At 35.8% G+C, this 119,042-nt stretch overlaps 4 protein-coding genes, 3 long non-coding RNA genes and 1 other non-coding gene across 8 annotated transcripts; 5 read left to right on the top strand and 3 right to left on the bottom strand.

Moving 5' to 3' along the window:
* Window positions 1-4,492: 4,492 nt before the first annotated feature.
* LOC146734379 (uncharacterized) lies at window positions 4,493-5,299 on the top strand. The gene is made up of 2 exons (XR_014931476.1): window positions 4,493-4,641; window positions 5,126-5,299. It is a non-coding gene; the product is annotated as an uncharacterized LOC146734379 (long non-coding RNA).
* A 6,062-nt stretch (window positions 5,300-11,361) lies between these two features.
* LOC146734378 (uncharacterized) lies at window positions 11,362-12,356 on the bottom strand. The gene is made up of 2 exons (XR_014931475.1): window positions 12,030-12,356; window positions 11,362-11,540 (listed from the first exon to the last, which is right to left on the bottom strand). It is a non-coding gene; the product is annotated as an uncharacterized LOC146734378 (long non-coding RNA).
* A 5,790-nt stretch (window positions 12,357-18,146) lies between these two features.
* Window positions 18,147-56,741, bottom strand: LOC102808532 (serrate RNA effector molecule homolog A-like). The gene is made up of 21 exons (XM_085507800.1): window positions 56,618-56,741; window positions 56,227-56,408; window positions 52,101-52,235; window positions 47,041-47,175; window positions 44,225-44,404; window positions 42,467-42,636; window positions 40,553-40,697; window positions 40,248-40,301; window positions 35,505-35,577; window positions 35,020-35,212; window positions 34,274-34,426; window positions 31,139-31,338; window positions 29,938-30,078; window positions 28,984-29,178; window positions 28,245-28,418; window positions 27,971-28,124; window positions 24,061-24,169; window positions 22,994-23,147; window positions 21,974-22,169; window positions 20,710-20,809; window positions 18,147-19,612 (listed from the first exon to the last, which is right to left on the bottom strand). The coding sequence occupies exons 2-21, from the start codon at window positions 56,349-56,351 to the stop codon at window positions 19,525-19,527; spliced, it is 2,874 nt and encodes a 957-aa protein (XP_085363926.1). The 5' UTR covers window positions 56,352-56,408; window positions 56,618-56,741; the 3' UTR covers window positions 18,147-19,524.
* Window positions 56,742-56,971: 230 nt separating this feature from the next.
* Window positions 56,972-75,074, top strand: LOC144353451 (uncharacterized). Its single transcript, XM_085507799.1, has 8 exons — window positions 56,972-57,145; window positions 58,000-58,132; window positions 58,490-58,562; window positions 59,786-59,879; window positions 60,524-60,642; window positions 64,355-64,539; window positions 69,748-69,824; window positions 72,454-75,074. The coding sequence occupies exons 1-8, from the start codon at window positions 56,987-56,989 to the stop codon at window positions 72,682-72,684; spliced, it is 1,071 nt and encodes a 356-aa protein (XP_085363925.1). The 5' UTR covers window positions 56,972-56,986; the 3' UTR covers window positions 72,685-75,074.
* On the top strand, window positions 71,200-71,324 carry LOC144356539 (U6atac minor spliceosomal RNA). The gene has a single exon (XR_013421453.2). It is a non-coding gene; the product is annotated as a U6atac minor spliceosomal RNA (small nuclear RNA).
* Window positions 75,039-86,001, bottom strand: LOC100375329 (putative peptidyl-tRNA hydrolase PTRHD1). Its single transcript, XM_085507798.1, has 3 exons — window positions 85,746-86,001; window positions 83,065-83,166; window positions 75,039-75,227 (listed from the first exon to the last, which is right to left on the bottom strand). The coding sequence occupies exons 1-3, from the start codon at window positions 85,833-85,835 to the stop codon at window positions 75,057-75,059; spliced, it is 363 nt and encodes a 120-aa protein (XP_085363924.1). The 5' UTR covers window positions 85,836-86,001; the 3' UTR covers window positions 75,039-75,056.
* Window positions 85,838-92,273, top strand: LOC102808182 (centromere protein O-like). The gene is made up of 6 exons (XM_085507797.1): window positions 85,838-86,147; window positions 87,021-87,181; window positions 87,291-87,423; window positions 88,322-88,587; window positions 90,368-90,536; window positions 91,115-92,273. The coding sequence occupies exons 1-6, from the start codon at window positions 86,126-86,128 to the stop codon at window positions 91,213-91,215; spliced, it is 852 nt and encodes a 283-aa protein (XP_085363923.1). The 5' UTR covers window positions 85,838-86,125; the 3' UTR covers window positions 91,216-92,273.
* A 6,463-nt stretch (window positions 92,274-98,736) lies between these two features.
* LOC146734377 (uncharacterized) lies at window positions 98,737-107,139 on the top strand. Its single transcript, XR_014931474.1, has 2 exons — window positions 98,737-98,863; window positions 106,499-107,139. It is a non-coding gene; the product is annotated as an uncharacterized LOC146734377 (long non-coding RNA).
* Window positions 107,140-119,042: the final 11,903 nt, after the last annotated feature.

Raw genomic sequence — 119,042 nt, 5'->3', positions numbered from 1 at the left:
TTAAATGAACAATAGTGGTACTTTTAATTGATTTGATTGACAAAGTGAGTATGTGGCAGTTCTGTGAGTTTGTGACGATACTGAGAGTATGTGACGTTACTGCAAGTATGTGATGGCACTGCGAGTGTGCGATGGCACTGCGAGTGCGTGATGGAACTGCAACTGCGTGACGGCACTGCCAGTACGTGACGGCACTGCCAGTACGTGACGGCACTGCCAGTACGTGACGGCACTGCCAGTACGTGACGGCACTGCCAGTACGCGACTGTACTGCGAGTACGCGATGGTACTGCGAGTTCGTGTGACGGCACTGCGAGTTCGTGTGACGGCACTGCGAGTTCGTGTGACGGCACTGCGAGTTCGTGTGACGGCACTGCGAGTTCGTGACGGCACTGCGAGTTCGTGTGACGATGCTGCGAGTATGTGACGGTACTGTGAGTTTGTGTGACTGTACTGTGAGTTTGTGTGACAGTACTGCGAGTATGTGATGGCACTGCGAGTACGTGACGGTACTGCGAGTACGTGACGGCACTGAGAGTACGTGACGGCACTGCGAGTACGTGACGGCACTGCGAGTACGTGACGGCACTGCGAGTACGTGACGGCACTGCGAGTTCGTGTGACGGCACTGCGATTATGTGACAGTACTGCGAGTATGTGACTGTACTGCGAGTATGTGACGGTACTGCGAGTATGTGACGGCACTGCGAGTATGTGACGGCACTGCGAGTATGTGACGGCACTGCGAGTATGTGACGGCACTGCGAGTATGTGACGGCACTGCGAGTATGTGACGGCACTGCGAGTATGTGACGGTACTGCGAGTTTGTGACGGTACTGTGAGTTTGTGACTGTACTGTGAGTTTGTGTGATGGTACTGTGAGTATGTGACCGTCCTGACAGTATGTGATGGCACTGCGATTATGTGACCGTACTGTGAGTTCGTGTGACGGTACTGTGAGTTCGTGTGACGGTACTGCGAGTTCGTGTGACGGCACTGCGAGTTCGTGTGACGGCACTGCAATTATGTGACGGCACTGCGATTATGTGACGGCACTGCGATTATGTGACAGTACTGCGAGTACGTGACTACTGCGATTATGTGACTGTACTGAGAGTATGTGACGGTACTGCGAGTATGTAACGGCACTGCTAGTATGTGACGGCACTGCGAGTACGTGACGGCACTGCGAGTACGTGACCGTACTGCGAGTATGTGACGGCACTGCAAGTACGTAACCGTACTGAGAGTATGTGACGGCACTGCGAGTATGTGACGGCACTGCGAGTATGTGATCGTACTGTGAGTTTGTGACTACTGTGAGTTTGTGACTGTACTGTGAGTTTGTGTGACGGCACTGCGATTATGTGACGGTAATGTGAGTTCGTGTGACGGTACTGTGAGTTCGTGTGACCGTACTGTGAGTTCGTGTGACCGTACTGTGAGTTGGTGTGACGGTACTGTGAGTTCGTGTAACGGTACTGTGAGTTCGTGTGACAGTACTGTGAGTTCGTGTGACAGTACTGTGAGTTCGTGTGACCGTACTGTGAGTTCGTGTGACGGCACTGTGAGTTCGTGTGACGGCACTGTGAGTTCGTGTGACGGCACTGTGAGTTCGTGTGACGGCACTGTGAGTATGTGACGGTACTACGAGTATGTGTGACCGTACTGTGAGTTCGTGTGACGGCACTGTGAGTTCGTGTGACGGCACTGTGAGTTCGTGTGACGGCACTGTGAGTTCGTGTGACGGCACTGTGAGTATGTGACGGTACTACGAGTACGTGTGATATGTCATTGACTCACTTCACCCTAAACATGTGCACATCATACGACAGTTAGACATTATATGTTTAACGTTAACGATTAATTTAGGAGTGTTGATTGTATTGATAAAGAAGTCAAGAAAAGTATATATCATTCAGCTTAAGTTCCCGTATGAAATAAAACTCACTGTTCTGTCAGCTCTCTTACGATGCCTAAGCACTGGAATCAAGGACTATTCGGATGTTTCAGCGACTGTGGATTGTGCATTATAACGTACTTCCTACCCTGTGTTACCGCTGGTCGTAATGCCGAGGCCGTGGGTAGATCGTGTTGCTGTCATTGCATCTTCACGTTTATTCCAATCGTGAATTGGCTATGCATGGCCAGCGTGAGGGGAGATATTCGTGACATGCACGACATCGTTGGCGGAGCCTGTTCTGATGTTTGCGTTCATTGTTTTTGCACGTGTTGTGCTTTGATACAAGAAGCTCAGGAACTGAAGATACCACCCCCAGCAGCGCAAGTAATAGTAATCAGGCAATGAGTATAATCACGCAACAGCAATGTATGAGCGATCTAATCAAGAACAATCATCCACGCAAATTCAAATTTATTTGAATATCGCAATGCTTTTTGTAGGCCGCAACCCAGAGGGAGCGTGACCGTATACTTTTTTCTACTTACGGTATAAGTGTAGCACACCGATACCCACTAAACTAGTTTGGCAATGAAACTGACGCAAATACTAGCTAGAATAAATGCTGAAAACAAGTATACAGCAAAATAGACATCGATAACAAAGACACATTTCCCGGTACTTCGATTCATCTTATCAATGAACAACACCTGGGACATGTGCTGTACAACGATATAAGTAAACATGTAGACGGTAAATGTTTTTTTGGCCAGAAATCTGCTTATTCTGGACACTAATTGCAGTCTACATCGAACTCAGATGCCAAAAACAATACTTTCAGTTCGATTACTAGAAGTTGTTGTTGCCATCTTTGGGACTGGAGGTCAGGAGATTATCTAGCTATCAGTGACGTTCTTCCGTTGGTATGAAATACTATTTGATCTAACTCTTTATCATCGAGGGGACAATCTCTGACCAATTGTACGACATAAAGTTTTATAATCAACACTCATGCCAATTTGACTTTCTTGTGACCTTCATATATTTAGAGAAAATATCAAATTTTGAAGTTAAGATAATAGTCACCGACCCTAGCTTGGGTTCGTACTCGCAAGTCCAAGCTCGAAGGCCAAAAGGCCAACGTCTCGTCTTTTGATCTGCCATAAATTAGATGTCAGTGGTTTGTTTTGAAATGTTATGTTCAAAATGTCATCAATATTCATCAGTTGATTACGTCATGTTACGTTCAAAATGTAGTCATCAATATTCATCAGTTGATTACGTCATGTTACGTTCAAAATGTAGTCATCAATATTCATCAGTTGATTACGTCATGTAACGTCGTCCACTTGCGATGTATTTAATATGTAAATGATGTGTGAACAATGTAAACACGTATATACATTGTACAGATAGAACCAGTTCAACCGGATTGACCAATACATTCTCAATGTGTGGTTGACACATTGAATGAAGCAGCTATAGTAAATCGGATAATGCCCTGCATCGTTCACATATTGAAATTTACTCGGACCTACATCCCCAGTGTCGTTAAATATCTGAAAGATTGCACTTGTGTAGTATCGTATACATCTATAACACCATATCATGAGAAACCATTCCGAACCATTTCTCGTGGTTACAGCGATAGTTCGGTTACCATCTACAGAATAAGCAAACACTAATTACACCTTTTCAAGTTTGAATAGCTGTTAAGTAAAGTTCGAGTTACAAAATTTGAAAGTTGAACAAAACAAAAAATATAAGTTACATAAATGACCACGCCCATATTTTTTTGAAAACCACGCCCACTTTTGTGAAACCACGCCCAAATTGTAACTCGATGTTCAATTAACAGTTAACAGAACTTCAAGTTCCGGGTAACATACCTTTTGGTTTTTGTTGAACGTCCGCATTCAGTAACTCAAACTTTAAATAATAGTTAACCAAACTTCGAGTTACGGGCAACATATATTTTTTGTTTTGTTAACTTTCAAATTTTGTAACTCGAACTTTAATTTACAGTTAACATAACTTCAAGTTATGGCAACGTAGATTTTTTTTATTGTTCAAACATCCATCTTTCATTTTTGACCACGCAACAAGCTTGCTTGTTTGGACTTTTGGGTCATTTCTGTAACTCGGTGTGTTCGCAACTCGATATTCGTAACTTGATGACCGTAACTCGAACAATTCAGCATCTCTCCAAAAATGATTAAATATTCGTGGTATAATTTAAGTCTAACCGGACCGGAAGTGAGAATTTGTTACTAATATCCAAACATATTTTAGTGCAGAGTAGTAACAATATTTTAATTCATTAGATATGCAACAGATATTTGTAATCTGCTGATCATGAGAATCAGTAAATTACCAGAGGTACATTACTTGGGCAATCTGATTAAAATCTGATGTAGTGTACGGGTTTTAATTATTTTGCCTATAAACTTATTTTAATTTTATTTGTTATTACTTTTGTTAATAATGCCTTTTTATTTTATTATTTTACTTTGATTGTGATTTTGTGATTTTTTTTAATTCCGCCCTACCTACATCTGACCCGATGCCTATGTAACGAGATTTCAACGAGGCCCACTATCGACGATTTTAGTCAACGAATCACAGACCTTCTTCTATAGCGCACATGATGACGTTACCGGGCGGAGTCGGGTGGCAAACACACTCAAATAAAATGGCGGATTATACCGACGTTAGCGACCGAGAATAACACGGTTTTTCGGTAAGTTTATCATTGTCAAATGCAACGAAAGTCATTTTTATGTTAATATTGTGGCTCGAATGGTTCGACTTTAGATCGTTATTTTGCATATTTATTCTGGGAGTGACGATTTTGTTTCCACCGTTTCGACCGAACACGAGTGTCTTTTTCCAGTCGCCTGCCCTGGAGACGGGTGATGTTTTGTTGACGATCGGGCCAACATCGTCTACGGTATTGAAGCCGATATTCATCAAATTGTATCAACATTTTGTACATTATACAATAACTCGTTATTAAGTTAATTGAGCTGATATGGCTGGAATAAAATATTTTTTATTGGAACACATCGCAATTGATCAGGAAATAATTTTTTGCTCCAATTTTTTGCGTCGATGCCGTGGGGCGGTGACCGTTATACAATTTAAAATCAGTTTGCATTGTTTACTATAGCTGTTTACAGTGTTCTAATCATTATGATTTACTTATTTTTTTGCTTCCATTCTAGATAATTATGCTCAGTGATGTAAAATTGAAGCGATGACTGACTGAACGAACCTTGGCTGGCGAAGATGTATCTGGAAGTGCACACATTTGTTGGAAGTGAAAAAAGTATTCAATGTAATGACAAAAATTGTAAAATGCTGTGGAATTTCTTTTGCAAATAAAAATATACTAGCAATTTTCTATTAATGGTTTATTCAAGTGGGCACAAAGAATGTACAGAAAGATTGCCCGTAGAGGTTGCTACACTGAAAAGTAAGCAACCGACAGCCTGTATAAAAGGGGGGCTGTGATTGGCTGTTACTTACGCGAGATTTGAACGGGACTTATATAGGCGTCGGATCAGATGTAGGTAGGGCGGAATTAAAAAAAATCAAAATCAAAGTAAAATAATAAAATAAAAGGGCATTAATAACAAAAGTAATAAAAATAAAATTAAAATAAGTTTATAGCCAAAATAATTAAAGCCCGTACATCAGATTTTAATCAGATTGATTACTTGGGGTTTGTAACTACGGTGACATGATACCAAGATCCCGTCACAATCTCGCTCTCGCTTAAGCGTTCCAACTCAGAAAAATGCGAATGCGCATGCCCGAGGTAACTAGGATACTGGGATGTCCAGGTGAATCAAAATAGCTGCCCACGATATGACGGATTACGAAAACTATATTTTCTGTACATTTTCGATGTATTACATTTTCACTACGATAGTGACAAGAAAAGTTTTATTTTTTCATTACAAACCTTGAACATTGATATGTGTCATGTCAGAAGGTCGTAGCCTCAGTCTCGCTATCTACGAGATGAGACTTGAATGGGATCTTGATATGATGTCACCATACAGTACTATGCGAGTTGCAAACCCCAAGTAATGTACTTCTGAAATTACTTATACTCGCTAATATCTGATACTAGATAATGAAATAATCCAATGTTATTTTCCTTATGTAGTATGAATCGTCCATCAGTATTTTTTCTTGCCAAAAAAGTAATTGACAAATACTTTTTTACACCAAAAATGTTGGTGTTATGTTTTCTCGCTGTCCCTAACGCACTTTGTTCTAAATAAAAGGGTTTACTGTGATATTATTTGAAGAAATTTAATATTAACAATATTAGTGTAATGACCTCAGATAAATTTAAGCCAGTATTTTTCGTGCAACATTTTATTAGTCCCGTTCTCGTACTGCGTCATCAAAAACAGATGCAGATGTTTTTTTATATTGCGAACTATTAGCTCAATTATTATTTTTCAAGAAAATTCAATTTAAAAATACAACGTATAATGATACAACACACATCAATACAACATTTAATTTTTTAGACTATGCAGTACGCGCGTACATGTTTGGGAAGTGCGTATGCTCGGGTCTCGGCTTCAAAATATCCGCGTAGATGGATTTGTCCTTTTTGCTCTGGTGTTTCGGTTTTCACAGGATTTAACCCGTTTTAGTTCGAATAAAGGTAATATAAGTCGATCGATAGTTTCTACCGATATCAGGCCCGTAGTTTGGGGAGGTTCGGGGGGTTCGGTCGAACCCCCTAAATTTTGGAAGTGAATAGATTTATTATCGTAGATTAGAACATAATAAACAAACAGTATTAATTAAAATAATTATCATCGTTTAAATCACTTGACTCATTGAGGTAACTATCAGATTCAGCAGCTGATGTTAAATATTAAAACAACATTGAAACAATAATGTAATGGTAGTCACTCTCTGAATGATGTGGTGGTCCTGAATAGGGCCGTTTGTCTTGTGCGAGTGTTCGCTCAGTAAGTAAAGTGTCACGGTGGGGATCGAACGGGATTTACACAACACGACACTGTACTTTCCTAGTTTGGTTCATTAGTTTTGTATTCTTAAATGATGGCATATATACTGTTTTGTTCCAAGTGTATCAGCCAAATGTAGTCAACTTATTTTATTAGTACGTGTAGCCTGTGTTATTGGACAATAGTATATAGCTACGGATTCAACAGATCATTAAAAAAATGCCGAAGATTTATCATCACGAGTTGTATAGGTCGAAGAGCTCCTTGCAGCCAACAATTTACCCCACAGTGTTGCTTCAGCACTGAAACTATGCGACGAATCATATTTTTCAAACATATTTTTTACACGTTTTTTGTTTTGATGTCTTAGAGCATTTACTATATTTTAGTGGGTTCATAAAAAGGAGATGTATAGTCATTGAAGTCTATTGAGACCGCTGCTAAACTGCCACTATATGTATATTATTTTACCGCCCTCTAAAAACAGATTTACAGTGAACCAAATATATTTACATACTGTAAGAAACTTGGTTGTATGCCATTGGTTAGTGCATTTAATTTGTTTGATGCAATCATTGTGCCAGCTATTTCTTATGTTAGCGATATGGGGTACAAAAATTCGGAAATCGAGAGGGTACAGACAACATTTTGCAGATATCTACTTAGCGTGAATATTGTACTAACAATGTAGCGATATTGGATGAATGTGGAAGGCTGCCATTATGCTGTGGTTATTTTAAGCGTTGTATCTCATATTGGTTAAAATTAGTTGAAGTAAAAATTAGCTAGAACCCCAAAACATGTTATATCATGCTTAAACGATTAGACAAAACAGGCAGACTTACTTGGGAAACCCACATAAAAATCGCCTGTTCAAATATGGTTTCGGCATTGTCTGGTTTGAAAAACAAGTTGGAGATACTGCAAATTTTTTAGAGATGTTTACTCAAAGAATAAAAACAATTTGTCAGCAAGAATGGCATGCCTCAATTTCACAATCATCTAACTGTGCACTTTCGGCAAAATCAAAGTAGTATTGGCAAGCAATTATAGACTAAAATATATACTGACGAGTTTTCGCTGTTTTGGCCATAAACAATGTTGAATTAGGTAGACACACAAAAATATAGTTAGATCAATAATTTTTTAGTTTTTGCAGTAATATGCTCGAATTTAGCATGGTAGAAAATGAAATTCACTTAGTTTTTATATGTCCATTTTAAATGATCTAAGGGTTGATCTTTTGTCAAATAATGCAATGTGCAATTTTGCAAATACATGTACTGATAGTATGGGCTTACTTCGTCGCTACACAAACTGCCACACCATTTATCAACTAGTTCTGTATCTTTTAAAAGTTTTCGAGCGACGAGATGAATATGAATCCAGCTTAACTTAGTACCATATGTTTACATGAATGTTGTATTGTTTTTAAAACGTGCTATGCACATTTCTACTCATTACATTTTCTACGATGGGCTGAGGCCATGTACAGAAATAAAATTACATAATACAAAATTGACTAATACTAAAATGAATAATTGTAGACAGATTTCGACATGAAATCGTGTCACTTTTATGTGCGCTAACATCTGCGAAGAGCGAAAAAACTCGTGAGTAGCATTCCACTTTAAAATGCTCAGACAATAATGCTAAGATACGTATAGTCTTGTCTTTTTTGTGTTCAACATTTTGCCGTAGTGGATCTAGGGTGTGGATGCGTTTGTCTGTGGGTGGGGAATGGCTCAGGACCCCTTCTCTAAAATCATATGGTAAAATAGTTCAATGATGTTATTTGAAATAACTTACCAACGTAACACAAAGTAAACCAATTGAATTTAAAACCGAGAATATAAAAATGTTTGTAACAGAGCTCAAAGACACTTTTATAAAATTCACACGTTTCACGTCAAATATATTATTTTTTGTTTTCGAACACCCTATTTAAAAGTGCTGGCTACGGGCCTGTGATATCATGCTTGAGTTTTGTGAAGCGGATCGAAATATAATTTGAAAAATCGTGTTATTTTCGGGAAATTTTGATGTCATGGTGTCAACGCTTTCCTACCTTGTGTTATTATATGAGTGGTAGGGGAATGTACCGGCGACTGACTAACTATGCCGATCCCACTTTAGTTCATTTTTTTATTATCCAAGAAACGTTCCGAGCGCCTGTGTTCCCAAACTGCCAGAAGTGCCAGAAAGCGTTTCAAGTTTGTATATTTTCATCCCATGTACGTCAATCCATGTAGGGGAACATATCGTAGTCAATAGACAGCAATGTTGGTAGAGGTAATTGCAATGGACATATCGTAGTCAATAGACAGCGATGTTGGTAGAGGTAGTTGCAATGGACATATCGTAGTCAATAGACAGCAATGTTGGTAGAGGTAGTTGCAATGGACATAATCTGTCACATTGGCTGTGATTGGGGGATCAGATAATTCATACAGCACGATTGAAGCAGGTGATTGAACAGTAGTGTAATCAGATGTTGGGGCGGACATATTATGTAGCGGTTGCAGTCCAATAATGACTTGTGGCTGCCAGCCAAGGTTCATTTGTTTGGTCGTCACCTCACCATTATACATTGGGAGGACTCCCACTATAAACCTGTATTCGCTGTCAACAAAATCAGACACAAAGATGCGTGCTCTGGTGGTTGTTAACAAGGTCAATGGCATGCCTCTTGGCAAGGTTGAGATGTTTAAGCATAGGTCTATGGTTTAAGCACAGTCCCTCAACAACAGGAACTGTGGTTTAAGGTAGCGAGAAGGGAAATTTTCACTTTTTTCTTGATTTTTCAAAAATTTATAAAACGGTTACTTTAGACCTTGATACATCACCCCAGGTTTACAAAAGATCGAAATTGCTAAATAACGTTGCTCAAATTAGTGTTTTAAAAGACTAGCAGAAAAGACTACAACTGGCGTTTCGTGGATATTTGCATAATGTTTATCTTTGAAAGGGTTTAAATGATAACATCTTATCTGTATACTCTGTTGTTGACGATTCTGATATAACGGGTGATAAGCTTCCAGTTGCAAACAATGCGTGTTTATCTAACGTCCATTGTCAGCATTATTGTCAGTCGAGACTTCGTCGGAGAAACATGGTCATACAGTACTCATTTCGCCCAACCTTCCGCTTTTACATCGACCGCTTATCGCTTAATTTCCGACCACGCGGTCTTGAAACCGACCGCATTTTAATCGCGTTTTATTTTTCGCTGGCTCGCTCATTGAAAACATTGACCGCTCGCCCAAACACTGATCACTGGCACATGGGTGGTCGAAATGGTGGTTTTGATAGTAAAGTGTGAACATACAACTAGTAGTAACTATTATTACATTCTGAACGACACTTCAAATCTTAGACTAATAGTTGTAATACACTTGTATCGTGAAAGCAACTGAACTGGGACCTCTTGTTACATGTTTGGGTGCTTGTTCTCGTTGTAATATTTTTTTTAATTTTAATGAGACAGTTACGTGAAAAAAGCCTAGGTAACTCCTTTTGACAGAGCAGAGAAACGAGGAAATGTTAGTGATTAATTCCAAAAATAACGATACCGAATCCACATCGGTCCACGTCTGGTAAAATTTGACATTCAATTTTTAAAATTAAGTCACGATCATTGAATGAGTTCGGTCTATACCGTATACGTACCGTAAAAGTGTTTCCACAAAAAATATTTTCGACTAAAAACGGCCATATGCCCTGAAAAATCGAACAGAGCTTGACATGTATGAATAATTTACTGGGCTTAAAAGAAAAACGTGTCAAATTTAGTTATAGCCATAACTATTTGGTGGCCAGTCGATGAACAATTCGAAACTTATGATTCACACGGAAGTCCTTCAAGGCTGAAAATCATCGACCCTACTCTAGTTTACTTTATTTCACAACTTGCAGAGAAAACTGATTCGCGTGAACTCTAATGTACCTTAGCCTAGTATTTTCTTTTTCAACTAAGGTCAAATTCCATCAGTTTGTCAAAATATATGTTTTTCAGCAAATAATATTGAAGCCTGTCACAGCACAAAAAACTATGTGAATCGACGCCGGAGATTGGATGGTACAACAACCCTTCAATTAGTGTCAAATGTGCTTTGTTACAACATCATTGATTGGCTGAGAGTCAATCTGATTAAAATCTGATGTAGTGTACGGGCTTTAATTATTTTGGCTATAAACTTATTTTAATTTTATTTTTTATTATATTTGTTATTAATGCCCTTTTATTTTATTATTTTACTTTGATTTTGATTTTGTGATTTTTTTTAATTCCGCCCTACCTACATCTGATCCGACGCCTATGTAAGTCCCGTTCAAATCTCGCGTAAGTAACAGCCAATCACAGACCCCCTTTTATACAGGCTGTCGGTTGCTTATTTTTCAGTGTATACAGGCAATCTTTCTGTACATTATATTTTGCCCACTTGAATGAACCATTAATAGAAAATTGCTAGTATATTTTTATTTGCAAAAGAAATTCCACAGCATTTTACAATTGTTGTCATTACATTGAATATTTTTTTCACTTCCAACAAATGTGTACACTTCCAGATACATCTTCGCCAGCCAAGGTTCGTTCATTCAGTCATCGCTTCAATTTTACATCACTGAGCATAATTATCTAGAATGGAAGCAAAAAAATAAGTAAATCGTAATGATTAGAACACTGTAAACAGCTATAGAAAACAATGCAAACTGATTTTAAATTGTATAACGGCCCACGGCATCGACGCAGACAAGTGGAGCAAAATAATATTTCCTGATCAATTGCGATGTGTTCCAAATAAAAAAATATTTTATTCCAGTCCAAATCAGCTCAATTACTTTAATAAAGAGTTATTGTATAATGTACAAAACATTGATACAATTTGATGAATATTTACAGCTACGGCTTCAATACCGTGGACGATTTTGGCCCGATCGTCAACAAAACATCACCCGTCTCCAGGGCAGGCGACTGGAAAAAGACACCGGTGTTCGGTCGAACCGGTGGAAACAAAATCTTCACTCCCAGAATAACTATGCAAAATAACGATCTAAAGTCGAACCATTCGAGCCACAATATTAACATAAAAATGACTTTCGTTGCATTTTACAATGATAAACTTACCGAAAAGCCGTGTCATTCTCGGTCGCTAACGTCGGTATAATCCACCATTTTATTTGAGTCTGTTTGCTACCTGACTCTGCCCGGTGACGTCATCATGTGCGCTATAGAAGGAGGTCTGTGATTCGTTGACTAAAATCGTCGATAGTGGGTCTCGTTGAAATCTCGTTACATAGGCATCGGCTCAGATGTAGGTAGGGCGGAATTTTAAAAAAAATCAAAGTAAAATAATAAAATAAAAGGGCATTAATAACAAAAGTAATGAAAAATAAAATTAAAATAACTTCATAGCTAAAATAATTAAAGCCCGTACACTACATCAGATTTTAATCAGATTGGCTGAGAGTCACCTGATCGGAGCACGACCTGGGTCACAGAACCATATTTGTCCGTATTATCAACAGGACTTTGCAAGATACCCACATTTTCAATTTATTTTAGCGCGGAAGTTGCGAACAAATGTAAAAAAAATCGTGAATTTCATGGATTCGAATAAAATAAAGCAAGCGATTGATAAGGATGATTACTAATATTTTCCCCGATGCTCTTCGAATTTTTATTTTTTTTTATTTCAAGGTAAGAAATGGCTAGTTGAAGTTGCATCGTCTTCAATGCGGTTGTTTCACCGCGAACAACTCTAGCTCTGTTTTGGGCATGGTTTAGTTTTGCGATGTAAAATAAATATATATATTAAAATAATAATACTTGTTTAATTATTTGGGGTTTCAGCCCACAAATTACGGACATGATCTCCATGAATTACGGTCAATGTTTGTCTTCTCTCGGCTGATTGTCACGGTGTTGATCGACGCCCTTCCTAAACTCAGTATGGAGAAACCAACGGGGATCGACATTCCAAACAAACAATCGAAATTATCAACGAAAGACGAGATTTTTCTAGATATTTACAAACATACTGTCATGACAAACATATGTAAAATTAACAAATACACAAAGAGGTGTAATATTAGGTTTTATTTTAGGCTTAGAAATATTTTCTTTCACTCAGCCCATGCATGTAACTGCCATTTAGCTTTACGGTCCTTCAGCATCGGGGGAAAACAACAATAATTATACAAAACACATTGCGAAGACTTAACAATCAGGAAAGAACCATGTCGTACTTGTGTTGAAATACATTTTGTATTTCACATCAGAATATTGTTTAAAATAAAATATTCAGTCCAAGCCAAATCGAGGTCAAAGGGTCAGGTTGCGTGCATATAATTATAGATAGTTAAAACAAAAAGTATTTGAACTTTTGTCAGCTGTTCAACATCTATAAAAACCAGAAAGACAATTATAAGACAATGTGAACCTCGGAAATTACTCTGTTAGTCCGAATTTTAAATGCGCGCGAGCGAGCAGGTGGGCGGTGATATTTCGGGGTTTGCGCGGTCAAAAATAAAGCGGAAATTGTCCGGTCGAATTCAACAAGCGGTCGCAAAAGCGAGAGAAAAAGGTGATTGGGAAGCGGGTGGGAGGTTGTGCGAAAGGAGTACTTTAACTTTGCACAATTTTCTTTTAAATCGTTTTATTTTCCAAGTCAATATTCTATTTTACTAATACATTTTTTTCTAACGCAATGGCGAAGAAAAGAAAGAAAGCGTTGACAGAGGAGGCAAAGAAAAATCTGCCACTCAGTGTCGCACTCTGACACAGCAATTTTTTTTCAAACATCGGCCATTTTGTTTCACCATGAAAACCGTTTTATCAGATGTCTTATCAGACAGACACTTGAAGGATTAGCTTGTTTGTAAACTGTCAGCGTGTACAGTGGGACAGTAATGTTTGTCAGAGGATTATCCCTCGTTGTTCGTTTGCATAACAATGGAAAACCCGAACGTTCCTGGAGTACGGACTCAAATGCCAGCAGTTTTCTTCATTTTTCACGCTCGAGCTTGAAATTATTCATTATCTGACACTCTTTATGAGTTCTATGATATCAGTGGTTAATATGTTTGGCCTTTTTTAGTGTATATTTATAATAATGCAGCAAATCTACAGTGTTTTATTAACCAAAACTGTTTTTCGCGTTTTTCTCGAGTTGAAGTTTTGATCGAGTACGACTCATTGGGACCGCCGCCAAATCAAGTGCGTTCGGACTAGGACATTCAAACTCGCAGTTATCGTTCAAAAGATAATGATGGTGCGAAATATGTCTGGGTTTTTAAAGAAAATGCTTTGTCACAGAATAATAGTCTGTTAAAGGTGCTAAGTATGAAATAATTTGGGGACAAAAAAACAAACCTGCATAGAAATCGGAATAATAGGTCTTTTGATTATCGGAGACGCATTTCAATGGACTTGATTACGGACAATGTAGGACGTAAACTTCACCAGGAAATTCCGCAGTGTGCTCTCGCAATCGCGGACTCGGTCATTTTTACAAGGTTCGCCATTTTTGATGTCACGTGATAATTATGTAAACAATGACTGTCCAGTTTGTGCGAACTTGCACCTCTATACTTAGTCTTTTGATATATATAACCTAAATTACTGTTCTGGACGAGACCACAGACAGAGAATGTTTTATTTAAAAACGTCACAAAACCCTTCTCACCTTTCTCATTAGCTAATTTACTCAGCTACACCAATATCTGGTAGAATCAGAGCAGTCCAACTCACTTCTAGAATGGTATTGCGTGATGACAGAACCCACTTTTTCAAAGTGACTGATTGGAGGATGAAACACTGACATTATTGAATAGATGTTTCATTTGCAGCTGTCTTTGTCCACTCTCAAAGCATACCAACCAAATGGCCACAGTATTGGCACTCCTCATTGAGGTTAACCACACAGATAAATATTACATAAAATACAAATACACAATGTATGTAGAAACATGCCTGGCGGTCCTCTTGGCTTTGTCAATACTTAAACCAAAGAAAATTAACAATTTTACTTTGCTGTACTAGTTCACAATATTTGTCGTTGAATGGACACAGCAAATAAAATTAATCAAATTCAATGTGCTGGTATGCTCAGAGAAAATAAACTGATTGCACAAAGTGGTTCTTCCCATGCATTGCTAGGCAACCATAGCACATCCCCCACTAAAAATGAATATATCTACATGTATATCCAAAGTCATAGTAATTGTCTAAGATGACAACTGTAAACATTCTTTATCAAAATGAATGAGCAGTTTACAACCTTCTGGTTATTTTCAGATAGACAGATTTATGAAAAACTCTGCTGGCATCCATGGCGTTGTCAGACTGGGCTACATTTACATTGGGTAATTGGCTTCCCACTCAAACACTTGTATGAATCCATACACGTTGTGCCAAACTAGAAGTATTTACACATAATTAAGTTGGAGGTTTTTGGTTTGATTCAAAATAGCATGCATACAACAAAGTTCTGCTACAGCAGGATTTATGGCAGTGTTCAAGTGGACAGCTGATAACCGAAAGTAAATACCACCCACTCTGACAACGCCGTGGATCCAGCGCTACATACAGACAGACTCAATCAAAATTTGGGTTGTAAGTAGTGTTTATTTTATTTACTCTGCAAAATACAATCTTAAAAGTGAAAGGTAATTATTTTTCACCTCTCACAAAATTCAAATTCCTGTTTCTTTTAATGCATGGCCAAGAATTGAGAAACAAAGTACAATGAATGAATGAATGAAACTGAAGGTCTTACAGTGAAACCTGTCTAAAATGAACACCCTAATAACTGAGAAAATAGTGTTGTTTACAGGTGTTCAGTTTAGACAGCTATCTGGTTCAAAGAGTTTTAAACAACTGTCATTAAAAAGAATAAATATCCTGCCATTCACAAGAACTTCAAAAAAATGTCTAAAATGCTCAATCTTTTTTCTGCTTTGACAACACTTTTTATTTTGTCTGCAATGTTGCAAAACTAATACTAATTGAGGCAATGTTCACTAGTTGAAATAAACATTACATACATTATGGTAGAAGACCTGTAGTAACAACATATTCAGTAAAATGGTTAAATTCATTCTGGACAAGTTGATATGATCTACATCTGATGCATTATACTTTAATACTCTATATGAATGTAATGAACACAGTGATGTATAAAGAATGAGCTACATGGAATGTTTTATATACAAAATGTTTACAAATATGAATGCCACATCAACGTCCATTACAGCCATAATCATCCTACTGTGAGCACACCTTGCCCTAATTTAGATTTATTTTGCAATAAAACAGTTGTCTTGCTTATAACAAGTCATTGTCAATGACACGTCCCCGTTCCGTTCATATTTGAGTGACATATACATTCAAAGCAGATCATGACCGAAATGCACCTGCATATGTACAACACATTGTGCTAAATCTGAACAAAATCCATCCATGCATGACTGAGATCCGGTTCTGGAATTGTGAAAATATGTGATTTTGATGCATTTTCGGCCTTAAAATGGCCATCATTCCGCTATTGTTAAGCAGATCATGAAACAAATGCACATATCTATTTGTGACATGATGTACCGTGTGTGTGTGAAGTTTGAACTTGATCAATCCAGACATGTCTTGGATACGGATCCAGAACTGAATTCTTTAACAAAATGGCCGCCAGCCGGCCATTTCGAACTTGATCCGAAAAAAAAAAGACGTGCATCAAGGTCCTATTATGTTTAATGTATGTACCAAATTTGAACAAAATCCATCCATGCATAACTGAGATACGGGTCCGGAATGGTGAAAATGTGCGATTTCAATGCATTTTCGGCCTTAAAGCGGCCCCCATTTGGCTATCGTTAATGAGATCATGAAACAAATGCACATACATATTTGTGACATGATGTACCTTGTGTGTGTGAAGTTTGAACTTGATCAATCCAGACATGTCTCGGATACGGATCCAGAACTGAATTCTTTAAAACAAAATGGCCGCCAGTCGGCTATTTCGAACTTGATCCGAAAAAAAAATGACGTGCATCAAGGTCCTATTATGTTTAATGTATGTACCAAATTTGAATGAAATCCGTCCATGCATAACTGAGATCCGGGTCCGGAATGGTGAAAATGTGCGATTTCAATGCATTTTCGGCCTTAAAGCGGCTGCCATTTGGCTATCGTTAATGAAATCATGAAACAAATGCACATACATATTTGTGACATGATGTACCTTGTGTGTGTGAAGTTTGAACTCGATCAATCCAAGCATGTCTCAGATACGGATCCAGAACTGAATTCTTTAAAACAAAATGGCCGCCAGTCGGCCATTTCGAACCCGATCCAAAAAAAAAAATGACGTGCATCAAGGTCCTATTATGTTTAATGTATGTACCAAATTTGAACAAAATCCGTCCATGCATAACTGAGATCCGGGTCCGGAATGGTGAAAATGTGCGATTTTGATGCATTTTCGGCCTTAAAATGGCCGCTATTCGGCTATCGTTAATGAGATCATGAAACAAATGCACATACATATTTGTGACATGATGTACCTTGTGTGTGTGAAGTTTGAACTTGATCAATCCAGACATGTCTCGGATACGGATCCAGAACTGAATTCTTTAAAACAAAATGGCCGCCAGTCGGCTATTTCGAACTTGATCCGAAAAAAAAAATGACGTGCATCAAGGTCCTATTATGTTTAATGTATGTACCAAATTTGAATGAAATCCGTCCATGCATAACTGAGATCCGGGTCCGGAATGGTGAAAATGTGTGATTTTGATGCATTTTCGGCCTTAAAATGGCCGCTATTCGGCTATCGTTAATCGGATCATGAAAAAAATGCATGTGCATATGTCCCATATAATGTGTGATGTATGAGTGAAGTTTGAACTTAATCAGTCCATGCATGTTCGAGATACAGGTGATCACGGACGCACGGACGCACAGACGGACGCACACAGGGCAAAACATAAGTCCCCGTTTTCGGACTGCGTCCGAACGGGGACTAAAAATACTAAGGTGTTAAAAGTTAACAATAATTGGAGTAAATTTTCTATTTCCCCTGGGTGAAATCTTGTGGGATCAAATCCACTTGCGAGTGATCGCCTCAAATAAAGTTGCACAGAATTGGCTTCCAAAACGGTACCTAAAAATCCTGACCCAAACAAAAGTTTGTAGTCATTTGAATACTATCTGTCTAAACTTTAGGGCCAAATAGACAAACTCTCATCAGCTACATGATTTTTATTTGGTGAATTTTGACAAAAGGTGACATTCAAACATTTATTATAACTTGTACTCAAATCCTCTGTGCGAATTTTCTGTTTCTTGACAGTGAGTAAGTTTCCACTTGTATAACTACCTCATGTCGGCAGGAAACCAAACCTTGAGTTGACTGACATGGAATTATATTTTCATTGATTTCTCAAATAATTATACATATAAACCATGAAACAACAGCATTTTTACTGGATTTTTACTATACTGACTAGCTCTAGACCAGAACTAAAGTACTCCACAGGTAGGGTAAAGCAGCTAAAAATGGCAAGTAATATAAACAGTGCCTAAGGCATGTTGAACTCTGGTTGGAATAGCGAAGGATGAATACTGGTTGGAGAGGCGAGGGTTGAAGACTGGTTGGAGAGACGAAAGGTGAAAACTGGTTGGAGAGGCGAGGGTTGAACTCTGGTTGGAATAGCGAAAGATGAATACTGGTTGGAGAGGTGAGGGTTGAACTCTGGTTGGAATAGCGAAGGATGAATACTGGTTGGAGAGGCGAAAGGTGAAAACTGTTTGGAGAAGCGAAGGATGAATACTGGTTGGAGAGGCGAGGGTTGAACTCTGGTTGGAATAGCGAAGAATGAAGACTGGTTGGAGAGGCGAAGGATGAATACTGGTTGGAGAGGTGAAAGGTGAAAACTGGTTGGAGAAGCGAAGGATGAAGACTGGTTGGAGAGGCGAAGGATGAAGACTGGTTGGAGAGGCGAGGGTTGAACTCTGGTTGGAATAGCGAAGGATGAATACTGGTTGGAATAGCGAAGGATGAATACTGGTTGGAATAGCGAAGGATGAATACTGGTTGGAGAGGCGAAGGATGAAGACTGGTTGGAGAGGCGAAGGATGAAGACTGGTTGGAGAGGCGAGGGTTGAACTCTGGTTGGAATAGCGAAGGATGAATACTGGTTGGAGAGGCGAAGGATGAAGACTGGTTGGAGAGGCGAGGGTTGAACTCTGGTTGGAATAGCGAAGGATGAATACTGGTTGGAGAGGCGAAGGATGAAGACTGGTTGGAGAGGCGAGGGTTGAACTCTGGTTGGAATAGCGAAGGATGAATACTGGTTGGAGAGGCGAAGGATGAAGACTGGTTGGAGAGATGAAGGGTGAAGACTGGTTGGAGAGGCGAAGGGTGAAGACTGGTCGGAGAGGCGAAGGGTGAAGACTGGTCGGAGAGGCGAAGGATGAAGACTGGTTGGAGCAAACACTGACCAATTGTACAATATACAAGAGACAGAAAATAAGAGAAAACTGCCTTAACGATAGATGATATACACATAACTGAAGAGTAACTGTTAATTTATATGATGAACTGTTCAGTGTCTTCTTGTTTTTAGAAGAAGTCCATATCATCAGGTGCATCCAGGTCTCTATACTGAATCAGTTCTCTTGGATCGCCTCTTGAACCCCTGAATGAACCCCTGAAATCATAGAAGGCAAATGTTAGTTTGAAATAATTTCCCTATATCACTCCTATCGATATAGGGAAGCAATGTTGATCACTCACCAGTGCAGGCATCTACTTACATTTGTATGACAGACAAATTACGAAAAAAAAACATTTTTTGCATAAAATAATCATGTCAAGTACACGGAGGACTTTCGATATGTCAGAGTAATACAGTGGTGTAATTACAAACTACATGTACAGTCATAATACAGAGGTGTAATTACAAACTAATTGTACAGTCGTAATACAGTGGTGTAATTACAAACTACATGTACAGTCGTAATACAGTGGTGTAATTACAAACTACATGTACAGTCGTAATACAGTGGTGTAATTACAAACTACATGTACAGTCGTAATACAGAGGTGTAATTACAAACTACATATACAGTCGTAATACAGTGGTGTAATTACAAACTACATGTACAGTCGTAATACAGTGGTGTAATTACAAACTACATGTACAGTCGTAATACAGTGGTGTAATTACAAACTACATGTACAGTCGTAATACAAAGGTGTAATTACAAACTACATGTACAGTCGTAATACAAAGGTGTAATTACAAACTACATGTACAGTCGTAATACAGAGGTGTAATTACAAACTACATGTACAGTCGTAATACAGTGGTGTAATTACAAACTACATGTACAGTCGTAATACAGTGGTGTAATTACAAACTACATAAACAGTCGTAATACAGAGGTGTAATTACAAACTACATGTACAGTCGTAATACAGTGGTGTAATTACAAACTACATGTACAGTCGTAATACAGTGGTGTAATTACAAACTACATGTACAGTCGTAATACAGTGGTGTAATTACAAACTACATGTACAGTCGTAATACAGAGGTGTAATTACAAACTACATGTACAGTCGTAATACAGTGGTGTAATTACAAACTAAATGTACAGTCGTAATACAGTGGTGTAATTACAAACTACATGTACAGTTGAATCAATTTCAGATAATTTTTTTGTAATTTCCTCTAATTTCATCTCAAAGGCTGAGTTTTATTAATTCATGTATAAAAATGGGCAAATCACAAATTAAACTTACCTGTTTCTTGGTTTGGGAGGGTAAGTTTGAGCACCCCTAGGATACTGATCAAAACCACCTCTGTTGGAATAACCACCTGAAACACCGTATTGACCTTGATCTAGAGACAATAGATACTATGTATTTAAAATGCCACCTTCACAAAAATAGCTCCTATAAATTATTTCTATATTTTTTCAAAAACAATATCAAAACCTGAAGCAGATTGTTAATTTTGACTAAAAATGATGGCATTCAATCAGTTGTCACAATGATGATTTCTGAAAAAGAAATGGTTGTTTTAATGAAAAATAATATAATATTATTCCCTTCCATTTAGGCTTGATTACTACAGAATAAATTTTAAATCTGGGGTAGTCAATTGTGGCTCTGGTCATTGATCACAAGAACTAACATGCACTCTATTGAATTTAACATAATGTCATCTTTACCATTCACTTAGAGTAAAAATGTACTGATGAAAGAGATGAATAGCACTTAGAAATTTGTTTAAATCATTATTTTTGTAATGCTAGTGGTAAACCCACCGAGGTTGAAACAACTTCCTGATGTGAAGATCTGATTTATCATTGTTAATGACAAAGTTCTTGTTACTGTTGGGGGAAAATGTTATTTATGCCTAATATAAAGTAATTTGGCCAAAAAACAAGATGGCTGCAAGTCTGTTGTCTTTTATCTGATCACAAATTAAATTGTCATATACAGTCACTGGTCATGTGACTAGGTAAAATGTTTTTGAATGAATTTGTAATGTATGGTCAGTAATTGAATTAAATCACTAAACCACACTATGTGCACATGTCCCACATACAGTACTGGGGACATGCAAAAAATGTATGGATTCGGGCTCGCGGGTTCTGAAATATGATTTTGGATGGAAAAAAAATATTAAAAATAGAAATCTTATTTTAATCAGATTGGTTCACCAGCATTATATGATTCACTGTAAATAAGATCCACTATGAGTCCACTTTTGTCACCATTCATTTAAACCCATATAATGTTTCCAGAATTTTTCAAAATTTAGATCAAGACTGGAAAATAATGTCCATCTGGATCAAAATAATCTCTCCAAATATTTTATAAATACATAAACAAAAAACAAAATGTTGATTCTTAAAAAATAATAGTGATAATAGGGTTAATGATATGTAAAATGTGGCCAGTAATGATTACATGGATTCTCATTGATATGGCTGTGTGAACACTGAACACATCAACCACTGAACAAGTTGAAAATATTTAGACAATTAAAGAAACTCACTTGCGCCATACATGACAGGCGGCCTTGGTTGACCAAATCCCATCATGCCTTGCTGCGGTGGTCCCTGGAACCCTGGTGCAGGCCCCATGTTGAATCCCTCACGACCAGGGCCTCCAGGTTGCTGGGGATTAACCTTGGCTGGCTCTGGCAGTTGTGGACGTTTAGGGTCAGCTAGATAATTGTTAAAGAACACCACCTTAAAGAAAGAAAGATGAAGTTCATAAAGGCAAATGGCCTACAATTACATTAACACAAGACTTACGGTAAGTGGTTGTGATATAAATTAAACAGTTTCATTTGGAAGTGACACAGTGCTGAGAGATACACCACTATTCTGTCACTACCAAATAAGCGCTAAAAATAATATGTTGTAAAAGTTGTTCTGTCGTGCACCATATCAGCATTACTTGTATTGGAGAGTGTGAATCACTACAGCTTTACATAACTAATTCAAAGACTATGCAGGTTTAGTCAAGGTGCATTGTCTGGAGGTGAGAGTTCTTACTCAACTATGGAAAAAGATGGCCAATCAATGATGAGGTATAATAGACCTTTAGTATTTCTGTAAATTAACTGCCGTTCAGTGTTGTGCATGCATGAGAAATGCAACTCCTTGACGAATTTTCAAATTTATTGTTTATTGTCCTAAACACTCACTTGACAGACATCTGTAAAGCCACTCTATATCGTGGTATTTCTCATACTTAATGTTGAATTAGTGAACAAGTTTAAATACTTCTGAGATGAACTAAAGAGAATCATACAGATCATTCTCTAAGACAAACAGAAAACGAGACAAAAATTTTTCAAGTTAGCGTGGGGGAAATAACATTGCTAAGTATTATTGTCAGGGAAAGCTATTGTTTAAGCTAGTCTGTGATTGGTTGCTGGCAATGTTTGGTGGATTTTGACCAGTTTGTGATGTAGGCTTGACTTAGAGAATTGACCCATAGCAAGATTATAAGAGGATTACTACACACAAACACAATACATTTCAAATAATAAGCAATTCAAGCAAACCTCTTTCTTGACATCATCTAGCTTATCGCCATGCTTGTTAAAAATATGTTTCCTGACAAACTCAGGTCCTTTAAACTTCTTGCCACTCAGAGGGCAAAGCCACTTATCTTTTGCAATCTCCTGTGAGTTGGCCTGCACAAACTTTTCTTGTTCAGTAAGGTAAAGGTCAAGGAATGTCAAAGCAGTGAAATGAAGTGTATAATATTTTTTTTCTCACTTATGTTTGTGCAACATTTGCCATGAAGCTCAGATAAAATATGGCCAATTGGTGGCCATTTTGTTTCATAATCTACTGAGCTCAGATCAAATATGGCCAATTGGTGGCCATTTTGTTTCATAATTTACTGAGCTCAGATCAAATATGGCCAATTGGTGGCCATTTTGTTTCATAATTTACTGAGCTCAGATCAAATATGGCCAATTGGTGGCCATTTTGTTTCATAATTTACTGAACTCAGATCAAATATGGCCAATTGGTGGCCATTTTGTTTCATAATTTACTGAGCTCAGATCAAATATGGCCAATTGGTGGCCATTTTGTTTCATAATTTACTGAGCTCAGATCAAATATGGCCAATTGGTGGCCATTTTGTTTCATAATTTACTGAACTCAGATCAAATATGGCCAATTGGTGGCCATTTTGTTTCATAATTTACTGAACTCAGATCAAATATGACCAATTGGTGGCCATTTTGTTTCATAATTTACTGAGCTCAGATCAAATATGACCAATTGGTGGCCATTTTGTTTCATAATTTACTGAGCTCAGATCAAATATGACCAATTGGTGGCCATTTTGTTTCATAATTTACTGAACTCAGATCAAATATGACCAATTGGTGGCCATTTTGTTTCATAATCTACTGAACTCAGATCAAATATGGCCAATTGGTGGCCATTTTGTTTCATAATTTACTGAGCTCAGATCAAATATGACCAATTGGTGGCCATTTTGTTTCATAATCTACTGAACTCAGATCAAATATGGCCAATTGGTGGCCATTTTGTTTCATAATTTACTGAACTCAGATCAAATATGGCCGACTGCCATGCTTAAAAAGGATATACTTCAGGATCTTTCATTCCAAGATTGGCCAATTCTTCCCCAACTATCCTGTCCGGTGTTACTAATAAAGGGTTGATCTTCTGCTGAAAGTTATTTTCCCATTCAGTAACTAAAGAGTAGAGAGATAGACATGTAAGAAATACATATAATATATGTGTTGACAATAAGCTGTTATCAGCATAAAAAATGTTATAATCTTCATTTTCTTGATTTCTTATCAAATGCTTAGACTACAACATCGGTAAATTCTTTTGTGTTGCGTTCGACATGAGTGAATGCTGAACTGCATTAACATATTTAAATGAACTATTGTAAATTGAAAATGTTGGCCCATCCAGAATTCTGATTAGAGATTTGACCTACCAGATCAAAAAACACAGCATCAGGTCAACTAGTGTATGGAAAAAACATGGATACCATGTTGCATCAAGCATTTGCTTGCAACCAAAAACATTTAATTACAATGAAATTAAGTTGAAATTTACTTGCATTTCATAACAATTCAGAATTAATTTTATATACACTATTACATGTATAACAAGTCATTGTCAATGACACGTCCCCGTTCCGTTCATATTTGAGTGACATATACATTCAAAGCAGATCATGACCGAAATGCACCTGCATATGTACAACACATTGTGCTAAATCTGAACAAAATCCATCCATGCATGACTGAGATCCGGTTCTGGAATTGTGAAAATATGTGATTTTGATGCATTTTCGGCCTTAAAATGGCCATCATTCCGCTATTGTTAAGCAGATCATGAAACAAATGCACATATCTATTTGTGACATGATGTACCATGTGTGTGTGAAGTTTGAACTTGATCAATCCAGACATGTCTTGGATACGGATCCAGAACTGAATTCTTTAACAAAATGACCGCCAGTCGGCCATTTCGAATTTGATCCGAAAAAAAAAAAAGACGTGCATCAAGGTCCTATTATGTTTAATGTATGTACCAAATTTGAACAAAATCCATCCATGCATAACTGAGATACGGGTCCGGAATGGTGAAAATGTGCGATTTCAATGCATTTTCGGCCTTAAAGCGGCCCCCATTTGGCTATCGTTAATGAGATCATGAAACAAATGCACATACATATTTGTGACATGATGTACCTTGTGTGTGTGAAGTTTGAACTTGATCAATCCAGACATGTCTCGGATACGGATCCAGAACTGAATTCTTTAAAACAAAATGGCCGCCAGTCGGCTATTTCGAACTTGATCCGGAAAAAAAATGACGTGCATCAAGGTCCTATTATGTTTAATGTATGTACCAAATTTGAATGAAATCCGTCCATGCATAACTGAGATCCGGGTCCGGAATGGTGAAAATGTGCGATTTCAAAGCATTTTCGGCCTTAAAGCGACCGCCATTTGGCTATCGTTAATGAGATCATGAAACAAATGCACATACATATTTGTGACATGATGTACCTTGTGTGTGTGAAGTTTGAACTCGATCAATCCAAGCATGTCTCAGATACGGATCCAGAACTGAATTCTTTAAAACAAAATGGCCGCCAGTCGGCCATTTCGAACCCGATCCAAAAAAAAAAATGACGTGCATCAAGGTCCTATTATGTTTAATGTATGTACCAAATTTGAACAAAATCCGTCCATGCATAACTGAGATCCGGGTCCGGAATGGTGAAAATGTGCGATTTTGATGCATTTTCGGCCTTAAAATGGCCGCTATTCGGCTATCGTTAATCAGATCATGAAAAAAATGCATGTGCATATGTCCCATATAAGGTGTGATGTATGAGTGAAGTTTGAACTTAATCGGTCCATGCATGTTCAAGATACAGGTGATCACGGACGCACGGACGCACACAGGGCAAAACATAAGTCCCCGTTTTCGGACTGCGTCCGAACGGGGACTAATAACTAATGAGTAAAAAACAAAATGCAACACTTTAGAAAACAAGGAAAGTTATTCACTAGTGAAACACAGCATGACTGGATTGTGCTACCTACACTGTGACCTACTAAGCAATGCATTTGTGTTTTATACTTTTCGTTACCAACAAAATTAAAAATAAATACATGTTACATTAATTATACTTAGTATTTTGTTTTTGTTGATTGAATATTTTTTCAACATTTCGCGAAGCCTATTTTAGAACCAAATTAAGGCCTTTCACTCTTCCCCGACGCCAAAATTAGAGTGAAACCTAAACTAGAGATTTTACAGTACTTTATTGCCATTTTATACACAATATGTGACACTTATTTTGATACACTACAGTGTTGAATCTCAAAAACGTACAAGTACACTAGCTTAATTAATAACAGCAGATTTTAGCATGTTGTTGCCAATGCATTAATATAATGATATGAAACTTCACAGAAAGTGAATATTCATTCATTTAAACAGACTAGTATATTATTTTTATTACAGACTACCTCTTTCATTCAAAGAAAAAGAAAAAGGGTCAAAATATATGCATATACCGTATTTATCCGGGTATAAGCCCAGGGTTCTGAACATGGAAAATTGCCAAAAAGAAGGGGTGGGCGTTTGCCAGGAGATCCCCAGCAAAAAAACAAAAATTCGCGAAAATTGACAACACGCAGTTCGATCGAACTGCGGCAGGGAACAGAACGACAAATGAAAACATGCAACGGAAATAAATGAACAATATGCAACACTAGAAGTAGAACAAAAATAATGTATTGCTTATAATGTGACAAATTAACCAGAAATAATAAAAATCGACAGGGAGGAATCATTTGAATTAGGACATTCCCGCCGACAAACACGCGTGAACTCAAAATGAATTAAAATGTCAGGGGTTAAACTGCGTAAAATGATTTCCGGTCTCAACAAATTACGAATCACCCGTAATACAAGATCAATAATAATTTTATAAATTTACACAGCAAAAATTATAAAAATTCATAGCTGTTTGAAAAAAACTTCTCAGATCTTTATTTGTACGTTCATTGTCATCTTCATCAAACTCAAAACCCTCAAAGTCCAAGTCGGCGTAACTGTAGCCGCCAAACAAAATCCCTACAACTTATTCTTGAAGTTCGTCGATATCGTCCCACACAATTTGGACTTAGCACTTTTAATCCACGGATTTCACAGTCTGTCAGCTTGGCACTTTCCATTCCTGTCTAATCATAATAAGAGACAGGAAAAATGGGGTCGCTCTGCTGCGATGGCACACGATGCTTTTGTTTACAGTCTGGCAATCATCTTTGACCTTTATGCATCTGCTTTACTGATTGGCTAAGAATGACATCACTACTATTATTTCATCATAAAGGTCAAATCGTGACATTGCTTTTTTATCAGACTTGACGCTTATTAATCACTGTGAAAGTTATCATTCAGCAAGTTCTGGCGGTTGGAATGTCTCACTATATGGATATCGCGGTGGACTTGAAGTTTTTTTTTTATCCAACGACAGAAGAATAGTTTTCATGACGGTGATGAAAGATGGTAAAAAAGTTGGCAGTTTTCGACGTGACATTGCAAAATTGCTGACCCCAGTTATGGATTCGCAAGCTGCTACAAAATATTTTATAAAGCCAAAATAACGTGATTTCCAAAGCTGTCACAGCTATTTTGCGTTCACCCCTTGTTTTAACAATTTTTATAAGTATAACGACAGACTTCAAGAAAGTTAACTGTTAATACAACCACAGTCAACGAATAGAAAATAGTTTTTTTTTGTGTGTGACCTCAACTTCTTTATTGTGTCAAAAGCGGGGGGTGGGCGTTTGCCCAGGCATGGGCTCTTACCCAGATAAGTACGGTAAATACTATTATGGTTCAAAACTGACAGCTGCATACTGTAATGCAAGATTTATTCAAATTGAACTGGGAAGTAGTTGACTTTAGTGCAAATGAATGATTTGATAAGGTGCATATTTTATGGTACTTACGATCACTCTGTGTTATTTTACCAAGTGGAGGTGGTCCCCTAGCGTGCATAATACCACATCTATTCGGCATCTCGTCTTCATTGGCGTACTCGGTCGTGGTGTAGTAATCCAAGGAATAGACAATACGTAAATACATAATCAATCTGTCTAGCACCTGCAATATAATTTACATTAATTATATCTAGCATCAAAAACAATAAAATTTGCCATTTATCTCTCATTATAAGCAGAAAGTAAAATAGACTGACTGGTCCATTCTAAAGCTCGACTGTACCTTAATTAATTTTTCATCTCTTTCAAGTTGTACATCTGTGGATGTTTCCTTTTGATCGTTGTTAGGATCTGAATTTGTCCCTAGCAACTCGTCTTCTTCTGCACTGGCTTCATCAACAAGATAATCAGTGATATTTTCCAGAATAGGATTCTTTGATAGAATGAATGACTGCTGCTGGTAAAGAGAATTAGTTTAATACTTGAGAATTGACTGCTGTATGGGTGAAGTTTAAACTTGATTGGTCCAGGCAGTTTGGATATATACCAGAATATCTTACATTCTTTAAAACAACATGGCTGCCAGTCGGCCATTTTGAGTCCAATCCAAATAATGAAATGATGTGCATCCCAGTCCCACTATGTTCAACGTATGCAAATTTGGTTCTGCTCCAGGAATGTGAAAATGTGTGATTTTTATACATTTTTGGTTTCAAAATGGATGCCACTGCGACATCTTGTGGATGAAACAAAATGATCATGAAACAAATGTATGTGCATATGTCTGATGTACATGTGAAGTTTGAACTGAAGTCCAAAGCATGTGTGAGATACCACTGATAAAAACTTACTTGCATAGTAACACATTTTTGTGAACTGAAATTAAACTAGCTTGACAACTATCACAACATAACATAACACTACGCCACAACAATAAAATTAACACAAAACAACAACCTAGCAACATAACACAAGACAAAACAATACAACATCAAAACATAATACAAGATGAATTACACTACCTCCTTTTCTGGATCCGTCTTTTCACCAATGGCTGTTTGCCATAAGTGATGCCGGCTGTCAAGCATTTGTACCAGTTTAGCTGCCATTTTAATGTCACTTTTTACAATAGTTTTATGGGCTGTAATGCCACTGACAGGTCTTATCCGCCTTGTCAGATCTCTATTAACAACTGGAGCCAGTTCACAATCTCTTAGCTAAGGATGAAAAGCAATTATGTAAAACATCATTATGTATACTGCAGACAAGTATTGTAACTGTGTGGGCACAGGAAAGGGGTGAATATTCTAATTTACACTCAGGGTTCAATCACCTGCAGACAAGTATTGTAACTGTGTGGGCACAGGAAAGGGGTGAATATTCTAATTTACACTCAGGGTTCAATCACCTGCAGACAAGTATTGTAACTGTGTGGGCACAGGAAAGGGTGAATATTCTAATTTACACTCAGGGTTCAATCACCTGCAGACAAGTATTGTAACTGTGTGGGCACAGGAAAGGGGTGAATATTCTAATTTACACTCAGGGTTCAATCACCTGCAGACAAGTATTGTAACTGTGTGGGCACAGGAAAAGGGTGAATATTCTAATTTACACTCAGGGTTCAATCACCTGAAATACTTTATATCAGTTTTGTCAGCACTATTGCATTACTGGACATTTTTTTTAAACATATAATCATCAATTTGGATCGAACCTCCTCAAGAGTTCACACAATTTTTCAATTATTAACCGACTTATTTCAAATAAAATTGATATTTTTTTTCTTCACAAATTTTCGTACAACACATGAAATTTTTTTGTCATACGTTTTTTACAATTGCTTTGATAATTTTGGACCAAACTGACATTATTTCAATACCAAATTGGGATAAATATTTGGATAAAATATGAAAACCATTATTTTAGGAATGGCTAATTGGTGCTCAAAGGTTACAGAAGTTAGATATACATACTCTGATGTTATTTAAATTCCAGCATATTTCTTTGATGTTGACACTGCGATCAAACGTGATCCACCCTCGCCGGTAAAAACATCTGTCTGGTTGGGGATCAGCTAGAGCAACTCGTAAGAACCCTTGGTAACGTTTACACAGCTAAAAAAAAAAGAACAGTCAGTGAAAATGATATAGTTGCAAAACAGTGAAAGATGTAGGCAGATAATAATTAAATTAGTGTTTAAAATATGGTGTTACTGTTATAATCATTCTCAATCACACACAAATTTGGAATTCATAAACAAAACAAAAGATTATGCATGCTGTTCATATCAAAATTAGTTGAAGCAGATATGGGCAGAAGACTAGTAAAAAATAAAATGGCCATCAGTCTGCCACAATGGTTGTAATTATCAGTTGAGCCAATAACAAGCTTAAATCAAATTGGTAGACACGACTACAAAATAGTTGATCACATGCTCAAATTTTGTGATTTTTTTGCCATCATTTTTTCAAAATCATCATTTTATTGAAATCGAAAAATGACTGAAGACAATTGACCCATATGTAAAAATAACTTATGAAATGGGCAGAAAATTTGTAAAAGAACAAAATGACATGTATCAGTAACCCATTATGAGTGATGTCAATACCAAGTTTGGATGAAATAGGTCAAGGTATGTCTAAGGAATCATTGATGACATGTGATTTTTGGGATAAAAATAGCTGCCAGTCAGTCAAATGTCAATGAAAAAACAAATCAATATACACATGTGTCCATTATGACTTGTCTTTATATTAACTTTGAACAAAATCTGTCAACGCATGTCTTGAGATGGACAGAACATAGGTCCCTGTTTTGAACTTTGTTTGAAGTTTACCAGAAATGGAACAATTCATTAACAAAATTTGTGTACAGGATTTCTAGTATGTTAGCAGAGCATTATATTTTCAATTAGTTATATCACTTTGGAAAAAAACCTCTGTAAACTGAACTTTGTCATCCAGGTTTTACTGTCTTAACAAAAATATCAAATCTAAACCTTAGTCATTCCACCACAGCACGCTAAGCTTATAAAAATACTGACAAAAACCTTCAGGATTCTAACAATGCTGTTTTGTCTAGTCTGTATAGGTCATACAGATAGCATCAAACTTTGGTATACACACAAAAGCATCGTCTTCATATACAAGAAAAAACATTTGAAAGATTGCTTACAGCATTGATCTCTGCTTTAGTAATTAGAGGAGCCAGATTCCTCATGAAAAGGGAGTATGTTTTGTGTAGTGGTCGTGGGGAAGGCTCCTCTGGTTCTGACTTGTACGTCTTTGTAATTGTGTCTTTCTCCTTTTCCTCTTTGTTGTCATTTTCTTTTTCTTTCTCCTTCTCAGTACTATCATCTAATACGCTTTCTTTCTCTAAGAACATGACAAAACAAGTCATTGTCAATGACACGTCCCCGTTCCATTCATATTTAAGTGACATATACATTCAAAGCAGATCATGACCGAAATGCACCTGCATATGTACAACACATTGTACTAAATCTGAACCAAATCCATTCATGCATGACTGAGATCTGGTTCCGGAATTGTGAAAATACGTGATTTTGATGCATTTTCGGCCTTAAAATGGCCATCATTCAGCTATTGTTAAGCAGATCATGAAACAAATGCACATATCTATTTGTGACATGATGTACCATGTGTGTGTGAAGTTTGAACTTGATCAATCCAGACATGTCTTGGATACGGATCCAGAACTGAATTTATTTAAACAAAATGGCCGCCAGTCGGCCATTTCGAACTTGATCCGAAAAAAAAAATGACGTGCATCAAGGTCCTATTATGTTTAATGTATGTACCAAATTTGAACAAAATTCGTCCATGCATAACTGAGATCCAGGTTCGGAATGGTGAAAATGTGTGATTTCAATGCATTTTCGACCTTAAAGAGGCCGCCATTTGGCTATCGTTAATGAAATCATGAAACAAATGCACATACATATTTGTGACATGATGTACCTTGTGTGTGTGAAGTTTGAACTTGATCAATCCAGACATGTCTCGAATACGGATCCAGAACTGAATTCTTTAAAACAAGTCATTGTCAATGACACGTCCCCGTTCCGTTCATATTTGAGTGACATATACATTCAAAGCAGATCATGACCGAAATGCACCTGCATATGTACAACACATTGTACTAAATCTGAACAAAATCCATGCATGCATGACTGAGATCCGGTTCTGGAATTGTGAAAATACGTGATTTTAATGCATTTTCGGCCTTAAAATGGCCATCATTCAGCTATTGCTAAGCGGATCATGAAACAAATGCACATATCTATTTGTGACATGATGCACCATGTGTGTGTGAAGTTTGAACTTGATCAATCCAGACATGTCTTGGATACGGATCCAGAACTGAATTCTTTAAGAAAATGGCCGCCAGTCGGCCATTTCGAACTTGATCCGAAAAAAAAAAAGACGTGCATCAAGGTCCTATTATGTTTAATGTAAGTACCGAATTTGAACAAAATCCGTCCATGCATAACTGAGATCCGGGTTCGGAATGGTGAAAATGTGCGATTTCAATGCATTTTCGGCCTTAAAGCGGCCGCCATTTGGCTATCGTTAATGGGATCATGAAACAAATGCACATACATATTTGTGACATGATGTACCTTGTGTGTGTGAAGTTTGAACTTGATCAATCCAGACATGTCTCGGATACGGATCCAGAACTGAATTCTTTAAAACAAAATGGCCGCCAGACGGCCATTTCGAACTTGATCTGAAAAAAAAAATGACGTGCATCAAGGTCCTATTATGTTTAATGTATGTACCAAATTTGAATGAAATCCGTCCATGCATAACTGAGATACGGGTCCGGAATGGTGAAAATGTGCGATTTCAATGCATTTTCGGCCTTAAAGCGGCCGCCATTTGGCTATCGTTAATGGGATCATGAAACAAATGCACATACATATTTGTGACATGATGTACCTTGTGTGTGTGAAGTTTGAACTTGATCAATCCAGACATGTCTCGGATACGGATCCAGAACTGAATTCTTTAAAACAAAATGGCCGCCAGTTGGCCATTTCGAACTTGATCCGAAAAAAAAAATGACGTGCATCAAGGTCCTATTATGTTTAATGTATGTACCAAATTTGAACGAAATCCGTCCATGCATAACTGAGATCCGGGTCCGGAATGGTGAAAATGTGCCATTTTGATGCATTTTCGGCCTTAAAATGGCCGCTATTCGGCTATCGTTAATCAGATCATGAAAAAAATGCATGTGCATATGTCCCATATAATGTGTGATGTATGAGTGAAGTTTGAACATAATCGGTCCATGCATGTTCGAGATACAGGTGATCACGGACGCACGGACGGACACACACAGGGCAAAACATAAGTCCCCGTTTTCGGACTCCGTCCGAACGGGGACTAACAAAATGGCCGCCAGTCGTCCATTTTGAACTTGATCCGGAAAAAAAATAATGTGCATCAAGGTCCTATTATGTTTAATGTATGTACCAAATTTGACTGAAATCCGTCCATGCATAACTGAGACCCGGGTCCGGAATGGTGAAAATGTGTGATTTTGATGCATTTTCGGCCTTAAAATGGCCGCTATTCGGCTATCGTTAATCGGATCATGAAAAAAATGCACGTGCATATGTCCCACATAATGTGTGATGTCTGAGTGAAGTTTGAACTTAATCAGTCCATGCATGTTCGAGATACAGGTGATCACGGACGCATGCACGGATGCACAGAGGGCAAAACATAAGTCCCCGTTTTCAGACTACGTCCGAACGGGGACTAAAAAGTCATTGACACAGTAAACAAAACTGAATTGAACAAATGCATGTCAATATGAGCAAGTGTTTGCCAAAGTGCAGTGAAGATATATGTCAGAGACAAGGCATTCAGTAAAACAAAATGACCAAACACAAGTTATTGCCAATGACAAGTCCCTGTCCAGTTTTAGTGACGATTAGTGCCAATGATTATTTAAGCTCAAAGTGATACATGATACAAAGTGAAGGCAGTTTATTTGTGCAATTCCTTTCTTTATTTTGAATAAGAATCTGAAACAAATGCATGTGGCAAAAGTGTTACATGATGTACATGTAAAGTTTGAACATCAGTCCAGCCATGTTGGCAATATGGCTTCAAAAACAACATTCGTTAAAACAATTTAAAGGAGAGTACAGGAGGAAGACGGAGAAAGGATGGAGTAGTGGAAAAAAAAGAGAAAAGCACAAGAGAGAAATTATGCTGTTAAGGACAACAGTATTCTATTCCAGAATGTCATTTCAACTCACATCTCACTTACCTTCTTGTTTGTCTTTGTCTTCTGGTTTTTCGGCTTTTTCTTTGTCTTCCTTTATAGTCTTGGTCTCAGTGCTATCATTTTCAATTTCAACTTTATTTTCCTTCTCATTCTCTGCAGCAGATTCAGTAGCACTGGTAGCAGGTGGTTCCACACCTATGGAAGGTAATGAACAGATTCACTACATAGAAAATCTCACTAATTCATACTAACCAGAAAGTTAATGTGCTTGGATGTGTTGCAAAATTAAATATTCGTTTGAAAGTCAATCTTAGTTTTAATGACTACCTATTTGTGTCTGTACATAGGGATCTGCCCGATGTCGGTAGCTAGCAGTCGGCACTAAGAATTTACGACCAGAACAAAAAGTTGCTGACTGGCACTATTCTATTGTTTATAATACACAGAGGGTGTCGGCCACTTTATCATCGTGCTATTGTCCTTGTCGGTTTTTAACACAGTGGGAACAATAACGCAGAACTTGAATGAAATGGAAATTTTCAAAATCAACGTACATGTGTGACATTCTCACAAATGTGTTTTTATTTTCATCACACACTGATTGACATTCTGTTAGAATATTATATACTAAATAGCAACACATTATAATATAGATGTTCCACCACAATTCAAATTGAAAAATTTTCTAATAACACTAAGAATGCAATTTAGAATGCACAAAAGTTCAAGCTTTTTCTAGCAAAGGACTGATGATATGTAATGCGAATGACTAACATTGTGACACATACCAGGTGGAGCAGGTTCTGGTTCAGTGTCATCACTATCACTAGCACTCCCACTATCATTCTCATCAAAGTTGTATTCATGTCGTCGTTTGCGGGATTTCTCTTCTCGCTTTGGTTTCTCCTCCTTATCCTCGTTTTCTTCCTTGGGGAGGTCTTCAGCTGTCTTAACATTATTGGTTTGTTCTGTAATCTGTCCCTGAAGAGTAAAATAATAACACACGATGTTACAGTAACCATAACACGTACACAGTAAACATTTTTATATGCCTTCATTTTGCAGCTCAGTATAGTGTGTACTGACAGTTGCCATTTGTAGGAACTGTACGCAGAGAACACTAGCAGTGCTTGTTAGCTAGGTTCTGATAATGTAACTGTGCAACTGTTTTGGAGAGTATAAAATTCATTCAAACATCTGAGAGGCATGTAATAACTGATCACTGGGTAATTTTGCTCCATCCAAGGGGAACATTTGATTTCTTTGTACTTACCGATTCACCATCTATTGATTTCTTTTTATCCCCATCTTTATCATTTTCTTTCTCTTTAGCATCTTCATTTTCACTGTGAGCAAGTACATGAGAATTAATATATGACATTATACTTACTTTTACACATCCTTGGAATAAGAGGACAGAGCTTGAATTCCATACCAACATTTAAGGCTGTTGCCAAGATGCTTAATGTATTTACTTTGGTTTCTTTATAACAAAGGTGTGTCATTGTTCAAACTAAGTTACTATTTATCGGGGTAAGAGCCCAGGGTCCTGAACATGGAAAATTGCCAAATAATTGGGGTGGGTCTATGCCTGGACATCCCCTGCCCCCAAAAAATGAAAATTCATGAAAATTGATGCAGATCAAACTGTTGGGAATAGAATGAACAGATATAAATGAACAATATGCAACATTAGAAGAAAAAAAATAATGAAAATCGACAGTGAGGAACCATTTGAATTAGGATTTCCCCGCCGACAAACATGCCCAATACGTGTGAACTCAAAATGAACTAAAAAGTAAGGGATTTAACTGCGTAAATTTCTTTCTGGTTTTGACAAATACTGGATCAGTCATACAAGATCAATAATTTACAAATTTACACAATAAAAATTACGAAAGTTCATAGTTGTTTGAACAAATTTCTCAGATCTCTATTTGTACGTTCATTGCCATCTTCGTCAAAGTCAAAACCCTCAAAGTCCATGTCGGCATCACTGTCGCCGTCATCGTCTAACAAAATTCCTACAGCTTTGACTTGAAGTTTGTTGTTATCGTCCCACACAATTGGGACTTAGCACTTTTAATTCATGTCTAATCAGAATAAAGAGAAAAAAAAAAAGGGGCCACGGCAAACGACTGCTGCAATGGCACACAATGCTTTTATTACAGTCTGTCAATCATCTTTGACCTTTAGGCATCTGCTTAACTGATTGGCTAAGAATGACATCACCACTAATGTTTCATCATAAAGATCAAGTCAACATTGCTTTCTTATCAGACTAGACGCTCATCAATCATGATGAAAGTTATCATTCAGCAAATTCCGGCAGTTGGAATGTCTCGCGATATAGATATCGTGGTGGGCTTGAAATACCGGTAGAAAGAATATTTATTTCTCCAAAGACAGAAAAATAGCAATCACTGTGATTACTTTAAGATTTGCTTGAATCGTTTCTAAGAAAGCACAATCCAAACGTCCTGTCCTTTTCGGAGCCACGACATATTTCAAACTACTGTTTCTGCTTTAATATACATTGTTGTAGGGCATGGGATAAATAATATTCTAGGATAGTATCAAGAAACACTAAGTACAATACTATGTGTGAAAAGAAGACAAGATTATAACTGGTAATTCAGTTGCTGATTTAACCAACATCAAATGTCACTTTCATCTAACTCATATACATATATACCATTATATATCAGCATTACCATATTTGCTTTATTAGTAGCACATATGCTTATGTAAATTACAGAGGTGTTTTTATGTTCAAAATAAGTCATATTTTAATGATTCAGTATATAATCTATATAATTTTTGGTTCAAATGTGCTTCTATTAGAACAAATATGGTATTAATAGAGTAAGCGCTTAATGACAGAGTTATGACTATGCAAGTTTTTTGATTTATGTATGCTTCTAATAAGGTAAATTATGGTATTAGTAGAACAAATATATGATGTATTGAAATGTTTTGAAATCTGTTTTTTCGGAACAATAAGGTCATTACAATTATGAAAATGTGTTTTTGAAGAAGAGTGTTTAAGATATTGTATACATTCTGTACAAACAAACAAGAACGATGTACATTGTCATATTTGCCATATAAAATTATGAATGAATGAATGACATGTTTTAATGATGCCAGATTACTCGTCAACTTTAAAACATAATCAGCCATTGTGAATCAGAACTGATGTGTGTGTGAAATAAGAACTTGATCAGTTCAAGCATGTATGGATGAAGTTTGAATGAAATCTGTTCATGTGTAATCTGGATATGGTTCCAGAATAACTGATGCATGTTTAGTACCACAATTTGGCCATCTTAAAAACAAATTGATTGATTGATTGTGGCATTTCCAAAATACAGGTGTAGAGACAGATGCATAGGAATGAATATTAGCATTAATTTTATAGTAGATTTTTATGCATTTTCAAAATTAAAATTTGTATAGATGTTGGAAGTTTGAATGTGATCTGCTCGAGAATGTCAAAAATATAAATTAAAACGTATGCTCAATCCATTGAGGTCAATCTATATCTTTTTGTTTCCAGACTGCAACTAAATACGGATTAAAACGCATGCTCAATCCATTGAGGTCAATCTATATCTTTTTGTTTCCAGACTGCAACTAAATACGGATTAAAACGCATGCTCAATCCATTGAGGTCAATCTATATCTTTTAGTTTCCAGACTGCAACTAAATACGGATTAAAACGTATGCTCAATCCATTGAGGTCAATCTATATCTTTTTGTTTCCAGACTGCAACTAAATACGGATTAAAACGTATGCTCAATCCATTAAGGTCAATCTATATCTTTTTGTTTCCAGACTGCAACTAAATACGGATTAAAACGTATGCTCAATCCATTAAGGTCAATCTATATCTTTTTGTTTCCAGACTGCAACTAAATACGGATTAAAACGTATGCTCAATCCATTGAGGTCAATCTATATCTTTTTGTTTCCAGACTGCAACTAAATACGGATTAAAACGTATGCTCAATCCATTAAGGTCAATCTATATCTTTTTGTTTCCAGACTGCAACTAAATACGGATTAAAACGTATGCTCAATCCATTAAGGTCAATCTATATCTTTTTGTTTCCAGACTGCAACTAAATACGGATTAAAACGCATGCTCAATCCATTGAGGTCAATCTATATCTTTTTGTTTCCAGACTGCAACTAAATACGGATTAAAACGCATGCTCAATCCATTGAGGTCAATCTATATCTTTTTGTTTCCAGACTGCAACTAAATACGGATTAAAACGCATGCTCAATCCATTGAGGTCAATCTATATCTTTTAGTTTCCAGACTGCAACTAAATACGGATTAAAACGTATGCTCAATCCATTGAGGTCAATCTATATCTTTTTGTTTCCAGACTGCAACTAAATACGGATTAAAACGTATGCTCAATCCATTAAGGTCAATCTATATCTTTTTGTTTCCAGACTGCAACTAAATACGGATTAAAACGTATGCTCAATCCATTAAGGTCAATCTATATCTTTTTGTTTCCAGACTGCAACTAAATACGGATTAAAACGTATGCTCAATCCATTAAGGTCAATCTATATCTTTTTGTTTCCAGACTGCAACTAAATACGGATTAAAACGTATGCTCAATCCATTGAGGTCAATCTATATCTTTTTGTTTCCAGACTGCAACTAAATACGGATTAAAACATATGCTCAATCCATTGAGGTCAATCTATATCTTTTAGTTTCCAGACTGCAACTAAATACGGATTAAAACATATGCTCAATCCATTGAGGTCAATCTTTACATTTTCAAGACTGCGACTAAATGGCAACTAAATATACAGTAATTTAAATACATGATTTTACAAATATCAAGAAGCATAAATGTTCGCCAGCATTTTTCTATAAAAACAAATAGGCAACTCCTATTGCCTGATAATGTAAACATTTGTGTAGAATACAAACACAACATGTATATGTATTTTAATGGAACTAAAAAGTGATCACTGATTGCAGTTATCACCTTCCAAGCACGACTGATACTATCGCAGATTAAAAGATTATTACAAATGTAGTTTGATAAGAAAAACATCACCCAATCAAATGGTTTTCTTATCAGTTAAATGCTAGACGCTACAGAAATCATCTTGCAGAAAAATTAGGTTAAGAAAAGAATTGTCTAACACACTTTGATACAGAAATTACCAAACATTTTGTAAATTTGTTCTCTGTGACTCGTTATTTCAACGTCTGAAGAACTTTTGAAAAATATAATAAAATAGTTCAGAATGTGTCTCAACCATTTGCTAAACATAGTTTCAATTTCACTAGAAATTCACATGAAAACAAGTACCTGGTAATTCATTATATTTGTTTTTCTTCTTCATTTTTTTGACAGAAGATTTGAAATTGTTATTGTTTTTTGCTAGTAACCCAGACCATCTTTAAAGAGAGCCATGCAACTTCAGTGCTATTTACAGAGAAAATGTGAGTAATAATGCAAAAAAGAAGAAGAAATACACTCCACAGAAAATAAAATAATGTTGATTAGCAGTGGCTCAAACAAAGTGTAACATCAGTGGATGTAATAATAGAAAAACAGCAGCAGCAGTGCAGCATATTTTTTATTTCAATAAGTAGAACTTGCTCTTAGAAAAATTACAGAGGTGTGTCTATGTTCAAACTAAGTCATATTTTAATGATTCAGTATACCATATTAGAAGCACATCCATAATATAAGCAAACATTACATGTAAGTGCATTTACTGTACACAGGATCATTAAAATAGAAGTCATTTTCACCATAGACAAACTATTGTTATTTACATATGTGTGTATGAGTTTATGTGCTAATCAACTCATGCCAACATTGAAGCAAAACAATTTGCTGCTTTGACATGCTTCCCACACCACCCCACCACTCCCCTCCCCCTCAACTATTGGGACACTGCTAAGCGAGTGCATAATAGATAGGATTATTGATGTTATTTTCTCAACACATTTAAACCCATCTTACTTTTGATCGCCTCTTCTCTCCACTTCCTCAATGGCTTTGCTTTTCTTTTGTGAACTGCAATTATTGAAAACGTGACAGCTGCGCATTCTCATTTTTAAACAACATCCATCGATCACTTCAAGTGTTAGATTAAGTATTTGGTTTTTGTGTGAACAAAAAATGCGTTTTGGACATGTATACATCACATGTGACACTATAATTTTCAACTAAGATGCCAAATAATCTACATTCAGATGGATACAGAGAAGACAGTGAAAGTACATGTGAAAGGTTGGCATCGTACCACTAATCTGCAATTAACTCACCTGTCTTCTAAGGATTTATCATGCTGTGATTCAGACTCAGAGCGACTACGTCTTCGAATCGGACTAATAATTTTTGCAGGACTTGGTGGTGGCTGATCCAAGACTTTTAGATCATGGTCTGTTCCTCCTTCAATCTTGATAACAGCTATTGTGACAAAAAAACAACCCAGTCTCTTAAATAAAATGATGAATGATTTGTTGCTTTGTGTGTGGGTATGTATCATTTAAACTTCCTGATACAAAAAAATGCTATCAATCTAACAAATGTGCATAAGATTTTTTTGGTACATGACATTTCAAATCAAACTAGCTGAACTACAGTATGCTGCAGTGTTCTCCCCAGGACTCTGAAGCGTCACGACATCGTGACGCTTGGACACTCGCCCGCGATGCTTGCCCTTTGTCTGTGACGCTTGGACACTCGCCCGTGATGCTTATTGCTTTGTTTACACTCGGTCTCAACTTGCACAAATTTAAAACAATAACATGTATTGATTGAAAGGTAGTCCCTCCTTTGTTAGCCATTATAAAGATGGTGATAAAAACAGAAGTGTGTAAGAAGTTGCCAAGTCGTTTTTACAGGTGCGGCGCTTCTAAATCTAGAGGGACTGGTGACTAGAGATAGAGATGGTGGTGCAGAGTGCACGTTTTCTAAATCTAGAGGGACTGTGACTAGAGATAGAGATGGTGGTGCAGAGTGCACGTTTTCTAAATCTAGAGGGACTGTGACTAGAGATAGAGATGGTGGTGCAGAGTGCACGTTTTCTAAATCTAGAGGGACTGTGACTAGAGATAGAGATGGTGGTGCAGAGTGCACGTTTTCTAAATCTAGAGGGACTGTGACTAGAGATAGAGATGGTGGTGCAGAGTGCACGTTTTCTAAATCTAGAGGGACTGTGACTAGAGATAGAGATGGTGGTGCAGAGTGCACGTTTTCTAAATCTAGAGGGACTGTGACTAGAGATAGAGATGGTGGTGCAGAGTGCACGTTTTCTAAATCTAGAGGGACTGTGACTAGAGATAGAGATGGTGGTGCAGAGTGCACGTTTTCTAAATCTAGAGGGACTGTGACTAGAGATAGAGATGGTGGTGCAGAGTGCACGTTTTCTAAATCTAGAGGGACTGTGACTAGAGATGGTGGTGCAGAGTGCACGTTTTCTAAATCTAGAGGGACTGTGACTAGAGATAGAGATGGTGGTGCAGAGTGCACGTTTTCTAAATCTAGAGGGACTGTGACTAGAGATAGAGATGGTGGTGCAGAGTGCACGTTTTCTAAATCTAGAGGGACTGTGACTAGAGATAGAGATGGTGGTGCAGAGTGCACGTTTTCTAAATCTAGAGGGACTGTGACTAGAGATAGAGATGGTGGTGCAGAGTGCACGTTTTCTAAATCTAGAGGGACTGTGACTAGAGATAGAGATGGTGGTGCAGAGTGCACGTTTTCTAAATCTAGAGGGACTGTGACTAGAGATAGAGATGGTGGTGCAGAGTGCACGTTTTCTAAATCTAGAGGGACTGTGACTAGAGATAGAGATGGTGGTGCAGAGTGCACGTTTTCTAAATCTAGAGGGACTGTGACTAGAGATAGAGATGGTGGTGCAGAGTGCACGTTTTTCCCCGCGATGTTTAAAACATCTCGTTGGCAATTTTGATGTAATGTCTAAGATATTCATCAATGAATCATTTTAATTAACAAACATTCAAAATTTGTGTATTTTTAAACCAAAAAGTCAGAAACCGATGATCGTAACAGCAGCGGTGAATACCCGTTCAACGCAATGCCATCAGCTTACAATGTTACGGTGATTGTAGTGTTACGCATAATGAAAAATCACTGACTTTAGTTTTGAAATGCTGTAAGTGCTGTTTTGAAGACTGTACTGAACTATCAATTCCCAGTTATATATTGCTCACCTGCGTCCAGAAATCGAACAATATCGTCCTGTTTATCAGCATCCACAGAGAAAGCATCCAACCACTGTTTGTAATACAAGTCAAAAAACGCGTCTTTACGGTTTTTCAGAGCTTTCAAACTTTCTTCTTTTCGCTTTCCAAACTCCTCAGGGTGATACTTTGAACGAAACCTGTTAATAAAGAAAATGAACCATGAAAATCTAACCAAAAGAGTGGTACAGAGCAATGAATAATACAGTCTTTCCCTTATGTAATTTGAATCAACAGGACTACAGTGAACAAAATAAGAACAATTTCACACATTTGCAACTACGACTACATTTTCCAATTTTCAATTGATCTGATACTTTCATAACTATTTAAAACAGCACCAATTAACATGCTGATTGATATTCAGTATTGAACTCAAAGGTATTGAACTTGACCTAGTTACAAGTCTACTGAATTTAATGTAAATGCTATACTATTGCTCACAATCAATCTACTCCTTATTAGTTGACTGGTTTTATGACAAGTGTTCATCCATTGTTATTACAGAGTACAGGCACTAGATTTTATCAACATCACAGCTGAGAGTAGTGTAATAACAATTTGTGTGGGAAACCCGGTCAATAATTGGTTCCTATCCCAGGTGCAGATTAAAGACCCCCCCCCCCCTAGACAACACTCTTTGCAAAGAGTAGTGGATTTCTGCTAGGGCCTTTCAGATCTTTAATCTTGTTGATTGTTAATCCAAATGAATTTTTTAAAATAAGTCCACTCTCCTTAACCCTATGCAACCAGATATTTTTCCTGCATAAAATTCTGTGCAAATATTTTCAGATTTTGTAAAATTTTCAGTAACTTTCATTTGTAAAAAAATAAATTTACACATCAAATATTAATATGCAAATTAGCCTGTATGCTGGGACATACATATGAGAAGAGTACTGATATTCTATACACTATATTCATTACGAAAAAAAAATGTGAAATTTAGTGTGTTTTTATATAAAAAGATATTATACAAGCCCATGCAAACTGTATAATATGACGCCACCGGAGTATAAAAACTTCATAATACTGGAGAATAGCAGAAAGCAGTTGCATAATGTGAGAAACATGTACAGAAAGACACACATATAAATACACCCATCTACACAATCACTCATTACATAGTAGTGTAATACACAATAAGAATATCTTTGGCAGGCAAAGCATACACCAACAGAAGAAATGCAACATTTTTAAGTTCATCGGAACCAGTTCTACCTTTGTTGAACATCATGTTCATTGTGCCTTACCACCGTGTTACTGCTGTCTCAGAAGTCTCTTCCTTGTTTCAACCTTTCACTTCTTTTTTTGATTTGCTTAATCTTGCTAAACCTACAACTTAATAAGCTAACACTGCATTGTGCGCAGTGACCTGACTGACTGATTAGAGCGATCGCGAGAAAAAAGTTCAACAACGGAACTTTCCAATGTCCAGTATGACTGAGAAGAAAACAATTAGTAATTACTATGGTAACACATAAAAATCAAGCCATCTTATAGATTACATCAAAACATATCTGCTTCTTGTCTTTGGCCAGAGGGGCAATATATATGAATTAGCTGATATTGAAAATACGAGAAGATCCCTCATTCCTGACATACAGAAATTATTTCAAAATTTGTCTGTATTTGTCATAATTGGTAGTGCTGTCATACAAACTCTGCTGACAACTATCTGTTTGTATGATCAGTTTTGTCTATGACAGAAATAAAGTCCAGACTCACCACTCTTCCTCTTTGTGGGCAAGAAAGAAGTCACTGATTTGCTGTCTCTTGAATTCAATCTTATATTCGTTGTATTTCCTAACCGCTTCTTGGTCATCAATAGAATCATCTTGGGAAGCTAGGAACTGTTTAAAAGTCATCATCTGTGGCTGGTTCCCTGCATTAGGATCCATGTCATGTCTGATGAGCATGTAGAAACGGTTATTAGTTTGAATAATTGTAGAATGAATGAAAAAGAAATATAAAACTATGTGATGTAATACAATTCACATATATATATAGTATAGTGTTATAAGTTTTTTAACAGTTTGTTGTCGATTATTTCAACTTCCCATTTGATTCTTTCACTTCAGAATAATCCCAAAAACAGACAAATATAAGGACTCCTCAAATATTTCCCACATACCATAGAGGACGATATATTCACTGGGTTTAGTTTTAGCAAATTTGAACGCGCATAGATCTTCACTGAGTGTTTTTTAGAGGAAACAATAATTTTATTCTTACTGGGTTTCAATTTAGTACATTTAGATGTCAACGAAATAAGCAAATTGTTCTAGTACAGTATTCATACAATCAAATGTTTTACATGGTTATTCCCAAGACCCCAAAGACAATAGTTGATGATCTCATAGTGCGACTTTAAAATATGACTTGTTTTAACCAGACACACAACAACCATTTACCCAAGTACACACCGCTGCAATTTATGAAAGTACACGCCTCTGTCATTTACCCAAGTACACACCTCTGCCATTTACCCAAGTACACGCCTCTGCCATTTACCCAAGTACACGCCTCTGCCATTTACCCAAGTACACACCTCTGCCATTTACCCAAGTACACACCTCTGCCATTTACCCAAGTACACGCCTCTGCCATTTACCCAAGTACACGCCTCTGCCATTTACCCAAGTACACACCTCTGCCATTTACCCAAGTACACACCTCTGCCATTTACCCAAGTACACACCTCTGCCATTTACCCAAGTACACACCTCTGCCATTTACCCAAGTACACACCTCTGCCATTTACCCAAGTACACACCTCTGCCATTTACCCAAGTACACACCTCTGCCATTTACCCAAGTACACACCTCTGCCATTTACCCAAGTACACACCTCTACCATTTACCCAAGTACACACTTCTGCCATTTACCCAAGTACACACAAAACTCTTAATAAGGCAAACACTATAAAGCCAGACAAAATAAATTTGGGCTTTCACTAATGGTGCAAACAAATACTGGACAGCTGGCAGGAATTTATATTGCATTTTTCTTAATGTGAATCATAAAGATTTTTGTGAGAACAAGATGTCAACATATAAAAATGCAAAAACATTTTTTTCATGGCTGCAATTGCCCACAAACCTGCGTCTATACCTTGATAGAGCTATGTACAAATCATTTACCGTTAAAGTCCTATTATAAACCGCGGTTTATATTACAATGTATCAATTTAAAAATTGGGATCAAAAGCTCAAGTTCGGGGTGCGGTTTCTATTACGTACATATTGCAATCACTAAATGGGCGTGGTCATTTTTTGTCCACAACACATGCACAAAACAAACAATACACCGTACAATCTCTTGAATAGGCGTCGGGGAAGAGAGAAAGGCATTATTTTGGTTCTAAAATAGGCGTTACATAATGTTGAAAAATTACAGTCAATCAAAAAAAAATTCCACATGATACAAAAAATACTCAGTATTTTTAATGTAATATGCATTTATTTTTTTATTTTTCTTGGTAACGAAAAGTATATTCTCACAGAAGTTTCAAATAAAAACACGAATGCACTGCTTAGTAGCAAATGATCACATAACGGTAGCTCGATCCGGCCCTGCTGCGGGTCGCAAGTGAATAACTTACTTGTTTTCGAAGTGTTGATATTGGTGATTATTATTTAGTAGTGATTACAATAACGCACGAAAAATAAATTCGTTGAAATTCAACTTAGTTTCCCCATAAGCGAATGATTTCAGCCACATGTAAACAGCCGATATGATATCCGCCATGTTTTTGAATGCTCACGTGACGTATTATTGACAGGATAGGTCAAGTCGCTAATTAACCAGTCAAAATGCTGGATGGTGCCCACGTGTCTAAATTACATAGCTCATTTAAATATGTTAATGACAGTTCAGCGACCTCATGGTGAACGCAACACGGAAGAGATTTACCGATAATGTAGTGCAATCTTTTGCCTTTGATTTCCATGGGAAAACGGCATGATTTTTTTTTAAATCAAGAAATTATTTGTTTTCGAAAGATAAATTATTCTTCAATGCTCAGTTTAACACTTTTACGGTGATAAAAGCTCATTGTCTAAAACTTACGAAACACAGACGTATTCAGAAAGAGTATTGACAGAGGTCGCCGCCAGAACAAAAGCAGTTTCATTGCCTGTCTGACATCTTATCACCGCTGAACAATAAATAGGTGTGAATATTTTTAGGCATGTTGTCGAAACAAATGAATAGGATTAGGAACAATGCCGTTTTGGAACAGCTGGTTGAAACAATGAAGTCAGTCATGGTCTTGTTGAATTGGGGGTGCGGTTAGTAATAGGTACTTTTCAAGTTTTCAATTTTTGTTAAGAACTCTTAAACCCTGAAGCCGGAATTGGGGGTGCGGTTACTATTACGTATGCGGTTTATATTAGGACTTTAATGGTACTACAAAGAAGGAAGTAAATAAAAATTATACCATTGATAGGCTGGCCATTGATACAATGTAGTTTGCAAATAAATAAATAATTGTTTGCTCATTTGCATAAAGCTTTTTAATTGAAATGTTTTCTATGATTACCTTGGGCCTTGTTGATGCTGTGGTGTTTGTAAGTGTGGATGATTCATGTCCACTGGATGTCCCCAGTTTGGTACTGGATTATACTGATGTCCTCCTGCATATTGCATGTCATATCCTGAATAACCAGAGTCATCCCTATATTGACAAAGTTATTACAAAGATTTAAATTTCAGAATAAGCGAGGCTCTTTCGGAATGAAAAGATCATTGACCTTTTTTTGTAGGTATGAATATTTCTTCCCACAAAAATACCATAAAAACCTGCAAATAAGAGCCACTTTGTAACACTTTCATTTCTGGGTGGTGCTTATTTTAGGTAACATGTTGACAACTTTGTAGCCAGTGGCTCTTAAACCAGGGTGATCAAACTTTTTCATCGTGAAATGGGGAAGGGATAGGCAAACACACACACAACCAAAACAGACAAATAATTATTAATGTCGTATCATTGCAATTAATTTATTCTGTAAAAACACTGTTATGGGAATAACAAATGTCAAATAAATAAGAACTGCTGCTCGCTGACCGTGCTGCTTAGCGTACACGACGATTCAACGTTTCACCGACAATGTGTAGCAATGCCTGAAGTCACGTTTCACTGACAATGCGTAGCGACGCCTGAAGTCGGATTTGGTAGCACTCTCAGGGTCTGACCCACACTTGTACTTCCGTTGTACAATTGTTTACCAAGTCTGGTACGGCAAACTCCAATTTTTTTCTTGAAAACTGGGAATAACTTGCGTGGCTGTGGCTGGCGTGGTGGTTGATTTGGTGACGATATAAAATAGTTTCGATAAAATTTATCTGACCAGCAGCGACAGGAGCATGGAACGAATGAAAAAAATTATGCCCAAGCATTTGTATTTATGGCAAAAACAATAAAGAAAAACACGTTTTCCTATAGATTTTTACAGCTTGGGTACTTGGGTATTGTTTTAATTGCGCTAGACATCTGAAAGTACAGCTTTGGTTTATATATTTCCTGTTTCATAATCAAGCCAGCTTATAATTATATGTTAATGATATTCACGTACTTCACTGTCCAGGCAAACGGGGTCAAACTATAGCCCCACCCCTATATAACCAAATACGAAACGATACTGAAAAAGTAACAATTACATGTATTAAAAATAATTTCCTGTGACCAATCGGAGAGACTAAATCATTTACGAAAGCTCAGGCCTGTTACAAGGCATTTTCTAATTGGTACAAGTCCAGATTATTTTCAATTCTCACAAATAGCTAATTTAAATATTTGGGTCAGGCAGGTCACGTCGACTTCGCTTTGCTGTAAGACAAGTTGATCGCGCAAGTTTGTGGAACTAATCCATTCGACTTCAATTTTGATTATTTTCGGCAAGAGAGTCCTCTCTAAACTAATGCCAGTTATTTTGTCACTTCCCTGAACATTTTGTCTCGAATCACTCCAAAACGAACGTCTCAAATGAAATGCCAAAAATAACCCAAAATCACGATCAGCGAGATTGGGCTGCGAAATCATTACATTCTCACAGTCGGAGCTAAGTCACGATGCCAGGACCAGATTAACACCTCTGTTTCCCCCCACGCTAACCAAATTTCCCCCACGCTAAGGAAAAAATCCTTTGTTTTCTATTGACTTCCTGTTCCGGTCCGTCTGTGAGAAAGTATTTTCGATACCTCCGATTTTCCGATAAAGGCGTTCTAAAATCGTGACGTTTTTTACTTGGTTATAAAGACAACATTAGCAATGAATATCTCAACGTGTCTTTCGATGTTTCGACAAAAAACATAGTTACTACTAGTTTGTGAATTGGTCGATTGTGTGTCAGAAATAAAAAAAAAAGAAAAAGAAAAACAGTCAAATTCACGCTTTCAGTGCATTTCTTTCGTCTATCATTCTTCCGTTCTCAATTACACAGGACATCGGGCAAGCCTATGGGGATAATCTTTATTTGTCTCACACCTTCTGTGGGGCAATAAACAATGCAGGGTGGAAGTGAGGCACGACAAGCTTGTGTCTGCCTGATTGTAAACAACAGGGCGGCTGGCGCTTATTTCTGGTTTCTTATTGACAAAACCACTCAACTCTTGGTGGCTCTTAATAAAGGGTCAAATGTAACAAATTTTCACTGAGTGGCTTTTAATTGAGGGTGGCGCTTATTTGCGGATTTTTATGGTACCCACTGTTGGATTACATGCGCATCTATTAAAGGTATACTTGTAATAGAACAAATACGATTAGTAATATTGCTAGATTGCTATACTTTGCAAGCTATTACTGAAGCCCATAGTGACAATGTATTCATTTTGGGATGATATCAGAAACACATTTCATGCAAATAACTAAGATTTAGAGTACCACCCCTTTGATTCATTCATTGTAACAAGCACAGAATCTAAAACAAGCAGCCTATCGGCTGAGATAGCTCTGCTGTTAGAAATGCACATTTCAACAAGCAGCCTGTCGGCTGAGATAGCTCCGCTGTTAGCAATGCACATTTCAACAAGCAGCCTGTCGGCTGAGATAGCTCCGCTGTTAGCAATGCACATTTCAACAAGCAGCCTGTCGGCTGAGATAGCTCTGCTGTTAGCAATGCACATTTCAACAAGCAGTCTGTCGGCTGAGATAGCTCCGCTGTTAGCAATGCACATTTCAACAAGCAGCCTGTCGGCTGAGATAGCTCCGCTGTTAGCAATGCACATTTCAACAAGCAGTCTGTCGGCTGAGATAGCTCCGCTGTTAGCAATGCACATTTCAACAAGCAGCCTATCGGCTGAGATAGCTCTGCTGTTAGCAATGCACATTTCAACAAGCAGCCTATCGGCTGAGATAGCTCTGCTGTTAGCAATGCACATTTCAACAAGCAGCCTGTCGGCTGAGATAGCTCCGCTGTTAGCAATGCACATTTCAACAAGCAGCCTGTCGGCTGAGATAGCTCTGCTGTTAGCAATGCACATTTCAACAAGCAGCCTGTCGGCTGAGATAGCTCCGTTGTTAGCAATGCACATTTCAACAAGCAGCCTATCGGCTGAGATAGCTCTGCTGTTAGCAATGCACATTTCAACAAGCAGCCTATCGGCTGAGATAGCTCTGCTGTTAGCAATGCACATTTCAACAAGCAGCCTGTCGACTGAGATAGCTCCGCTGTTAGCAATGCACATTTCAACAAGCAGCCTGTCAGCTGAGATAGCTCTGCTGTTAGCAATGCACATTTCAACAAGCAGCCTGTCGGCTGAGATAGCTCCGCTGTTAGCAATGCACATTTCAACAAGCAGCCTATCGGCTGAGATAGCTCTGCTGTTAGAAATGCACATTTCAACAAGCAGCCTATCGGCTGAGATAGCTCCGCTGTTAGCAATGCACATTTCAACAAGCAGCCTATCGGCCGAGATAGCTCTGCTGTTAGCAATGCACATTTCAACAAGCAGCCTGTCGGCTGAGATAGCTCCGCTGTTAGCAATGCACATTTCAACAGTCAGCCAATCGGCTGAGATAGCTCTGCTGTTAGCAATGCACATTTCAACAAGCAGCCTATCGGCTGAGATAGCTCTGCTGTTAGCAATGCACATTTCAATAAAGAACAGAAGATATCATTAGAAAATGAACAATATATATAGTATCAAAGCAATGGGACTTGCTGTTTTTTTTTAACAAGAATTCAAAACAAGCAGCCTATCGGCTGAGATAGCTCTGCTGTTAGCAATGCACATTTCAATAAAGAACAGAAGATATCATTAGAAAATGAACAATATATATAGTATCAAAGCAATGGGACTTGCTGTTTTTTTTTAACAAGAATTCAAAACAAGCAGCCTCTCGGCTGAGATAGCTTCGCTGTTAGCAATGCACATTTCAATTACAGAACAGAAGATATCATTAGAAAATGAACAATATGTATAGTATCAAAGCAATGGGACTTGCTGTTTTTTTTATTAACAAGAATTCAAAACAAGCAGCCTCTCGGCTGAGATAGCTCCGCTGTTAGCAATGCACATTTCAATTACAGAACAGAAGATATCATTAGAAAATGAACAATATGCATAGTATCAATGCAATGGGACTTGCTGTTTTCAACAAGAATTCAAAAATATCATTTTTCACCATAAATGATTGTGTTTTTAACATATCAAAAATGATAAAAATATTCATCAAAATTAGAGAATTGAAGATATCATCATGAAATGAACAAATTTGAGAGTGGTCCACATGTGGTACCTATATATGTAATATCAAAGCAATTGGACTTGTGGTTTGTAACAAGCAGTCGAAAATATCACTTTTTACCAAAAATGATAAAAATATTCAGGAAAATTAGAGAAATAAAGATATCATTACAAAATGAACAAATCTGAGAGAGGTCCACATGTAGTACGTATATATATAATATCGAAGCAATTGGACTTGCGGTTTTCAACAAGTCGTCGAAAATATCACTTTTTACCAAAAATGACAAAAATATTTACCAAAATTAGAGAATTGAAGGTATCATGATGAAATGAACAATTCTAAGAAAGGTCTACCCAAGGTACATATACACCAAGTATCAAAGCATTCAGGCTTGTGGTTTTCAAGAAGAAGTTGAAAAAGTAAAACATTGACACGGACGACGACGGACAATCACTCATATGATAAGCTTCGCTCGACAAAGTCGACAGTGGAGCTAAAAATGTAGCATGTAGTGGCATTCACGTTAGAGATCTCAGCCCGTGCCGAGACTCAGGACCGAGTTGGCACGTGCCAAGATCCCGTAACGTGGACATAGCATGTGTCTAGTTCTATTAACACTAAGCTACCAGCATGTCTAACTATTTGAAGTAGTAAATAAGACCAAATACCTAGGCAAGATAAACACTGTTAAATAAACATGACATGAACCATGGAAGTTAGTACCTTCCATGCATGAACCAACACCAAATCATCAAGCTACACGTCATAGCACACGTTCCACTTGGCCACCCAGAATCCCCACCATTTACCTTACCATATAATTCAGTCTTATTTACTTCCTATGTTAATAGCTACTATGAGTTGCCCATATATTCAGGTTGTTCACAGAGCTCTCAATATAAAATTCTTACCAGTCTCGTCTCATTCTCTTCATATGTGGAGGACTCATGTCTCTTCGTTGTGGACTATATCGATCACGTCGTCTGTCAAAATCATAGTCTCTTCGGTTCCAATCATGCCGACTGCTGTCACCTCGATCTCTTCGCCTATAAAGATACATTCCAAAGCTTTCAACATGACAATATAAAATGATTTATTTTATTTCGTTCATTTATTCACACTTTTAATGACGGCAGTCCCATTCAGAGATGATTCAGTTGTCTCACAGAAAACTTAACTTTTAATCAGACAACATAAACTTTATTGAAGGGGGACAAAACACTAAACTCAATTTTGTATGCAGATGACCTTGTACTGTTGTCAGAAACTCGATGGGTTACAAAATTGTTTGAACAAATTACTGTCAAATTACTGTAACCAATGGAATCAAAATTAATGACTTTCAACACTGGTAACAGAATGATAAAAAATCTTAAATTCACACTAGATGACAAAAACATAACAGCAGGAACAGAATTTTGTTACTTTGGTATAATGATTACACCTAATGGGAAGTTGTAATTAATGCAATCAATGTTAAAGAATAAGGCAATAGAGGCATAATTTGTGTCTGACATTCAATACTGAATCATAAAATGATATCAACTTCATTGTGCTTGAAACTGTTTGACCAGTAAACAACACCAATCATAATGTACAGGGTTCTCCACGGTTTGAAAATTAAACAGGGCGCGCCAATGTGAAGTGGGCGTGGCACATTTGTAACGTGCATCATTGGCAAGGATGTTGAAAAATGGAAACCAAAAAATCTATTAATCTACATATTATTATATATGCATAATATATATTTATTATTACAAAATGAATAGGAATTTTGAAGAGCTATTAAGTAAACGTCAGCACGTACAATCAGCTGATTTTAGCTGCACGATTCCTCAAGCGGCGACATAAGTTGTTTACAAGTAATGATCGAGTCCAGAAAAAGACGTAACAAGTTTGTTAATTTATTTTCCCAAATAGATACATACATGCTTTATTTAATTTTTAGCAAAAATTTACATTTATGATTTATATTTATTTGGACGAAGCAAAATAAAATGTATGTCACACAAACGTTCGTAATTGGTTCATTAAAAAACTTGCATGAATGGCACCAAAAACCAAGGTGATCAAACGAAATAAAATGTACACAATAGAAGATTTTCGATCTGCAGTTAACAGTTACTATCAAAAATAATAGAATTAGGTATAAAAAACAAAATACATACTTAAAAGAATAATTTTCATTCGAATCGAAAGTTTGTTGATGTCTGCTTCGTTGAAAACAGTTATGACCCGGAAACAGTTCATTTTACTGTGTGCACCCTAATACTATGTAACGATGCTTTTGATTGGCCAGAGCCACGCATTGACGCGAAAAACAACCAATCAGAATATTTGTTCCAAAAGAACACAAGTAAATTTATTTCCTCCACTTATGATGCGAGTTGAAAGCATGGCCGTTTTACCGTGGTTTTTAAATCGTGATTTAAAGAAAATTCAACTTTAAATAGTGACATTTAAATATAAACATTTACATGTTCAAGCAAGCATTCGTGTGGACTTTTTGGTGATCAGCAATGTCTGTGATGGTACGTCGGCTGCGCTGGTCGTTTACCGATCATGCAAGTGCATAGCTGCCCGGTTGCTGTCTTTGTTCCACTCGGCGGTGACGATGTTGCCGCTACCTAGTCATGGCGTGAACTTGGTTTTAATCATAGACCTTATGTTTAACGAATGGTTTTACCGATAACGATTTTATATATTTGACGTCACCCTGGCAGTAAAAATATGGGTACGGTAATGCACTTTTCTAGGCCACATGTTCATTTTTAATCGTGTTGAAAAAACTTGTAACTTTTTGTTTGGTGGTGTTATCACCTCACGGTGAGCTGCTACGATAACAAACCGGAATTTTCACAGTTGCACCTTAAAACAATGAACCAGTTACCCTGAGCACGATGAATCATCTTCGGAAGACAATGAGTGTTGGCCTGTTTTGTAAACAATTCTTTGTCTGAGACCATGCAGGGCGCACAGGAAATATAACAGGGCGCTGACAATTTAAACAGGGCGCCAATTTCAGATAACAGGGCGCGGCGCCCTGTAAAAACCCCTCGTGGAGAACCCTGATGTACGGTGCTGAAATTTAGGCTGACGAGACATCAAATGACAACGACAGTTTAGAGCAAGTGGGTAGTCAGTTTTACCGCTTTATACTTTGTGTCAGTAAACTAACACCAACTATTGGTCTAAAAGCAGAGTTGGGTGGATTTCCAATAAGAATAGAAATAACTCTAGAAAAAAGTTAAATATTGTTATAGACTCCTGACAATAATATTTAAAAAAATACCATATACAAAGCACCACCTGTGTAAACCCCTGGGTAGGGAGAACCTTTATTTTGATTTATTTACTGTATTTTTATTACTTTTTGAGTTATTTGTAGACCTTTAAAATTTGTAGTTTTCTTAGTTGTATTTTTTTTATAACATTTTACACTATTCTTGCCTTAATGCTGTATCCACAGAAAGTTACTGTTGCATAATAAACTATTATTATATAATCCTACTTGTAATGCTAATTCACTGTGATGTAACATGTTCAATAGAACAGGGAAGTAATTAGAATAAGGATTGCTGCAGTTTATGCAGCTCTCTTGGTCGTGGTATACGTTGCGGGGCGACCAGAGAGCTGCAGTTCCCTTCCCTAAAGAAATGCACAGATTTTTAAATATGCCAGTTATGTATCATTAAAATTGTGATTGTAATAAAATTACCTCGACTTGCAGGAAAAAATAGACAAATATGTTCTCACAAATATATCTGTTACTGATTACAGCAAGCTTTAAGCAAATTTGCCCGTGTAAATGAGACTATTTTACGTTAAAACTGTGCCGAAGTGAAACCTCCGATTGAACGCCGCCATTTTGAAGCCGACCTCTATCACGTGACTTGGCTCTTTTAGTGACGAGTGTAATCACGTGACTACAACAGACGGCCATCGGCGCCTGTCTGGGACAGCGCTTCATGTGACGAAACATCGGCAGACGGCTTTTTATAATTTTAATTTCATTTCACCATTAAGTGACTCATCTTTTTTTGAAAAAATCAAATAAAGTACATGTATTATTAAAAATATTTTTTTCAAGCAGTTTTATTTATATATTGTGAAAAATCTAAAAATAATCTTGTAACTTGCCAAAGAGTGTTACAAGTGACAGGAGCAGACAGCATGGAATTCACAAAGGACAAAATTGTTGAGTCTTTTGACCAGAATCTGAAAGATATTTTTAAATTTGACCTAAAAGCTCAACAAGTAGAAGGTACTACTTGTATTTTAAATAATATACACACATTGGCCATATTACCAACAGGGTATGGCAAAAGTATGATGTATATTTTACCACCAATGCTCCTCAATATTATGCGGAAAGAGACAACAAGCCAACGGTGTAATGGGTTTCAGCTTTAGAACATTCACTAATGCATTGTCAACAGTTTCCGAGGTTTTAAGTCTAGATGCAATGGATTGCCTGCGATACCCTTTAACTTTCTTCTGGAACTCATCTCCACAATGAATGCAAGAACCTGCCATTCTCAATTTTCAGTTAAAATGTCAACTGCGCATGTTTCGTCATTGTCATGTGATCAGGTCACATGACAGAGGTCATCTTGAAATCCGTCGTTCGGTCTAATTATACACAGAAATATATACTTTTCAAGAAGAAATAGTCCTTCATTTTCGGTCAGTAGATACCTAAGATGTTTGTGTTTGCAAGGATAACTTTTATTCGTTTTAAATTTCATTGAAATCGTTCGATAACATCAAAAATAGCGTGCGCCCCGGGATGGCGAACTGTGCGGTTTTCAATGGACGCGATCTGCAGCTCTATGGCCGCGACGTAATATCAAAATAGCTTAAGCGGCCAATAAGAGCTGCTAAACTGCAGCAAGAATAAGGACTACAAAGGAAATGCTGTGGTTTCTTATTCCTCTTGTATAGTGTCTTGTATAGTGATAACCCAATACATTTGTTGTTTCACAAGACCTCGTATTGACATGTTTATGAAAATTGATACTAGTTTTTCAACAATACCTATCACTCCAGTCATCACGTCTACCACGATCCTCACGATCTCGTCGATCATTATAGTCACTTCGCTCTCTTCTGAACTTATCGCGCCCTCTACGGCGATCGTATTCTTCATCGCTGTCGCCCATATTGTTGGCAGATTTCTTACAAATTTACCAGCTTCCAACGAACGTGTTACGCCGGTTCTGAGATAAACAAGACATGTTAAGTGAACGAGGAAAGATCTAGTAACACACATCATTACAAAATGCCGTATATTTGAGCAACGCAGTGACAATGTCATCACTCAGTCAAGTCTGCTAACTTCAAATCACGTAAAATCAATCGCGCGTCGAAGAGGTTATGCGCCGACACTTCAAAAAGATAGAAAGAAATATTCTGAATGATTACATACCTATAATCCGATAGCTATCCTTGATTTTTAAAAAGTGTGTACACTGTCGCGTATTTGAAAACCGCAACACAAACAGTGCATCAAAATGGCGTCTTCCACCATGCGCGTTTTATCCAGGTGGGTTATGGGTAGCTGAATCGTCCATTATTTGAACAGGTAGTACAGCTTACAGGTGGGATTTTAAAATAACGTATTGACTGTGCAAAATTAATTTAGCAGAAGACCGGGATTTGTTATAGATATTCTATCAACATTAAATGTAGAACGTGCGTTTTATATTTTTCTTACTGTGGACGTATTGACTACATTGACGGCGATATTGATACCTCCTCTCAAAAGGTAATAAATCAGTCCAGTTTGAGGTTCGTCATGGCGGCCCCGATAGTAAATATTGTTGATTTTCCGCGCCAAAGATCGGCTGCCGTCCTGCTTTGCCATCCTACCATGAACGAGTTGGCAGAGGCTGTCGCTGATAAATGCAACGAATTGGTTATGGAGTCAAGCATTGCCTCCGGCGCTGTTGCAAAGGTAGTCATTTTATTATATTGTTGTGTTTACGATCGGTCTGTTGACAGTGTTGAACGTTTTTGCTCACTATATTTAAACCGTACACAACAATGCACGCTTGGAGGTCATATAGATAATTATTACATTTCCCATTTTTTCAGTTGATCGCAAAGGCAAAATGCAATGTTGGGCTGGTACAAAGGGTTGACAACCAACACCCCAGAAGTGTCGCAAATGTCAGTTACCGTGGTGGGCGTGGTAGTTTCGAATTAAATCGGGATGGGTACGAGAGGGCGCTGTACAACATAGATGGAGTGTTTCGAAAGTTGGTTGTCCATAGGCCGTCGTTAAAACAACTTTCCTTTTATCAATATCTGTTTTAAAAACATGTGAAATTATTTCCAAATTTTTTTTTAAATTAATAATATCAATAAACTACAACAAACTTGAATATTAATTTATTAAAGCGAGGGAGTCGTCACCTGCACATGCTTTGGATGGCCATAGCGTGTCATTGTTTACAAACAAGCGTCTGCCACTGAGCCTTTGCATATTTAGTGTGTGTTGTTATTGTCACTTGGGACTCAATTCCTGCACGTGCGCGGGTGACGACCCTCCCGTTTTAAATTAGACAATTTTCTTCATGTTATCATGCTGTTTTTCAACTATTTCCCATTGCTACAGACTTCAACATTTTAGAAAACAATGCTGTAGGTTTGTTTTGTTATATTGTAACAATAAAGGTGACTATAGTTGATGCTTTGTACTGGTTAGCCCCCACACAGTGTTAATTATAGTACACTGGGCAATGCTATTACTTTTTTGTTTTATAGATTGTGGTGTACAAATGAACTTGTACTGTTTTTTTTTTTTAGAAAGCCCTTGGGAGACAAGCATCCAGAGAATGCCAGAAAGTGAAACTGAAGAAATTGATAAGATGGGAACAGTTTCCAGACGGGTGGCCCAATCTCTTTATAGAGGACATAAAAGAATGCCACGGCAGTGACAGTGAGTCCAAAAAAAATTATTTATGTAATGCATGTTCAGAAATCCATATGTGCTTAAATGTTGCTAAATTTCTTTACACACCAGTTTGGGGGATTTGCAGAAGACTGAGGGATTGGCCAGTAGAAAGTAAGGGTATGGGTATAAAGAATACAAGTATAAGAGTATGAACAATTTTATATTAAATACTGTAAAAATGTGGTTTATTAAAAGTAGATATCCAGTACTCACTTTCCTTATTAAACTTTTTTGAGTGAAATATTTTTTTGTTTAATTGTTGACAGCTGCCATAAAATTCATTTTTTTCAAATTAATCATATTAAAACTTTTGTATAACTCTTACATTATTTTATCTTTCAGTTATCTTTATTGGCAGTATTCACTCACCACAAGTGGTATTTGAACAGTTATCTATTCTATACAATATACCCAGGTACTAGTAACTTGATGGACATCTTGTCTGCAGATTTTTCACCTCTGACAGTACACACGTTTGAGTTGGCTATGAACAGTTCCCAGTGCAAGAAACCTTGACAGTTCTTATAAATCTCCCATGTCCAGAGGAAGTAGCTTGATCTTCTTAATTTGTGTGCATTAATATCAATTAACATAGTTTATGTAAAGGGAGTACACTAGTACTTCACAATCCACATAAGTAAAAGTGGTTATATTACCCACAATGCAATAAATATATTAGGTAAGCAATGCTGTACTTAAATGAAATAGAATACAAATGGTGAATATATATAAATTTGCAGTAATTGTTCTGATTATTGGATTTGTAAATAATAGGGTGAAAATTTAACAGGATAAAAACAATTTTTTTTTTTAATTTAATTGGCAGAATTAATTAAATTAATTTCAAAATTTCAAATGCTGTAAACAAAACGAAAATAAACAATAACAAAAAAGTGAAATAGTGGTTCCTGATTGGCTAACCCTAACCAGGTGTTCTAAATAGACATGCTTCAATCATTGACTGGTGGGTGGGCCATGCATTGGATACAAATTGTGCATTCAGAGCAATTTTTCATTATGTTATTTTTTATTCCCATTTGTGAGCAAATGTACCTTTATACTTAATAATACTAAAACTTTACTGTTTAACAGAAAATATTCCATTTGTGGAAAATGTTTACATCAATAATTAACAATTATGCAACCAATTGGGAGCAAATAAATATAATTGGCAGTAGAGCTAGTTTCCATGGTAATAATGATTTTGTGTTTTCATTAATAATGTCTCAGTCTGGTGGCTATTTTGGTGGCTTGTAATTTACAAATACATTTGCATTCCATAATATAACTGTCACTTCAGAAAATTAACTTTGAAAAATTTCAATAAAACAGTTCATAAGAATGTCTTAGTAGTGTATGTTCAAAAGTTATTGCATTACACCTTGTAAGAAGTATTCTACATAGAAATTTCTAAATAAGTTATTATTTTAAAAATGAAATTTTACTGGAACATATTCACACTATGTGAATAGTGCCTTGCGACTATAATGTTATTTTATGTGATGTCAGAATTTGCGCAAATTGCGAAAAATATTCACATTCATGCCATTAAATATTTCACATCAATCATTGAATAATGCTATAGGAATGAGCGCAAATTTAATATTAAGTAATGTATTTTCTGTTTACATTCCTTAGATACCTTGCAAGGTCATTTACGTGTATTCTACCTTACTTTCCAACTGGAACTATGGAGAGAGTTGATAGAGAAGGACAGATAGCTACTGCAAAGGTACATTATTTAAAAAGAGGTTGCATCATTGTATTGTTGGACACAGTGTTGTGTACAATATTGCAATGCTATTCTACCATCTTCCAATGATATTGTGTTATATGAATGCTATTTCAATTTGATGTTGCTGCACAGCACGCATCTTTCATACATGTTTGAGTGAAGTCTATTGTAATCATGAGGCACTACAACAACATTTGGGTTTTAGAGATACATTCTGAGATCATTCATAGGTTGTTGTGACTATGTTGTGGCTGTGCAGGCCACATATTCGAAGTACCTCAAAACACTTGCGAATGTTTTCGCTTTTTAATCTACTTCTAAGATTGCTTGAGTATCAGCTAATTCACTGTATTTTTGTTTACCCTTCTACGTAAAATACAAAACGTGTCAATCTCAGAAGTTAACATAATCACTGGTGAATTGAATGGACATGCTGTATTCAGCATACTGAAAATTACAACATGAACATATAAACCTTATTTCTATTAAGCAAATGACATTTGACTCAGGGAAGACTCAAATTGAAAGCTGCAATGATTACGAATGGCATTCAAACATGGCATGGGATTTTCTATATTATAGTGAAAATAAAACTTTATGAATGACCTTATATTTCTCTACATGTTGTACCGATAATGCAGACACTAGCCACATTGCTGTCAGCAATTCCATACACTGCGAGAGGGCCGGCACAACTCATGATATATGATATACATGCATTGCAAGAACGGTTCTACTTCTCAGATGGTGTGATTCCAAGGTTAGTCATATATCTTGTATTTTTTGCAAACAAAATTTTAAATTTCAATATTTTTTTTACTTATTAGTGAAATATACTTAATTACATCCATGTGAACATGTAAAATGTCAGTACTGGTAACTCACAATATCAAAATAATTCCAGTGTTTGCTCTATTAGAAGCACATCTCCAATAAAATAAAAACACACCAAGAAATAGTGAGAGATTAATTCCCAGAAATTGGTGCAAATTGTTCAATCGAAAATGAGAAAGTCTGTAGTCAGGATCTGTTGTTAATGGAAATTGTATCTATTTGGTTCAAAATTGATGAATAAATTATTGAAAACTACATAAAATGTGTGAAATGTTGCAAACAAATTTGATGATATCATACAAAGAGATCACATCAATAGCATCACAGATTACGTTGAAGACATGCATCAGACATGATAGCTTTGAAAAGAGAGACCTGGTCATAAAAAAACAAAATGGCTCCAAGCATTGGAAAGATTTTGTTGATATTTTGAAGAAATGATTCCAAGATGAGTTGGCAGTGATTTTATATCCCAATCTGAATTGTTACTTGATATAGTGCTTTTAGATTTACATTTTTTCTTGTGTGAAAATTTCAGTTAGAACTCACTATATGTACACTCATTGAAAATTTCAGTTAGAACTCACTATATGTACACTCATTGAAAATTTCAGTTAGAACTCACTATATGTACACTCATTGAAAATTTCAGTTAGAACTCACTATATGTACACTCATTGAAAATTTCAGTTAGAACTCACTATATGTACACTCATTGAAAATTTCAGTTAGAACTCACTATATGTACACTCATTGAAAATTTCAGTTAGAACTCACTATATGTACACTCATTGAAAATTTCAGTTAGAACTCACTATATGTACACTCATTGAAAATTTCAGTTAGAACTCACTATATGTACACTCATTGAAAATTTCAGTTAGAACTCACTATATGTACACTCATTGAAAATTTCAGTTAGAACTCACTATATGTACACTCATTGAAAATTTCAGTTAGAACTCACTATATGTACACTCATTGAAAATTTCAGTTAGAACTCACTATATGTACACTCATTGAAAATTTCAGTTAGAACTCACTATATGTACACTCATTGAAAATTTCAGTTAGAACTCACTATATGTACACTCATTGAAAATTTCAGTTAGAACTCACTATATGTACACTCATTGAAAATTTCAGTTAGAACTCACTATATGTACACTCATTGAAAATTTCAGTTAGAACTCACTATATGTACACTCATTGAAAATTTCAGTTAGAACTCACTATATGTACACTCATTGAAAATTTCAGTTAGAACTCACTATATGTACACTCATTGAAAATTTCAGTTAGAACTCACTATATGTACACTCATTGAAAATTTCAGTTAGAACTCACTATATGTACACTCATTGAAAATTTCAGTTAGAACTCACTATATGTACACTCATTGAAAATTTCAGTTAGAACTCACTATATGTACACTCATTGAAAATTTCAGTTAGAACTCACTATATGTACACTCATTGAAAATTTCAGTTAGAACTCACTATATGTACACTCATTGAAAATTTCAGTTAGAACTCACTATATGTACACTCATTGAAAATTTCAGTTAGAACTCACTATATGTACACTCATTGAAAATTTCAGTTAGAACTCACTATATGTACACTCATTGAAAATTTCAGTTAGAACTCACTATATGTACACTCATTGAAAATTTCAGTTAGAACTCACTATATGTACACTCATTGAAAATTTCAGTTAGAACTCACTATATGTACACTCATTGAAAATTTCAGTTAGAACTCACTATATGTACACTCATTGAAAATTTCAGTTAGAACTCACTATATGTACACTCATTGAAAATTTCAGTTAGAACTCACTATATGTACACTCATTGAAAATTTCAGTTAGAACTCACTATATGTACACTCATTGAAAATTTCAGTTAGAACTCACTATATGTACACTCATTGAAAATTTCAGTTAGAACTCACTATATGTACACTCATTGAAAATTTCAGTTAGAACTCACTATATGTACACTCATTGAAAATTTCAGTTAGAACTCACTATATGTACACTCATTGAAAATTTCAGTTAGAACTCACTATATGTACACTCATTGAAAATTTCAGTTAGAACTCACTATATGTACACTCATTGAAAATTTCAGTTAGAACTCACTATATGTACACTCATTGAAAATTTCAGTTAGAACTCACTATATGTACACTCATTGAAAATTTCAGTTAGAACTCACTATATGTACACTCATTGAAAATTTCAGTTAGAACTCACTATATGTACACTCATTGAAAATTTCAGTTAGAACTCACTATATGTACACTCATTGAAAATTTCAGTTAGAACTCACTATATGTACACTCATTGAAAATTTCAGTTAGAACTCACTATATGTACACTCATTGAAAATTTCAGTTAGAACTCACTATATGTACACTCATTGAAAATTTCAGTTAGAACTCACTATATGTACACTCATTGAAAATTTCAGTTAGAACTCACTATATGTACACTCATTGAAAATTTCAGTTAGAACTCACTATATGTACACTCATTGAAAATTTCAGTTAGAACTCACTATATGTACACTCATTGAAAATTTCAGTTAGAACTCACTATATGTACACTCATTGAAAATTTCAGTTAGAACTCACTATATGTACACTCATTGAAAATTTCAGTTAGAACTCACTATATGTACACTCATTGAAAATTTCAGTTAGAACTCACTATATGTACACTCATTGAAAATTTCAGTTAGAACTCACTATATGTACACTCATTGAAAATTTCAGTTAGAACTCACTATATGTACACTCATTGAAAATTTCAGTTAGAACTCACTATATGTACACTCATTGAAAATTTCAGTTAGAACTCACTATATGTACACTCATTGAAAATTTCAGTTAGAACTCACTATATGTACACTCATTGAAAATTTCAGTTAGAACTCACTATATGTACACTCATTGAAAATTTCAGTTAGAACTCACTATATGTACACTCATTGAAAATTTCAGTTAGAACTCACTATATGTACACTCATTGAAAATTTCAGTTAGAACTCACTATATGTACACTCATTGAAAATTTCAGTTAGAACTCACTATATGTACACTCATTGAAAATTTCAGTTAGAACTCACTATATGTACACTCATTGAAAATTTCAGTTAGAACTCACTATATGTACACTCATTGAAAATTTCAGTTAGAACTCACTATATGTACACTCATTGAAAATTTCAGTTAGAACTCACTATATGTACACTCATTGAAAATTTTTGAAGTTACACAAACCATGGTTAGTAATAGGCTTTTTAGCCACGCTATCGACTTTGTTGAGCGGAGCTTATCATATGAGTGATTGTCTGGCGTCCGGGTAAACTTTTTACTTTTTCGACTTCTTCTTAAAAACTACAAGACTGAATGCTTTGATACTTGGTGTATATGTACCTTGGGTAGACCTCTCTTAGATTTGTTTATTTCATGATATCTTCAGTTCTTTAATTAAAATGTACATTGCTAACAGCGGAGTTATCTCAACTGACAGGCTGCTTGTCTTCTTTGTTAGGTTAGAGTCAGCAATACCACTGTTACACAAACCGTGGTTAGTAAAAGGTTTTTGAATGTCATATCTTTCTTTGTTAGGTTGGAGTCAGCAATACCATTGTTACTCCGAGAAATCCACACACTGGCTGACGTTGGAAAAATCACTATTGCTTTCCCAGATGAAGGAGCTTTCAAACGATTTAATACAATGTTTGACAGTTTTGAAACCATCACGTGTACCAAAATACGTGATGGTAAGAAGAGGATTGTCAGAGTCAAAGAAGGTAAGAGACTAGAAATAACCAACAACCTAACTTACAGTGAAATTATACATTAAAAAATACGATACATATAAATAGCGCCCTCTAGTGACACAATAACTCCTTAGTTGATATTCTTTTGATCTGTAAGAGATTTTATTAGATGACAAACAACTACACAACCAACCACAGGGGGTAACAGGTATGGACTAGATTGTTGATTTTATTAGATGACAAACAACTACACAACCAACCACAGGGGGTAACAGGTATGGACTAGATTGTTGATTTTATTAGATGACAAACAACTACACAACCAACCACAGGGGGTAACAGGTATGGACTAGATTGTTGATTTTATTAGATGACAAACAACTACACAACCAACCACAGGGGGTAACAGGTATGGACTAGATTGTTGATTTTATTAGATGACAAACAACTACACAACCAACCACAGGGGGTAACAGGTATGGACTAGATTGTTGATTTTATTAGATGACAAACAACTACACAACCAACCCCAGGGGGTAACAGGTATGGACTAGATTGTTGATTTTATTAGATGACAAACAACTACACAACCAACCACAGGGGGTAACAGGTATGGACTAGATTGTTGATTTTATTAGATGACAAACAACTACACAACCAACCACAGGGGGTAACAGGTATGGACTAGATTGTTGATTTTATTAGATGACAAACAACTACACAACCAACCACAGGGGGTAACAGGTATGGACTAGATTGTTGATTTTATTAGATGACAAACAACTACACAACCAACCACAGGGGGTAACAGGTATGGACTAGATTGTTGATTTTATTAGATGACAAACAACTACACAACCAACCACAGGGGGTAACAGGTATGGACTAGATTGTTGATTTTATTAGATGACAAACAACTACACAACCAACCCCAGGGGGTAACAGGTATGGACTAGATTGTTGATTTTATTAGATGACAAACAACTACACAACCAACCACAGGGGGTAACAGGTATGGACTAGATTGTTGATTTTATTAGATGACAAACAACTACACAACCAACCACAGGGGGTAACAGGTATGGACTAGATTGTTGATTTTATTAGATGACAAACAACTACACAACCAACCACAGGGGGTAACAGGTATGGACTAGATTGTTGATTTTATTAGATGACAAACAACTACACAACCAACCACAGGGGGTAACAGGTATGGACTAGATTGTTGATTTTATTAGATGACAAACAACTACACAACCAACCACAGGGGGTAACAGGTATGGACTAGATTGTTGATTTTATTAGATGACAAACAACTACACAACCAACCACAGGGGGTAACAGGTATGGACTAGATTGTTGATTTTATTAGATGACAAACAACTACACAACCAACCACAGGGGGTAACAGGTATAAACTAGATTGTTGATTTTATTAGATGACAAACAACTACACAACCAACCACGGGGGTAACAGGTATAAACTAGATTGTTGATTTTATTAGATGACAAACAACTACACAACCAACCCCAGGGGGTAACAGGTATGGACTAGATTGTTGATTTTATTAGATGACAAACAACTACACAACCAACCCCAGGGGGTAACAGGTATGGACTAGATTGTTGATTTTATTAGATGACAAACAACTACACAACCAACCACAGGGGGTAACAGGTATGGACTAGATTGTTGATTTTATTAGATGACAAACAACTACACAACCAACCCCAGGGGGTAACAGGTATGGACTAGATTGTTGATTTTATTAGATGACAAACAACTACACAACCAACCACAGGGGGTAACAGGTATGGACTAGATTGTTGATTTTATTAGATGACAAACAACTACACAACCAACCACAGGGGGTAACAGGTATGGACTAGATTGTTGATTTTATTAGATGACAAACAACTACACAACCAACCACAGGGGGTAACAGGTATGGACTAGATTGTTGATTTTATTAGATGACAAACAACTACACAACCAACCACCGGCGGTAACAGGTATGGACTAGATTGTTGATTTTATTAGATGACAAACAACTACACAACCAACCCCAGGGGGTAACAGGTATGGACTAGATTGTTGATTTTATTAGATGACAAACAACTACACAACCAACCCCAGGGGGTAACAGGTATGGACTAGATTGTTGATTTTATTAGATGACAAACAACTACACAACCAACCACAGGGGGTAACAGGTATGGACTAGATTGTTGATTTTATTAGATGACAAACAACTACACAACCAACCCCAGGGGGTAACAGGTATGGACTAGATTGTTGATTTTATTAGATGACAAACAACTACACAACCAACCACAGGGGGTAACAGGTATGGACTAGATTGTTGATTTTATTAGATGACAAACAACTACACAACCAACCACAGGGGGTAACAGGTATGGACTAGATTGTTGATTTTATTAGATGACAAACAACTACACAACCAACCACAGGGGGTAACAGGTATGGACTAGATTGTTGATTTTATTAGATGACAAACAACTACACAACCAACCACAGGGGGTAACAGGTATGGACTAGATTGTTGATTTTATTAGATGACAAACAACTACACAACCAACCCCAGGGGGTAACAGGTATGGACTAGATTGTTGATTTTATTAGATGACAAACAACTACACAACCAACCACAGGGGGTAACAGGTATGGACTAGATTGTTGATTTTATTAGATGACAAACAACTACACAACCAACCACAGGGGCTAACAGGTATGGACTAGATTGTTGATTTTATTAGATGACAAACAACTACACAACCAACCACAGGGGGTAACAGGTATGGACTAGATTGTTGATTTTATTAGATGACAAACAACTACACAACCAACCACAGGGGGTAACAGGTATGGACTAGATTGTTGATTTTATTAGATGACAAACAACTACACAACCAACCACAGGGGGTAACAGGTATGGACTAGATTGTTGATTTTATTAGATGACAAACAACTACACAACCAACCACAGGGGGTAACAGGTATGGACTAGATTGTTGATTTTATTAGATGACAAACAACTACACAACCAACCACAGGGGGTAACAGGTATGGACTAGATTGTTGATTTTATTAGATGACAAACAACTACACAACCAACCACAGGGGGTAACAGGTATGGACTAGATTGTTGATTTTATTAGATGACAAACAACTACACAACCAACCACAGGGAGTAACAGGTATGGACTAGATTGTTGATTTTATTAGATGACAAACAACTACACAACCAACCCCAGGGGGTAACAGGTATGGACTAGATTGTTGATTTTATTAGATGACAAACAACTACACAACCAACCACAGGGGTAACAGGTATAAACTAGATTGTTGATTTTATTAGATGACAAACAACTACACAACCAACCACAAGGGGTAACAGGTATGGACTAGATTGTTGATTTTATTAGATGACAAACAACTACACAACCAACCACAGGGGGTAACAGGTATAAACTAGATTGTTGGTGCTGCCCTCCCTGCCTATGTGCAAATCCTAAATAAATAGCTGTCATATCCCCTCTTTTATTCGTCCATGTCAACCCCCAATAAACGTACCAGTGGTTGATTTGAACAATATTGTTTTCGCTCCATATACAATGTATGTCTTTTGGACATTAAAGAAGTGCTCCTTCACAACAAGGTGTGATTTATAGAAATGACGTATTAAAGATGTACAAGTAAAAAGTATGCAACGAGTGTGATATTTGATGAAGATCACTAGTGTGATACATCACACAAATTGCAAGAGGATCTCAAAAACACAATAGAAATGTACATTTCTAAAAATATTAATGAGTGAGTCTGTTACAGAACTGGTCATGCAGTGTTTATCTGAAGTTTGTTTTGTTAGTGTGTGTTTTGCCATATGAATACTGTAAAACATGTCTTTGTCACGAGCATGTCTTTTTAGCGAGTTTAGCGAGGGAACTGATTCGTTAATTCAAGATGTCACCAGTGACTTTATAAAATGGCCAAGGCTTGGGGATTTGTATTCAGTAATCCGGAACATAAAAATCTGGGGCGCTTCCTAATTACACTTGACAGTTTTTCTTTGTTTTTATGGAGGTGATTTGTTTTGGCACGCGACAGACAAGTATTGTGGAAACAGGAAATCAACAATGACAAGGTAGATTCGCTAAATCAACATTTTGCTATTACGTCATTTTACTGCAATTCGCTAAAATTGAATGTCGCTTTTTCAACATGTTTTACAGTAGTTGATAACTTCCACTCATTACTGTTTACACATCGTTTCAAGTGTTTTATGATGCTAGTGATTTGATGTGGAACTCATATGTATGTGATCTTCATGGCATGTCAACCCTTATCTTATAAATACATTATTGTTATAATACATGTACAACAAATCTGTGAAAAAAAGATATATGCACCAAAAATGATGAGTCAGTTTGTCAAAAAACAGTAAGTAACATTAGGCAAAGAATTTTTTTTTTTCTGAAACCGATGTGTACTGTAAGCTTTTTATTTTCATTCTAATATTGTCTTTAAATTTGTGATTTTTTCGGATAACTGAATTTTTCTTACATTTTCTAAAATTCTGACCAAAAAATTCCAAAAATATCTGTGACACACATGTATTAACCGACATGCACAGTGACTAGAAAAATAGAAACTAGAAATAATAAAACCCCATCACTCAAATATAACATACGTGTCTAGATAAAAAATGGATATTTCTCACAAACGATAACAATAACGTATAATATGAGGTTATTATGAGAATATCTCAAAGTATGCATGAAGACAGTACAGCAGGAGTATAGACCGACGGATGTCAATGCGCAGTGTAGTCTGAGTGCATACTTTGAGGTATTCTCATAATAACCTTATTATTATACATCTTTTCTTTCCAAGGATACATCATGGGAATGCCGAAATCCAAAAAGTCTAGAACGTTATCAGTGAACTTCTTTGTGTGGAGTCTGGTCAAACCCTGATGGCAGCCATGTTTGTTTTTATTAATAGAGGAGGCTTACATGCATAATCATTCCATATTTGGAATTTGCATTTCCTTATATGGTAGGATGAAAGTACTCCATAAAATACCACAAAATTACAGCATGCTGTAACTTATGGCGTAACATTGACATTGACCGGTATATTCTAAAACTTAAGACACAATGTTACAATCATTATTTAACAAACTCAAGAGATTATATTTTCATCTGCTGTAGGCGATGCTGAAGGAAGGCACATCATAATTGTGGATGATTTAGTACAGACTGGAGGAACTCTGAAAAATTGTGCCAAGGTAAGTGTGACATGACTTCCACACGTCTGTGCATCTGTCTGTCCGTTCATATCCAGCAGTAACTCGCATATGCTCAAACCGAAGTTCAAACTTCATACATTCATCAAACATTATATCGAACATATGCACATCCATGTGTTTCATGATCCAATTCAAGATGGCCAAATGGCAGCCATTTTAAGGATAAAAATGCAACAAAATCACACATTTTCACCACTCCTGAACCAGATTTCAGTTGTGTGTGAAAACATTTTGGTTAAAATTAGTACAAATATTGAACATCATGTCATTTTATTTTTCGGATTAAGTTCAAAATGGCCTACTGATGGCCATTTCATTTTAAAAATGTAGTTCTGGATTCACATCACTGACATGTGTAGACTGATGAAATTCAAACTTCACGCATACATCAGATATATCGGACAAACCTGTGTGCATTTTTGTCACTATGAAATCCAAAATGGCCAATGCCCGGTCATCTTGACATTATGGATATAGCTTTTGTAGTTGCGTGTTATCTCACTCCTGTAATACAATCAAGGACTATGTCATTGACAATGACTTGTCGTATTAGGTTTCCTCATTACAAAAGCGGTGACAATAGGTGATTTTCTGTTCAATTGCGAGTTGCATGAAAGACGCAAGTTGAACGTGTGCCGCAAAAATCAAACGATTTGATTTTGAACTCGAATTTCTTTATTTCGTAGCTCACATCAACCGGCCTATCTTCGACAGAGGAATATTGTTTTCGAATACCCTTACTTAATCGAAATTGCATATCATCAAATGTGGACAGTGCATTATTAAGCATGGAAATGTCCCCCACAATACTTTCGCGTTTGTCGAATCCCACGCGATGTTTGACGCCACTACGACGCTATGACCTTTGTTTTTACGTTCGATTTCACGCATAAGGTGTGATTTTCGCAGTGAACGGAAAATGGTCTATTGGCAGTTAGACCCCTGAATACAGTCAATAAGACTGCTAGTATTAAACACTGTCACCATCAAAATGTTCACATAGCAACCACTTCAAGAATAGATAGGGATAGATGTGGCTACTATGCAATAAAAGAAGACTGACAAACTTATCTACTGTCGTGCTTATAATCAAGTACATTTATGATATATTACCCATAATGCAACATGGCTGGTTTTCCATACTAAAACATGTTATCTTAAAAAAAATCTTGGAAAATACTGATGCTTGTATCAGAATATTAGTACCATAATATATTTTGTCTTCAAATTTAATTATACAAATTTGAATTGTTTAGAGTCTATAACAAGGGAAATAAACATTTACTCTCACCGTGTCCTGTTATTTGCAGCACAATATGATACATATATAGCAAGACATGAGCATTAACATGATGTGTTGTATGAAAGGAGAGAAGGTTAGCACTCCCCTTGACAAGGACGGAATACACCCTCGGGTGTTCAACACATATACGGTTAAGGCATTGCCACTTACTTCGTGGCATCTAACCATGTTTTGACTGGGCAATTACACTGGTTTACTAATGTTTCGAACATACTGTGGAATACTTTATTTTCGCTGGAATTAATTTTCGCTGAAAGGCTTTTTGGAAGTTTTGTACGGAATTTATTTTCACTGATTTTTGATGAGTTTAATGTGAAATATAGGAAAAAAGGTATATTCGCTGGATTTTATTTTCACGGAATCATTCCTTCAGCGAAAATAGCGAAAATAAATTCCAAGCGAAAATAAAGTATTCTACAGTAAATGTAGTGCACCACTGCCACACACATAATTAAAGCTAAAATTAGACTTGAACAATTGTTCCAAAAAAAAGAATTTTGGAGAACAAAAAACAGCACAATTCAGTGATTACCGGTAGTCAAAATACTAGAAAATCTGCAAAATAAATACCGGGGGTAGGTGGTAAACATTTTTCAGAGTAAGCATGTGCTGAGATGATGAGGAGGACGTGTCATATTTTTGGCGAGTACCGACCTCAAAACATTAATTTGTTGGCGCATTTTTTTAATCACTATTTCAATCCAGTATATATTACCCATAATGCAATAGTAAAGAAATGGTTTGCATGATATTAAGAATATTGCAGTCAGTATTCTAATTTAAGCATCAGGTGAAAATTCAAAACCCGATACCCAATATTTAGGGCATTTCGCAGCCCATACAAGTTGTTTTTATCAACAGAATTCATTCATAGATCTCAAATTTTGTGTCAAATGCCATACCACTGCTCCCCCTTTAATTGGTCCTAAAATAATCTAAAAGCTTGGAACGTGAAGTAGTGAGCAATGGCCTTTGCATGATAAAATAATTGACTTAATAGGACAAGTCAGTTGTTAATCAATCAGAATTGTGGGTGGTGCTAACTGAACATATTTAGGAATTTCTGAATAGTGTTGGATGGTGAATAAAACACAACACAAATGAGTGAGGTTTTGCTTGGTAGTGTATGTGGTACTTTTCATCCCACACCAGGACACAAGGCTGCAATCAGGTTCTTCAATTCCTGTCTATCCTTGGCCACCAGTTCTGCTTGGTAGTGTATCAGACAAATATGGTAATAGTACAGAATGGTTTCTAATGGTAATAATATGTGATGATAACTGTTCTCTATATCATTTTTTTCAGGCATTACTTGAACGAGGAGCAATTGGTATCAGTGCTTATGTAACTCATGCTGTGTTTCCCCAAGATTCTTGGAAAAAGTTTGTCGATAGCGAGGTTAAATTCACCAACTTCTGGATAACAGATTCCATCCCGCATGCCAAAGAGATTGCCAAAAATCCGCCATTCAAGATGCTTTCGCTCTGTGATAGCATATCAGATGCCTTACTGGGCTTTGATCTTTTACAGGCTTAAGATGAATATCTACTATAATAACTTTGAATGCTACTTTGGTTACCAAGACCCCCACCCTACTTTGGCAACCTCCATGTATGTAACTTTAACAGATGCATTTACATTGTCAGAGTACACACTAATTTGAGGCTTTCGTAATTATGCACAAGTCGTCAAAGATATTAAAATTAGTGGCCTGTTCTTCATTGTCATATGGGGAGCACAAAGCCATGACGTAATGACAAGTGTTATGGTTATGATCAATCATATTTTATTGATTCAGCTGACCTACATTAAATGCAGTTTTTGGCTTACTGTTATTTTTCTATTTAGAGATGCACTCCTAATGTGGCTCTAATATTATTATTATTATTAATTTAATTTTAATTAAAGAAGTTATCATTGCATTGTCATGTTATGTATAGGTGATGTGTGAAGGCGATTAGATTCTGACAGGATAATTAAAGGAAATATAACTCAAGCTGTGTTATTACCCATACTATATTTAATTTTTGATCAATACAGGTACGGTATTACCAGTAGCTCCCAGAAGTTATTTTTGTCTTTCTTGACAGGATTTAAGAGTAAGGTGTTCTGTGGGAGTATGTTGTAGGGCCCCATCAATAAAGAAATAAGAGATGTATCATGGGAGTTTATTATAAATTAGTGATGGCTTAATATCTACCATGGGAGTATCACTTTTATTTAGGGCTTTATTAATGTATGAATTTATTAATTTTATTTCACCCAAAGAAATGTACAAGAATCACAAGGCATGATGAGGACCAAAAAGGTATTTCTTGCAGATCTAATCTAGTTCCTGACCCCTAACCATACTTAAGTATTATAGAAAAATGTTGTGAACAGTGATACATACACAAGAATACACTCTTTACTTATGTAAGTTTAAATAAAAAGAAAAAAATACTATATAGCAGTGTTCATGCACAACTCCTTAGCATGAGTTAAGAGGTCAAATACCTATAAGTTAGCCCTTGCTAAGAAAACATTTGTAATGCTTGACACGGAGTAAGAAATGCTGAGTCCAGAACAGTTAGCATGTACTAACGAAGTGTGTGTGAACGCTTAGCTTGGGCCATAACACCATTGTATTCAATGTTTATTTGGAAGATTTTCTATTATATTCATAACTAATCATTTCGGTATGCCATTTCCAACATGACAATCAACGTGAACACAAACAGATTGTTCACAAAAAAAAATAATGAACTGACGATGATACTCAGTGCTATTTCCTGTTATTCTGCAATCTGCACTTTCTGGATTTGTTTTGGTATTGTTTTATAACCATAGAACTAACATGTATACATTTCTAGTTCAAATGACTAAGGATTTTTGTATACTAACAATTTTGGGCGTTCCTTAGCCTGTGGTAAGCACTGTTTTCTCCCGTGCTTGAACACATTCACGCATTTGGGTCTATCAAATATGCAAACATATGAGATCAGCTTAAATCTTATCCCGTACTCTGTGTAGCGTGAACACTACTAAAATTATGTATTTTTACTGATTCAATAATAATAATCATTATATAATGAATGTGATTACAATAGTAAACATACAAATAGTTGATGCATGTATATATTAAGTGTTATTTAAAAGATAAATTTTCAAAACATTTTCCATGAATTCAATATTTTCAAAGTTGTTTGAAGATTACTTTTAAAATTTAAGGCACATGTATATTTTAAGCACTATACATTTTTTAAAACAATACATTTCACATGTTGAATACTTTGTGGCGCACATATCAAACATTATTATATATTTCTGACCGTAATGCCATAAGTTACAGCATGCCATAATTTTGCGGTATTGCACTGGGTATAAGAGTCTGCATAAGAGTCCTCCAGAGTTTGATCAGACCCCACACAAAAAAGTTTGCTAAATCTGTCCTTAAACGTTTTAGATTTTGACATTCTCATGATGTATTCCTGGGAGGAAAAGATGTATAATAATAAGGTTACTGTCTTCATGCATACTTTGCAGTATCCTCGTAATATTCTCATATTACTGTACATCTGACAACAAAAACAATAAAGTGCCATATAAATGTGTCCAAAAATGTTTGGATGTCTTCCTTATTTGGAAAATGCACTTCACATTTATGTCACATTTGAACACATTTGTTACATCGGACGCAGAAATAGAATACATTCTTCATTATAGATAATTCCAGACCCCAGTGCTACTTGTGTGAACATTCTATAAATGAGAGTATCTTTTTTAATTTGTATGATGTTTTTATTTCAAACATAATATCTATAATTATTTTAATGTAAATGTACTTGAGTATTATTTATTATGTGTACTGCTTATCTGTATAAATCTGAAAAAAGCATAATTGCAAGCAATATTTTTAATAAACACTTTTATTTGAATAGTTTGAATTTCTTGAAATATTTCTGTATTTCTTCCTTTGGATATGGTTTTGCAGCTAAACAAGTTGGAATATTTTCTGGCTGTTCAATCCAAAGTTTGTGATCTATTTTGTCTTCTTGTAGTTTCTCTGCTAATTTCTGAATACTCTCCTCATCCTTAGCCTGTAATAAAATAATAAACAAGTCACTGTGTGTAGACTAAATTCTAAAAACACCTTTAACAGTCCATAAACATGCTTGTAGGAATGATTTGTAACATAGTTGAACTCTGGTGACCTTGCCCTTTGTTATATAATATAATTCCCTTTATCATGGTTTGATTCAATATAAATATGCATTGTCATAATTAATTTTCAATACAAACAAGTTTTGGGGTTGAACCAACAGTGGGGAATCAGTCTACCAAATGTCCTTAAAAGATGTAAATATCTTACAAAAACATTGGTGCCTTATTTGTTTAATTATTTTAAGGAACATAATTTCCAGCTTTATTCAAAGTAATTTTCAGATATTTTGGTATAAAAACAAATGTCTCATTGCAAAAAAAAAGTGCTGCATTTAGATGTGAATAGATTCATAAAACATGCAAGATAACAGAAAATTTTAGCTGGCTTTAGTCCAAGTATTTTGTACAGGTGTCTGTCAAAAATTAATGATTTACTGAGACAAATATGAACTGCCTCATTGTGTGACTACTGTATTATATGAAAAGTAAAAAAAAAAAAACCTTTATGAATAGCTATCATGTTGCAAGCTCTGCTTTGTATGCAAATCAACTTAAATAGTTAGTTGGTGTCCAGTGGAGGGAGAAGTCAACAGTACTGTTGCCTCCTGAGAATCTACATCTTCAAACACTGCAATCTTTGAAGTGCGTTTTTTAAACTAGTATTATAAAAACTCTATCATTCTGTTCTAATAGCTGAAACATATTCCTGTGAGTTTTCATTTGTCGAATGAACTGTTTGTCAAATACAGAATACATATATTTTAGAATAATTTTCTTTTTAAAATGTGGATGAAATGTTTTTCTTTTAATGTATTTTTTATGTATTGTTTTTGATTTGATAACTTTGAACTAAACAGATTTTCTATTAGCTTCAGATCTTGATCAAAGTTAGGCACCCAGTTCATAGGAGTGCTTATATTGATTTTCTGACATCTTGTTTTCTGTAAAGATTTTATTGGTAGGTTTGCAAATGTGTATCAGACTGTGCAATCTCTCCATGAGTTGGTTTTGAAACCCAGTATGGGATTCTGAGATACATTACCAAGGATATTATTACAAGATAAATCATTTGCTTCATTGAACACATACAACAATGCATATTTCCACTGAGATCAGTGACCTTTGATGTGTATCACCAGTGATCAGTCAAGTAGAAACAGTCAAAATATTTTATCAGATTTTCTCAATTTTTGCATGATATTTTCATACAGGACATCTGTTGTTCAAACTCAGGGAAGACTTTATACTGATGAATAAGGTGACCAAGTTTGATAAAGTTTGGAATAGAATTAGTAAAGTTATTATGCACACAATAACAATTATTAACGACGACGACGACAACAACGACAACGCCGGACAAAATTTTTCCCTTAATATACCTTTCCCTTCCATCTTTGATGGTACGGGTAAGGTAAAAAAGGACAAATTTCTCAGTGAATTATGTTCGGTTGAGACAGACCCATTGGAAAATCAAAGAAAGCTTAGAAAAAACTCCCATGTGCTGAGAGTATTGGAGACACATTAAATATAATTCGAAATTACTTAGCTGAAAACTAATTAGGTAATTAACGAGCATGGATTTTTACCAAAACCTAATCAAATCTGCGCATTGGCCCAGAGCATCTATGCACCGAGTTTCATCAAAAACCGATGTATGGTTCTTGAAATAGCAGTGGAACAGTTGGACACACATACACACATACACACACACACTAACTGCAAAGACTCCCATTATGTGCTTCGCACATGGGAGTCAACAAATCTGCCTTGCACTATGAATCATCAGTTATAAATCAAAGAAAGCTTAGAAAGAACTCCCATGTGCTGAGAGTATTGGAGACACATTAAATATAATTCGAAATTACTTAGCTGAAAACTAATTATGCAAATCAGAAAATTAATATGACCAGATTTGAGTGTAAAACTAATGAGGTCTGCGCAATGTAACAGAAAATCTATGTCTCCAAGTTTAATTGAAATGTGATTAGAACCAAAAAATTATGAATTATTATGCTTATTAGGGAATTAATATGAACAGATTTTTAACCCAAACTAATTAGGTTTGTACATTGTCCTAGAGCATCTTTGTACTAAGTTTCATTGAAATGGAATAATTAGTACCGTGAAAACTCCAAAATTTCGACCCCTCTAAAAATTCGACCACCTATTTATTTGCCGGGTTTCGGTGTTTTATTTACCTCCAAATTTTCTACTCCACTAAAAATTGTCGACTCATTCTTATTCGAAAATTGCGACCAGTTTTAGTTTTCCCCAAAACGAAAAAAAAAACGATGTGAGCGTTCAAACGGGACCTTCCTCAAAGGCATGAATCCGGGTTTCTGATTGACTGAGAGATTTTTATTTTATTGGTAACGAAAATATATTCTAAATAAACGAAGTTTCAAATAAAAACGAACACAAAAATCTCGGCATGCTGCGTTTCTGAATTGTTGATTATTACTGTACTCAGTAGTGATTATAATAATGTACACAAAATAAATTTGTTGAATGGTTATGAAATACAAATAAAAGTCAACTTAGTTTCATCGTAAGCGAATGATTCCGGTCTCGTATAAACGTTTGATGCTGTAGGATATCCGCCATGTTCTCTTAGGTAAAATAGGTCAAATCGCTAATTAACCAATCAAAAAGCTGGATGATGCCAACGTGTTCAAATTACCATAGCTTATTTAAATATGTTAATGTTATTGAACGCAATGCGGAAGAGATTGATGTTGTAGTACGATATTTTGGCTTGGATTTTGATGCGAAAACGGCATGATTTTTTTTAAATAAAAAAATTAGTTGTTTTTAAAAAATAAACTGGTCATCTGAAGAATAATTTAACATTGTTCACAGTGATAACAGCTCATTCTCGAAAGGAAGCTTACCCGCTCACGCTAGTCACGATAAAAATCATACACGTGTACTCTTGAATAGAGAGACGTCAATGACTACAGTAAAACTTAGACTATTTTAGCCGGCAGGATTGATTGAAATGTCCGAAAAATGACGCCAAAATACACCTTAAAAGTCCCATTTTATTTTCTTAAATCCCATTTTATTTTTTAATCCAAGGGCGAATTTACGGCAGAATTTGGTCCCTCAAATAAGGGACACGTGAGCTTTGATTCTAACCGGATACATTGCACTGGGTCGGGGAGATCGTTTGCTAAACTTCCATGTATCTTTTGTCCAATGGGTACCTGTACTTCGAACATTCGCAAGTTTTCCTAGGTAGTGCGAGACAGCTTTGTCTTTTGACCTATTAGTTTTGTGCTGACCTCTTCTCCGCGTCTTGATGTTTTGTTTTGCTTGTCATAATACTCACTGATTGATGACTTTGTTTAGATTTTGAGTTACAACTCGGCCACGACCTTTGCTTTTACCGTGAAACATGAGGAAGTTTACGTCAATTGACGGACATTGCATTTTTTAAAAACTAATGAAGCACACTGTCTATCATCCCCATTTTTTTTTGCTGATTTCTATTCTGAAAATTCGACCGTCCGAAAATGCACCTTAATTTTGACTCTAAAAACACGTCACATTTCTAACACCAATTATTTAAAACCGGTCGAAATTTTGGAGTTTTTACGGTACTTTAGATATCAGTGTGAAAGCTTAAAATTGGTTAATTATGCAAATTAGGTAATTAATATGTACAGATTTTAACCCACAATTATTCAGGTCTGTCTATTGTCCTACAGCATCCATGTACATTCATTGATATGTGATGTATAGTACCTGAGATATCAGTGTGAAAGTTGGTTAATTATGCAAATTAGGTGATTAATATGCACAAATATTTACCGGAAACTAATTGGGTCTGCATAATTCTAGATTCATTGAAATGTGATGATTAGTACTTTAGATATCAGTAGAAAAGCTGAAAATTAATTATGCAAATTAGGTAATTAATATGCACAATTATTTACCCTAAAACTAATCAGGTCTCTGCATAGTCCTAAAGGATCTATGTACCAAGTTTCATTGAAATGCGATGATTAGTACTTGAGATACCCGTGGAAAAGCTGAAAATTAACTAATTATGCAAATTAGGTGATTAATATGCACAAATATTTATCGAAAACAATCAATCTCTGCATAGTCCTTGAGTATGTAAGTACCAAGTTTCATTGAAATGTAATGCTAACTACTTATATCAAATGCTGAAAATTAATTAATTATGCAAATTAGGTAATTAATATGTACTGATATTACCATAAAAACTATCAGGTCTGTGCAGTGTCGTATGACATCTATGTACCAAGTTTCATTGAAATGTGATGATTAGTACTTGAGATATCAGTGGAAAAACCGAAAATTGACTAATCATTATGCAAATTAGGTAATTAGTATCCACGGATTATTACCAAAAACTAATCAAAACCTAGCATTAGTTCAGAGCATCTATGTACCAAGTTTCATCAAAATCCAATGAGTGGTTGTTTAGATATCAGTGGAACAGTCATGGAACCACTAAAAAATAGCTAATTATCATGCAAATTAGGTAATTAATATGCACGGATTTTTACCAAAAATTAATCAAATCTGCGCATATGTTCAGAGCATCTATGTACCAAGTTTCATCAAAATCCAATGAGTGGTTCTTTAGATATCAGTGGAACAGTCATAGAACAGCTAAAAATTAGCTAATTATCATGCAAATTAGGTAATTAACGAGCATGGATTTTTACCAAAACCTAATCAAATCTGCGCATTGGCCCAGAGCATCTATGCACCAAGTTTCATCAAAAACCGATGTATGGTTCTTGAGATAGCAGTGGAACAGTCGGACACACATACACACATACACACATACACACATACAGACACACTAACTGCAAAGACTCCCATTTTGTGCTTCGCACATGGGAGTCAAAAATACAGTTTTAATGAAACTATTATTATAGATACACCTATGGCATGCCTTGACAATTATCGAAAAATCAGAAAATTAATATGAACAGATTTGAGTGTAAAACTAATGAGGTCTGCGCAATGTAACAGAAAATCTATGATCCACGTTTAATTGAAATGTGATTAGAACCAACAAATGAATTATTATGCTTATTAGGGAATTAATATGAACAGATTTTTACCCCAAACCAATTAGGTTTGTACATTGTCCTAGAGCATCTTTGTACTAAGTTTCATTGAAATGGAATAATTAGTACTTTACATATCAGTGTGAAAGCTTAAAATTGGTTGATTATGCAAATTAGGTAATTAATATGTACAGATTTTAACCCACAATTGTCCAGGTCTGTCTATTGTCCTACAGCATCCATGTACATTCATTGATATGTGATGTTTAGTACCTGAGATATCAGTGTGAAAGTTGGTTAATTATGCAAATTAGGTGATTAATATGCACAAATATTTACCGGAAACTAATTGGGTCTGCATAATTCTAGATTCATTGAAATGTGATGATTAGTATTTTAGATATCAGTAGAAAAGCTGAAAATTTATTATGCAAATTAGTTAAATATTATGCCCAATTATTGGCCCTAAAACTAATCAGGTCTCTGCATAGTCCTAAAGGATCTATGTACCAAGTTTCATTGAAATGCGATGATTAGTACTTGAGATACCCGTGGAAAAGCTGAAAATTAACTAATTATGCAAATTAGGTGATTAATATGCACAAATATTTATCGGAAACAATCAATCTCTGCATAGTCCTTGAGTATGTAAGTACCAAGTTTCATTGAAATGTAATGCTCACTACTTATATCAAATGCTGAAAATTAATTAATTATGCAAATTAGGTAATTAATATGTACTGATATTACCATAAAAACTATCAGGTCTGTGCAGTGTCATATGACATCTATGTACCAAGTTTCATTGAAATGTGATGATTAGTACTTGAGATATCAGTGGAAAAACCGAAAATTGACTAATCATTATGCAAATTAGGTAATTAGTATCCACGGATTATTACCAAAAACTAATCAAAACCTAGCATTAGTTCAGAGCATGTATGTACAAAGTTTCATCAAAATCCAATGAGTGGTTGTTTAGATATCAGTGGAACAATCATGGAGCAGCTAAAAATCAGCTAATTATCATGCAAATTAGGTAATTAATATGCACGGATTTTTACCAAAAACTAACCAAATTTGCGCATATGTTCAGAGCATCTATGTACCAAGTTTCATCAAAATCCAATGAGTGGTTCTTTAGATATCAGTGGAACAGTCATAGAACAGCTAAAAATTAGCTAATTATCATGCAAATTAGGTAATTAACGAGCATGGATTTTTACCAAAACCTAATCAAATCTGCGCATTGGCCCAGAGCATCTATGCACCAAGTTTCATCAAAAACCGATGTATGGTTCTTGAGATAGCAGTGGAACAGTTGGACACACATACACACACACTAACTGCAAAGACTCCCATTATGTGCTTCGCACATGGGAGTCAACAAATCTGCCTTGCACTATGAATCATCAGTTATAAAAAATACAGTTTTAATGAAACTATTATTATAGATACACCTATTGAATGGTAAAAGAAAATAAAGTTTGGTTATTATTATTTAATTACCACCCTCCATTAACGCTTTTATGAAGTGATAGAGTAGTAGAAACATGGAGCTGTATAAGTAGAGTGTGGTCTCAAGTAAGTATGCAAATAATGACAATGAGTAGCTTATCAGTGCATGGAAGGGGAGGAGAGAGGATAATATTATTCTCCACTGTTCCATGATAGTTTTGATTTATTTATTTAGTAATTATTCCCATAATGCAATTACATGAATTATGATCGTTCATGTCAGCTTCAGAGCTTTACAGAGGAGATAAAGTGACACCAAAATCACACAACATGAGCAAATCACAAATCATTGTAAAATAAAAAATATTCTATCCCAATAACAAGTGCACCATAATTTACACTCACAACATATTTAAAAGTGAGTTTGTAATCGACTGAGCTTATCTGGAAGTGTCTGGTACAAAGACACACCTCGACCTTTCAAATGCTTCAGGAGACAACAGGCGTGTTTTTATCCATTTTCAAACTGAAACTATTTTACTCAGATAAGAATCGGTGAATTATTTACTCGCGCTAGAAAAACAAGTATTCTGTTTCCAATGGCATGCCTTGACAATTATCGAAAAATCTGTAATAGAAGCCGCATCCCTAATAGATGTCACACCCATTCTTTTCAAATATTCAAGAACCAAAAATTCATGATTTCTCATATGTGTAGATGCTCCAATAGAAGCCGCATTCCCTCTGTTGCATTGTACCATTTTAAAAGAAGCCGCGGTTTCTAATACAGATTTTACAGTACTTATGACATCATGTGAACTGTGCTGCGAATGTATACTGCTGCTTCCTTTCTCATGCGCATAGCAAGTTGCAGTCGCAATTTTTTTCAGCTCTAAAAATCAGGAAAACCCATAAATAAGGAAAGTTTACTGCAGTAATAGTGAAAATTATTTGATATAAATTCTTGTACACACATAAATCAAGACGCATACCTTAACAATGAAAGTAACATTTTCTAAGGCTACTTTTTTTCACTAAATCTACTGTGGAATACTTTATTTTCGCTGGAATTAATTTTCGCTGAAAAGGCTTTTTAGGTGTTTTGCTTGGAATTTATTTTCACTGATTATTGATGAGTTTAATGTGAAATATAGGAAGAAAAAGTATATTCGCTGGATTTTATTTTCATGAAATCATCCCTTCAGCGAAAATAGCAAAAATACAGTATTCTACAGTATGTTTCTTTGCATTAATGTTGACTTACCTCTAAGACTACTTTGTGCATGTTATCTAAATCCACCATATATTGCTGTACATTTGGATCATCATAGAACATGTGTATTACTGCTGTACAAGCATGACAAGCCTAAACAAATAAATAAATTATGAAGGAACTGCAACAATGTTAGCTTATGTTTGTCTAATGTCACAGCAAATTCACTTACTAGATGATGATATCTTCAATTCTCTAATACAATAATAGTGGAAACAACGTAAACAATTTTGACAAGCTTAGAACATACAGAACAAATCTAATATTGAATTTGAGTCATATCTAATCAAGCGCCATAATGCTGACGTACCAAATGTACTTGACTGGTTAGATTCCACTCGAGTGACTGCAATTGCAAATTTGAATCTGACCACCATAAGGGGAACCCACGTCCAATCTGTGACATGTGTAACAAGAGAAATTCATTTCCTTGTGGAGTGTCTAACATAGCATCTAAATTGACATGCAGGAAATTCTATCTGAAGTTGCCAAAACAGGGTTACTGTATTTGACAGGTGCACAAAAGAACAATTCAGTGTCCTTGTTAATAATACAAATTTAATTACATGTGTACATGTACATCTGTAAAGGTATATGGAAAAGACAGAAAAACCTTTTGTAATTCTTTCTTTTTTTCAGTTTTGTTTTTCACTCATGTTCTTGTTCTGAATTTGTTTTTATTTGTAATAATTTCCCTACCTCTGAGGTTTTGGTTACCGGGCTAAGTGTTAACAAAAAATTATTGATTTGTTTTTTACTTCTATTTATTTACTTTATTGTTCCTTCACATCAATAAGATCACCCCTAATCCTAACTCTTACCCCACCCCATGTTTATGCCCCTCTAAATATCTACAGGTGTCATTAAAAGGGGCATATACTATTGAATTGGGGAGTGCTGGAAGGTAGGGTTACTGTTACAATAAAGATATTATCATTATTATTAAATACAATTATAATAGGGAAGGGACACTGAAGGGGAAAAGTTAGGGTTAAAGGGGAGCAGAGGTCTGGTTTTTATCACTCTGTACATGATATTTGAGATATATGAATGACAATAAAAACAACTTGTATGTGCTGCGAAATGCCCTCAATATCGGGTATAAAACGGGCTGTGAAGTAGACGACAAACGTACACTTTGCATGGCATTATTTCATCTATAGAGGGCCAGTCAATGACGTCATTCATTCTAGTACGTCAATCCCATAGAAGTGCTACTATGAAAAACCTTGTTTACTGACATTTTTAAATTTGAAAAATGGTGAGGTGTTGTGTGTATGAATACCATAATGATTCATGTTGAGTTTTTTGAAATTCGAACAAAACATGGATGTCACCGTCCCCGTCATTTGATTATAAATTATTCAAGTTAAAAAAATAAATGGAACATCTACAAACAGGTGAATTAATATGTACTCTATGTGGGTACAATTCATGATAAAGTGATTTCCCATAATCTAGTTTTGTACTGATAACTGAAAACTTCCATTGACCCATGTCCAAAATCTCAGAGTACACAAGTGCAACAAAACTATATGTCTCATACATGTATACATGCTCAAGAAACTGCATTCATAAATCTGAGTAAACCTTGATGTACCTTTAATAACAACTTGACTTCTTTCTTAATTCAGGTCTTTGCATATTACCAGGAGCTGGGTTTCAGTATCACCACTATGAAACAGAATCATTCTCACATTCTAAAAATACCAGTTTTTAGTAATTCAGTATGGTTTATTATTCACTGTACATACAGTAACATCTGTTAATAAAACTGTTGTAAATAAAAAGCTGTGTTTTCAGAGCAATTAAGTAATAATTAAGTAAGCCAGTATCGATAAGGGTTGGTCAGCTCAAAATCTTCTAACTATTTAATGCGGCGATATTACTAAATTTCATTCAATGACGATCGTCATTCCAAACAAATTATTTTTCTAGATATTTACAAATATACTGTACCAAACATTCGCAAAATTAACAAATACACGAAGCGATGTAATGTTATGTTTTAATATATGTTCCGGGTTAGGCTTAGGAATATTTTCTTTCACTCAGTTCATGCATGGAGCTCTTTATTTAATTCCATGACTTTTCCAACAACAATAATTATACCAACAAATTGTACTTGTGTTGATACATTTTTGTGGCAGTACGTAATGTCAGAATAGTGTTTAAAATAAAATATTCCATCACAATCAAATCTAGGTCAAAGGGTCAGATTGTATGATACGTAAATATATTTGAGTTTTTGACGGCTATTCAACATTTGTGGAAACCAGAATAGAATAGGTATATATACATGTATGTGTATACAATAGCGATATGGCCGAGACATCGTGTTCATCGGTGACGTCATCATCTAGCGCCCCCTAGAAGCGAAATGACGCAAAGAGGACGTTTGTCGTCTACTTCACAGCCGTTTTATACCGATATTGAGGGCATTTTGCAGCACATACATAGTTGTTTTTATAGCCAAAATTCATTCATAAATCTCTAGTTCATGTACGGAGTGACAAAAGCCAGACTTCTGTTCCCCTTTTATAATGAATAGCTTCAATGTCGCTAAAGCATGTGTGTGGCATATCTCGTGTCAAGACCCCGGCTCCCACGTATTTGTCTCGTGCGTAATCAATTTTCAAAAATTGTGTTGTTTAGATGGTAAAGTAACATACCTGTGTTATAACTGCCCCAGTTGGCCATTTCAATGTTTTGATCAAGTCGCCACGAACAACAACGTACTGGACCATGGAGGCCGCCATCATCCTGAGGATTTGTACGGTCGGAAACTTCGCACGTCACTTGCGAATTATTTAAGTTGGTCGTTTCTCTTCACTATTGGGGAAAATTTCAATTATATAATTTAAATGCGAATGTTTTGCACTGCTATAAACTAGAGTTGTAAAATCTGAAAGGTGCTGAGAAAATGAGAATAAACAACAAACAACCAAACACTTCCGGTAAGAGTATTTGAAAACAACCGCGGCCGTCGAGTGGAGTGTTTGTTGTGCTTTTGGACTACAGCAACAAACTTTGACGTTATCCACGCGATAAAATGGAGCAAGAAACAAGGAAAGGTTAGTCACTCATCTTAAAATTGTGTAACAGGACTGCGTTCTTAGGTTTAGTGTCTGGTAATCTCTGGTAATTTGAAGAGCAAACCCAAAGCTTGTTAAAACGTTTATTCATTTCCTAAAATTAATGTCTAAAAATAAGTCAAGGATTATTTTTTACTTTTTTCTTTTAATTTTTGAACTTCATTTATTACACAACAGCTAACAATGAATTTTTGTTTTTCATCACAGCAAAAAAATATTGTATTGTAAAACAGATACCAAGCATATATTTATACAAGTGGGAAATATTAATCTCCAAACATGTTTATCAATAGACCATTTTTCATTCACTGCGAGATCCTGTGTTATGCGTGAAATCGAACAGGATAAACAAAGGTCATATCATCGTAGTTACATCAAAACTTTGCATTGCATTTGACAAACACATTGTATTTTTTATGTATTTCCTTGCTTAATAATGTGCTATATGTATTTGATGATGGTTAATTTTACTAAAGTAAGTAAGTGTTTCTCAATGTTTTATTCCCCACTTGAAATCAGCATTTTGACATTGACTTTTTGCAGATGTACAATATAAGTCTTCCATGAGTTATGTGAGATCTTGCAATGAACCAAAAATCCCCTTTTCATTACAAATGCTAGTGTTGTCAATCCACATGTGTAGTTGACAATGACAGGATTTCACCTACATTCAAAATTATGGTAAAATTGGTTATATCTGTGACTTGACACACTTTGATGAGAAAACTCTATACCGGTATATGTCAAATGAATATGCTATGAATCGTAATGTGTTGTACCGAGTATGTTTTCAACTGAATATGCTATGAATCGTAATGTGTTGTACTGAGTATGTTTTCTATACACATGCAGGGTTTTCACATCGATTACATCAACTGGACTTGGAGCAAATTGAAATACGTTATGAAGCTGGAAAGAAGTACAGCGAGCAGTATGTCATGGAAAAAAAACTTGCAAAATTAAAACAACGGAGAGATGAATTGAAAAAGCTGCTGCAGATAAAACCTAAACAGGTGCTATTTCATACGTTGTAATGAAATAATTAAATAACAATTTTGAGTCGTTCCTGAAATTGCAAATTTGTCCCTTAGGCATTTCTCATACTGTTACTTTGTATCTAAGGTTCTGCAAGATTTTGCAAAGAAGAAACCTCCAAGGAGTCCTAAGAAAAGTCCAAATGAAACAGTTGCAAAAGTTATGAGATCTGTAACACGAAGGAGACTGCAGGAACAATGTAAAGCATATAGACTAACAGGTACAGTTTCACTCAAAGAGCATTTTTAGAGTTTTATTGAGATCTCTTGAGAATATTATATGACATATCAGTATTTGATAGTCAACATTTGCATGCATTGTGGGAAAAAAGATGGAATTTACCAGGGTTAAATTCTGGGCCCTGTAATAATTCAGAACAGAAGTTAATAATTATGAATCCATTTACATTTTTCAAAGTCATTTTACAGTATACCGTACTCCAATAATTCATCTTTACTTGGAAACTAGCCAATAAATTTGCTAACTGACTGAGCTGTACGTAATGTGAATCTAGCGCATAATTGTTGAGACTTCTGGACATTTGTGCTTATTAGGACATGTCAAGTGTGAGAGATAAATTGTGTTCAGTAAATTAATTTCTATAATTGAAAAATAATAATTATTCATGTTCATTATATAAATGAAAAATAATAAATCGTTTTTTTTTCTCTCTTATTAGCAGCACATGCTGAAGACCTGATATTTGTTTCACATAATAATCTTGAGATTCTAATAAAGTCCTACCTGTATGAATGTGTATACATGTATGTTGCTATGCAATGCTAATAGACAATACCATTTGCATACACTTAGTTAGTACACAAATGACAGAGGTGCATGTATGGCAAAATATGGAATATTTTAAGATACTACAGTATAAATGCAATAACATGTAGTTAATGTGAGCTTCAATTACTTAATATTTTCTTGAAAGTTCAAGCACATTTTAGTGACCATGGGTAGAACTTTTACATGTAGTTGTGCCTAAAAGGTCTTGGTAAAGCACTGCTGACCATATATTTATCTTCCTATACACGTGACTGGGAATTTAAAACATCAATTCTTGGTTTATGTTCACTTCTACACTGATTTTCTACCATACTTTTTATGCCACACAGGTATTTCTGTTATGCAGGTGTCAACACATCGCATAAGAGTGTGCTTTGATACAAGCTATCAAGGCATGTACCATGAACCTTATTACATGGAGATTGAATTTAAACCAAATAAGCCGAAGACTGTCTACAGACACACACTGCCTTATTTTATATCACTCCAGGATCTAACTGATCAATTACAGGATGACATGGAAGGCTTCTTTAATACAATAAGTGATTATCTCACATCTTATGTTTCACGAAGACAACAAGCTGTCGACACTCGGGTAAGGCAACAGTGGTAGTTGTGACACAGTGTGTTGAGTACCATGCAACATGTTTAAAAATCATTGTTTACACAATACTCGTGATGATAGGTGTCATGATCTTTAAGATAGAAAGGGAATAAAACACATGAAATAAGATTAATAAATTTGTATTTGCTCTGTTAAAAATATCCCATGTATTGTTAAAATAAGATTTACTTGTTTGACATTTTGCATACTTGCATGCATATGTGCTATAAATATGGTACCGTAAGTATTCTAATTTAGGTGTCAGAGTGAAAAACATTGATCTGATTCTGAAATAGGTGTCACAAACAGTTGAAAAGTTCAAAGTTCAACAAGAAAAATTTGTTGGTATTTCCCTGTGATAAAAAACAAACAACTAAGTGATTTTAATGTAATAGGCCATTCCAGTTTATATCTGCACCCCCCCCCCCCTGTTGATGAGTTTGTGTGTTTACTTCATACAGGGTATAATTTCCATGGGTGTATAAGTCATACAAAGTTTTATTTCCAAATCACCATTCACCATACAGTAATGGAAATCCAAAACTATAGGTCCTACTTATGGTGTTGATGAGTTCCTTTGTGACACCATACAGAGTAGGATTTCCAAATACAACTCTCATCATATGCTAATTTACCAAGTTCAAAATTTTATATCTGATAATGGAAATCCAAACTAGTCCTGATTCACGGTGTTGATGAGCTCATTCGTCCCACCATCATTATCTAATTTCAGAAATAACTATTTCATACTGGCCCAATAGTCAGAAATCCAACCTCATCAACCGGTATGTGGTGAGATAAACTAGGCCATATTTAATTTAGTAGCCATAACTGCCTGGATTTTCTGAATTTTTTTTTCCATACTCGTCTGGATTTCCAGATTCTGTTTCACAGGTTAATAACTTGTTTGTTTTTCTAAATCAATTTCTTTGTTTGTTATGAAAAGCAAGTAAAATTTAACTTAGTTTACTTGAAAGCAAATGTTCTCAGCTGCATGCAAAACACCCTTTGCAAGTCGATATTTGCCCATTTTTTCCAAAAAAACTGACTAGTCATTCAATAGACCGACTAAAGTTTGCCTTAATGCCCAGAAAAAAATTGTTTTATTAGTGCCTGTTTAGATGTAGTTCAAAAACAAGGACTTATGGATTCACCTCAGCCTGCACTGATCAAGTTCAAACATTGTATCAGACGTGCATTTTCTCCACAATCCGGTTTAAGATGCGAAAATGCATATTTATGAGCATTTGTGTCATGATTATATCAGTACAGTTTGTAACATGTCTGTCATTAAAGTGTCAATAATAACAATTTCAAGTATTCATGATGGATTTGGTTCATATCTGTTGCATAACAAAGATTTTCCTGAGCGAGCCATTTAATAATACATTTGCAAAATTTCATTTATGTATAATGAAACGTACAATGTGCAGATATATACACATGCACTCAAATACTCACTTTCATTAAAAACAACAAGGACCGTTTCTTGTCGTGACTTTTTATTATGTCTTCTTAATCCAAGCACTTGTTATATAAAACCAGCAAGATTTTGGAATTTAGTGGCACTTTCTTGCTATCAACATTGTTTTCTAAAATCTTTCAAAAATCACAATGGTTCTATATATTCACATTAGGATATGATACATATACCTTGTACAAAACCCTCAAATTATGGCCCCCTGTACCTTATGATATGAAAGATATACAATGATATCCAATAACTTAGGCAAAAACAAGTTCTTATGCTTTATGGACCTGATTTTTGTAGGAGTTCCATGGTGCTCATTTAGATGGGGAATTATCTTCCTGTTACTCCTTTGACTACATGCAGTTTATAATTGCCAAAAGCAGAAGAGTTCCTACTCCCATTGAGGTCAAGCTGGTCTATGATAACTTGTTACAGTCAACCCCAACTAGAGTCAGTGTCAGCCCTCAAGGTTTGTACATTTTTTAATTCAAAATTGATGAGTTCCACATTTAAACTGAAACATAACTCAACTAAACTGGTCTTTCATTGTCATCAATAATTCAATTTATTCTTTGTAGTATTTACCCATGTTACTAAAATGAGACATATTCAGGCAGATTAACCCGCACAATTATAGATGTATGGTGGTTTTGAATGCAGGCTAAGCTAGCATTAGGCAATGTTTAAGCGAGCTAAATGTTAAGCTAGGATTGTCATGTTTATACCATCACCATAACCATTCAATATCTGATTATAAGGGCCTTAGCTTGATTAATGCTTCGAACACTAAATTTAACATTATAAATCTATAAAATTTTGATCAAGGAAATAAATAAATGGTGTCAATTTGTTGCAAAATCACCCAATAAATGATAGAAATATACATGAAAATGTTGCATTGCAAATTTAATTGGAAAAACTTAATACTTGAACTTGTCTCATTTACGTCTTCTATGATGGACAGAGTTTCATTGCTAAGAATAAAACATTTGTTTTACATTGGAGATAGATTACAATAAGTTGATTATCCTATCTTGGTTTCTGTAGATCCTTACCCGTCAGATTCAAGGCACAAGTTGAAAGAGTTGAAAGACAATTTGAAGAAACACTCAATTCCAGATGCTTTGAAAGTCTTTTTTGGCTCTTGAATCCGAGTCTGTGCTTTTGGACTTTCAACCATTTTTCTCCATCTATATGACCCTATATCATACAATACTATAAACCTATTGGGACAAATTGCAGAATTCGATATATGTTATTTGTTGCTGTAGAGAAAGCCTACCCAATTTTCTTGTTGTACTCGTATGTGTAATGGTTGGTCTAACATAACATACTCCAGTATCTGGTTCCCCTAGTTTGCAGTTATCCTACTAAAGCCTTGGGTAGTATGATTAACAACAGTGATTGGTGCTCAACTACAAAGAAAATTAGACAAATATAATATTTCCCCTTTTCATGCAGTCACTTTGCTAGAAACACACACTTTTTATTGATTTTATACCTTCTCAGTATGATAGTAGTATTATACACTCTTTTTGTGACGCTCAGGGCTGACATTTGTACCTAAGTGAATAATAAATAGAGGATCTTCTATTATGGTTAAGTCAATGTATATATACAGAGCTGTACATATACATGTACATTGACTAAATCTCTTCAAACGTGATTGGGTCAAAGTCCGTAATTAGCTATTTTAAAATGTCCGGAACCAGATCTCTGGCATGTGTCGGCTGACGTCTCTTTGATTTGTAAATTTTATCATTTACCCCCGTTAAGCCCTATGTCTGGAATTAACAATCTTAGGTGCTAATAAAATCAGTCAACTAGGGGTCCAGTGCCTTCTATCTCCAGTTCTATTTTTCCCTCAACATGCGTTGCAAAAATAGGCAGTTTAAAATTGCCTGAAAAATACCCTATTTGAAGTCGAGATGCTAAATGCTGACGATGATCAAGAACCACTCGCACCCATCCGGTGTGGAAAGGTATTTTCTTCTGATTTTGTTTCTAAAAATAGTACTAATAGATTATTATTTTATTGATTTTATTGTGTGTTCAGCAGAGGGTGGTGTTGAAACCAAGCGATATTCATGTTTTTTGTTAGCAGTACATCATCTGTGCTCAAGGGATGTTCTGTGTCTTAAATGCTCCTGCCCCTCTAAAAAACACAAATCAAAATCAAATAAAAAAATAAAGATAAAAAAAACAAGTTTTATCACTTTGTATATTTAAGACACTTAGTTTACAATAAGTTTACTACTAACATGCAAGCAAGTAACAAAGGCATTTTCAGTTACTGATAGGGCATCGCTGCATGCATTGATGCCGGACCAGTCACAAGAGAGTGAATCTCGTATGCTTATTGGATCTCGGTAGTAAGCTGGAGAGTCGCTTAGCTTAGCAAACAACTTAACAAGAAGATTTTTGAATTTTAAACATTTCACACCTGCACAACAACCATATAGCAGCAAATTCTTTAAAGTTGCATCTTTGCTTAAAATACTCAAAATTCGTCCACAATCATGTTGATAAATGTCTGAATATCAAAAGTGACTGATGTGTATTAGCAGCCATAAAGCATGATAGATGTCTTATGAAGAACGTCATGTGATTTGTATTTTAGAAATAGAATAAACCGTCATGGAGGTATGGGCGTGTCTGGGGCAAACCTACTCATTACCATGGCAAGCAGAGTTACCACACCTGATTCTCATCCAGAGTGATTTCAAACAGTTTATGTCTGAAGACAACATCATAGAGTTGGATCTCAAGACAATTGTAAAGTCTCACAAATCCTCATCACAACTCTTCGCCTCATCTCATCTCTCGAACTACTGGCATTAGCGGTACAACCAAATTATGATCTATTTTTGGCACAAATGTTTTCACCTCAACTAGTAATTTCTATAATTTCATGTTTTGGTTTTGTGGGTTAAATTCCATAATCAGGGGATGCAAATACAGCGGTTAACGTTGAACCTCATTCAACATGCACTCCAAATTCTGTATTTAGAACACAGACACCTTGACCAACCCAGAGGTCAATTTAATGCTATGATTTTGCATTTGATTTCTTCACTGTCCTTTGCAGTCCGAATCTTGTCCCAATTGGTCGAACCCATCTGCAAAAGATTCAAGTTGTTGATATCAAATAGACCCAGTGTCTACTACAGTTGCAATTTTACTTGAACTTTCAGATAGAGCAGTCATATTACTGTAAGAGATATCACATACTTCATTCACCGCATCTAACATAGCAATTCCTTTTTGAAAGGGGTGACAACTTTATTCAGAGAATCACTTTTCCATATCAGGTATAGGCAATAACAACCAACTACCAGCATGTTATCCACAACTCAGGTGTGAATAACAGTCTTATATTAGTAGTTTGTATTCCCATGGAAACCAACAATAACTGTGTCTTCTATCAAATCATGCATGTGTATTGACCCTGTGACACAAGCGCCGTGACCCCGGAACAGCCAAGTCGAACGAGTGATTCCCCTCAGGATTCAAAACCGGTGACTTCTGATTTCCCTGGCCACTGACCAAGAATATCCACCTTTCCCCCAACAAACCACAAGTAGAGTATTACAACAGTGCGACAATTGTAGTAGTGGTCGATGCCCGAGTCATACTTTGCAGCATTCTCGTGATAACCTTATTATTATACATATTCTTCCTGCTTATAATAATTATTTAATGAGACCAAAATGTTTTGCCCGGGGATTTCTGTCACATTATTCCCGGGATGGAGCTACGTCACAGAACGTTCTATGTTGCTAAGACGTGCGCCGCTGTACTATGTAATTCTATGGGCTCTGTACAAACTCAACTTTGAAGTAATTCTGAACAACCGAATTTATATATGTTACACATGTAGGGGTCATTTTGTTACACTGTTCAGGAGAGTCTCTACTATATCCCAAAGGACATTTTTGTTTTTATTTTTAAGTTTGCCATGCGAATGTTCGCTCCCGAGAATAGCAGCAAAGACATTCGAACGCGTTTTACGGATGGATGATTTGTATTGTTTTTGGTGTATAATAAACTCATGTTTTGTATTTGAGCACGAACCATACTGCCATATTAAAGCAAGTCAGTTTAAGTCTGTTTCCAATGAACAAAGTATGTTTTCAAAACGATGCCCAAAAGTTGTACCAAACACATGTATCACTGCATGGAGTAATTCCTTCAAATATGGCATTTGGCGAACTGCACCCTCCGTTTTATCTATCCATTTTTCCAACATGAACGTGCAAGTCTCTTTTGGGGTCTTTTTTTCGTTCACCATAATGATTCCACTGATTGTATCTTTGCCAAAGCTCAGTGCACTCGCCACAGCTTTCCATTTTTCATAGATTTCTCTTGCCACGGTTGGAACGTGAGCCCGATGTAGGATAAGTATGTTCTCCATAACTCTTTGTGCCTCCGTGTTTCGTATTTCTTCAAACATTCTTTTCAAAGTTTCTCTTATTTCGAGCGTTTTTTTGCCGTCTCTTAAATGCTTATTGATTGCGTAGTTTAACAACCGTTTGGTGGGATCACCTTTTTTCTGTAGCCATTTACACTCATCGTTTTCCAATTCCAGTAATTGTGCAAACCCTTTGTAGTCGGAAAAACTTCCATCTATTTGCTCCCGTTCAATATCTAAATTAGTACATAATCTGCTGAAGCTATCATGTGGTATAACTTTTGCTGCTGATATATTTGGTCTGCATTCAGGTTGTTCCATTCGAAATGGAAATTTAGTCTTTGTGACTTCTTGATTGTCTCTGGCTTCCTATTAAAGTTAAAACACATGCGATACATATTGCTGATTGTATTGTGAATAATGTTTTAAAATGGAAATAACATCGATATTTGCATTCCTTATCTCGCTTTTGCCACATATATCCAGAAAGATATAAATAAGGAACCACAATTGCGAATCACCAGCCAATAAATAGATGGAAAATAAGTGAAAGCAGAGAATATACATGCAGGTTAAATAAGACAGTGTGTATGGTAACCATAGTGACAATGGTGTTTCTAAGGTGGTCAAGTTATTGGTATTTTTAATTGTGAAAACATTACTGCGGGTGCAACATCTCTCATTCAGTCACTGGGTCAACTAATTGCCTAGCGTCTCTAAATGATTAGCTCACGTGTGTTTGAAAAGCACTTGCATAACATTCACTGTGAAGAATACTATAACAATTTTGTTTGCTATCTTTTTTGTATTACTTTATTGTATTTTCAACTAAGATCCCACTCCGGGATACGGTTTCAATAAAGATTATTATTATTATAAAGGAAAGTGGGAAATTAAAAGCTGATCATAAGCTACCCTCCACCTGAAAAAAATGTCTTCCCCTCCTGCTGACCAAATTCATCTTTCATTCCCTTGCCCTCATTAAAAAACACTACCCCCCCCTACCGCCAACTTGTCGAGGTGTGACATCAACTGGGGGGTACTGATATGTTACGCCCCCTACAAAAAAATAGAAAAAAATCCCTGCCCTCAACAAAAATCCCTTGGAACAGCTGTTCCGATGAACAGCTCCATTGGCTGCACCTGTTGATCACACTTCACTTGAGTGCAAAACACGGCAGAGAATGCTCGCGACTGGGGTAGGATGTTCTCAATATATGTCTGCAATAGGGGTGTTTTTTTCTTCAATATGTCTGCTCTAGGGGTACTAAATTTGCATTGCGTCCGCAATATGGGGTATAGTTTGCCAATGTGCTGCCAGCCCTAGGGGCCTATTATTTTTTTTAGCAAGAATGCACATGGTGTTAGGTTAGGTGCCCCCCCCCCCCATGGGATGTAAGTTTTGATTTAAAAATGTCTACAGTGGCTGCAGAACGAATGTTTGTTGGTAGTTTATTCCAAAATAACGGGGAAGCATATTCGAATGAGCGGACGCCATAGAATTTACGACTTGAATCCGATTTTGGACAGTGCAAGTGTAGACTTGTTATTTGAATTTTACCTAGGTTGATGAAGTTGAATGAAATCTGATATGTAAGTTGGTGTTAATACATGAAGTGCCTAGTATGTGAATAGTATGATCTTGAATTATGTAAGTAAATGGAAGCCAATGCACGGGAATGTATTGTTATTTTTTTGGAACGTGTGATGGGTCGAGCAGCGCAATTCCGATCCCTTTGAAGTAAATTAATTTATGTATCGTTGGACACGGCATTCAACTGATATGCTCATTCTAGTTACATTTTCCCGAAATTATCGTCTAAGACACACATGTCAGTACACATAGTCACAGTCATGTACTGTGACTATGTGTACATAATTTACTTGGCGTCGTATGACACATGTGAACTCCAAACTCGTAGTCATCTATAAATTAGATTCGCATATTGTCTGACTAACTTAGAAAGAACATTGTATTTTTAGAAGATAATATCGGATGAAACTAAAAGTCCACATTACCGACTTGTATTGGACTGTCTAACTTAGACTTAAACAGAAATAATATTTCCAAGCAATATCAACAAACTCGTACGACTATATGGGATACTGTTAAAAAGTACAATGTCGCCCTCTGGATCCATGGTGTTTAACAGTCTGGTAGTTGTTGACAGTAACATCGCATAAATGTAATCAATATTGCACAGATTTGGTACAAGAAACTGTCAAACGATAGGCCTGATATCGGGTCTAATATGTACCACGTTAAATACGAACGATTACTAGTACTTTAAAATAAACATTAGTTATTTCCTAGTGATGAGTTTTACTTTGAACAGAGCTCAATCGAAATTTGATACTGATCCAAGTATAAAATTTTAGGTACTCGTGTAGACTAGGTTAGTTGGTAGTCAAGCTGATTTTAAAGAGAAATTTATAGACGTATTAAGTGTAAGTACCTTTTCCTTGAAATTGAATAATTGTTGGTGAGTAAATTTCACATTTCTATGCTGTGATATGTTGATGGTTGCCCACATCTTATCCCCACTCTTAACACCTTCTTTTATCGCCATCTGATAAGTTCTATAATAGCCAAGTGTGTGCGTGGCACGCCAAACTTCTGAAAATTCAAATGTCTACAACAAATATATAAATGACATCACATGACTAACATCATTTCACATATATTCAAATGAACTGTTCACCTGACAGCACTAGCACATAACTTTGACGTCTATGGCAGTACAGTGCAAAATGCATACACACCCCTTGGCTATATCCGAGAATATAAAACAATACATCAATATTGTAATGGATTTGGAAAAACGTAATGTTGACTGTTTCAAACTATGTAGTGTGTTGTATACTACCTGGTGTTGCGATGTGTCTGATGCCTTCCAGTTTGAAGAAGTATTACCAATGTCACAACTGAGATTTCCGCCTTCATTCGTTACTGTGACTGCTGCACTGTTACATAGCTTTCCATTGAAATTTAACTCTTCTATGAACCTTACTTCCTACAATATTATAATATAATAATATAATACAAATAAATAATAAAACACAAAAAATTAACAAATAAAAACAAATACTGGGCAAATAATAAACTAAATAAAAATAAACAGTGAGACATCTTTTGCAAAAAAAGGTATTAGCATTTTAGGTGTCCAGTTAACGAAAGATTTCGATCAGTTCACGTGTGCATATGTCGTGAAACTCGCGTGGGCCAAGACATGGCTTGCATAATTAAAACACGCTCTCGACCAATAAGATTGACGTATTCAGATAATTGACATGCTGGTATAATATAATACAGTGTTCATAATAAAGAAAATAGCAAAATTTCAAATACAGCAATGCATCATGGCTATTTTCTAGTTAAGTGCTTATCAACCAACATATTTACGAACACTTTACCGTAGGTGTGTATTGGTTTTTGTTGCTTGATGTATGGAAAGTGCATTGATGAACACAAGTCAATAATGAATACTTTGGTTAGGTTGCTATCATGATTCTTGATATTACCTTTACAATCAGTGACCGCTTATAAACGCGTTCTAGACATTTTATAGGACAGTGTCAAATCGAAACTGCATCTATCAGACATTATCTCCGGTCCCTGTTCATCACGTATATAGTTGCCGTTCCTGTTTGTTATAGCTTTAACTGTACATGTATTTGTTATTATACACGGGAAGACAGACTGGATAAACTGTTTCCATTTACATATACGTGTTATTTTGAAAACATTATTTTATTCGCACCTCGGAATAATTGACAGACATATCATTATGATCAAGTTTTGCCTGTCTCTTGCCGCAAGCGGATCATCGGAAACAGTGCACAGTCAAAATACTGGATAGGAAGCGAGTCTATGCATGTTTGTGAAGTTGTTCCGACGCTATTGAAATATTTGCATAACGTATGTTAAGCCACTATTTTGGTATTTGCCATTATTTTGGTACCCGCGAAAATTAAAACCAACGTTCTCTTGCTCTTTGTTATTATTTTTCTTCACAAGTCAATAAATCTCATAATTCTGAATAATTCTGGACAGTTTGTGTATAATTTGGAGTAATTTGTTATGTTTAATTTAAGTCAATAAATCTCATAATTCTGAATAATTCTGGACAGTTTGTGTATAATTTGGAGTAATTTGTTATGTTTAATTTAAGTTTTCTTTACTTGCGCATCTTTTCAGACCGAATTGTCATCTTTTTGACGCAGACACAGTGACGCTAACTTAGGGGGTATAACAATCGGCTGTACTAACAGCCATATCGCGGAGCTCAATTCAACTGTCGTACTTTTAAAAATCAATTGCATAGCATATCCGTCGCCGATTGAAATGGTGTTAGTGCATCGAAACTGTTCGGCGAAGCTGCTAGGTAAGTATATGACGATTCAATACTAATATTGATATTTACTAGCTAGCTATCGCACTATGACTTGCTCAGACTGCTGCGGCGTCTCGAGTCGTCCATTTGATTCTATCATCATCATGTTGTGTTCAATTCCAATTTCGAATGTGCATCGATTGCTCAAAACAGTAATTTATAGACATGTATATACCGGTAGTTCATCTGATCCAGAAAGTGATAGTTTAAACTTCATGTACATGTCCAGCTTGAATTTAAATAATCTATATGCGGACGTTGAGCAGGCGGACAACAACAGAGCCACCGAGCGATATACTATTTTTCCGTTTTGTGTTTCTTCCATTTGAGATGCATTTCTGTAAAATATTCCGTATATGATGACAGAATTCGCTGGTGTTGTCAAGTTGTAGCATCCATTCTGGAAATTTTTATATTTTAGCAGCTATTTATTTTCTTGAAATTAAAATGTTTTAATACGCAAGATTTAAGTAATTAATGAGGTCTTGATATTAGTAATTTATACCCATAACCTGAATGATATTCTTGTATAAAACATGTCAGTCACTTTCTTATTTTATCATATTTTTTCTCTATAACATGACGAGATAGAACAATTTGTATAATATACACTTGCTTAAATGACAAAGGTGTGTCAATAGTCAATAAAACAGCTAGCTGCGGTTCCGTAGCTCTTTGGTGCGACCTACAATCGAATTTCGCCCTAACAATTTCATTTGGACGTCTTTTTTTTAATTTTGTAGTTGTACGACGAACATAGAGCTACGGGATCTATCACAGTTTAATAACAGAAATCTGGCATACGTAAATTAAATCGCTTTTGCTTTCGATTACTATGGTGTGACGTACCTTTATTGTGAATTGATTGCTGGATGAATAACATACAAACTTTTGTTTGCAATTTGTGTTTATAAATAAGCAATAATTTGTGATATTTTACAATTACCGCGGAAACCAAGCAAATTACGAGAAAACGGCAGCCATTGACATCCCACACTCCCTAGCCACAGAATAAATGTAATCTCGTTTGGCGGTCATGTGATACAGTGGTGGAAGAATAAAACTCACTCTTCCCGTTATTCTAATTGTTCCAAGAAAGCAATCACATACAGTATTTATAATTGTATGATTTTTGTTTAATAATAGAAACTAGTTGCATAAACGCAATTTATCTACTGATTTCGGTCACGTGGTACAAAATTATAGGTCTCGCGTAATTTGCTATAAACTCTGGAATACAAAATGGCGTCTTTCGTCTTGTTATTTTTCTGCAACTCGGTGTACGGTAAATAAAGTCAATTTTTTATGACCACCGTCATCATTTCACAGCGCAAATAGGTTCTGGTCATTGTTTGGAAGTAAATAAACATAGTGAGTACTTTCGAAGGTCTTAAAATGTGATTTTCGCAACGACCAAATTTGGCATGTGGATTTTAACCGGTATTCAGTCGCACAAGGCCCCATAGCCCTATGGGCCGGCCAGAGTCAGTCACGTAAATAATGCGGTCGGCAACATAGGGCTATGATTCCACAGCTATAAAACAGCCTAGGCAATACTATAGTCATTTAGAAAAGACATACAATTTTGTTATTAATCTCATTATACACTTGTTATTAATCTCACTAATAACAAACATTCATGGTTATTTCAATCTTTGTATTACATTTTAATTTGTTTAGTAAGTTTTACAATACAAAAACCATCTTTATTATTGCTGCATTGTGGATATAAATGTAGCTCCAGAATGTGAGTAACCACTTGGAATTCCTACTGAATTTTGGGACGCCATGAATTCACAGAAATGCTTTCTTAATTTCATTTCCAAATACTTGCTGTGATAGATGAATGTTTAAACAATCATTTATACATGTTCCATAAGTGAATAAATAATATTACTAAAAAAAATCCTTTGAAAATCTAAAGTTTACCATTCAATCTATTTGTATCTAACAACGTTGTCCTGACTCACTGCACTAATGATCAATGGGATAATGGCTTCCTATAGAGAAGAAATGTGTTAACTCAATATTGGATTTTGCAAAGAATTGTGGGATTGAAAATTGAACTGAACAATATAACCATAAAATTTTTAAAAATAACTTGCACGTTGCTTGAAAACAGGAGAGGTAAAAAGCTTATTTTAACGGAGGGCTTTATGGAAAAGATGTGAGCCCCCCAAATGCCATCTACAGTTCAATTTTCTATCTCACAACTTTTTGCAAAATCAAATATGGAGTTAACACAGTTCTTCCCTATACATGTATATAACACATTTCTTCCCTATACATGTACATGTATAACTAAAACTGGATATTATGAATCACTGTCTTAACTATGAAACAAATAATAAGGTATAATTATTCCCTCAGAACCTAACCTGACTCACTGCACTAACAACCAATAAGACATTTGTTACTCATAATTAGGACTAGGTATTATTATTATTTTTAATAATTTTTTTGTGCTAGGCAACAGTTCCGGACATTAAATTTCACTGTTGACTCTCCTGACTTTTTTTATGTGCAAATTGCAAGTGCTGACACATAGTGCATTTTTGCCACAGAAGTCATATTCAAGTTTGGGACTACATGACAGGGCTGTGCGGCCATTTTCCTATCAAATGGCAATTTAATGCACTATCCGACCTTAATCAAAGTTCCCCCAAAGTCGCATTCGTTAGTGAATAAATCTTGGCCAGTGGAATTGGGCTTTCCATGTTCAGCCTTAGTAGGTTTTGAACTTGGGTCTACAAATCATGAGTCTGATGCGACAACCACTACGGTATACTACCAGTGACCGGTAGGACTAGGTATTATTACCTGGTAATCGAAGACGACCTGACCCGACTCACTGCACTAACTATAAAACTAATAATAAGGTATTATTATTCCCCTAGAACCTAACCTGACTCACTGCACTAACAACAAATTGGACATTTTTACCTACATGTATAACAACAGTGTTCTCTCCACACCTCTAAAGCGTAATGGTACAGTGATGTGACCCTGTGAGATGTTCTTTCAAGGGTGTGGCCCCTCTAAATCCAAATCAAATACTAGAATATTAATAATTTACCCATTGCACGTAACAGCAACAATGTGACAAAACAAGTCTCACAAATCACAAATGCTGCATATGTCCGGAAAATATACTGATTTGGTACACTGCTATTATTTGCAGTTTGTACTCTAATTCAAAAAAAAAACAAGTGAAATTAGGTCCTATTGAAAATAAAACTGTACATAAATCGAAGCAAAAATTATTCAACTGCAGGCGTCGCCAAAGAAAAAAAACTGACTGGCAACACTGTTGTTTGGAGGTGTTCATCTGCCCAACGATTGTGTGTCTCGGCTACGCTGGTGGCTCATGCTTTGCCAAATTTTGCCGAATGGCGAGTTGAGTTTTAAGTTGATTTGCCAAATAATATATTTTATAGCCAAAATTGACCATATTTTAGGAAAGTAATGATTATTTGAATGTATAAACCATCTTTATAGTAATGTTCTTGAATGTATAATAAAGAAAAATGAACGACTTTTACCATAATATTTTTTCTGATAGTTAGTCGATTTTTCTAGGATAGTTGACGTCACCATGTCTACAACAGAGCTGGTATTATGTTACTGTATTTCGCTGATCATGTATTAAAAAACTCTTGAAAAATATGATACATCAGGGCAAAATGTAAGATAAAATATGAAACTTCGGTCTGTTGAAACACCATAGTTCCTTACAAAGTCGTATGTTATCACATGACTTTGTGGACATTTTTTTTTATCATCCCCAGTTCTTTCTAAGATTAAAACATTAACTCGAGACACACGTTAGATCAAAAGAAATACCTGGATTGCCAGTCTGTTTATTAGTGGTTCTAAGATAATCGCCAATGAATCATTTTCAGGAATTTTTTTAAACAAGAAACAGGGGTGCATCGCCCTCATGCCATGGCCATGTGCCCCTTACCCTAGGGGGCAGATTTTCTGGCAACCACAAAATTCTGAATGACAAGGGATCACAAGTGGCTTCAGTCTTCAACTTTGACCTGTCTGACAGAAATTTTGGCCCAAAGGAAGCCAGAGAATGCTCCACACCCTGATAGGGAAAACCCCATCTCCCCTACTTGGTGGTGCCGTTGAATTGCAGTGCTCCCTCTTGCAGTTTTTTTCAAGAAAAAACCCTGATTTTAATTAACAAAACATTCTAAATTTGTTCAATGCAAGAATGTTACGGTTTAGCGGACAAAGTTAGGGTAATCATAGCATTACACATAAGGTATAGATCAATGAAAAATCGTTGACTTTAGTTTGAAATTTTGTCATTATTAATTTATTATTTTCATCTTATTTTGATAACTCGCAATCTCACAACAAAAAAATGTTTGCCCTAATCTGGTCTCATGAACCGACAGTGACATGGGCACTAAAACTGACTGTACTTGTTGACACGAAATAATGATAAACAGTTATCTCCATGGATAACAATATATTTACTGACTGGCTATAACATATTAACTATTTCTATTGCTTTTTAGCTCCGCTGTCGACAAAGTCGACACAGCTAGGCATTAGTGGAAAGGTGCATAGCAGACTGTCAAAACCTAAAATTCTCTAATTTTGGTGAATATTTTTGTTATTTTTGGTAAAAAGTGATATTTTCGACTTCTTGTTAAAAACCGCTATTCCGATTGCTTTGATATTACATATATAGGTACTATATGTGGATCTCTCTCAGATTTGTTCATTTCATAATGATATCTTAAATTCTCTAATTTTGGTGAATATTTTTGGTAAAAAGTGATATTTTCGACTTCTTGTTTAAAACCGCAAGTCCAATTGCTTTGATATTACATATATAGGTACTACACCTGGAACTCTCTCAGATTTGTTCATTTTGTGATGATATCTTTAATTCTCTAGTTTTGATGAATATTTTTGTAGTTTTTAGTAAAAAGTGATATTTTCGACTTCTTGTTGAAAACAGCAAGTCTGATTGCTTTGCTATTATATATATATAAGTACTACATATGGACCTCTCTCAGATTTGTTCATTTTGTGATGATATCTTTAATTTTCTAATTTTAGTCAATATTTTTGTAATTTTTGATAAAAGGTGATATTTTCGACTTCTTGTTAAAAACCGCAAGTCTGATTGCTTTGATATTATACATATATGTACCTCAGGTAAACCTCCCTCAGATTTGTTCATTTCATGATGATATCTTGAATTATCTAATTTTGATGAATATTTTTGTCATTTTTAATAAAAAGTGATATTTTTGAAGTCCGATTGCTATACATACCATACATATTGTTCATTTTCTTATATGATATCCTCAGTTCTTTAATTGAAATGTGCCTTGCTAACAGCGGAGCTATCTCAGCCGATAGGCTGCTTGTTTTGCTGTTCTATTTCAAACTTTATTTGACTTGATAAATACATAAAAGACAATGGAGTAAAATGATATAAAATATCAGACTGTCTCGTCTTTAATTAATTGTAGATAGATTGTTAACTAATTTTATACTAACACAGTTATTGTATCACAATATTCAATGGGAAAATTATGCAAATTAGATACAGTGTTTGACTTGGGGTCTGGGGAGAACACTGAACTTGGACTGGATTTTTTTAATCCTGAGGCCCTGACCTGAATCACTACACTAACAAGCAATGAGACATTTGTTATCTATAACTAGAACTGGGTTTTACATGTATTAATCCTGAGGCCATGGCCATAATCATTGCACTGATGACCAATGGGACACATAACTAGAACTGGGTATATTAGTTTCAGAGGACCTGACTTGACTCAGTGCACTAACTACCAATGGGTCATTTGTTATCTATAACCAGGACTGGGTATTATTATTCCCAGAGAACCTGACCTAAGTCACTGCACTAACTAGCAATGGAACTTTTGTTACTTATAACTAATACTGGGTATTATTATACCCAGGGAACCTGACCTGACTCACTGCACTAACTAGCATTGGGACTTTTGTTACCTATATCTAGGACTGGGCATTATTATACCCAGAGAACCTGACCTAACTCACTGCACTAACTACCAATGGGACTTTTGTTACCTATATCTAGGACTACATTATTATACCCAGGGAACCTGACCTAACTCACTGCATTAACTAGCAATGGGACTTTCGTTACCTATATCTAGGACTAGGCATTATTATACCCAGGGAACCTGACCTAACTCACTGCATTAACTAGCAATGTGACTTTTGTTACCTATATCTAGGACTAGGCATTATTATACACAGGGAACCTGACCTAACTCACTGCACTAACTAGCAATGGGACTTTTGTTACCTATATCTAGGACTAGGCATTATTATACCCAGGGAACCTGACCTAACTCACTGCATTAACTAGCAATGGGACTTTTGTTACCTATATCTAGGACTGGGCATTATTATACCGAGGGAACCTGACCTAACTCACTGCATTAACTAGCAATGGGACTTTTGTTACCTATATCTAGGACTGGGCATTATTATACCCAGAGAACCTGACCTAACTCACTGCATTAACTAGCAATGGGACTTTTATTACCTATATCTAGGACTGGGCATTATTATACCGAGGGAACCTGACCTAACTCACTGCATTAACTAGCAATGGGACTTTTGTTACCTATATCTAGGACTGGGCATTATTATACCCAGGGAACCTGACCTAACTCACTGCACTAACTAGCAATGGGACTTTTGTTACCTATATCTAGGACTAGGCATTATTATACCCAGAGAACCTGACCTAACTCACTGCATTAACTAGCAATGGGACTTCTGTTACCTATATCTAGGACTGGGCATTATTATACCGAGGGAACCTGACCTAACTCACTGCATTAACTAGCAATGGGACTTTTGTTACCTATATCTAGGACTGGGCATTATTATACCCAGGGAACCTGACCTAACTCACTGCACTAACTAGCAATGGGACTTTTGTTACCTATATCTAGGACTACCGGTAGGCATTATTATACCCAGGGAACCTGACCTAACTCACTGCATTAACTAGCAATGGGACTTTTGTTACCTATATCTAGGATCAGGCATTATTATACACAGGGAACCTGACCTAACTCACTGCACTAACTAGCAATGGGACTTTTGTTACCTATATCTAGGACTAGGCATTATTATACCCAGTGAACCTGACCTAACTCACTGCATTAACTAGCAATGGGACTTTCGTTACCTATATCTAGGACTAGGCATTATTATACCCAGGGAACCTGACCTGACTCACTGCACTAACTTCATGTACAAATCAGACTTTTGTTACTTATACTAATACTGGGTATTATTAATCCCTGAGGCTCTGTTCTGGCATTTGTTAATGAGGACTGGGTTTTATTAATCCCAGAGAACCTGACCTAACTCACTGCACTAATGACCAATGAGTCATTTGTTACCTATAATTAGGACTGGGTACTACCGGTATTAATATTAATTCCCTGACCTGACTCACTACACTAACTACTAATGGAAGACTTGTTACCAATAACCCTTAGGCCCTGTACTGGGATAAATTAGCATAACGTACAAGCTTTGTGTTTTGATAGATATTTTAACAATTTTTTTTTTTTATTATTTTAGGAAACTTGGAAATACTATACAGAGAAATGAAAGAATATGGTATCAATGGCTTCAGTACCTGTAACAATGATTTATGACTTTTTAGTAATTGTATTTGTATACCACTTTTTCAGTTTTCTGATTATTTTGTGACTCTATGGTGTATTTTGTTATAATGATAATAACAAAAATATTATAAAACTGTATTACAAAGGTACCATACAGTATAACAACAAGAATTAAAGTGTGATTATAAATTTATACTTAATTTAGAAATAACGTTTCTCTTCTGGACCCTTGTCAGTGTTGGTCACTTTGTAGTAAAGCATGTGATCATGTCAGCATTATGCATATTGTCAACAATTATAATATTTGAACTCTCAATATTTTCCAAATGAGTGAGATGATAAGTAAGATGGTGCATTGTTTATTTTCAAACATGCTATATATTAAATTGCTCAGTACTATGGAAAATTCTATAATATTTGAAATTGCAGTGTTAGATTCTTCAATTGGGCAAATAATATAGTTTGTACAACTACAAGACAAAAATATATTATTTCTGCTTCTTGCAATACCACATTGTGTTGTGTTTATATTCTACAAAATGTTTGCTTTAAAAATTTAAACTTGATTGAAGCATAAAGCTTTGATCTCTATGATTTATGTCTAATAATTTAAAAACAACTGTTCATGTGTAGCACAAATTAGGGGCTTACAGTTTGACCTAGGTTCATGGTGTACACTAATTGTGGTTGGCATGGTCACACTAATTTCCCAGCAGTGTAAAGGCAGATCACAACAAACTTGATATGAGCATCATACATAGTGGGTTGTTATGTCACATTGTTTTGTTCAAAAATGGGAACTGATTGGGATTGATCTTTGTGTGTGTGTGTACAAGCGTACATTTCCAGCTGCATCGTTAACATGCCAGGACTGCTAACATTCTAACTGTACACATGCATCAAACATCTTGTGATATACCGGTATATATCAATATGTATATACCGATATATACATTGTCCTGAAACCAGATCTTGGTCGTGTGTATGGGATTCTTTCAAATTTGGTTTAAACATGGGATCATCCAATATGACAATAAAATAGATCATGTGTGGGGTCCAGTGCCCTTTAGTTTAGTTCTATATTTTCTGATGAGTAAAGTCTACTCAAAAAATGTAGCCCAAATAGAAAAAATTCTTGGGATAGATAAGTATATGAGGTGACTGAGATGGTACAATAACCTCAGTGTAGATCCACTGTTATACCACTGCCACCTGCTGTTGATTCATTCGTCGAGCTGAGGGCAGGGATATTAGGTAGGGTTGCAAATTCCACACCACGCCAAAGCACCATTTGATTACAAGTGGGAACATCAGTACTGTATTTCTGGTGACAAACCAGATTGTAAAGGGGACCCTGTATCATATGATCCAGTACTGTTGGTGGGCCCAGATGTACCATTCTTTTGCAAGGAAGAATGTCTAACCTTGGGCACCATGTTAAATAAATTTTAATTTCCACATAAGTTGCATTTTTCTGATTTACCAAGTGCTTGCTGCAGTCTCTGGCTTTAAGCTGGCACTCAATGGACAATACAAGAATTTGCTGATCGTAACGTGTCCCTTTTTTTACATGGCTAACATCACCCAGAATGTTGTATTTATGGTAAAAGGATATTCACTGAACAGGGGCCTGCAAAACTATTTTGATTCAATGGGACCAAATATAAGGAATTAGTTTAGCCCAGTTCTGCCTAGGTAGTTTGCCATTTTGAGGGCCTCAACAGAGGCAGCAGTCAAACATATTGCCAGAACCAATGATGCTAGGCATAGATGCACCAATATAATATGTGTTCTAAATATGATAAACTGAATACAGATACACACGAACAATAATCTCATTCATAGGGTCAGAATGCCCAATAATGACAGTCTGGTCGAGGGGAATACAGGAACAAACATATCAACCAAGGAAATGATCGTTTAGGTGGATGTGGTTGGGGTCAGTTGTGTTTTCAGTGGTATGAATTAAAGGATTCATTTTGTTTCCCAACCCTTATTTCCTGTGACGTTAAATTGTTCGGTTACCGTAGCAAACTACCACAATGACCCTGTAGGACCTTTCAGAAGTCAAGCACAGCTACAAGATCAAGTTGGCCAAAAAGCTTCAGTTGACTCCATCACCAGTGTCAATGGCTCTGCCACGAGTAATGGTAGGCATGATTTTCCAGGAAGTGAGAGAATTATTGGCAAATGGCAGCAGTGCAGTGCCTGTTATTCCCCCATATTTTTGGTGAACAATAAAGAACAATATAGACCCAAGCCAACTGAATCAGTATATTCTCTCAGAGCATTTTATGTGATGGTGACCCCAGCAGAGGTACACTGCTGTGTACATCAGGGGATTTCCTGATATCACTCAAACATTTGATTCAAGATATTAGTTCAATGTTTGCCCATTGTAGCCTCAGTTTTTTTTCCCAAAATTAATGGCAGTGCCAGTTTTGTGGCTGCACAGCAGGCCAACAATGTGAATCCATTTTATCAATATCTGGTTGATACAAGAGCAGTAATTTTAGCACACATCCTTCAAACAATCATATCCCACATTTAGTATTTCCGGGAATGTATTCTTGGGAGTGTTTCAGGTTGAGAGACCCGGCAGCCACACTTTTTGCATGCACGCACAGCTCAGACAATTATTGAGCTTTTTGGAAATGGCTTCATCCATGAGAGGCCTTGTGCCTCAAACAGCTCTCAAAGGTATGCTCGTCCAGGTCCACACACTCCAGTTGTGTGGATCGCCACATGAGAAATATCATGGACCCCACAAAGCTTGACTGCCATCAAGTGGATGGACTTAACCAACATAAGACGGAGATAACAGATTGCTCCATCAACTGCGGCTATAACACTGGTCATGGACGCCTTGAAAATAGAATGGGGAGTGGCTCCCTTGCAAAGCACAGCTCCACATAAACATACCTAATATGTTGGGGGGGGGGGGCATTAGATTGCTTTCTAGATGAAGTATAGAATAAAACAGTTCCCATCCATTGCGACAACACAACTGTATTAGCATATATTACAAAACGTGGGTGGACAAATCCCACAAACTAGCCAGCTAGTGGAGGAGATAAAGAGTGGGAAATTGAGCTGAAGCCCACCTGGCAGGGATTAGAAACAGTGTGGCCAACACAACGCGCAATGCCGTGTTTCACATTCCAATCTCGTTTTTCAGTTTATATGTTCATATATGTGCCTGTAATTTTGAATAGATAATTATTTAGCTGCGCCCCTTTCCCCATTTTGGGATTTACTTGAGGGTCACTAATGGGCTTGAACTCCCGCAGTTCAGCCACCACCAGGGTATACTTTGTACCCATTGAACATACATACAATACATTGGTTTTGGCAAGGTAGGTATGGCTTCACTATGCAAAATTTCGAATAATTCCCCGGGAATCTGATAATGCAATGATCAGTACATTAACAAAGGGAATTAAAAATTGTTAGGGGTCATGTGACAACAAAAGAATGCACACTCCTATGTTGGAACCTTTCGTATATTGAAAGAGAATAATACATGCCACTATTTTCGTACCAATCGTATATTAAATAATAGCAGATCCCGACAACAGAATAATACATGCCACTATTTTTGTACCAATCATATATCGAATAATAACAGATACCGACAACAGAATAATACATGCCACTATTTTTGTACCATTCCTATATCGAATAATAACAGATCCCGACAACAGAATAATACATGCCACTATTTTTGTACCATTCCTATATCGAATAATTATAACAGATCCCAACAACAAAATATTACATGCCACTATTTTTGTTCCAATCCTATATCGAATAATAATAGATCCCGACAACAGAATAATACATGCCACTATTTTTGTACCATTCCTATATCGAATAATAACAGATCCCGACAACAGAATATTACATGCCACTATTTTTGTACCATTCCTATATCGAATAATAACAGATCCCGACAACAGAATAATACATGCCACTATTTTTGTACCATTCCTATATCGAATAATAACAGTTCACGACAACAGAATAATACATGCCACTATTTTTGTACCATTCCTATATCGAATAATAACAGATCCCGACAACAGAATAATACATGCAACTATTTTTGTACCATTCCTATATCGAATAATAACAGATCCCGACAACAGAATATTGCATGCCACTATTTTTGTACCAATCCTATATCGAATAATAACAGATCCCGACAACAGAATAATACATGCCACTATTTTTGTACCATTCCTATATCGAATGTTAACAGATCCCGACAACAGAATAATACATGCCACTATTTTTGTACCAATCCTATATCGAATAATAACAGATACAGACAACAGAATAATACATGCCACTATTTTGTACCATTCCTATATCGAATAATAACAGATACCGACAACAGAATAATACATGCCACTATTTTGGTTCCAATCCTATATCGAATAATAACAGACCCTGTCCACAGAATAATACTATTTTGGTACTATCCCTATAGTAAAGTATAGCAGTTCCCGACAACTAAATTATATGTGCTACTATTTTGGTACCATCCCTATAGTAAAGTATAGCAGTTCCTGCCAACTAAATTATATGTGCTACTATTTTGGTACCATCCCTATAGTAAAGTATAGCAGTTCCCGACAACTAAATTATATGTGCTACTATTTTGGTACCATCCCTATAGTAAAGTATAGCAGTTCCTGCCAACTAAATTATATGTGCTACTATTTTGGTACCATCCCAATATTGAAGTATAGCAGTTCCTGCCAACTAAATTATATGTGCTACTATTTTGGTACCATCCCTATAGTGAAGTATAACAGTTCCTGCCAACTAAATTATATGTGCTACTATTTTGGTACCATCCCCATAGTGAAGTATAGCAGTCCCCGACAACAAAATTATATGTGCTACTATTTTGGTACCATCCCTATAGTGGAGTATAACAGTCCCGACAGCAAAATTATTATGTGCTACTATTTTGGTACCATCCCTATAGTAAAGTATAGCAGTTCCCGACAACTAAATTATATGTGCTATTATTATGGTACCATCCCTATAGTGAAGTATAGCAGTTCCTGCCAACTAAATTATATGTGCTACTATTTTGGTACCATCCCTATAGTAAAGTATAGCAGTTCCTGCCAACTAAATTATATGTGCTACTATTTTGGTACCATCCCTATAGTAAAGTATAACAGTTCCTGCCAACTAAATTATATGTGCTACTATTTTGGTACCATCCCTATAGTAAAGTATAGCAGTTCTCGACAACTAAATTATATGTGCTACTATTTTGGTACCATCCCTATAGTAAAGTATAACAGTTCCTGCCAACTAAATTATATGTGCTACTATTTTGGTACCATCCCTATAGTAAAGTATAGCAGTTCCTGCCAACTAAATTATATGTGCTACTATTTTGGTACCATCCCTATAGTGAAGTATAACAGTTCCTGCCAACTAAATTATATGTGCTACTATTTTGGTACCATCCCTATAGTGAAGTATAGCAGTTCCTGCCAACTAAATTATATGTGCTACTATTTTGGTACCATCCCTATAGTGAAGTGTAGCAGTTCCTGCCAACTAAATTATATGTGCTACTATTTTGGTACCATCCCTATAGTAAAGTATAGCAGTTCCCGCCAACTAAATTATATGTGCTACTATTTTGGTACCATCCCTATAGTGAAGTATAACAGTTCCCGACAACTAAATTATATGTGCCACTATGTTGGTGCCATCCCTATAGTGAAGTATAGCAGTTCCCGACAACTAAATTATATGTGCTACTATTTTGGTACCATCCCTATTGTGAAGTATAGCAGTTCCCGCCAATTAAATCATATGTGCTACTATTTTGGTACTATTCCTATGGTGAAGTATAATTTGTGTGCAATTTTACTGTTAAAGAATTTTTGTCATCAAATCCATTTTCAAGGAACATTTAATTTGGAACACACCTTTAGTTTATTTTATTTTCATGCTAAACGTTGATACTTTTACAATCTACCAATGTCCAAATAAGCTGCAAGTATTTTGGTTACTAGTGGCGGTCTTTATTGTCGAAGTAGTTATTGTCCGCTTGCTCATTAGTAGTATTCAATAGGCTTTACTGCCACCTCCTAGGCCGCTCATTATTGACACGGTACCAAAATAGTGGCAAATACCAAAATAGTGGCTTAACAAACGTATATTTTTTACAATAACCTGTAATTATTCATGATTTCGATCATTAAGTTAATGGCTGATGTGAAATGCGAACACTTGGTCACATACATTACTGTAAAGGAATATTGTAGGATATCCATGACAGTGTCTCATGGAAATGCAATTGTACATAGAACATGTATCACAAACAATATCCTATCCTATCCTATTCACTATCACATGACTATATCATAGTATATTTAAGGAATAACGGCCCAGGGGCAAGTATACTACGAATTTGAACGACTTTCATGACACGATAGACAGATATTTTATTTGGCACAAAATTTAGTTCAAATAATAATAATAATGAATTTATTGCATATTTAGAAATAATTTCCATTGGTTGAACAGCAATAAAATTTTAGTAATAAAGTACAATATATATAAAATTAAAGTAAAAGTAAAATGTCAGTTATTGATATTTCTGATTTCAAATATTTTGTATAAGTATTCACCAACTTGTCTTATTAGTACGTCTTCTTTTGAACTCATAATATATTTAAATATCTGGTTATCACTTTTCAATTCTTCTGGAATACTGATATTATTAAATAGCTTTTGTCTTTCTGTTTGGTACCTAAGACATTCCATGAAGAAATGTTCTTCATTTTCAATTTTGATCTGGGAACATTGCTTACAGATTCTGTCTTCTAAAGGTATTTTGGGTTGGGTATGTCTACCCTTCTCAATTTCTAATACATGACTGCTTATTCTGAAACGAGTCAATAAGATTTTATGTTTCAGATTACATAAAAGCAAATATGGTTCAAAAGTGTATGAGTCTTTAAACTTTATATACGTTCTCAGTTTTCTATTATCATTTGTTACACTCAACTTCCAGAACTCTACATACCTTTGTTGGATGTTGTTTCGTATGTATTTTATTTTACTGTGTGGTAATTTTTGAGGTATGACAGACGAAGACAAGTTTGTAATATTTTCAGAGACCATGTTATTTACTGATGTAAACCAATTTAAATTTTGTTGTTTTTGTTCTTCAAAGGCTTGTTTTGTAATATTACTGTCTGGTAAGGCACTAATACGATACCAGTATTTAATAAGATTTTCCTGAATATCTATAAGAAATGGGAATTTACCAAGTTCAGCTCTGCATGCTGCATTTGACGAGAATTTACTCACACCTAGTATTTGTTTGCAGAATTTCAAATGTAACTGTTCAATTGGTGTTTTGTCCCATCTATTATTGTCTAGTATGTCATGTCCCCAAGTTGTTGATCCATATAACAAAATTGGTTTAATACATATCTGAAAAAGGTGCATAAATGTTCTACAGTCAGTCTCTCTTGGCATTGCTTTCAACAGTGCATACATTGCTCTAGTAGCTTTGTTTGTTAAACATTGTCTTGTTTCTTGGAACTTTCCATTTGATTGTAAAGTTATACCTAAATAAATATAAGAATTGACACAACTTATATTTTGTTCTTGGAATTGAAATAACTCTCTCTTTCTCATTGTTCCCTTTTTGAAAATCATAACTTTGGTCTTATTAAGATTTACCTGGAGTTTCCATTTGTGGCAGTATTCAGATAGTTTATTTAATGCATTTTGCAAACCTAATTGTGTTGTTGAAATCAATACTAGGTCATCTGCATAAAATAGAGAGTTAATTTTATAATTATTTAATGTTACCTGGTTTACTGAATCTTTTAATGTGTCATTCAAGTCATTAACATAAAGATTAAAAAGCATTGGACTTATAGTACATCCCTGTCTCACACCCTTATTTGTATTAAATATTGGAGATATTTTTTTGCCAAAGCGAATACATGTTTTAGTATTGTTATACATGTTTTTAATCAAATGATAAAGTTTCCCATCAATTCCGTTCTTTAATAATTTATAAAATAAACCATCCCTCCAAACAGTATCGAAAGCCTTGCGGAAATCTACAAAGCATGTATATAGTTTAACATTTTGGTTCAGGTATTTATTAACTATTGTTTTTAGAGTAAAAATGTGATCAGTGGTCTGATAACCTTTTCTAAGCCCAGCCTGATTGTTATTTATAATATTATGCTTCTCTGAAAAATCACATAACCTATTATTGACTAAATTACAGAACACTTTGCCTATACAACTGGAAACTGCTACCCTCCTATAATTTCCTGGTTCATCCTTATCCCCTTTTTTAAAAATATGAGTAATTATACTTGTATTCCAGATGTTAGGATAAATGCCTGTATTGAATATTAAATTATACAATTTATGGAGTGGTTTAATTAGATGGTTTTTACTGTTTTTTATAAGTTCTGCACAGAACCCATCATATCCAGCTGATTTTTTGGATTTAAGTTTGTTAATTGCTATTTTAATTTCTTTTTCAGTTATTTTAGCATTCAAGCAATTATTTGATTGTTGCATATTTTCAACTATTCCTGTTTTAGTCACAATGTTTTTCTGAAAGTCTGTTAAATCATCTTTAGTATTCAATTGTTTATAGTATTCAATCCATTTATCAGGTGAAATTGGGTTTTCTTGATTTCTGTCTGAATTCTTTAACTTGCTTATAATTTGCCAAAATTGTTTAGGGTTAGTTTTGTTTAACTGTGTTAGCTTATTTACAATAAGGTTTTGTTCTTGTTTTCTTTTTGTTTTTACTATATTTTTATATTTTTTCTTTTTAGCATAAAATAGTTCTCTAAGTTTAATGTCAAATGGGTATTTGTTAATCATTCTTGATGTAATACAAAGATCTTTTTTCAATAACTTACATTCTTTGTCAAACCATCTCTTATTATGTTTAATTTTTGCACACTTATTAGTTTTCCTGTTAAAAATATTGCCTGCCGCATTATCTATCATAGTATTAAAATCCTTAACTGCATTATTAATTCCTGTACTGTCATTAGAATAGTTATTGTTTTGAAATTCATTAATATTATTTTGAATTTCTTTAGATGCTAATTTGTCTTGGTAATTGAATACAGATAAACTGTCCCAGACCCAACCCGTGGGGAGATTATTTAGGTGTTTTATATTATTGATATTATTATAGTCTAACCTGATGTTTTTGTTCAGTTTAATTAAGAATGAGATTTGACAGTGATCTGAGTTGCATGTGAAGTCATGCACTCTGAAATATTTTATATTTTCTATTAATTCAGTTGATGCAATAGCATAGTCAACTGTACTGACACCACTGTAATGGTAACAAGTTAGTTTTCCACTTGTATCTCCAGGTAATCTACCATTAAGTAAATGTATATCATTATTTTTACACAATTCTATAAGAGTTCTACCCTGTGTATTGACAGTTTCATCTTTACTATTACGGGGATTGATGTCTTCTTTACATGTATATAAATTTGACCCTGGAATGAAATTATCCATGTCATCATTGTCCTCATAGTCAGCTAACGAACCTACTCTGCTATTAAAGTCCCCAAGAATGGCAATAGTACCATTGGACGAAAAGTTTGTAATATGGTTGTCTAACCGTTCAAAAAAGTCTGGTTTACAATGTTTAGAGTTGAATGGTGGGTGGTTTACAAAACAGATATACATGTCTTTTTCTAATTGAAAAAAGTTTTTTTCCAGTTTGCACCATATCATATCTTCTGATTCCGTCTGCTCAATTCTGATGCCTTTTCTCAGTTGTTGTTTTATGAATAGAGAGATACCTCCTCTAGATTTGTTTTTTCTTAATACTGAATAAGTATAATATTCTGGAATGTTAAGCAAGTGTTGTGAATCTGTGGTTAACCATGTTTCACCCAGTCCAATAATGTCATGATTTGTAATTTTCTTTATAAAGTCATTGTCTTCTAGCTTGTTACTAACTCCTTGTATGTTCCAATATGATATAGATAAATGAAATAAATATACAATAAATCAAAACAAAACTAAAGCAAAGAAATATAATATTTCCGAAGCAATGAAGCTTGCCTAGCAAGCCTTTAATTTTCTCAAGAGTTGATAACTTGCAAATGTTGCCATCATAAATATCTAATTCAGCTTCAAATTTAGTGCTGACTGTTTTTAAAGCATGTAATTCATCACCAATAGACTGTTCATTTCATAGAATACAAAACCTTTGCTCTGGAGGTATGGTTCTGATTTGTTCAAATTCGAAATTTAGATAAGTACATAGCTTATTTTTTCTGATTTAAATAAACATTCGTAATCAGACTTTATTAATTTTAGTTAATGTGAATAATCTTTTAACAAATGCTGTCAAAGTGGCAGAAATGATTGAAATATATAAAAAAAATACAAACCACCCAACTGCAGCAGCTGCAATGGAATTAAGTATATACAGTACATGTATGCAACATAATAAGATATACATCCGAAGTGGTCTGTGCCATGGTGCAAAAACATTGAGCAACCAATAAAATGTTTTCTCTCTGTTAAAGATGATGCCATATAAGAATGTAAACAAAGTACATTTGATTCCTGCATCTTGGCCTAACACTGATGAGTACAACACAACTGACAATGTGTGGCTTGTCATTCATATTTTAATTGCCTTTCTGTTCTGTAGCTACGAAAAATATCATTTCCAAGTATACTTCCTGAATTGAACCTATATCAAGTAACAAGATTCAATGTAGAGCATTTTCGCTATTTCAAAACATGAATCAGCTTTTATTCATGAGCTATATACATTAAGTCCTGATTACAATTGGCTAATTATTATTATTTACATAAATATATACATGTTTCTATTACAAATGTGTGATCAACTTGCCTGCTGGTGCCCTCACTCCATGCTGTACTTAACCATATGCAAGGCCAACTAATGTTTTGTATGGTAAAGCCCAAATTTCCTTTTTCATGAGTGTTGATGTTCAATGGAGGCCTTTTCTAAACTTTCTGTGATGGAATTGCGTACTGTTGTCTGTAACGACTGCAAGGCCTTGACCTGATGATGTAGAGATATCAGTGCCACTAATACAAGCCAGTAGGCTGATTGGGCGATCCACTCCGCTCAAAAAATAAACAACATGGTAGGACATGAATGTGAAGCTGACGTCGGTTTATAACTAAAACCGGGGCCCTTATACAAAGTTTGATAGGGCATTCAGTCTTCCAAAGTCACTTCACTTTTTGTTTTAAATGCTTTAACCTAGATTTTGATAAGATGAAAAACTTTTTTTTTATTTGTATTTCCAGTTTCTTTGATCAAACTCAGCATTTACAGATTATTTAAAGTTCAAAGTTGCGTTGGAACTTACATTGATAAAGTGCAACAATATTGGCGCCGGTGATCTATCATCAGTTTCCCACTTGCAATGCATGTGCATTTCAAAACTGGTAATGCAAGACTGATAGAAGGTAATACATTTGGCATGAAAGTATTAAAAAATCAGTTGTTGGGTGTTGAAATGGCAATGGCAATGGTGGGAAAGGATTTTTTATTTTATTTTACCATCCAACTAGAGTGACGATATGACATGCCTGAACAAAATCACAGAAGAATTAACACAAGTGATATTAATGGCAATTCCAGCAGGAGGATCGCTAGTAGAAGTAATCTCGGAATGTCCTCGGAATTTGAAGATCACATGAAATACTTCTGTTTAGGCATTGTTAAATATGATAGCACATGTACATATATCAGTAACACATTCCTCCAGTTGTGTTACAGTAACATTATGCTCGGATGGTTTCAGTGTGATATGAAGTTGAGTGTCATCTGATACATATCAGAATGAAAATCAATTGGAGGCCGAGTGTATAAGAAGAAATCTATCTACAAATCCTTGAGGATTCTCCAAGCTAACTTAAATGTGTTGGAAAGCATAATGATTTTTCAGATTGGATTTTATCCACTGGGAGCAGTTCAACTGCTGTAGATTAGTTTAGTACTAGACACATTATGTAAACCTCAAATGAATTGCTGATTAGCTATATTAACATATATCAAATATTTGACATGTTCTTGCTCACCCTGGCCTCGTTTGCTAGCGAAGCAAGATAGCAGCTCTCTCATTTTCTGACTGATGTACTCTGTGGAGAAATCAAGGCATTATCTTGAAAGACTAGGCTTGACTTTTGGGTGAAAATAAAAAAAAACAGGTTGTGATGCAGCTCAGCAAGGTTCAGGGAGAATTATGCTTTGTTCAGTCAGAGCACCGAAAATCAGAGTACAATGTTTGTCTTCTTTGTCACAGGGAAACAATACACAGCCGTATCACTATTACTATTAGTCATTTGGTAAAGCACACTATTCCACAAGCATACAACTTATTTTTACAAAACTTACACCCCACCATATTCACCTGACTAGGGGATTGCTCGAGTGGTTAGTTCATTCGCCT

The sequence above is a fragment of the Saccoglossus kowalevskii genome, chromosome 14 (assembly GCF_978046115.1).
Source record: "Saccoglossus kowalevskii chromosome 14, keSacKowa6.1, whole genome shotgun sequence".
NCBI lineage: Eukaryota > Metazoa > Hemichordata > Enteropneusta > Harrimaniidae > Saccoglossus > Saccoglossus kowalevskii.
Note: the sequence above shows the minus strand (reverse complement) of the source record. Positions and strands in the feature narration are given on the sequence as shown.

Coding starts and splice junctions, on each gene's coding strand:
- LOC100375329 (XM_085507798.1), bottom strand. CDS start 85,835: ATGATGGCGGCCTCCATGGTCCAGTACGTTGTTGTTCGTGGCGACTTG. Junction 83,167..85,745: donor CTGGGGCAGTTATAACACAG/GTATGTTACTTT, acceptor TTATTTGTTTAG/GCTTGTCATGCTTGTACAGC. Junction 75,228..83,064: donor TGCACAAAGTAGTCTTAGAG/GTAAGTCAACAT, acceptor ATTTTATTACAG/GCTAAGGATGAGGAGAGTAT.
- LOC144353451 (XM_085507799.1), top strand. CDS start 56,987: ATGGCGGCCCCGATAGTAAATATTGTTGATTTTCCGCGCCAAAGATCG. Junction 58,133..58,489: donor AGAATGCCACGGCAGTGACA/GTGAGTCCAAAA, acceptor TTTATCTTTCAG/TTATCTTTATTGGCAGTATT. Junction 60,643..64,354: donor TCAGATGGTGTGATTCCAAG/GTTAGTCATATA, acceptor TTTCTTTGTTAG/GTTGGAGTCAGCAATACCAT.
- LOC102808532 (XM_085507800.1), bottom strand. CDS start 56,351: ATGGGCGACAGCGATGAAGAATACGATCGCCGTAGAGGGCGCGATAAG. Junction 35,578..40,247: donor GAGAGAAGAGGCGATCAAAA/GTAAGATGGGTT, acceptor ACTTGCTCACAG/TGAAAATGAAGATGCTAAAG. Junction 23,148..24,060: donor GGAATGAAAGATCCTGAAGT/ATATCCTTTTTA, acceptor CCTTTACCTTAC/TGAACAAGAAAAGTTTGTGC.
- LOC102808182 (XM_085507797.1), top strand. CDS start 86,126: ATGGAGCAAGAAACAAGGAAAG. Junction 88,588..90,367: donor AACAAGCTGTCGACACTCGG/GTAAGGCAACAG, acceptor TGATTTTTGTAG/GAGTTCCATGGTGCTCATTT. Junction 90,537..91,114: donor AGTCAGTGTCAGCCCTCAAG/GTTTGTACATTT, acceptor TGGTTTCTGTAG/ATCCTTACCCGTCAGATTCA.